The sequence below is a fragment of the Epinephelus lanceolatus genome, chromosome 22, assembly GCF_041903045.1.
Source record: "Epinephelus lanceolatus isolate andai-2023 chromosome 22, ASM4190304v1, whole genome shotgun sequence".
NCBI lineage: Eukaryota > Metazoa > Chordata > Actinopteri > Perciformes > Serranidae > Epinephelus > Epinephelus lanceolatus.
Window position 1 is genome coordinate 3,876,221 of NC_135755.1, and position 143,155 is coordinate 4,019,375.

Here is a 143,155-nt window from a genome sequence, read left to right on the forward strand (position 1 = left end):
AGGTTTACACAAAAAGCGAGTTTAATGCTGGTGAAGAATCCTCCAAACAGGCAGGCAACAAAACACAAAGTCCAAAAGAAAAGAGCTCCAAAATTAAAGTGAAACAAACTGTAGAAGCACAAAGAACACAGGGATGAACTCCAGGAAGAAACAGAGCAGGGAACGACACCATTAACATGGAAATGAACACGGACAAACTGACAAGGAACAAAGGGAAACACACAGGTATATATACACAGCACGCATGAGGAATAAATAATTAGGCTGACATACTTTAAAGCCTAAATTTGGACTATTATATGAAAAACAGCTGCTACATTATTCATATATTCATATACTTCACAAAATCCAGTCTCATCATCAAAACACCTGAAATGAACTTTAAACCTTTTCTCTGTGTTTTAAATCCATTAACAGTCGTAACAGCACAGGTCAGAAATAATCTCTCCATGAATCTCTTCACAATAAAAGCTGATATTTACCAGAAGCTGCTGCACACAGAGGGAACAACAGGAGCAGGAATGGAGCCATGAGAGCTGAGAGGATGAGGATCTGCTGCTGCATCTTCTGTCTGGCGCTTGTTCTGAGCTCTTCGTCTGCACTGAACTGACAGAAACCAGTTGATAGAGTTGCTTTTGTCTGAGTGGGTGGGAAAGTTAACGTCCTCCTACACTGTGAAGCCTTGAACAGGGCTCATTTAGTCAGACAGTTCACTTTGATAACATATTAACATAAATCTGTCATTTGGCTGTCATTTGTCTGTAATCACATCAGGTGTCCATGCCCAGGGGCCAAAGTCTCATAATCCACCTCAGCTGCTACAAAAACACAAGTATCAATAAAGCCAAACAATCCCTAGCTCTAAAATAAAAGTTTAAAACACTATAAAATAATGACTCAGATTAGAAGGCAAGACACATTTTAATCATTTTTATCCTACATAGTTTCAGTCGACAAAAATTCAAAACATTTTTTTTAATATGTTTTTCTCTTTAATCTAACCCAGTGAGGTTAATTCATGGATCATAAATCAGACTCAAGGTGACAGGTTGTATAACATAATGTGTGTGTCATGTCTCCAGCAGTGTGTGACAGGTTTAAGGGCTGATTTACAAGCACACACTTACTGATCATCATCTGAAAAGCTCAACATCTCTCTATTTATGCTCTCAACAAATAACTAATGTGAGCCAACTAGGATTTGTCCCCAAGTTCACTGTAAACTCTGACTTATCCATGTGACTGTTAAGAAGCAGAAACATAACTTGTTTCTTCATGTGCAACATGTTAGTCTGGAGGTTTAAACTGGTGTCCTCTCACAGAGTTGGTGATTCAAACTAAACTTTCATCTCTGTCAGAGAAAACTGATCTGAGTTCAGACTGTTTACTTACAGCACAGCTACACTCACAGATAACTGAGTCTCCTACCTGCCTGTCAAACACCATCAACCCACAAACCTTCTCCAGTCCGGACTGAGTGGAGTCCTGCGGGGTGAAGCTGTGAAGTCTGCGAGCGGAGCTAGCTGCTAACAGCCACCGCTGCAACTAACAAACTCCACAAATCCATTCAGCAGCTCCACCATCCACAGTCAGACACACACGGCTGATTATTTACTGCTGAATTACAGCTCACAACTCGCACCAACCCAAACATCCTGGTGCAGACTATTTACTGGAGTTTACCAGCCTGTTGCTCATCTGATAGTCCATCACAAACAGTTTCATCACGTACACAAACATAGATTTCATCTCAGTTTTTATTACTAAGATCTATTTTTAGCTTGTCATTGTCCTGTTTTTGTCATGGAAATGTTTGTCATGTCTTCCTCAGAGAAATTTCCAATGTGCCAGGACAGATCACTGGACTTTATAAGGTAATAACAAAAAGCAAAAGTAAAAAAACAAAACAAACAAACTACGGTTTAAAGCTGCAAAGTACAAGCAGGCCATACAAGAGATACAAACTTTAAAAAATAAGCTTGTGCACTTTAAGTCAAATGTAAATACAAATAATTAGATAAAAAAAGTATGTTAAACTCTAGATTAAATTAGAAACAAATAATAGGCAGAGCAGTGTGAAATAGGAATGTTTTAAGCTTTGGGTTCTTTGAGGCTCATATGGCACAAACACACAGTGACTCAGTTTAAACTGATCCCTTCACTCATTGTAACCTCAAAGTGGACTGACCGACCAACCAAGAGACTTGATAGTGTCTCGCTGGCTGTGCGGCAGTAGCTCAGTCCATAGGGACTTGGGTTGGGAACCGGAGGGTCGTCTGTTCAAGTCCCCGTCTGGACCAAAAATATGGAGCGTGGACTGGTAGCTGGAGAGGTGCCAGTTCACCTCCTGGGCACTGCCGAGGTGCCCCTGAGCAAGGCACCGAACCCCCCAACCGCTCAGAGCGCCTGTCAAGGGCAGCCCACTCTGACATCTCTCCACTTAGTGCATGTATAGGTCCAGTTTGTGCATGTGTGTGTTCGGACCTGTGTGTAATTGACAACAGAGTGAAAAATTGAATTTCCCCTCGGGGATTAATAAAGTATATAAAATTAAAAATTAAAAATTAAAATTACTCCAAACAAAGAGGCTGGAGAAGTTTCCTCAGTCATCTCACTGAACATGTCTGATGTTTCCTGTCATGAACACACACACAACGGCAGCTCCGTCCTCTCTCCCTCGGTGCTTCAGCTTCACCTCATCCAGAGCACGAGCTCCACCTGGTGACGACATGTCTACTCCTGCACATGTTCTGTATCATAGCAACCAGACACCTCCAGAGCCTCCCAGCGGCCGTCTGGTGTTTTCAGCTGGTAGACACGCCCCCCTGTCACTCACTGATCAAACACACCTGCAATGTGACGTCACCAACAGGTGTGTGTGTGTGTGCTGATTGAGGCTGACATGCTCCTGCTGGATGATCCTCCTGTTCAGGTGTAGCAGGCTCACAGAGTGACATCACACAGGTGAGAACAACAACACGCTCTCTGTGATCTCTGTTGGTTCACATGTTGAGGAGGTCATCACCATGGAGACGGCAGGTCACACAGAGCATGGACACAACTGATCAGCTGACATTGATTGATTGATTGATTGATTGATTGATCAGTGAGTGACTGAGACAGTGGAGCTGCAGTACGACTCAACACCAGCAGGGGGCAGAACATTAAGATGAGAGAAGTCCTGCAGGCTGCAGAGCGACACATATGAGTTCAGTGTGTGTTTGAAAAAGCTGATCGATCAATAAATGTGTGACAGCAGCAGATGTGTGTGTGCAGTGAAAATGTCAAAGAGAAGCAGCTGCAGTCTGTTTCCTGTCAGCTGACGTCTCTGCAGTCACCCACAGCTTCATCATCATCATCATCATCATCATCATCAACACACGTCCAGTCAGCTGACAGATTCAGGTGTGAAGCTGGACTCTGACTAACTCCTCACACTGACACACTGACACTAACAGATACATGTACACATGCTATTATGGGATGTCTTTAATGTCTGATGTGCACTCAGTGACCGATGCTGCTTCTCTGACACCTGAACCTGACCTTTAAATGTGGCGACCTGATGCAGGTGATCACTTTGTCATGTTGCTGCTTGTTTGAGTCTCATATGAAAAACAGGACCTGATGATTTCTGATGTTCAAACTTCTTAAAGAAACTTTACACACTGGATAGTTTCAATAATTCATGGACTACAGAACCAAACCTCTTCACACACACACACACACACACACACACTGAAGCTGTTTGTGTGAGTTTCCAGCTGCTGGCTGATGTTGGTGCTGTTTATAGTCTGCGGTGTGTTTGTTCTGTTGTCTGCACCGAGCGGTTAGCCACAACCAAACCAGAACAAGTCAAATGTTCCATGTGTCAGCTTAGTGAAACCCACAGAAGCACACGAGGAGGACAGGCAGAGATACCAGAGTTTATTGATCCTGCAGAGACACCACTTGATATCAATATTAGAGCAGTAAAGTTCATTATTATCAGCAGCTTCTGTTCAGTAGAAACATGTCGGTGTTCTTCACCCTACTGAAACACTACCACCTAAACAAATAAGTATTTAACAAGTTATTTATCCAAAGAAAAGTAAAACAATAATGTGTAAAGTGAAGCTGTTTGTCTCTCTGTAGCTGCACCAGTCTCATTTAACTTTCACATATAGAAATAAGAAATAAAGCCCATGAATGTCCTGAGGTGTGAGGGGCTGTGGGGACCAGTGACAGGCCAGCTGGATTCACTGGTTGGACTGGTGTGAAGGTGTGAAGGTCTACCTCAGTGAAGAGTAGACGACCTGTGGCTCTGCTGGAGGCTCTGAACACACACACAGTATAAACAACATGAGAAACTGTTGGAGACAAAGACACAAACACTTTATATATTATTATTATTCTCTATGATCTATAATCTGTGTGTAAACAGGAAGTCAGTGTCGCGTCATGAGCTGTGATATAACCTACACAAATAACATGAGTCTAATGTTTATAATGTGAGGTGAAATATAATCTAAAGTCTTGTTATCAGACAGCTGCATGCTAACGTTAGCAGCTAATGTCTAAAACCAGAGTGTTTCTCAGCAACATGTTGTTTGGCTCGCTTCATGTCTGGATAAGGACGGTGCTTTCTAACACTGTTTATTCAGTGTTTCTGTTTGTTAGCAGAACACCATTTCCCATAAGCCCACAGACCATCAGGGGTCACACACAGTGGCCATACCATGCCCCTTGTTAACCTGCAGCAAAATTTATCCAGTGGATGGAAAAATATATTGATTTTTAAATAAATTCTAAAGTTTAGTAAAATGTGAAAGTAGCAGAGATCACAGCAGAGCTGCTGTCTGATTCCACATCAAGAGAGACTCTGTGCACATTTACACATGAGGAGCAGCGTAACTTCATCGAGTTCATCGAGAGAGTTCAGTTCTGTCAAGTTTACAACTTCATTTTTCAGTTTTGATCTTTGCTGCAGTGATACTGTGTAAAACGTGAACGTAGCAGAGGTCAGAGCAGAGCTGCTGTCCGACTCCACATTTAGACACGAGGAGCAGCATAACTGCATCAATTATTCCAGAAGCTAAAAGTTTAGTTGTGTTTCCTCTGTGAAGTTTATAACTACAGTTTTTAGTTTTGATATTTGCTGCAGTGACATCACAGCAGAAAACTGCTCTCTGCTCCACTTTGCTGGATCCATCATGTAAACAGCAGTGCAGCAGGTGCATCTGGCTTTTTGTGTTTGTGCGTTCAGTTCAAAGCTGGAGTCAGGACGTTAGCTTACCTTAGCACAAAGACTGGAAGCAGGGGGAAACAGCTAGCCTGGCTCTGTGGTAGAGTTCAGTAATAAAGAGCAGCTGTACCTCTCCTCCTGTTCGGCCTGATCTCTATTTGTCCATAACTGACGTCTTCTTTTCTTCTCACTGCTGAGTAAACTGCAGCTGATTCGCTCTCTGAAAAATAAAATACATGCAACTTATATTAACGTACATTACTGCAGGTAGTGCACCTGATACTGTTACTGTTAGCTTAGGACTGCTAGTGTTAGCACCAGCTACTGATAGCAATATAAAGACGATTAACACTACTGCTGTGTGATTATTGTTCATGTTGAATTATAATCACATTTGTGATGGACTCTAAAATGGCTGCAGGTTGTGGGCGCTGCTGTGAAAGACCAAATATAACTGAGAAACAGGAAACTGGACCACCACAAAGCTGCTCACTGCGATTAAAAGAACGTTTGCACATTAAACCACAGGGTACAAAAGGCGTCACTGTCAGGTAAAGCAGACGAGACTATCGTGAGAAACCTGACCAGCCTCACGCCACAGCTCACTGGAATCAACAGGAGGAAGTAGCTGCTGTGGTTTAACATGCACAGTGAAAAAAAAACAATATTAGAAGTCAGTTTGAGGCGTAGGAAACTTTGGTCTGCGGCTTAGCTTCTATGCAGTTATCTCTGTTGGCGGCCATTTTGTTTTTTGTATGTTCACCTCGTGTTTTTGTCTCTCCTTTTTTCACACACATTTATACACTCACACTTGAATATAGTAACTTGTTAGGATATACTGTGTGTTATTTAGCTTTCTTTCTTTTGAATAAATGTTAACCTCTACTGTGTGAAAAACGCTACTATTGATGTGTCATTTTGGTTATAGTTATTTTGATTATTAATTAATAAGTATTTTTAATGATCATTAATCTTTCTGATAGTCATGTGAATACTCTGAACCACGATTTCCCACCATGGGAGTATTAGTGGAATATTCATGTTCATGAGTCATGTTAACCGCTCAGTAGGAATATAGTCTTTTTTGGAATAAGGGTGAAAACCAGAATATTTTGTGCATGTAAAGTCACTGTAGTTTATTTTGACCCAATCCCAGATACACGTCACTGCCACTAGAGCACCAGATGTGTATCAGTCCACCACTGAAAATAGTCCCACACATACATTATTCTCTCGTTTTTTGACTAAAGCTACAGTGACCAGCTGAACTCTTCTGTCTTCTTCTCTCACAGACTACAGTTGGTCCACGATGGGCTGAATCCAAATGTCCACCCTCTGGACCTGCAGACTGAGCCCTCGCAGACTTCACCTGTACGTAGAGTGACTTATTTACTGTCATCACGTGGAGTCTGCGAGGGCAGAGACTGCAAGTGACTCTTTTACTCGTTGCAGTGGAAACGTTCAACTATCTCTGCTGTCTTATTCATATATATGTCATTTAAGTTGATGAAGAGTGCTGAACTCATGTGTCCCTGCTGATAACAAGATATAAATCACATGTATAGCCTTTTTCGTTTGATGAAAAAAACACGTCTCGTCCGTATTGCAATGAATTGTGGGTTATTAAATCAGGGACACCTGCTAAAGTCTGCACCCCAAGCGGACTCTCTGGAAGTCTGCAGAAAGTCCACTTGAGGCCCCTTGTGGACTGGTTGAGTTGTGGATTTGGAGTCCTCAGCACTCCCAGACGTCCCGGGAATGTGCCCGCAAAGTCTGCGAGTCTGCAAGTGTGGTGAAGTGCGGCCATTTGGATTCAGCCATGGAGACAAAGACAAACAGCTGTACCTCTCTTCCTGTTTGATCTGATGTCTTTGAAGACTATTTGTCCGTAGCTGACGTCGTCTGCTCTTCTCACTGCTGAGTAGACGGCAGCTGAATCGCTCTCTGGTAAATAAAATACATACAGATTACATTACTGCAGGTTCTGCAACTGATACCAGAACAGTTAATATAAGCACTGCTGCTGCTGTAGTCACCATTAAACAAAAATAATTCAGGTTATATGAGCTCCTACTACAATCAATAATTATAATGTATTTAATATAGTATTAGAAAAGGAAGTAGTTGATCAGTTAAAGCAGCAAATATCAGGAAATAACTCAAAGACAGATGTGTGAAAGGTCACTTGGTAAACCGAAGTGCAATTTATGTTTTGATAATTTAATTTAATAAAAAAAAGCTGAAAACAGACCCAACCTATGAGACGAGGACTTAACCACAGAGCTGCGAGCTTTTCTAAAGATAGGTCGACATGTTGATCATGTGGAATACAAATGTGAGTCAACATTTAGATGTAAATACTAACATTGTAAAGTGTTGGTGTCACAAACGTGAACACGGACTGAATGTGACACAACAAGGAAATGAAAACGAGCATTTAAGTATAAACGTTGAATAAACTGAAAAACAGTGTTTGTGTAAAACAGTACAACAGTTTCTTCATTTTGAGATATATGAAATGTGATCAGAGTATAAAGAGATCTGTAAATCTGCACATTTATATTTGGTTCATGTTATTTGTTTGTTCACAGCCCTGCGGTGAAATGTGTGCAGGTTCACATTCAGCTGAAGTATTTTTTATCAGGAAACTGGACGACCACAGAGCTGCTAGCGCCTGTTAACCACAGGGTGCAAAATGCACACATGCAAAGCACAACACACACTGTGATCAGCTTAAATACACCACGACAGTCTGAAACTTCATGGACTGAAAACAGTGATTTACACTCTTTCTAAAATATCCTGCTTAAAAAAAGTCCTCATTTTCCAAAATGTCCTGTTAAGTTCTAAAACTCAGAACGGTCCTCACAAGGATATAAGAACAAAAATGGACACACACACACACACACACACACACACACACACACACACACACAGTCACCGTCCCTGAAAGTCCCCTTAAAATCAATAAAACCATCATTACCTTTGCTCCGTCTGATTGGCTGTTGTAGGTTACGTGATATTTTGATGTCATCATCTCCAACTTCAGCAGCTGCAAATGAACCGAAATAAACAGAAATTACGAACAATTTTACCATCAACGTTTGAGACAACACAATAGGAAAATGCTTACAACACAATAGAAATTGATCATCTACAGTTTCAGACTTCATCTGCTGAGGAAGATCATGTGATACAATCAAAAGCTCTAGAATGTACTAAATGGACATCATGTTGAGGATGTTAACAACAGAAAAGTAATTTATGGAAATCTTTGTCGACGTTTGACTTCAGGGATCAGTTTGTTATTAGAGTTGAAGACTTGTAATTATTTCAGTGTTGTAATGTTGATTAAAACTATCATTTTTAAATGTGAGCTGCAGCAGAAGGTTAAAATTAACCTGTAAAACACTGTTTGTCTTTTTTGTGTCTGACCTTTATGTTTCCCGTAGATGCATCGTATCACCAGTAGAACCAGCAACACCAGCAACACCAGCACACAGACCGATGAAACCACCCCCCCCAGGATGTACTCAGGAGGAGGGGAACCCGAGGTAGAGCTGGGTGAGGAAGAGGAGGAACCAGAGGAAGGGGTGGTTGTGGGAGAAGGTGTAGTGGTGGGTCTTCCTAAAAAAACAAAAACAAATATAAGATCAAAGGCACCAAAATAAAAATAAATAGAAAACACGTTCACTCATTTTTTTCTGTGTAAATCAGATGTTCTCAGCTTGGTGCAGTTTAATATTTGATTTTTAACAAAAGCTCATGAATGCAGCACTTTATAGCAGCTGGTTTCAAATCATATCTGAAAATATGTCCTGAATTCACTTTAGACGAAAACATCACATGTATCAAACGTGGGCTGAACGCTGACACATTTGAGACATGTTTCTGTGCTGAATGCAAATTATAAATGTATTCATAATGTTTGACCTCCTGACCTGTGACAGTGAGCCAGCTGGGTGGAGACTCTCCATGACCTGTGATGTCACACTTGTAGAGGCCTTCATCAGACCTGGTTACATGGCGGATGGTCATGTGACCTGCAGGCTCAGTCCTGATGAAGGAGCCATCTTTATAGAAAGCAGCTGGGAGGTTGGAGGACGTCTTTGTTTTACAGTGCAGAGTGACATCATGTCCCTCCATCACAGGGAGGACAGGACTCTGCAGGATCACTGATCCACCTCAACACAGAGACAAACTACAGCATTTCATCCATTTACACACAGCTTCATCAACACTGACTCCACAGTCTGATCTTACCAGTGACACTGATGTTGATGCTCTTACTGGTTGCTCCCTCTCTGGACTCACACCAGTAAACTCCACTGTGCCATAAGAAGATGAAGCTGATGTTACAGACAGAACCAGCAGGTTTTCCCCAGCCAGCTCCACATTCAGTTCTGGTGTCTTTGGTTGTGTTCCTCCTCAGAGTCCATCCAGCAGAGCTGTCGTCCTCCTCACAGCTCAGAGAGACAGACTGTCCTTCAAACATCTGAGAGCTGCTGGGACTCACAGTCAGAGAGGCTGCAGGGAGGAGGAGGGACAGAAAGATGCAAATAGAGATGATGAGCTGCATTTTTGACAAGACTTATTGTGTCACATTGCTGATATTCCAACTGTCTCAGTGTGTGTTCACTGCTGATCTGTGTCAGTGTTTCAGCACTGAGGGCAGGCAGTGAGCTGACAGACTGACTCTTTCTGCATGTTGTTAAACGTCACTGTCACAGTTGGTGTTAAACACACAGCAGAATATCTGGTGACATGTGTTTCTCATAAATAATTTATTTCCTGTTTATTGATCTCTGATCAATACTTTCATTCAGCTCCATCATCCTCCTGTTATCATGTCATCTAGCTTCAAACCTGACCTTCAATAGAAGCAGTTTTTCTCCTCTGTTAGCTGGAGCATCATGCCATGCAGGTTTGTGGATAACTAAACCTTTTAAATGATCATTTTTAGCTTCGGCTGTTCAGTCTGTGCAGACTGCAGCCACCAAAACTGCACTCAGTGTTTTATTGTATTCACTAATGTCCCTCCTCTGACACTGTCCTCAACACTCATGTGTCTGTCAGAGAGTAAAGAACTTTTCAGACGTGACAGAAGAAGTTTACTGACCTTGGTTTGTTGTGCAGCTCAGCAGCGAGGTCACAACTGAGGACAAAGAACACTCAGGTTAGTTTGAGGTTTCACATGTAACGAGACATCTAAACTTTGTTTGTCGTACGCAGACAAACAACCATGCATTGATCAAGTGTCATGAAGTCTTCCTCACCCAGCAGCCACTGTAACCATGATTCCTCCATTTCATATCTCGCTCATCTGAGATCAGCGCATGAATGTTAACTGTTCACACTGAGTAAAGCCCACCTCCTTCCTCTGTGTGTGTCTCTGTTGTGGGTTGGTGTTGGCAGGAAATAGGCCTTTTGTTCAACGTGTATCTGTATCTCAGAGGTCATACATGTCTGAACAAACAGAGTAAAGTAAAACTAACGGCTTTAAAACATCACAAATGAGGTCAGACCCAGCTGTCAGTGGGTGAGGAGTGGGAAACACCTGGACAGGTCATGAGTTTATCACAGCCGTGGGGTGGACACACACACACACACACTCACACCTCTGGGACATTCAGAGTGTCCAGTCTTTGGACAGTGAGAGGACACACACACAGACATGAGGACATGTAAACTCCACACAAAGGTGGATTCAGACCTCGTGTCCAAAAACAGCATTAAACTAAAAGTTTTCATGTCTAATCAACAACATGTCAGTCACACTGTTTGTATGTTGATGTCATACCAATGATGTGATCAGATCATCTATCAAACATTATTATATGATTCAAACCTGCAGCTGGAGCAGTCGTACCCTTCCTCACTGTCCAGTCCATTGATTACACCTTCATAGTCAGCTGACTGATGGAAACTGTCAAAGTACGATACACCCTGATATTAAGAATAATGAAGGACACCTGACTGAACCCAGAGGACAGTTTGGGGACGTCTGAGTGGAACTGTGCACTGAGCCCTGATGGCTGGTTGACAGAGGTGCACATGGAGGTGAACAGTAGAAGCAGTGTGACTGTGAGTCCAGCAGAGGGCGGTGTTGACTCTGGTTCATATGTTACACAGGGTGACAGTGAATGTATCATGTGGATGATTGTGGATGATGATGATGATGATGATGATGATGATGATGATTGTGCTGCTGTTGAGCTGCACTGAGTTACAATGAGAGGTGTCTCTAATATTTTGTCCAGCCCGTATCAATCAGCTCAATAACATAACAGGAACATGAAATGACACATGTATATTCTTCAATAAGCTGAGCTGTATATAGCTGTAGATATCTCATGGATTTGACAACTTATTTCTAATAAACATGTTCATATGTTATTAAAGTGAACTGTCTGACTAAATGAGCTGTTCAACGCGTCACAGAGACAAGTCACGCCTGAAGTAGGAAGACTTTAACTTTCAGTTCTCTTCCTGGTCTGATATCGTGTCCTCAGTAACCCCAGATGTGAGCTCCGCCCACTCAAACAAAACCAGCCCTACCAACCATTTTTCAGCCAGTTCACTTCAGACACAGGACTCAACCAACAGACAGAAGATGCAGCAGCAGATCAACATCCTCTCAGCTCTCATGGCTCCATTCCTGCTCCTGTTGTTCCCTCTGTGTGCAGCAGCTTCTGGTAAATATCAGCTTTTATTGTGAAGAGATTCATGGAGATATTATTTCTGACCTGAGTAATGAAACAATGTCTTGTTCTGGAAAATGGGTCTTGGTGCTTTTTTTTTAGGTGTGTTAATAATACTACTACTACTTCTAATAGTAATAATAATGATCATAATATACACCACATATATATTGTTGGATGTGTAGTTTATTAGTGTTGTATTCAACTTTGTCAGTGACTTCAAACACAATCATCATGATCATACAAACTGTTTCTGACAGTCCGTAGTTTGGAGAAAGGTTTGTAGAGGAGAGGTGAGACAGAGGGAGGAGCATCAGGCTGTGCTGTGCTGTGATTGGCTGAACGGTGACAAAGTTGAGGTGATGACGTATCAAATGAACCTGTGTTAAACACAAGCAGAGTTTTTGGTTGAAGTGTGAAACAGTGAGATCAACTCAGAGAGATGTTTATTAAAGACACACTGAATGAACTGAATGAAGTTTAAGTGTACGTCCAAATGTTAAAGCAGCTTCATGTGTCCCAACAAATCTGTGTGTGTGTGTGTGTGTGTGTGTGTGTGTGTGTGTGTGTGAAGAGACCTCCTGTTTAAACTCTCTGTACTTTACAGATGGAAACACTTTTTGACTCTGGATGGTTATTATTGTTTTTCAGACCAACATGTGACAGTGCACCCTGGAGATGACGTCACTCTGAGATGTGAGGCTGGTGATGTCTCCATCAGAGCTGTAGAGTGGACCAGACCTGACCTGGAGCCACAGTACGTCCTCTTATACAGAGATGGACGCTCAGACCCAACCCTCCAGCATCCATCCTTTACAGGCAGGGTGGAGCTGGTGGACAGAGAGCTGAAGGACGGAGACGTGTCTTTAACTCTGAAGAATGTGACCAGCAGAGACTCTGGAAGATACGAGTGTCGAGTTAAATCAGGTGGATCAAGACGTACAAAGAGAGCCAACATTAAGACTGATCCAATCAGAGTCATCTACCTGGAGGTTACAGGTGAGTGTGTGGAGCTCAGTGTGTGTGTCTGTGTATCAGGTTGGAGCTGCAGTTTATTCCTGAGAGTCAAACATCAGAAATACACAAGACAAATGAAGGCTGTTCAACTAATCACACATTTACTGACTCTGATTTATTTAATCTGCAGATTCAGAGAAGGAAAACTACATGGGTGGAAACACAGAGAGTGAACACCCCGTAAATGGAAACTTCCCTCGTGGACATGTTGGACTGGCAGCAGGAGGTGTTGCAGTGCTTCTTGTAGCTGCTGCAGTGTTTGTTGTCTGGAGATATAAAAGATGTTAAGGACCAAAGATCAGAACGGTCTGCTGCTGCTGATGAAGCAGGAAACAATCAGCTCATGTTTACCTCTGCTGTTTGAGACTCTTCACCATGATGGTCTGTTTCAACAGATCCTGTCTCTCCTCCATGAATCACTACTTTATCATTTACAGTGTGTGTGAACAGAATCTGTCAGGTTTTACTGAAAGATCTGCTCGTATTTTTTATACGTTATTTAAGTTTTCATTTTGGGTGAATCCTGTTGTTGTCAATGAAGGTATGGCTGCCATCATCCACAGGGGGCGCCACTAATGAGGTCAGAAAATAATTCAAAATGTTTATCCTAATGTACTGTTACTAATACCATTACTGAGGGTTCTCAAGTCTCACGCTTTGAGAGTGACACACACATTTTAACCTTTTCACACTCTCACCCGCCACACCTGTTATTTCTCAGGCATAAACAAATTATTATGACAACACCCACCAAGTTACACCGCTGTATATGTAGTGTATATATGCAGTGCAACGTGTTGCAAACGCTGTGGGTACTGTAGGGCTCAACAAGAGCTTGCCACACTCCAGCCAATAACAGTAACTTACAGCTACCCATCAGCCAATCAGAAAATAGCATTGCTGTATCCAGGTAAGATACAGGTGATCTGACTGCAGCAAGAAGAGGGTGCACACACAAGATGGGTTTATACATGTGTCACATGTGTACAGTCAGTCATGTCATCATTTGATGCTGTAGCCTACTGAATGAAATGACTTGTTGCACAAAGGAAAACAATGAGAGCTTATCTCAGGGAATATCAGCTGTTACCAAACAGTTTAAGACTGCATGTCAACTTTAACTGACAACATCTTTGTTGATGTAGTATCAGTGGTTGGATGGATAGAGCATCGCTGAATACACAACGTTTTTGCCGCAGCGGCCCGGGTTTGACTCCGGCCAGTGGCACCTTGCTGCATGTCCCCCCCTCTGTCTCTCTCCCCCTTTCACGCTTAACTGTTCTGTCAATTAAAGGCTAAAATGTCCCAAAAAAATATCAAAAAAGAATCCTTGCTAACTTCAGCAGCTATTTTAAACACATACATTATTACTATTATTTTGAAATATGACATAAGGCCACAGCAACATAACTACGTAACAAAGTTTACTAAATGATAGAGAGGCCTTTTTCTGGGTTCCTATAACAACAAAAACCAAAAGAAACACAAATGTAAGATATCAGCTATTGGCCAAATTCTCATTTTAAACATCGTTGTCAGTATCGACTTTAAATTTAAAAAGCAGTGCATCAATGGTTCAATTAGAAATTTAATTTGTACATTTTATTATTATTTTACAGTCACATATTATTTTAGTGTTTATTCCTCTGATCTAGTTAGTTTGTAATTCTTTTTTTTTTAGTTGATTCATATGATTATTATAACACATGTCCAACATGTTACTGGAAGCAAATGGGGGGGGGGGGGCTCGTCTCAGGCACCAAATCACCAAATGTCTGAAGCACCTAGAAGAGACTTTCCTCTAAATATCCTCACTCTGAGAAAAAAAAGGATTGCGTAGCGTCGGGCTAGGGCTACAGCCACACTAAACCCCTGAGCTTGCCTGAGAAGGACTAAATGCACAAAGCTGCTATTTTTAAATATCCCATGGAGAGAGACTTCTGGGCCCCATCCTGACTGATGGCAGCCCATTCTTGCATAATTAATGCTTGGAGTTTGTCAGAATTTGTGGGGTTTTTGTTTGTCCCGCTGTCTCTTGAGGATTGACCACAAGTTCTCAATGGGATGAAGGTCTGTGTCTTGGCCACAGACCCAAATTTCAATGTTTTGTTCCCTGAGCCACTTAGTTAGGCCCATCACTTATGCCGTATGACAAGGTGCTCCATCATGCTGGAAAAGGCAATGTTTGTCACCAAACTGTTCTTGGATGGTTGGGAGAAGTTGCTCTCGGAGGATGTTTTGGTACCATTCTTTATTCATGACTGTGTGTGAGTGAGCTCCCTCCCTTAAAATGCATTTGCAGAAATGCTTATTCATTTTAAGAATGTGGCTGCATTATTTGACTCATAAATAAAATTAATAATCAATCAACCTATTTGCATTTTCTTCTTCAGGACTGCACGTTTTATGCCACAATCAAAAAGAAAACAAAGAGGACATTGCTATTGCATTTTCGTGGTCTGCCCCGCAAAATAGTGCCCATAATTCGATAACGATTTGGCAATCTGAGCGGCGCAGGAGAGTGACGTCAGTAGCCGCTCTTCTTCAGCTCTATGCTGACCGTGCTACCCCAAGGGGGTGGATCAGGCTTCAGGCAGGCGTAGCTCACTGGCGGCCATATTGTGTCGGGGTTTTCCTGGAGTCAATTAGTGTGTGTGTGAGTGTGCAGCCACAAAAATACTCATAACTTGCAGATTTTGTGATCAATTTCTAAATGGTTTGGTGTCTCACAAACATTACCATTTTAGCTATGATACTGAATACGTGGATCTTCGAAAATGCTGCTTTTCATTTGTCTAAGAAACCGAATAGTCAGGCAGTTTGGCTAGGCTAGCGCTTGCTATTATCTAGTGCTAGCTAAGTTTGAATACATCTGAAACACAATCCAGATTTAAACATAGCTATATTATAGGTTTTCCCAAGTCCAGACGACTTTATTACAACCCAATCTTTTGTCTAAATAACTATCATTGTGTCTATGGTTGTATTTTGTAACTGGCTAACAAAGAGGTTGTGAGAATTCTCATTAGCCGGTTGCCTGTGTGCATGGTGGATGTATTGTGGTAAAGGTGGGTCTCATGAATTATCATATTGAAAACTCACGAGTCACGACCCTCCACCACAACATAGCCTACTGTGACAAGTTAACTGAGCATTTAGTGTGAGTTTATTTCCTTTTGATGTAGATATAAAACATGGTGCATGGATACGTTGAAATTACTGGCTTTGTGTTACCCTCCTGTCAGATGTTTGTCGGATTATTTATCATGTATGTAATAAAATAAGCTGACACTGTGAGTCGGATTTGAACCCGAGCCACTTCAGTAAAGGTAAGCTCTTTTGGTCAATCCCTTGAACTGTCAGTCAAGTCTGAACACCATTTAATAACTTTTGATACATATTTATTTTCAGTTAGAGACACTCAAAAGGGGAGTTGAGAACTATATATGTTATATATATATAATATATATTATATATTTAATATATATTATTTATATAATATATATTTAATATATATATATATAATATATATATAAAGGTTATGCTGCCATTACCCTCTGCCACTGTGCCAAATTTCAATGGCTACGACACATGGGGCATGAGGTAAGCCCATAAAATCACAATGGGCATAATACACTGAAGGACCGGAATCCCCGACACAAGATGGCGGCCGTGTAGGCACGTCACTTCAGTGAGCAGCTACAATGGACGATTCATCTAGTGTTTTTATAGATATCTATGATTCTAACAGTGTTTGCACAATCTCAGGGAGTGCCATGATCTGTGATGCGTCCATATATCAAATGTGCACACCACCCCCTACCGTATTAGATGGGTAGCACGGTCAGCAGGGAGCTGAAGAAGAGCGGCTACTGACATCACTCTCCTGCGCCGCTCAGATTGCCGAATCGTTTTCGAATTATAGACACTATTTTGCGGGGCAGACCACGAAAATGCAATAGCAATGTCCTCTTTGTTTTCTTTTTGATTATGGCATGAAATGTGCAGTCTTGAAGAAGAAAATGCAAATAGGTTGATTGATTATTAATTTTATTTATGAGTCAAATAATGCAGCCACATTCTTAAAATGAAAAAGCATTTCTGCAAATGCATTTTAATTTAAATATTGGTCACGATTCGAGTGCTAAAAGCTAAAGAGCCTCCAGTGTTTCTAAATCTCTTCATCTGAAGCCTTTAATAAATGATCCGTTAATAACACATTCTCAAATTGATCATTTAACAACTGAAACTTGGAACTGATGTAATTACACTGAATTAATAACAAAGCGATGTTGATTTAGTTATGAGGTTTTACAGTGCAATAGAAGAAGTAAACACAGAGTTAAATTTGCATTCAGCAGCTGAAGAACACAGATGAACAGTTTAAAGTTATCAGGACTGAAGACGAGTCTGGTTTCATTTTTACTGTAACAGCTGATCATTGAGGTTTTTAAGGCCAAACAGCTGCTCAGTGTCATTAATGTGAAAGAAGTGATGTTGTTACAGTGTGTGTGCAGAATGAGTCAGACAGGAGGCCTCGGCTTTATATCATGACTTTTAAACAATGTGCTGAAGAAAACTTAAATGTGTTTAACTGAAGCTCTGTAACTGACACATGAAGCTGACCTGTCTGGACCTGTCACTGTAAACAGACATGATTAAATGGAGGTTAATGCTGAGTTCACTCTGCCCCTCCCCCACCATCTCACTCTGAGACAGGAGGTGGTTTCACTCCTCTTCAGTGTCGGTCTGACTGACCTCAGCTTCTCTCTTACACAGTGTTCGTGACCAAGAACAGGAAGGTGATTAAAACTCCATCTAGAACCAGAGAACCTGACAGAGTCCAACAGTAAACAACAGTCGTCTGTGAAGGTGGAAACTGATGTCATCATTTTGTGTCTATCACATTAACATGTTTAGACGTCTCTGGTCCTCCAGTCAGTCCAGTTTGTCGTGTAAATAAGAGTCAGTGTGACGAATCAGTGTGAGCTGTGCTGAAGTTTATTTCTTATAACACATGAAGTCATGATCATGTTCATTGTGTATGAATGTGCTGATTATTTCCTCCATTAATGGACTGATTGTTTGGTTTGTAAAAACAGTGAAATGAGTGAGAAATGTTGGTCACAATGAGCCAGAGACCAAAGTGACTCCTTCATAATGTGGTGCAGTCACATGTTCCCTCTGACATGTGATGGAGCAGAAACACACAGAGCTGTGAGAAGAGAAAACACTCATGTGCAGTGTAAATGACCCACAGTGGTCTGTTCCTGTGAGTTGGCTTCTTTCCAGCTTTCTGTTTGTGTGATAAAGATCATGATGTGTCATGAAACTGAAGCTGCTCAGAGACAGTCACAGGCGTGTCTCTGTGTGCAGCAGCCCTGTGACATTCAGCAAACGCTTCACAATAATAAAACCTGAATGCATCCAAAATGTGAGCGGGTTGATATGTTATAGTCACACAATATAAGTCTATAGGCTACAATGCTAACGTTAGTCCGTGCCTCCTGTGCGCACCTGTGCATACAAATCGCTTTAAAATGAGTTCACAGTCATGTGAAATGTTTATGAATGAGTTTAAATGAACTGTAAAGAATATCGCTGTGTTGAGCGAAATTAAAGTGTGTAGCATTTGGTGTAAAACACGATGATCGATGATAGTATCACAAGTCAATCTGAGCAGATCACATGTTCCCACAGTGAGCTGCTCCACACTACACGCCAACACGTGTGTGTAACTCACAGGCTGTGTTGGAAGCGCAGACAGCTCACAGGTCCACTTGATATGGAATTAATAATGATACATGATAAAGACTGATGACAGGAACATTTTGTAACCGACTTACTGACATTTAGGCTACAGCTTTGTAAACATGCAAGACACCTACGTTGCCCAGTCCCCCGGATACCTCACTCTACCCATATCACCAAAAGCTAAAGAAACACATTTTAAAACCTTAAATGATATCTATCCTTGTAACGTGTTTCTGGGACAAAGATTTAACATCGACAAAAACAACTGTACTTTTTGTGACGCTGACATTGAGCCGTTAGAACACTTGTTTTTTAACTGTACCTACACCAGAGTGTTTTGGGAAGCTTTCCAAGACTGGATATCTGAAAAGGACAATCAATCAATCGCCCAAGCTGGAATACAAGGACATTAAGTATGGAGTCATAATACAAAACAAAAAAACGGGAAATAATGTATAACAGTTTCATTATTATTGCAAAACAATTTATCCACAGATGCAGATTCATGAAGAGCCACCCACTGTTCTTAGTTTATATGAATGAGATAGCAAACTTTAAAAAAACACTGTCTTTTTATATTGAAAGCTTTTAATGTAATGTCAGACTTTGTTTAATAAAGTTAAAGAAAAAAAAACAACAAAAAAAACGTTGCCCAGTCCCTTGTCGTCACAATTCAACTTACTGTAAAGATATATAAAATATGTAATAAATCCCACAAAGTTTTAAATGAACTGTTTGGCAGATGTTTGTGTGAGGCTGTGGTTGTGATGCACATCTCAGGACACCTACAGAGAGGACTATCATGACGAAGTATCGATTACTGTTCAAAACATGGCGAGCGCCGGATAAATCTTTTAGACTCAGACTCAGACAACTTTATTAATCCCACACGGGGAAATTGGTTTGAGCAGCCCAGCACAACAACATGTGAACACAACACATACAATAAACACGTAGAATAAGAATAGCCTACAAAGATGCTAGGAATAAAGTGGAATCAGGAATCAATAAATAGAAAAAGTGGCAAGGTTAATAAATATAATAAATATCGGCTCATAAAATGTCAATAAAGGCACCATGTTTCTATGGTCAGTCTTATATTTGTAACATCACTAACATAGTGTCTGAGAACTTTATACGCAGGCTAATGTTACATACAGCCATAAGTGAAACACAGTCTGAGCTGTTTCCACCCAGCTCACACTCTGCTGTGGCAAATTGTGATGCGCTCAGATTAACTTGTGATTCAACATCTGTCTCAGTTAAATCATAGATATTGAGGGCTACACACTTTTATCTCTCTCCTTATAAAGATATTTTACACAATTCACTAATACTCATTAATACAAATTAGACATGACAGGTAACTATTGTTTTTAGCGAGGACAATAATACGCACGAGTGTAGTAGGCTAAACTAAACCAATCGGGGCAAGAGAATAATAATAGCAGGCCAAGTGTTGTCCTCGTAGCTAAGATGTGACAGTCGTGTCTAATTTATATGAATAAGTGAATTGTGTATAATGTTGTGAGAGGAGAGATTAAAGTGTGAGACACATAACATACAGGGGGACTGAGGCTGGGGTCGAGCCCAGCTTGCTGCAGCGATGGCTTTGTTCCTGGGGCGCCTGCGCTATCCACTAAGCCACGACGCCCTTTCACTGTATGTTGAATTATCGATCACAATGGACTGGGCAAGGTGTCTCTGTTAATGCCTGTTTACAAAGCTGTAGCCTAAATGTCAGTAAGTCGGTTACAAAATGTTCCTGTCATCAGTCTTTATCATGTATCATTATTAATTCCATATCAAGTGGACCTGTGAGCTGTCTGTGCTTCCAACACAGCCTGTGAGTTACACACACAGTCACACGTGTTGGCGTGTAGTGTGGAGCAGCTCACTGTGGGAACATGTGATCTGCTCAGATTAACTTGTGATACTATCATCGATCATTGTGTTTTACACCAAATGCTACACACTGTAATTTCGCTCAACATAACGATATTCTTTACAGTTCATTTAAACTCATTCATAAACATTTCACATGACTGTGAACTTATTTTAAAGCGATTTGGATGCACAGGTGCGCACAGGAGGCACGGACTAACGTTAGCATTGTAGCCTATAGACTTAGAAAATACAGAAACATGTTTATATCCACAAAATCAGTCAAAAGTCTTTTCAGAGCCAGAGTCACTTTTCTTACGGCCCGACAAACCACTGTCTCTCTGATGTGTTCAGTGTCTCTAATGTTATAAAGAAGAGTCAAAGGGCAATGCATAAAATTTGCTCCGATGATAATGTCAATCCACGATGTGTAATATTTGATATATGTGTGTGGAACTGAATGTGTAAAACGCCACAAAATAAACATTTTCCATGTTATCCAGGACCATTGGATGACATATTCCAGCCCTGAACTAATTTGAGACCTCAACCTGTACAGCACCAGGCCTTGGCTGCTAACCTCTAGCTACAGGTCTTGCCTGCTAGCGTGCTGCCCGACACCTGGCTCTCCTACCTGGACCTATTCTCCTATCTGGACCTAGCTGCTAACCCTCTACACCTGGCTCTCCTACCTGGACCTCCTTCATATGTTTTTCCTCCTTCAGTCACACATACCATAAGCCAGTGTGGTAAAAATTACAATTACCCTTTTAACTTCATCTCTGCCAAGGGTTTAAGTGACTAATTATGTATCAAAATGGCTGCTTATGACTGACGAGTCCCTTCACACTTATTGTTTTAATGGTTTTGAGGAAGAATTTTACCATTACTGCAAACTCCACCATTGTGAGTACATTCTCTTCCAGTCTAATGGTGGACTTAAACAGCTGTCATTTTAAGCATAAATATTTAGTTGTAATACTGCTCCTATTATCTGGGAATGTTGAAACAAATCCAGACCCAAACAATGTGTGGTGGAGTGGCTATATACTGTATGTAAAGCAGAACTATGATGTTAAAGTAGTACTACCTGAGACAGTTCGTGAAGAACTGGAGGTGTTAGCTCTTGAAATAGAAATCACTGTATTATGTATGTGGGGTGTTACAGGCCTCCATCTGCTCATATCAACGCTCTGTCAACGCTCGTCAAAATTCTGTCCCAACTGAAATATAATGAATTGTTCTTGGTCGGTGATGTGATGTGCATCTGACCCCTTGAAAGCAGAATGTGCCTCTTTAAATCTCATTCAATTGATTAATTCACCTACAAGACCCAAATGCCAAATGCCTTCAAAAATCTGCCATGCCATTTAAATTTGTTGCTTCAGGTGTTTTCCCTTATGATGTGAGTGATTATTGTGTGACAGCAGTCGTGTGAGACACAAGGATTCCAAAAAGTAAGCCTCGTTATGTGGAAAAATGAAATATGAAACTTTTTGATGAGCAAGCCTTTTTGCATGATGTGTATAATTTTAATTGGGATAGAACTGCTCTGTTTGACGACATTGAATTCGCCTGGGATTCTTTTTGTAAAAATTTAATTGGTTTTGTAAATAAACATTAGCCTGGCATTGCCAGACCCAATTCGCAAAACGCGAATGGACCTGGACACTGACTGTACATTTCCTCTATTCCCGAGGGGCAGTATCAACGGCTGTCACTCAAAGTGCCCTTTCATGCAATTGGAAAGTCGGAAAACCAATCAGAGTACATGAAACGTGTGATGTAGGCTAGCACAACGCCACTGTAAACAGTCCAGCAAGTGCAGTGTGCAGCGGAGATGAGCTGTGATGATGTCTGGGAAAGAGTGTTGTCATCTTTGCCAAAGAAATATGTTAGTAAAAGGTGTTATTAGAAACACTGTTCTAGTATTTGACAAAAGAGGGAAGGACAAATCCTTTTTCAACCGACTTGTCGACATAGGAGTGAGCTTGGTCACTTCCCTGACCTGCTCCTCCACGAGACCAACTAGCAGAGAAACATAGCCACTGGGTTTTCACTGAGTCCCATCTTTTTCCCAATCAACGGAGCCAGTTGGTAAATTAAACTTTTACCAAACCCCATAGGAAGGATGGCAAACACATCCTTTTTTCCAATAAAAGCTTTCAGTGCAGCCGTTTGTTCTGCTTTTAAAGAAAATGTACATTCCAGTTCGTTCAACACATTTACCATCGCAGTTGCAAAATCAGTAGCCATGTTGGTTGTTTAAGAAATGCATTCACTCCGCTCCTTGTCCCTCCTGTTCTGATGATGTGATTTCAAATAACCTGCCCCAAAATAATAAACAGTTGTGATTGGCTCGGTAAGCCCAAACCGGTGCCAGAATTCGCCTTAATGATTGCATGGCCAAACTGATCTGCGGAGCGAAATAGAATATGAATTTGCAAGATCAGGATGGTTTCACCAGGCTAAATAAACATGCCTCTCTCCGTAAATTTCGAATCAAAAGATGTAATAATCCCTGGTTCACACCCGACCTGGCAGATGTACTGCATAAATGTAATATTGCATGGGCTAGGGCACGCAAATCTTATAATGAAGCTGATTGGATTCATTTTAGACAATTGAGGAATAAATTCACCGTTCTCCTGCAAAAAGCAAAAGCAAATTTTTTCTTGTCCACAACCACTGAATCCCTCAAAAACCCAAAGAAATTTTGGAAGACCATCAAGTCTTTATCTGCTAACTGTAACCAGATTAACCTCTCAGAGAAACTGCCAGCAAAACAATGTTAAATTATTTCAACAATCATTTTATTTCTTCTGTTTTTTTTTTAAGTCTGAAAAATCAACTAAAGTATCACTGACTACTGATACGGCCATTAAAAATGCTCGAGTTTTTAACTTAATTTCCTTCAACATAATGGAGGTAAAAAGGCCCTAAAAGATCTAAATACTGAAAAGCCAGCTAGACCAGATAACTTAGAGCCCCTCTTTTTAAAATTAGCATCTGATATCATAGCTGGCCCATTGTGTCATATTTTGAATAACCTTATCATCAAATGAAATCTCCAAGGATTGGAAATCTGCTTTTGTTAGCTCTCTAAAAGAGGGTGACCCAACCATTTTAAATAACTATAGGCCTATCTCGAAACTTTCTGCTCTGGAAAAAGTGCTGGAATCCCTGGTCAGTGAACAAGAAAAGCTTTATATTGCTACCAACTCTATTCTGTCACCATCTCAGTCCAGTTTTCATAAAAATCATAGCACAACTACTGCTGCCTAGAAGTTTATGAATGATGTTATAGAAGCTCTTAATTACAAGCAATGCTGTTATTCTTTGTTCTTCAATCTCTCAAAAGCTTTTGATACTGTTGACCAGTCCACCTTAACTGAGCATCTTATTTCTATTGGTTTTTCAAATCAAGCAGTTGGATGGTTTAAATATCTTACAGACTGAACACAGGCTGTTCTCACGGGAGTTCTCAGTCAAATTTTTTGCAAGTGTATAAAGGGGTTCCACAAGGTTCAGTCCTGGGCCCTTTGTTGTTTATCATATATATCAACAGCATTGGACAAAATATTAAAGATGCAACTTTTCATTTCTATGCTGATGACACTGTCATCTACTGCTCTGCTTCCACTAGGGATGCACCTATCTGACTTTTTCAGTGCCGATACCGATGCTGATGCATTACATATCTGTTGATACCCACTACCGATCCGATGTCATTGTTGATTTAAGAAGCTACAAACCTTAACAAGATGAAGATACTAAAGGCATCGGGTGTGACTACACCTTTCTTTCCTGAGACAAAATATAACAAGACTAAACAAATTTAAACAGCAGCAATAACTTATGCATCAGCATTGAGATTCAAGTAAATTCGGATGCAATCCTCTTAGAAAGAAATACAAATGTTACAGCCAAAACTGAATTGGGCAAACATAGAACCAGTAATCATACACAAGTGTATATAAGTGTATGAGTATAAACAGACATTAAGTGTTTGAGACCATGCTGCAAGATGAGTGTGTTTGCTGATCCTGTGAGTTTACCTATCTCCTTTAACTTTAACTTATATTGGAGTTATGCTATGTAGTGTGTGAATTAAGCCTGATTTATGGTCCTGCGTTAAATCAACAACGTACCGACGTCGTAGGGTACGTGGCTATGCAGGAGGCTCGCCGTAGCCCCCGGCGTAGCCTGACGTGCACCACCCTACACGTCGAGGCGATGCAGACCCAGCACAGACCGAGAGGGCTGTGATTGGTTTGCTTGGTAGCAACGCATTTCTGGTTCCGTATTTCCAGATTGCGCCATCCCCGCCATCGTTAAACATCTTCTGTTGCGATGTAGATGTTGCAGTATTAAGGCCCATTTATGCTCAGCCAGAAGCTAAACAAAGAATCAACTAGAGATGACGATAACCATTCAGGAAAGCAACGCAGCCCCCTACCGCTCTGGTGATGAATTGCACCACGACAAAATGGAGTGACAGAGAAGTTCGAAGGGTTCACGATGGCATCACGGCAACGATGTAGGTACGTCATAGGACCATAAATCAGGCTTTAGAGTATGGTGAATGTGCTAGGAAAGGTAGTATCAGCACTGTTTCTAACTGGAGCTCGCATGTATGGAGCCTGGGTTTGTTGAAGGTGGCAGTGCTGTTTGGGCTGAGAAAGCCATGTGTAAGTAAGGTAAAGGAGGTTATTGGGTTGGTGTGGGGAGCAGTGAGACCTGGCATTAGGGGAGTGTCTCTGGGACGCTAGAGATCACTGTCTAGCCTCCTGGAGGTGTCGTGGGACCAGCTAGATGAAACACTGGTGAAAGGAGGTTCCCACCTGATGACCCCAAAGACATGTTAGTTATCACTGCTCACTGGTCTGTATAGTTAAGCCTTGCCATAATAGCTTATCATAGGGCTTAGGAGGTTATTCACTGACTGCTGATCCTTTTCTAGAGCACAAACTTCTTGTGTTTATTTGAATTCATACACACAGTAACCAAATATTAAAACAAATAGTAGTACACTAGAAAGGCAGAGAAGGACAGGAAATCTCCCTTCCTGTGTGTGCCAGTTGGTTTAGTGACTTATTTCTGAGGTTTATCTATTAAAGACAGATTCTGTTTGATTTTTGCAGTTTGATTTTTCAGACCATGGTGTTATTTCTTTTCTCTTACATCCTTTCCTGCATTCTGAGCTAAAAACTCATCTATCCCACTGTCCATCTTTGTGTTTCTTCTTTAAGCCAGCAGAGGGCAGCACAGTCCTCTGATGTGCAGCTCCTCTTCTGTATGATTCAGTAGGCTGTTTCAGTCTATTGCACTGCCAGAGGGGGGTTTACACATGAACACAAGACATGCAAACTGCCGTTGAGCTCCCTTTCGTTCGCTCCATGTTGCTTGTGTTTGCCACTCTCTAATCAACTCTTGTGGCATGCGGCATGCAACTCTAGAGACATGCTGCACGCAACTCTCACGGCTTGCAACTCTCACGACATGCGGCACGCAGCTTTCGCGGCATGCGGCACGCAGCTTTCGCGGCATGCGGCACACAACTTTCACGGCATGCGGCACACGTGCCGTGTGACGTAGCCCGTGTCGTAAAGATTTAAAGGGGAAGGATCAGTCTTACGGATCGGCTGCTTTTACAGATACCCGGTCCAGCTATAATGTTGATATTGCGACTGATATCTGATCCTAATATCGGATCGGTGCATCCCTAGCTCCCACCCCAACAAAGGCTTTTGAAAAGATTCAGCATGCTTTTGACAGAGTACAGGAACAACTTGATCATCTGCAACTTGTTCTGAACGCAGAGAAAACAAAACTCATGTTCTTCACTACCTCTAACATAGCAAGATCAAATCAATCAGAAATGATTGTCACAAAAAAAGGTTACAAATAGAGTTGGTCTCTTCTTTTAAATATTTAGGGTTCTTAATTGATGACCACTTGTCTTTTAAGGAGCACATTCAGTATGTTTTTAAAAAGCCGAAGCTTTTATTGGGATTTTATTTCAGAAATAAGACTTGTTTCTCTTTTAATGTAAAATGGAAACTGGTGGGCTCAACATTTTTACCTGTAATTGACTACGGAGACATCATTTATATGAAGGCACCTGCTCATTCTCTTCTCCTGTTGGACAGTGTGTATCACGGGGCTCTGATATTCATTACGAACTTAAGTTCACTATTAACCTGGAAACGAGGAAGTCACAGTCTCCGCTCGATGGACATTTTAAAACTGGTTGTTCCAAAGATAAGGACGAAATTAGGAAAGAAATCTTTGAGGTTTGTAGCTCCTGATGTTTGGAACAAGCTTCAGTCTGAACTACATTTACACACACTGATTCCTTGGACTCATTTTAAAGACAGAGTGAAATCTAGAGTCTAGGCTGTCGGTCTGTAAATGTTTAATCTGATTGTGTGAGTGTTTGCTCTGTGTTTGTAAATGCTTTTCTAATTAGTGTAAACTGTAACTATGTGACTGTATCGCTGCTGTCTTGGCCAGGTCTCCCTTGAAAAAAAGATCCCCCATCACAATGGGACTAACCTGGTTAAATAAAGGTTAAACAAAAAAATAATAGAAATAAAAATCAAACTTGACAAGAAAATGTGCAGTCCTCCACGGAAGCTCTGCTCTGACACACAAAATATGTACACATGAGAAAGTGCGACCCCCTCTGACAGAAAGATGAAAAGGAAGAAACATTGTGAATATGATATCATTGTGTAAAATAAAGACAGATATGACCTCTGATGTTTTATATATGAAGAGTGGACTTGCAAAAACGGATAATGGGAACTGGAGTGAGCTGATCAGCTGATAAAGAATTCTGATAGAGACAACTCTCATCAATTGATTGATTGTTACCTTTGGGCCATTGTCGATATAAAGACACCATGATGGAAGTGGAGATGCAGTAAGGACAGAACACCACCAGGTGGCAGAGCAGTCTGAACACAAGGTGGTCTGAGTCAGGGGGCCAGGGAGGCAGGTGTGGGCATGGCTATGTCTGTGGTTGGGACTGCAGATGTGGGAGGAGCTGTGGTTTTAGGTCTACCTGTAGACAGAATCCCACCTGGTCAAGTGAATATCTGAATGAATGAACCTCTGAAATCAAAGGTAACAGATGAGCCGTTGAAGAGATGTTTGTCCCATGGTAGCTCTTGGTCATGTGACATCATCAAACACTTTGAATGTTTGTCTCAGAGCTGTTAAAACCTCCATTTCCTCTGTGGAGGTGGGTGCAGCAGCCGTGTGGTTTCTCTCCTGCAGCTGGTCACTTGTGTTAGTTTCTAATGGCAGAGATGAACGTTGTTGATTGTGATGAAGGATATTTCCACCTGTGTGTATTAGTGAGACTGTAGTTGTCATTTCCCTGAAGTTACTGACTGGACTTGACACTTTGTGTCTGTATCTAAAAGGAGTTTATTGTTGTGAACACATGTGGAGCAGCTGTTGTTGAATCCAAAGATCAACACAGTCATTTATGCTCTTGTTGTCCATATCTAATACCACAACAACAAGTGAGCTTACCAGACCTCTGTAGCTCCTCGTCTCTGCTCCAGGCTCCAGGCTACCACTGCATTGTGGGTAATGTAGGCACCAGGTTTTGACAAGGAAGCAGAACGTGTGTAATAAAAAAAGACCACATCTCTAATTCTGCTGCATCGATTTGATTTTTTTCAAACTGTCCATTGTGAGTCCATCATCGTCACCAGTCACTGCCTCGTACGCTGCTGCCACTGCCAAGGACGAGAGCAGACTGCAGACTATCATTCACTCCACTGAGAAGCTGACTGGCTGCACTCTGCCCTCCCGCCAGGACCTGTACACCTCCAGGACCCTGAGACCCCTCCAACCCCGGACACAAACCCTCTGAAACACTCGTCTGTGGTAGGACGCTGCAGTCCATCAGGACCAACAGCTCACAGCATGAGAACAGTTTCTTCCTGTGTGCAGCTGGACTCATGAACAAGGCCTGGGACGACCTCTGACAGACTCTCATCCTGCCCCCACAGACACTACACCTGACTTTACTGCACATCTTTACTGCTCATCTTCTTATTTTCATCTTCATGCTCCAAAACAACAAGGCAGATTCCTTGTATGTTAAAACTTACTTAGCAACAGACCTGATTCTGATTGTTGATGAGTAGTTTGATAGCGTGCAGCTACACTCTGTATGTTCACAGCTCAGTGGGTAAAACAGACAGAAGCTTTCACACATGCAGATATAAAACCACCTCTGGTCCACTTCCTGTCAACTAAACCGCGGCCACCTACAGGAAGATACAGCCTGTGTCTTTGAACATCATCATCAAGTCAGTATGCTGCTTATTTAACTTTAAATATTAACTGGTCAGGGGTATAAACAAGGGGTAGGGCATGACAAGCTTAGTGCTTCTCCCTATCCCCTTTTTCGGACATATGGACTCTAAAAAATTATAAAAAAAATAGCAGAGATTTCTAAAAAGGGCGTCATGATAGGATTTGTATTTCCTTTTGCATTTTCTTTTTTCTTTCTTTTTCTCTCTTCATTTATATTTTCAAATGAATGTATTCTGTTTTCTTTGTCCAACATCCAAAAACTAAACTAAACTAAACTAAAAAAAAAAATTAAGTAATTTTGTCATAAATCTAACAGATTAAAAAAAACGTCTTTAATCTTTGTTGCTTCAACTTTCACCTCCTGCAATCACAACAATGAACACACACACACCCAGAGTTGGTGTTAGTGAGGTGTTACTGTCACGTTGTTTTTTACATTGATGTTTCAGTCGCTGCTTAGTTTTAATTTTCATCTCTCTTCACTCCATGTTGAGACTCAGTGCCTCATTTTAAAACTGAATTAATCTGTTTTATTCTGACTGAACAAAGAAATCTAACAGTGTATAGAGATGAAACTACAACACTGCCTGCCACAGAGGAAGGAGGAGGTTTTTACTTGATGTGACCATGAGCTGATCACACCTCTCATCAACACGTACATCTCATTTCACCAAGTAACAGGATGGAGGAAACCTCTCTGCTGCTGCTCTGTAAGTATCATCTGTTTATGTTTCTAAAATCATCAAACTGAAAGAAATACAAGAACAAAGAGAAATCTATAGTTCTCATCTGTTTCCTCCTCCTCTCTGTATTTATCAGTATGTGATACAAAGATCTTTCTGTTTTGCTGCACTCATGTGTTCATCAGTTGTGTCGAAGGTCTCGTTGTATCACAGTGTCATACTAACCTGAGTGTTCTTTGTCTTCAGGTCTGACCTCACTGCTGAGCTGCACAACAAACCAAGGTCAGTAAACTTCTTCTGTCACATCTGAAACATGGCTGAGTCTCTGTAGACAGAAGATGTAGTGTGAGATTTACAATGTGTCAAAGAGTTATTGTGAGAGTTTAGACTTGTTGATTTGAGAGCAATTTGTCATTTAGAAGTCTGAGGCCTCATTTATTCACAGCTACATTAAAGATGTTCACATTTTGCATTCTGTCTGAAACCAGGGGCGTCACTAGACTTAAGACTGTACTGGGGCACAGCTGGGGCACAGAGAATGCATGCTCGTGCGCAAAGCCCGCGAGCATATTTTTTTTTAGCACTTATTTATAATAAAAAAGCTTAAATAAACTTAAATAGTGCTTTAAACTATACAATCAGATCAGATTATGTTGTTGACTGGATCTTTGATTAACCACCTGAATGAACTGATGCATTTGGACTACTTGTGCACTTCGAATTTTGGGCGACAAAACCAGATATTTTTAGCCATTTTTCTGGTGACAAAACAATATAAGAACCATGATGCTGGGACAGTCTGTCACTTGTCCAAAACATGTGATTTGTGCCAGGCGGACATGATTGCCAGTATTTTTTCATTATTGCAAGAAATTCCATTGACTCATTCACAAGTCAAAAATGTGTTTTATCTGAAAGAAACATGCAATATTTACATCTAAGATCATTGAAAAATAGTCAACCAAGTGCAATGATGTCCTCCAAGATAATATTTGTTTTTCAGTTTCAGTTATATATTGGGGGGACATTTGGGGCATTGGGGGGGGCACATGTCCCCCTAAATGTATATGGTGACTACGGCCCTGTCAGCATGCATAATTAGGCTGCAGTTGTCTGGGTGCGCAAAGGTGAAGTGGCTGGTCTTGTCATACAAAGTTTGATGGAGTGTCAACTGGACAATATGGAGATATTTGCATCTTGAAAGCTGGACTACAAATGTGGATAGACAGGGAGAAACACACGTAAGCCTAAGACGTGGTAAGATATGATATTCCTCACTATATGAAGTGACTGATAACAAGATCTGTATAATGGGTTGTAAAGAAATTCGTCAGGTTTTTATTTTATAGACAATTAATCTGGATTTGTAGCGTGATGGGATGACAGCACAATGATGTGTGTGGTATCACTGGAAAGCTCTGCTTTCATGTGATATGCGTCGCATTTCTGTGCGAGCCTGCGTTCGGGAGTAATCCATCCAAGAGTAATGTGTGTGCAGAACTATATGAAAGCTCTGTTATACATCATTTTAGTGTAAATTTATCTGTTTTTTTTGCTGTAAAAACATTGGACTACTGACAAGTGCTTGGTCTTGTAGGAAAGCTATGCGTGGCTTCTCGCTATGACGCACGGTCGTGGAGAAAATCCATAGAGAAGAACATGTGTGAATTTGGACGCACTATGCGTCGTTCGGGCCCATAGCCATGTGTGCACTGTGTATGCTATGTGGAGTTAAAACTCAGAAGTGAATTTTTTACTGGTGAAATTTTTACTGGGGTACGTGCCCCAGTAAAATCTGTCTGGCGACGCCGATGTCTGAAACTCTGTTTGGGAGATGATGGGCGTCTGTCAACCGGCCATCCATGTATGGAGAAATAAACCCACACAGCACAGGGTGGGTCAAAGAGACTGAGAGGAGGGACGAGGATGTGATAGTGACAGTGTTCAATTCTGTTGGAGTCACATCAAACTATAAACCCTAATGTGTGTCACTGTTTCTTAATCTGGTGGAAGGATTTTTCAGTCAAAGGTGAAACAACAAAGATATGATGTGTTATAGTTTGATTTGACTCCAACAGAACTGAACACTGTCACTGATGTCATCATCTTTCCTTCTTTTATATTTTCCTTGATTATTACCAGGAGGCTGAAAGCTCCTGGAGCAGCTACTTTTCAGGATGGGGAACTGAAATGGGAAAGGTTGCTGCGTATTAAAGAGTGTCATGTAGGTATTGTAATAGGGCAGAAAAATGTTGGCTCAAATGATGAAGATGTGTTGCTCTGTAATGGCTGCCATTTTGAACCTTCAGGGAGATATCAAATCTTTAATTGAAAATGTAAAAGATCATCATTTTATTTTCTAACTATCACATCCCCTCCTCCTCCCTGCAGCCTCTCTGACTGTGAGTCCCAGCAGCTCTCAGATGTTTGAAGGACAGTCTGTCTCTCTGAGCTGTGAGGAGGACGACAGCTCTGCTGGATGGACTCTGAGGAGGAACACAAGCGATGAAACCAGAGCAGAATGTGGAGCTGACTGGGGAAGATCAGCTGGTTCTTCATGTAACATCGTCTTCATCGTCCCATGGGACAGTGGAGTTTACTGGTGTGAGTCCAGAGAGGGAGCAACCAGTAAGAGCATCAACATCAGTGTCACTGGTAAGATCAGACTGTGGAGTCAGTGTTGATGAAGCTGTGTGTAAATGGATGAAATGCTGTAGTTTGTCTCTGTGTTGAGTTGGATCAGTGATCCTGCAGAGTCCTGTCCTCCCTGTGATGGAGGGACATGATGTCACTCTGCACTGTAAAACAAAGACGTCCTCCAACCTCCCAGCTGCTTTCTATAAAGATGGCTCCTTCATCAGGACTGAGCCTGCAGGTCACATGACCATCCGCCATGTAACCAGGTCTGATGAAGGCCTCTACAAGTGTGACATCACAGGTCATGGAGAGTCTCCACCCAGCTGGCTCACTGTCACAGGTCAGGAGGTTACCTTTGATTTCAGCAGTTCATTCATCCAGATATTCACCTGACCAGGTGGGATTCTCTCTACAGGTACACCTACAACCACAGCTCCACCTCCTACATTGACCCCGCCCACATCTGCAGCCACGCCCACATCGGCAGCCCCGCCCACATCGGCAGCCCCACCCTCCGACTCAGACCACCTCCACCTTTTGTTCAGAGTGCTCTATTACCTGGTGGTGTTCTGTCCGTACTTCATCTCCACTTTCATCATGGTGTCTTTGTACCGACAACGACCCACAGGTATCAATCAATCAATCAATCAATCAATCAATCAATCAATCAATCAATCAACCTTACTGCAACATGAAACAGCTTTTATGGACTCTCAGGACACAGTTTATGACAATGAGGTCATGAGACATATTGCTCAAACTCATGTGAGTTACTTTAAAGTATTAATGTGCAGCTGAGGTAAATCTGATTATATAGTGGCATTTAGTTTGGAAAGCTCTCAGTGGAACCTGCTTAGTGTTGGTGTTTTCATTTAATTCAATTAATTATTTTTGGGTCCTCAATAAGAAAACGTTTGGGAACCCTTGCTCCACAGCTTCTCATTTTCATACACAAGGTGGACAACATACCATAGCTTGTGTGTTTTCATCAATATAAATTATATACAAAATAATTCTTAAACACAAACATGGAAAGCTGAGATTTCTATAAAGGACAATGGAACAAGGTTTAAAACACTGAATTCTAAGCCCAGTGTACCATCTAGTGGACATTAAGGCAAATACAGTGTATACCGAATACTATTTCATCCGTCTCTCCTCCGATACTGATAAAACGGTTACATCCAATATTAAACATCTTATTACGTAGGAAATGTTCTTGGTAAAAAGTCATTTTCTGTTGTTTTTAATGAACATTTGACGTGTTTAGAGGAACAAATTTGATTTATTGATACGAACATCAAAATATACATTTAGAGCCATCTGGTGTTTGATAGATCATTTTCTGTCTAACCTGCTCTGACTGTAGAAAATGACCTGCCTGTCTCCATGGTGATAACCCCGCCCACCCAGGCTGAGGAGGGACTGGATGATGTCGATGATGATGTCATCACTGCTGTCACCACGGAGCACCACTTCTGAACTGATGTGAAATGAAGCTAAAATGTTTCAGGTCCTTGGTAGATGAGAAACAGTGGAGGACCCAGAACGCTTCCCTGTGGAACTCCACATGTTGTAGTTTGACTTGTAGATGATGTTGAACTCAAGATCTCTGACTCTCTCTTCTAATCTTCTAATGTGAGCAGCTGTGTGTCAGGTTCAGTGGAGCCTGAGAACTCAGGGTGACTCAGTTAAAGCTGACTCATGATTCAGGCCCCTGGACAGATGTCCTGATGTGTTTACTGTCGACGAACCAGTTGACATGTTTTTGGTCCAAATTAAAGCTGATAGTTGTTCAGATTCTGCTGTGAGTCGTGCTGTTGTTCATGATTTTTCAAGTTTTAAATCTCTTCACATGAAATCAAACAAAATGATGAGCATCTTTTCTCTCTGTGTTTTGTTCTCATGCGATCATGTGGTTTTGTCTGGTAGACCTGAGGCCTGAACTATGAAGCAGGTTTTGGAGTTAGGAAGTAATTCAGGGTTAACTTCAGGTTTTCAGTGCTACAAACTGGTTCTCTTGGGATAAATTACCAGGGTAACTGATGCTGAACAGCTAACCTGATCACAGCCTGTCAACACCGAGACCTCCGACCAGTCAGATCACTGAAGACAAAAGTTTCCATGAATGAAAGTCCAGAGTCTCAGATATTAAAAGAGGAGTCTATGTGCTGTTATAGGTCAGTAGAATATGTTCATTGTTCCAGGGCTCTATTTCCACAAACACAGAGACCATTTACACACTAAGCACATGATTTTAACTTATGCAAAGTTTATTTCAGTTACAGTGACAGTGTTGTTAATTTACACTCTGATTCATCACTGCAGCAACATGCAACATGAGACGCCTGTGTGATGAGAACTAGGATAAAACAGATCATATTTTATTAGTAAAATAATCCACACACTGTTATTATAAATGACACATTTCAGTCAGTCAGAAGTCATCAGTCATTAACTCCTCTTTACTTCAGCAGCAGAAACAACTTGTGTTACTTTAAAGTGTTCACGTGACATATTCATCATCATCCACCTACATGGCAAATAATATTCTGTACTGATGGCAAATACAGCCCACTGATACCTACACATAATGTAAGTCTAGGCTGACATCACATTTTTGGCCAGGGTCTCTCTCAGAGAAGCACTGGCAAGATATTCTTGAGCTGCACAACAGGTTTTTCTCAAAGTCAAGGATCCTTTCTTGGGAGGACGCCTCCATAGGCAAGAGTCCTTCCTGACATTCAGTGAACACACATTGGAACAGACTAACAAGTGTCCCCAGGTGATCATTCATTAACCCTCAGCAGACTGAGGAGGGCTCAATTACTGTGATCATTTTAACACTCTCTAATGTTGTTGGACAGTTTTACCAAATGTATTGATGAACAGTAGAAGCAGTGTAACTCTGAGTCCAGCAGAGGGCGATGTTGACTGTAATTCATATGTTACACAGTGTGACAGTGAATGCACCATGTGTCTCTAGAGAGAGAAAAAGAGAGAGAATGATAGATGGGTGAGGGGCTCCTGGAAAGGAGGAGGGTGGAGGGAGGGGGGCAGAGTTCAAGAATGTTGTGCGGGCCTGCAATGTCCTATAACGCCTTCGAGAAGGCAGGGGGGTGAAGAGGCAGTGTTCAGGGTGTGTGATGTCCGTAATAATGCCCGTGGCCCTCCGGATGCAGCGGGTCCTGTAGATGTCCTGTAGTCTGCGGAGCTTGGTGCCGATGATCCTCTCTGCAATCTTGATAATCCGCTGGAGAGCCTTCCTATGCAGCCAGAGTACCATGCTGAGATGCAGTACGTAAGGACTGACTCAATGGCTGACCTGTAGAAGCTCACTAGCAGCTATTTTGGGAGGCATGCCATCTTCAAGCACCTCAGGAAGAGGAGCCTCTGGTGTCCTTTCTTGACTGTCACCATGGTATTGACGGTCCAGCTTAGGTTGTGGCTGATGTTGACTCGGAGGTACTTGAAGCTCTGCACGACTTCCACTGCCTCGCCATTGATGTTAATGGGGCGATGAGTGAAGGACTTCTGACTCCTCCTGAAATCCAGGATCATCTCCTTTGTCTTTGCTGCGTTGAGGATCAAGTTGTTTTCACAGTTCCAGCTCACCAGGTTTGCAACCTCTGTCCTGTAGGCAGCCTCGTCGTTTGACGTGATCCTGCCTACTACGATTGTGTCATCTGCAAACTTTATGATGGTGTTGGCCTCATTGGTGGGTTTGCAGTCGAGTGTGTAGAGGGAGAAGAGGAAGGGGCTCAACACGCAGCCCTGTGGTGCACCAATGCTCAGGGTGATGCTGGAGGAGACTTGTCTCCCCATGTGCACGGTCTGTGGTTAACCGGTGAGGAAGTCGAGGACCCAGCTGCTCAGGTGTGTTGAGGCCCAGGAGGTCCAGCTTGGTGGCCAGTTTGTGGGCGGGGGAGTTGGTGGCGTTAAAGACGGAGCTATAATCAATGAATAGCATCCGCACATAGCTGTCCCTCTGCTCCAGGTGTGTCAGGGTAGTGTGGAGAGCTAGTGACACTGCATCCTCAGTCGACCTGTTTGCCCTGTAGGCAAACTGGTGTTGGTCCAGGGAGGGGGGGACGCTGTTCTTCAAGCGTGTCAGTATGAGACACTCGAAGCATTTCATCACTACTGGTGTCAGGGCCACTGGCCGATAGTCATAAAGAGGCCTGATAGCTGATTGTTTTGGCACAGTGATGATTGTTGCTGACTTGAGGCATGTGGGAACAGAGGCCTGCTGCAGGGAAATGTTAAATAGATCCGTGAGCACTGCTGTCAGCTCCCCTGCACAGTGCTTCAGAACCCGGCCTGGTACTCCGTCAGGTCCAGTGGCCTTGTTGGAGATGATGTGCTGCAGGGTCCGTCTCACCTCGTGGGGGGTCAGCACTAGTGGTGAGGGTCCCTGCTGTGCCCTCGTGTTGTAACTGCTGTCAGTGCAATCAAACCTGGAAAAAAAGCAGTTCAGGTCGTCGGGGAGGGATGAACTTTGGGCATGTGTGGAGCTGGTGTTGTTGCTGTTGTAGCCGGTAATGGTTTTGATACCCTGCCAGACACATCAGGAGTCAGAGCTGCTGAAATGCTCCTCAATACGCTTCTTGTCGCTGTGCTTTGCCTCCCTGATGCCTTTCCTCAGTCTGGACCTTGCTGTTCTATAGGCCTCTGCGTCACCTGAGTGGAAAGCAGTGTCCCGGGCCCTCAGCAGACTAATCACAGCACGGTTCATCCATGGCTTATGGTTAGAGAGTGTCCGTACTGTCTTCCATGTGGTGACACTGTCCATGCAGAAGGTGATGTAATCCAATATGGATGTGGTGTAAGTGTTGAGGTCTATATGGTTAGGTGCAGACTGATGTGGTTGGACCGACCAAGGTGGGGGGAGGAGGATGCTTTGTAAACCTTTTTGCAATGTTACAGCAGACCTGGTCCAGAATATTATTTCCTCTAGTCGGGAAATCAATAAACTTATAAAAATTTGGCATCACAGTCTTCAGGTTAGCGTGAATAAAGTCCCCTGCTATTATAAACACGTCATCTGGGTGATTATTTTTTAGTGGGTGGATAGCGTTGTGCAGACTGGCCAGCGCTAACTTAATGTTTGCTTGCGGGGGTATGTAAACAGCAGTGAGAAACACCACAGTAAACTCCCTTGGCAGGTAGAATGCTCTGCATTTCACTGTTATGAACTCTATGGGGAGCAAAACGTCTCAATAATGTCAGTGGAGGTGCACTATGTGTTACTCATTAGGTTATTAGGTACAGCTAAGTGAAACTGATGCAGTCTAACAGTCCTGTAATAGTCATGAAGGATGTAATGTTCACATGATGTTGATTAACCTTGATGATGATGATGATGATGATGATGATGATGATGATTGTGCTGCTGTTGAACTGCACTGAGTTACAATGAGAGGTGTCTCTAATATTTTGTCCAGCCCGTATCAATCAGCTCAATAACATAACAGGAACATGAAATGACACATGTATATTCTTCAATAAGCTGAGCTGTATATAGCTGTAGATATCTCATGGATTTGACAACTTATTTCTAATAAACATGTTCATATGTTATTAAAGTGAACTGTCTGACTAAATGAGCTGTTCAACGCGTCACAGAGACAAGTCACGTCTGAAGTAGGAAGACTTGAACTTTCAGTTCTCTTCCTGGTGTGATGTCATGTCCTTGAGTAACCCCAGATGTGAGCTCCACCCACTCAGACAAAACCAGCCCTACCAACCATTTTTCAGCCAGTTCACTTCAGACACAGGACTCAACCAACAGACAGAAGCTGCAGCAGCAGATAAAGATCCTCTCAGCTCTCATGGCTCCATTCCTGCTCCTGTTGTTCCCTCTGTGTGCAGCAGCTTCTGGTAAATATCAGCTTTTATTGTGAAGAGATTCATGGAGATATTATTTCTGACCTGAGTAATGAAACAATGTCTTGTTCTAGAAAATGTTTTGACTGTTTTTGTGAGGAGTGTAAATAATAATAATAATAATAATATATACACCACATATATATTGTTGGATGTGTAGTTAATAAGTGTTGTAACTTTGTCAGTGACTTCAAACACAATCATCATGATCATACAAACTGTTTCACGCTGCACAGTTTGGAGAAAGGTTTGTAGAGGAGAGGTGAGACAGGGGGAGGAGCATCAGGCTGTGCTGTGCTGTGATTGGCTGAATGATGACAGAGTTGAGGTGATGACGTATCAGATGAACCTGTGGTTAAACACAAGCAGAGTTTTTGGTTGAAGTGTGAAACAGTGAGATCAACTCAGAGAGATGTTTATTAAAGACACACTGAATGAACTGAATGAAGTTTAAGTGCAAAGTGCAGTCCAAATGTTAAAGCAGCTTCATGTGTCCCAACAAATCTGACACTATCAAGTGTGTGTGTGTGTGTGTGTGTGTGTGTGTGTGTGTGTGTGGAGAGACCTCTTGTTTAAACTCTCTGTACTTTACAGATGGAAACACTTTTTGACTCTGGATGGTTATTATTGTTTTTCAGACCAACATGTGACAGTGCACCCTGGAGATGACGTCACTCTGAGATGTGAGGCTGCTGATGTCTCCATCTTAGTTGTAGAGTGGACCAGACCTGACCTGGAGCCACAGTACGTCCTCTTTTACAGAGATGGACGCTCAGACCCAACCAAACAGCATCCATCCTTTACAGGCAGGGTGGAGCTGGTGGACAGAGAGCTGAAGGACGGAGACGTGTCTTTAACTCTGAAGAATGTGACCAGCAGAGACTCTGGAACATACGAGTGTCGAGTTGTAGCAGGTGGATCAAGACACAGCAAGAGAGCCATCATTAAGACTGATCCAATCAGAGTCATCTACCTGGAGGTTACAGGTGAGTGTGTGGAGCTCAGTGTGTGTGTCTGTGTATCAGGTTGGAGCTGCAGTTTATTCCTGAGAGTCAAACATCAGAAATACACAAGACAAATGAAGGCTGTTCAACTAATCACACATTTACTGACTCTGATTTATTTAATCTGCAGATTCAGAGGATGGAAACTTCCCTCATCTATACATTGGACTGGCAGCAGGAGGTGTTGCAGTGCTTCTTGTAGCTGCTGCAGTGTTTGTTGCTGTCTGGAGATATAAGAGACGTAAGGACCAAAGATCAGCACAGTCTGCTGCTGATGAAGAAGGAAACCTGTAAACCATGTTTACCTCTGCTGTTTGAGACTGTTCACCATGATGGTCTGTTTCAGCCAATCATGTCTCTCCTCCATGAATCACTACCTCATCATGTGCACTGAATGTGAACAGAATCTCTCAGGTTTTACTGAAAGATCTGCTCATATTTTATTTTTTATACATTATTTAAATTTTCATTTTGGGTGAATCCTGTTGTTTTGTGTAACGTATGTAGAGACATTTCACTCCAGTAAATAATTCTCCCTCCATGAATCACTACCTTTTGGTGGTGGAGGGTTTGTGTTAGGGTTGGGCGATAATACGGTATCCCGCGGTATCTAAAAATAGCAACGGTATCAGTTTCATTACCGTCATTAAAAAAATCTGCCGCACATAGGCCTATAGGGGCCTGATATAATATTACATATAATTTATCTAATGCTTATATAATAATGAGTGTTTGTCCAGCACCTGTGTATGTGTGGTTGAGTTTTCAATTTAATACTAATTACAATTTAAAACTAATAATAGGCTTTAATGTTTCTCTTATAACTGCCCTTAACTGTTGTCAGGAGATGATGTGGCGCACCTGAAATAGTTTGACCAGTTAAACTTCTGACTGAGAGCTGGGAATTTCTGACCTCCGAGTACAATAATAAACCACAACTACCTCTGCTAAAATGTCAGGCTTTATTTACGTGAGTGTTTGCTGGAAGAATGGAGTGTTTGTAGCGACTTTTATTTGCATAAAAGAGCAGTTAAAGGAGTTCGTTTATAGGAGTTTGAGGTGGCGCCATTTTGTGCCACAAACGTGACGGAGAGGTGTTAAGTGTTTAAGGGCTCCTGCACACTGTGAATATTTCAAAAATATATTGTTTGTAATTAAGATGCACTTTACTTAATATGGACTTGGTTAAAACTTAAAGATTAAAACAGTTCATTGAATGTTGATTGTTCATGATGTGATGAAGTGTGTTTCCTGCTGAAATACATCGGTAAAACATGTAACATAAGTATTACATAATATTTTATTTCAGTGGCCTGTAATTATTATAGAAGTTTAGTGAAGGGTACAGCATACTGTATTAAAGGGGACATTTCATGTCATTGAGTTACACTTAAGGTGAAGAATAATTTAAGCAGTTATATACTGTGAGAAATGTACTTTAATGTAAAAGTCAACAGTTTGTGTTTACCACAGAAATTGTAAATGGATGCTTTAGTGAAACTGTAAGAATTGTGAGATACTGAAAGTCATGGACTTACTTACTAACGGCTTGGCACCCATCTACCTCTCTGACCTGCTGGAACCCTATGTCCCTCCAAGGTCCCTCAGGTCCTCTGATCAGCTTCTCCTAGCTGTCCCTAAATCCAGGCTGAAGCTCAGGGGAAATCGGGTTTTCTCAGTGGCAGCTCCAAAACTTTGGAACGAGCTGCCTCTGCATGTTCAGCAAGCCCCCATTCTGCAGGTGTTTAAATCACGCCTCAAGACACATTTTTATTCTTTGGCTTTTTCAAACACAGCCTGAGTGATTGGTGTTCTTCATATGAGTGTATGTGAGTTGTTACCTGTTTAATTTTCTTTTACTTGTAAAGCACTTTGGTTTCAGCTCTGTTGTTTAGCTTGCGGTAGCAGGGGCGAGTCAATGAATGAGTTAATGGAGACGATGAGTCAGTAAAAAGAATCTCACGTTTCAAACGATTCGTTCATGACTAATTGCTGCTAAGGTGTTCATATGTCCAAATGGCTTGGTTATTTCTCTGTGTTTTATGATGTTAGATGTGCTGTTGCACTGTTGTAATGTTGGTAAGGTTTGAAGCAGTAATTAGCCTGCTTGTGTATTAGCCCAGTGTTGAGCTAACTGAGTAGCCTAGCTGGCTTGCCGGTGCCATTGTGATTGTGGATGCACTATTAATGTGGTTTCTGTGTGAGGCTAAAGTAATAGTGGCCACTGTCACAGTTTGTATGTAGTGAAGTACTCACATAGAACATATGCAGAACATATTTGATAATGTATAAATGCCTTTAGTTAATGCTGGGTATTTGACCGAGGTGAAGTTAGTTTGACGTTGGATATTCAACGGATATTCGGATATTCATGCTTGCCAGCTTGTCCTCCTCACGTTTCTTCCGTCCTTCTGCGTGCTGACATGGGATGTATCCCTCCTCTCATTGGCTGATGCTCTTTGTCAGTCATATCAGACCTCTCCAGTTTTCTAGCATGCCAGATATCCAGTCCCAGTCTCAGATGAGGGGACGACTGGCTCGGAGGCTTGTTCACACATGAGGGCAGTCTACCTGCCGACTCACCTCCGACCCAACGTGGCTCTCAAGATCCTCGGTGACGTCAAAATCCCGGTGAAAATTGTGTAATGTGAACTAGGCTTAAGGCACACCTCTTTATAAATGGGTTTCATGCTCTTTCTATTTTATATGAATGTTTTAAACAAACTCCATTTGTTTTTTGCTGAAAAAAAGTCTATTTTCATCAATAGCTTTCACGTTACATTATTTGACATTATGCACTCTTAAGCTGCACCGTGTACAGTTTCTCACTCTGCCAGTGAAGAGCTTAAATCTGATCGATGACTGTGTGTTCCCTGACTGTAGCGGTCAATATCTCAACTCACCTGTTTTAAAGGGTGAATCCCAACAAGTACTGTAAATATAAAGACATTTTTGTGGAGTAAATAGTTCTGCTTGTGTGCCTGTTGATCATGAAAGCTGTGCTGTGTGTAACACTAGTAAAGCCTCCCAGAGCAAACTGGTCCCAAATATTAATGTATTTTTTATCAATAAATAATACTAAAAACAACAAGTGCTGAAAGCTACTGAGCCTCCAGTGTTTCTAAATCTCTTCATCTGAAGCCTTTAATCAATAACACAACACTGAGGAACAGAAGACATGTTGACTTCATGTCACTGATGACATGTTACAGTGTATGTGTTACTGTAACAGCTGATCATTGAGGTTTTTAAGGCCAAACAGCTGCTCAGTGTCATTAATGTGAAAGAAGTGATGTTGTTACAGTGTATGTGCAGAATGAGTCAGACAGGAGGCCTCGGCTTTATATCATGACTTTTAAACAATGTGCTGAAGAAAACTTAAATGTGTTTAACTGAAGCTCTGTAACTGACACATGAAGCTGACCTGTCTGGACCTGTCACTGTAAACAGACATGATTAAATGGAGGTTAATGCTGCTGCTTAGAGTGTTCACTCTGCCCCTCCCCCACCATCTCACTCTGAGACAGGAAGTGGTTTCACTTCCTCCTCATTGTCCGTCAGTAGAGACTGACCTCAGCTTCTCTCTTACACAGTGTTCGTGACCAAGAACAGGAAGGTGATTAAAACTATAATGAGAATAATATTAATAATAATAACAAGTGAGAAAAAATAAATAAGTAAAGTAAGATAAAAGAGAGGAGAAGAAAAACAAGTAAAAAAAGAAACAAAAACAGACTAACACAAAAACACCCACACAACGTCAACAACACAAAATATAGCATCGGGACTCATCAAATATAGTGACTAAATCATAACCTACTAAGAATGACTGTGCCCAGTTATTTCAGACCATGCCAAACCAGTCAAGCCCCTCTGAAGGGCATGGGTCCCATCTTCCCCAGTATAGTTCAAAAAAGGGTTCCAGATATTTAAAAATTTGAATGGTTTGTTTTTCAGCCCAAAACTTGTTACTTCAAGAGGGATGAGTTCCAATATGCTCCTGAGTCAATGTGAGACAGTAGGCGCAGTGTCCGATATCCAGTGGAGAAGGATACATCTCCTTGCAACAAATAACAAAACCTGAAGCAACTTAAGTGAGAGGGGAGCAAGGTTCACAGCAGTACATTGAACAGTAGACTGGAACAAAAAATGGGCTCCAGAAACAGCTTCTTCTGAAAAATAGCATCAATTTCGTTACACACTTTATACCAGAAATCAATAACAAAAGGACAGTCAAAAATATGAGCCTTCGTTGATTTTACACTTGTACAATATTACAGTTACAATTACAATATTTTCAAAGCAGAGGATTAAACTTGTTACGTTTCACTGGAGTAATTTGAAGCCGGAGTATAACTTTAAATTGCAGTTCTCTGGCTTTATTAGTGAACAAGCAACCTGATGAGCTCTGCCAGACTCTGTCCCATTCATCTCTAGAAACTGTCACAGCAAAATCAGCTTCCCAAAGAGATTTCACACGAGCTGTGTGTTCAGTGTTCTGGATTAACAAGACCCTATAAAACTTGGAAATGAGTTTCTTAGAATTAGCACTTTGCAATATCTTCTCAGTTGTTGAAAAAGAGAACCCATTTGGGTGTAACTTTACAGTAACTCCAGATGTGAAGGCAAATATGTAACTTTAAGCTGAGAACTGATCAGCAGAGTTTAACTTTGATAAACAGTGTGATAACAAAGACACACGCTGTGGTTCTCTGCTTCATTTCCTGTTTCATGAGTTGTCACTGAACAAAGAAATAAAGAGTTTCATCTGTTTGATGATTCACTGAGAATAAAACTGACACTGTGTTTTGATTCAGAGCTTTTCACTGTGTGTTATTAAAACTTATTCTGGACAGACTCTGGAAGAGATTAGTATCAGGCACAGAGAGCAGCTGCAGCAGCAACTCCTCCTCCTCCTCCTCCTCCTCCTCCTCCTCTTCTCTCTGATAAACACTCTGCAGCCTGTGACTCCATGATAAGACTGTTCTGAATACCAAATATGAAGTCAAATATTTCACCATGAACGCTGAGCTGAGCAGGAGAGTCAAACTCTGACTGTGTGTTTACTGTAACAAAGACACACACTGTGGTTTTCCATTTTAGTTCCTGTTTAACAAGTTCTCTCTGGCTGTGAGCCAAGTTACACTGAACGAACAGACCGAAGACGTGTCCTCGGTCATCTCTGTAATGGCTGACACGAAACGAAACTGAAACAACACTGTATTCCAGGAGTTTTCCCTGCGTGTTGTTGTGCAGGTTGAAGACAAAGTGAGACACAGACTCATGAAGCAGGAAGAGATGAGTAACAACAGCAGCAGCATCTTTACTGAGCAGTTAAACACACACACAGCACTTTGACACTTTAGTCCTCAAACATGTCTGCTCTGAACACACACACTCTGACTTGTTCACACACACTTTGACTTGTTCACACACACTTTGACTTGTTCACACACACTTTGGTTGTTGATGTACATTGAGTTGTATGTACATGTGTGTCTTTACACAGAAGATCCTGAATGTGTCGTAATGTGTTTGACCTTCAGATCAAATGATGTGACCTGTGAAGTTTGATCATCAGCAGATCTGACACAAACACATCAAACTGTTTTATCTAAATGAATCTGATCAGTTTAAATGTTTGTGTGTGACGTTCAGTGGAGCTGTTGGATGTGACGTATCGTCCGCTGTGCAGAGGATTGTGGGTCAGAATAACCAGTAAAGCCTGCTGCTTTACAGACTGTAAAATCAGACTGGATGCAGTAGGACATATTTTCGGCACACTGCATTTGACACACTCTGTATTGGGACGTGCTGGATGTGTTTGTGGCAGACTATAGTTTGGTGGTGTGGGTGCTGGGACACACAGATCAGGCTGGTTGGAGCTGAGTCAGGCCTGAGCAGGTTCAGTCACTGACTGACTGATGTTTAATGAAAGCTGTTGTCTTGTATCAAATATGAAGCTCACAGTCAGACACAGTGTATTCAGCCTGTGTAGCTGAGGGGACAGGTCACACTGATATGATGCTGATTTACAGCAGAGTTCATGAAGCATCAACAGAAACTACAGATCACCTGTAAAGCATTTGAATATGTTACAATATCATAATTAAAACAACCAGAGCCTGAGAACAAACTGATATATGAGTCTGATAATATTTTAATAATCTGCATCAGATCTAACAGGATGTGTTTCTGTGACTTCCTGCTGCAGCTTTTAGTCTACACTGCCTGTTGCTCACTGCCTCGTGTTATTCTGTAAATTTTCTGTTGGTACTTCCCCTCCTGACTTCAACTGTTTCCAGTAAACTCCTCCTCTGTTGAAAAAAGTGAAGCTGCTGTCTGTCTCTGACATCACTGACAGTCTCAGCACGTGATTGGTTAAATATTCACATCATCAAAAACCATATCATCTTTATTTCTTTATGAACACTGAACACTTTATTGTGTGTGACTGTGTTTAATGTTCAGGAGAGAAAAGGAAACACCTGCTTTCATTAATCAGTCATTGAACGCACCTCCTGTCAGACACCTTGTTTGTTTGTTTGTTTGTTTGTTGTGTTTTGTTTGTTTGGTGAGGAGGAATGTGTTAACACACTGAACATGTGTGATGTTTCCTGTCATGAACACACACACACACACACACACACACACACACACACACTGTCCTCTCCCTCTGTGCTTCAGCTTCACCTCATCCAGAGCACGAGCTCCACCTGGTGACGACCTGGTGGTGATAAAATATTTCTGATTCTGAAAAAAGTTTTTTTTTTTTTTTTTTTTAAAAAGAGACCTGTTTAAAAAAAAAAAAAACCTGTTAAACTGTTTTCATTAACAGATTTTTTTAAATTAATTTGACAAAGCCCTGTTTTTGTGTGTGTTATTTGTATTTATGTTACGTTTAGTTATTTTTTTTTAACTGTTTGATGAGCTTTAGGACTTGAAAATGCTCCTTGTTTGTTTGTTTGTTTGTGTTCAGCTCAATAAAGAATCCTGACCCACACTCCACACCAGGAGGGGGCGGTGATGCACCATGACGTTGCCAACCGACAATAACCCTCAGAGCGGAGGAAGAAGAGGAGGAAGAAGAGGAGCGGAATGGAGGAGGACAAGCAGAACCCGGAGCACCGGAGCAACAAGGTCCGGAGAAGACAAGCAGCAGGCTCGTCCTCTGATAGCAGCGATGTTGAGGTGAGTGTTGATGACGTCATGGATAAAAAGGGCTTGACAGCAGCCACACTAAAGACACGAGGAAGAGTCTCGAGGCTCCGTGGATCATCCGCTCATTCTCTGGTTCACTCTGAGCCTCGTGGCGGCCATTTTTCCGGTCAGTCCTCCGGTGTGTTGTGTCTGCAGGGACTCTGATGCTGAGTGTCTGGAACCTGAGCGGTCACCATGGTAACAGATGCAGCGGGTGTGACCTGAGGCGGGATGTGTACAGATGTGCAGAGACACAGCCTCAACAACACAGCTTAGTTTGGGTTGAAAGTTGTTGAGATTCTAACAACGCTCTGCTGCACACACACACACACACACACACACACACAGAGTTGGTGTTTGTAATAGGAGTTACCTTTTATTATAATCACACTGAGCAGTGGAGGAAGTGACGTGTTTCAACATGGGCGGGGTTAACTGTGGCTGTAACACCTGCTGGGAGTTGGTTACATAGTTCACCATGATGCTGCGGTTTAGGCAACAGGACAGTTGGTAAGGTGATACATGGTTGGATTCTGTGACTCACACAGAGCGCTCAGTGATCCAAAAACAGTTATGACTGTGTGGTCGACTGGCCAGAAGGAAGGGATCGACCCTGTGTAACGGCATAAACAGTCAGTGTTAGGGGTGAGACATATCTCGTTCATAATAATAGCGGTTTAATGTTTAACATTATATGAAAAATTCATATCGTGATACTCATGATATTTTTACTTGTTGACATATTGACGTCATACTGGCAACAACAAACGCACCCAAAGCAAAATTATTCCCCACTCCTCTGTGGTTCAAAAAGGAGGAGGAGCTTTAGTAGTGTGGAATAAACTGTGGCGTCCGCTCAGAGGGAGCTCAGTAAGCGGCTCCTCTGGCAGCAGGGTCCGTGTATTTTGTGGCCATTCGTTTTTCGTTTCGAAATAACAAATTGAAACACGGAAAACCAACCATTATCCGTTTTTGTTTAGAAATGACCACACGAAAAAGGAAAAAAACGACCCCTCTCCTGTTTTTTATTTGATAATGAAGAAAAAAAGAACGGAAAACAAAACGTTATCCATTATCCGATTTAATTTGGGAATTTAAAAAAACCCTGTGGGAAACTCCTTTCTCTATTTTTTGTTCGTTTCTTCTCTGACCAGTACGTTGCATTCATATGATGTCGGAATAATCGGAAAAATGACTTTCCGAGTGGGAAAATACACACAAATGCCTGCTCATGTCGGAAAAAGCGGACGAAAAGGAACGTTTGGTCCATGGACATACAACTTTTTATTAATTCACGTATTGCATATCATTTTTTGCAGACATGTAATGTGTATTTTCCCACTCGGAAAGTCATTTTTCAGATTATTCCAACACCACATGAATGCAACTTACTGGTCAGAGTAGAAACAAACAAAAAATAGAGAAAGGAGTTTCCCACAGGGTTTTTTTTAAATTCCCAAATTAAATCGGATAATGGATAACGATTCGTTCTCTGTTTTTCTTTATTATCAAACAAAAAATGGGAGACGGATTGTTTTTTTTCCTTTTTCGTTTGGTCATTTCAAAACAAAAAATGGATTATGGTTGGTTTTCCTTGTTTCAATTTGTTATTTAAAAATGAAAAACGAATGGCCGCAAAGTACACAGACCCAGCAGCACAGTGATTTAGTCACAAAGTTTTGGTGATGTAAACCTAAGTGAAAAACTTTATATATGTGACTGGCTCATAACAGCCTGTCACAGGTCACAGTTGTGGTAGATTTGATTTAGTTGAACTAGGGATCGACCGATATGTTTTTTTTAGAGCTGATGCCGATACAGATTATTATGAAACAGAGATACGGATAGCCGATATTTACAACCGCTGTATGACTGCTATAAAAATCATAGTTGACACAGAATTTAAAAGATAAACACTGACAAAGAGACACCAGAGGCAGGATAACAGCTCAGAATAAAGAACGAAAGTTTAGATCTTTCAATGAACAGGAAAATAAATCAGTTAAAAATAAATAAATAAGTAACGTAAGTTGAAGAATATGCCTGCTAAATAAAAAAAAGATAAATAAAAATGAATAAATACACAATAATCATAAATACAAAATTTAAAAAATAAAATGAAAAACACTAAATAATAATAATAAAATAAAGGAGTGCTCAATTAAAAGCCAGGCTAAAAAGGTTGGTCTTGAGTTTGCTTTTATGAGCCTAGAGTGGTACGTGCAGGCAGTGAGGAGCACACCAGGGGCAAAACAGCGCAGTGAAGGAAAACAAAACTGTTTATCGGCAAATCGGTGAGAAAAACCACCGATATCGATCACCCTAAAAAGTCATAATATCGGCCCCGATAATTGGCCGGGCCGATTATCTGTCGACCCCTAAGATGAACTATTGATGTTGTAACAGAATCTGAATCTCACTCTGAATATTGTTTTATAAACAGGTTGTTGTTGCTCTGACTGAAGTACTGAACATGTTTCTGTCCTCTGGTCCATTTAACATTGCTGGCTTCTAAAAGAAGCTTCTATAAAATCACAGGTAACAAACAGTTCACTCTGTTAATAGTTTAGGATGACGTTTACATACATTTGAAATGTGATATAATTCCTTCAAACCACCATAATGTTACCACTTTGGATAATGTCAGCGTCATCTACGAACGAATCACAGCTGAGCTGATACTCAGATTTTTTTGCTCCTTTAACACAAATAGTTCTGCAGCTGGACCAGGACTGGACTGTTGCCAAGCAACACACAAACACTCCTGCACACTAGCTTACTACTAAAGCCCCGTTTCCTCTGAGCAGTTCAGTTCATTGTTTCTGTCTCCACAGTGAAAAGTTGTGGATGGTCCCAACAGAAGCGTTCCTTAGCGTCCCCATGTTTGGTCCCCCCTCTGTTGGGGTACCTAGCACACAGATCTGGTACTAAAAGGTGGAGCTAGAAACCCTGCAGTCTGATTGGTCAGTAGAGGACGCTCACTCTGGTTTTATGTAACCTCTGTTCATACATCAGTAAACTACAACTATAAAATGAAAGAGAAAAAAATAACTTCATTCACTGGGCCGACTGCCGGCAACTTTTAAGGTGGAACGTTAACTTGTAATGTTACTCAATGCATGAGTTGATGACGTGAATCCATCAGCACACCTTAAATTTCACTGTGACAACTTTGACCATCACTTTAGTTTTTATATGACACACACTTTTAGTAATGACTTTAAAAATATAGATTAATTTGGAGCGGATTATGTGAAGGTCATATATTCTAATCCTCACTTCCTGTGGGCTACAGCAACACTAAACCCCTGAGCTTGCCTGAGAAGGACTAAATGCACAAAGCTGCTATTTTTAAATATCCCATGGAGAGAGACTCTCACTGCAGCCTGTTCTATTTTGTTGTGAAAATGTGGGCGTGCAGCCTCGTTCTGTGGACGATAAACCAGGTGCAGACTTCCATCTGTGTCACCGCTGATGAGGAAATACAGCGAGTGCTGGACGGAGCAGTGAGTGACAACAACCCCGCCCACACTTAAGAGGACTGTCTGAACAGACCGAGGGTCTAGGTACCATGTCTGAAGGCTTACTGCTGGTTCCAGAGGTGCTGGACTGAAAGGGTTGAAGTGCAGGTTGACGTGACCACAGAGCAGCTGCTGTGTATCATGTAGGCTACATCTGTGTGGTTCCATTTATTTTGCGACCAGTGAGATCCATCTGTTGACAGTCTTGTTTGTTTATTCTTTTAATCCAGATTTGTCCAACATACGGCCCGAGGGCAAGAACCGGCCCGCCGAAGGGTCCGATCCGGCTCACTAGATGACTTTGCACGCCTAACATTAAAGCAGCTATGAAGGCGGGATTTATACTACTTTATACATAGTATATATAGTAAAATTAATTTTGATCTGCATGAAAACTGAAGTGATTTCACGTCTCCTTCATTTTGGGAACGTACCTGCGGTTCTTGAGTAAAATGTTTTAATCTGCTGGGTCAAATTTGAAGTTTCAGAGCTGTAGAATGAGCAGCTGTCATGTTAGAAATAAACAGATGAAAAAAGTCTATATACATGTTCCGTCAGCACTCCTCTCTCACCTTAACTGAAGCAACAGTGACACTTTTAAGAGACGGTTGATAAACCTCCTTCATGGTTCCTGTTATCTCAGACTGAGGCTGCAGGGTTTATTGATCCAGCTCAGACACAGAGAGCCTGACTGCTGAACTGACGTCATGGTGACAGCCATTCATGTAGTTAAAATGTTGGGGAGTAACTAGTTACATGTAATTAAACTACAAAATAATTATAGTTGTTAATCAGTTACATCTTCTGGCCGCGCAGAAACGTTTTCTTTTGTCATATTTCCAAACAGCTTTTAGCTTTATCGCCCAGTTTAATACAGAAAAGTAATTAAAAAGTAAGGAAATGTAATAATTTAGGAATGTTTCGATCAGGGGCGTTTCTAGGATTTGAGGACAATGGGGATTTAGCCCAGACCTCTTCAGGGGGGTCGAAGTGGAGCTTTATTGTGATGCTTTTTTTTAATGCACGTGTGCTTCTTATTAACCTTTAAAAACTGTTTATTATCTTTATAAATCATGAACTGTGATGTCAGACTCATTAGTGACTGTTAGTAATTAGTACTGAGAGGAAACAGAATACTTTGGAACTTGTATCATTAAAGTTAAGGCCCCGTCTGTACGCATCCACATGTTTTGGTAAACAGATATTGTCCTCTGTGTTTTGGCCTCTCATGAACGCAAACAGAGGTTTGGGTCACTAAAATATAGATTTAAAAAAAAAAGCCCTCTGAGGTGAAGATTGGTGATGCACCATGTTTTTTTGCTGATATCCAAAATGCCGATATGTAACAACTATGGCTGGGCAGTATATCGTTGTTGTTGTTTTTTTGTTTTTGTTTTTGTTTTTACAATATATTGATACATTTTCAAGCAAGATATAAATTTAGACACCGTTAATATCGGTATAGGGTCAAGTTCCTCTCCTCTCTTTTCATTTCCTGTCATTTTTTATTTATTTTTCTGGCTAAATTAACTGAGATAAGTGTCAATAAGAGTATCGATACGTGTATCAGTATCAATAAGCGGTAACGTTAACAATATTGGTTTCAATTTGTATCAAAAAGTCAAAACTAAACTAATAATACCTCATGGAAAAGTCACCTGTGATCATAATGTTGGTTGGGTGTCACAGGTGGTAATGCATTTGTCAAACTTTGTGGAACATGGTGGGTTATGTTCCACATATAAATGTTCAGTGCTTCTCAAAGTCAAGGATGCTTCCTTGGTAGGACGGGTCCTACAGAGGCTAGGCGAGACTCCTTCCTAGCATTTAGTGAATACACATTGGAACAGGCCAGCAAGTGCCCAGGTGTGTGTCATCGACGAGAGGCCACTTTCAGATCTGGCAAATTGTCTGCAAAGAATTGTGGGTTCTTCATGCCCTCTGAGGGTACACACATGCATTCTTGAAAATTCTCTAAATGAAGGATCCTTGGAACAGTCCTTCGAGGGGATTCAAAAGCCTCCTTGAAATTCAGCTGTTTAAGGATCTCCCCTTGACTTTGAGAAACTTCTGTTTATAGTTTTAGATCGCTCGCTATCTGAAAAAACATCTTACTTGCCCTCTCTCTCTCTCTCTCTCTCTCTCTCTGTATGTCTGTCTATTGCTATAGAAACGTAGAGGAAGAGGGGGACTCAAACGTCACCACTGTCAGCACTGCGACAAATCCTTCTCAACATCTGGATATTTAAATATTCATCAGAGACTTCACACTGGAGAGAAACCACACAAGTGTGACCAATGTGGGAAAGCCTTCACGGAGTTGGGGACCTTAAAAAACCACCAGCGCATCCACACAGGAGAGAAACCCTACAGCTGTGACCAGTGTGGGAAAGCTTTCACAGAGTCAGGGACTTTAAAAATCCATCAGCGCATTCACACAGGAGAGAAGCCGCACAGCTGCCGCCTGTGTGGGAGTGCCTTCACAAGGTTAGGGACCTTAAAAATCCACCAACGGATTCATACTGGAGAGAAACCATACAGCTGTGACCAGTGTGGGATCACCTTCTCTCGCGCTAATAATCTCAAAGCCCATCAACGTGCTCACGCTGGAGATAAACGCTACTGCTGTGACCTGTGTGGGAAAACGTTTTCCCGCAACAGTAATCTTAAAGCCCACCAACACATTCACACTGGAGAGAAACCATTTCGCTGTGACATCTGCGGGGCGATGTTTACACGGGAGAGTTCCCTAAATGTCCACCAGCGAAGTCACACGGGAGAAAAGCCGTACTGGTGCGACCTCTGCGGGAAAGCCTTCCGCCAGGGGAGTGCTTTACTAGTACACAGAAGGATTCACTCTGGAGAGAAACCGTACAACTGCGACTTGTGTGGGAAAGGATTCACAAAGTTTGGGACCTTAAAGATCCATCAACGCACTCACACAGGAGAGAAACCATACAGCTGCGACCTGTGTGAGCAAGTTTTTAGCAATCTGCGTAGCTTAAAAACTCACCGACGTGATCACACCGGAGAGAGACCGTACTGGTGTGACCAATGTGGGAAAACTTTTTCATCAAGTAGTTACCTGAAAGCCCACGAACTCAGTCACACGGGAGTAAAACCGTACAGTTGTGACAAATGTGGGAAAGCTTTTATTACTGTGGGTCACCTTAATGCTCACCAGCGCACGCACACTGCATCTTAAAGGAATACTTTGGGTTTCTTCAACCTGACGTCCATCCATATTCATCCGTTACAAGTTCGTGGCTCAAAGTGCACCCAACCCCAAAGTGTATCCTGACTGCATCCCAAATTTTTCGGTGCATCAATACAATTTAGATGCATCCACAATTTTTCACTGCACCTTTTGGCCCTACAATAATACATTTTAAGCATTATCTATTTTGTCGGTTTCGACACACAGTGTCAGTTTTCTAACACATTATGTAAATGACTGCACATGGCCGCACGTTAAGTTTTTTTGTACTGGCACTACAGAGGTGAAGTTGTGAAGCACAGGACACAAAATTGTACAAGTATAAACGTATCAATGAAGTCCACGGCAGTTTGAAACTTTTCCGATCCTGTGTTTGGGGAGTTCTGAATTGTTTTAATATCTCAGTATTATTTCTATATTATTATCTTTCCCATGGTAAGGACACAGGAAGTAGGAGTGCTGAGGTATCATGAAATTCACCAATTGACAAAAAGAGTTTAAATGTAGCGTGAAAACAAAAGCGTTTCCCTTTTCTGTTTTTTTTCAGATGCCTTTTTTTAATCCGTCATCCAAACAAAAATTGTATGCACAGAAACCTTTCACACTGATTCTGATGTGTTTTATTGTTCTGTTAGTTCCAAAAATTTGCAAAATTTTACAAAATGTAAAGACACATTTCCTCCTTTGCCTCTCTCCACTGGAGTTACCTATCTGATGTCACCACTCCCTCCCTGTCTTTTCATTTGGCACCGCAGCTGCATGAAGGGGCGGAGCTGTGTGCGGTCCACATCCTCCTCATCATCATCATCCACCTGAATATAACTATCTGACCTGTTCAGAGTAGCTGCCTGCGTTATGAAATGATTCTGTGCGACCCGTTCCTCTGTCTTCTCACAGCTGTGTCCCGCCGCCACATTGTCTTCAGATTCTTTGTCAAACGTCTCAAAAGGCTCTGATGATGTGAAAGAGGCAGAAAATCAAACCTATTCTGAACATTTTAGTGACGGATGGAACTTTTGGAATCAGTGTGTAAACATGATTGACACAACGTGAAGTCGTATTGTGACACGTGCGCACTCATTGTGCAAAGGCCTTTACTCTTCTCAGACTGAAGAGTGACAAAAAGACTGAGTTGTATGAACAGGTCCAGTGGAGAAAAGGCAATGACAAGATGGCACATAGCGTTCGGGGAAGTTGCATCTGTATGGTAGGACACGCTTCTTCAGAGACAAAATACAAAGAATGGACCGGTCAAAGAAAGTGCGACATTCTCTGTGAGAAATCTGCATAATCTGCATGAGCTAGTGATGCTGTCAGATGGTTTGGATGAGCTTGTTAGGAAATATTGTGGATTTCAGGCAGGTGGGTCATAAAGTGATAAAGCAGCGTTTTGAGTAAGTTATTAATAAGTTTCAGTACACGTGCAACAATCCAACTTTCACCTTCTCTTCCCGTCCTGTTATTTGGCTTTTGACCAGGAATTTCTGTTAAAGTTTGACATATTTAAAACTTTCCAATCATCATGAACGGTAAAAACATTGTTCTCTGCAAATATGTAGGTTGAAAGTCCAGTTCAGACCAAAAATTAGCAATGAGACAAAACTGTTTTAGAACGTTGCAAAGAAAAGTGTCAGCGGTGTGAACTGGCCAGTCTGAGCTCGACTCAAGCCGGCTGATGGTGTCACCTGACACTCACGTTGTTGACTAGAGATGATACACCGTCTCATGGTGGTCACTTCTTGTCAGCGTTACAGATCAGAAGTACAGAGAGTTGTTGACTAGAGGTGACACACCGTCTCATCGTGAGGTCACTTCCTGTGAACCAGCAGAATGGCACTTTGAAGTACTTGCCTGTTTCAACTCATCTCGTTGGGGAATCTTTGGTCTGAACTGGGCTTTAACAACGTCCATCTCCGTCCACATTGAATGCATTTCTCTAACGTCATGTAAACACTGTTCCGATCAGCTATTTGCTCAAGGTCATACTTAAGACTTAAATACTTATAAGATGGGTGAGTTCTCAGTGTCTTCCGATATTTGTACTTTTTTAAACAGAAAACACGCCTTATGTCGTGATATTTACTGTAAATGACGGCATAACCAACAGCATGTAGGTTGCTATCAACAACGATCATCACCAGAAACTTTCAGCTCTGGTTTGCAGGTTGTGGCTCCACCATGTTTTCATGGATGTCTAATAGTTTCAGTCCCTAACGAGCTCCTGTATCCTAAAGTCCTGCTGTGCGAGGCTCACTACCGCTCACGTTATGATCTTACTCTTTATACACATTGTCAGATCCACGTTACACACGTCTGGTGTACAATCGGTTTTCAGCTTGATCAGTCATCATCGGTGATCATCTGTATTGACGAGGAAACAATAATTTGAATTACCAGTACCACAAACACAGAGACTGACCTGCTACGAGTCAGACACACCAGTGTGACCAGTGAGTCGCACTTGACTTATGTTTGGATGCAGGTGCGCTCTTATTCTGGCCCCTCCCCCGGGACCACTTTGCCTCATGAGACCCTTACAGGAGCTAACGCCCAGGACACCACAGTACTATCAAAAGGACTTGCAATGTGCTGCTTGACAACGCTTAAAAACAGCTCGACAGCGAGAGAAGAGCGTTCTGTTTCCTCTCCTCTGATCTATCACCGTCTCTCTGTAGTAAAACTCTGGAGCTCAGATTAACCACGTGGACTCTGTGGTTTCCTCTCTTCTTCTCTCATCCTTCAGTCTGCAGGATGAAGCCTTTTGCAGACTGAGACAGATGCAGATTTTCGGTTTGTTTTTGGTTTCCACCAAAGCAGGTGCAAAACAAACAGTATCCAGTGGAGGATGCTGAAGGTGTGGACACTGTATAAACTTCCCCACGAGCTCGCTTACGATGCTTCATCGTCCACAATGAAGAGATTGTATTTATTGATTTGTTATGTAGTATCTTTGTAGAAGATCACATCGGCCGTTTCCACTCTGTGATATCAAATGTTTGCTCTTCTTCTGCTTTAAAACATCTGCAGCCTGTGCTCACGTTAAGATTCTCGTACACCTGCATCATGCTTAGCTCACGTTAAATGAGGTCTGAATAAACAGTAGAAACAGAAAGCTGCTTTAATATCAATGTTTTTATTCACACACAAACACACACACCTTCTTGTTCCCTGACCCTAATGTAACCCGTAACTTTAAAGCTTTATGTACATCAGCAGACCTGCAGGCATGTGCCGACGAGTGGGTGGGTGAGGGGTCACTGCTGGATGCAGGAGAAGACACCAACCAGTCTTAATGCTGTTTACTTTCTCCTTCAAGTGGCCATTGTGCTCCCTTCCACCCGTCACATGACACCTGGCCACAGTCTCCTCATCAGGGTTGTCCTCGACCCTCCACCATCACAAAGACACAATGGGTCGCTTGTTATCCCCCCCGAGTGTACATGAAGCCTCCCCTCCTAAGCTGAGTCGACTCAAGAGGATCCCAGATCATGATGTCGGCATGGTCCCTCATGTGCCCCGCACTGACCCCCAAACCCTCATCAGTACACGTCATTGATACGGCGCCAATTTCCTCTAAGTGACAACATCACTTCTCATCCAACTGCCATTATCTATCACCGACAGTCAACACTGAAACAGGATGTGGTAATACTCGATCATTCTCCACCGCTGTATGTGTTTAACTGAAATAGTGGGAAAGTAGCTGTTATGGTTTTTACAGAGCTTGTAATCAGTATCATTCTATAAGAACACATGATGAGACGGCTGACCTGGCACTACCCGATACTATCCCCAAACAGTTCAATTTAGAAGGAACAAGTCTCCGTTTCCAGGTTTAATGGAGGTCAGATGTAGGTTTGTACAACATGGGAAAGTATTAGATTTGCTGAAGCTTAGTATTTGTCAAACACAGAGGAGACACTGAGTGTGATGACATCTTATAAGAAAAGTTGTTTCTATTTGAAGTTTGTTCTGCCGCAAAACTCATGTGGGCGTTTGGTATTTTGTAGGAAACAAGAACCGATGCTCTCATTTTGCTCAACAAGAGTATCACTTGTACAACACTTGTAATTAATGTTGCACAATTAACTTTTTTGGCTTATGAGAGCCACAGAAAAACATTTTTAACACTAGAAAAGCACTCAGAGAGTGCAGACCTCCGCCAAGTAGGTGATATTCCCTCCCCCTCTGCATCAGATTTTGCAGCCTGCATCACAATTAAGTTATCTGCATCACTATCATTATTAGGTCATATATGCCTTCACCATGGAGACACTGTGGTGTATTTATTTCATTTTTATTTTGTAGCAACACAGAATATAATATGTTTTTTTGTATTTTTCAGTTTCTTTTTTTCCAACACAGAACATTAATTTCAACTTTAGAATTACAACAATATTTAGCAAGTAGAACAAGACGTGCTGTCCAGCCACCAGATGGCGGTATTGTCACCGTCTTAATTACTGCTCAGGCTGTCAGACCATACACTTTATTTATTATTTTATCCACTTTGCTTCAACCGATCACCACCAAAAATTTGTCATCTGTTCCTTGTCCCATTATCCACCTTTCGTTCCTATTTTTCACAACTTTGACGTGTCCCCTTCCCCTGCCATGTTTTTTACCCACTGGTTGTGTTTCTCAGGTAGTATCTCTGGACCTGAAAGCCTCCACAATATCCAAATATAGCTGTATTGTGAATAACCAACATAAAGTGCAGTGGTAGGAAAGTATAACCGAAATAAAAAAGTACAATTTTGCGGTACTTGTACATTAGTTGTGTACATTAATTCTGCAACTTTGTATTTCTGCTTCACTATGTGTCAAAAGCAAATATTGTACTTTTAACTACACTACATTAATCTGCCAGCGAGTTGATTTAAGATTAAGATGTTACAGAAAAAACATATGTAAAGTTCACATTAAATGCCTACTATGAAAACAGCATCAACAACACCTGTGCTTTCTTGACCATCCTGATTGTTGCCTTGTTTGTAGTATGTGCTTAAAGGTCACCCCATATGGTCTACATCTGGTAAGGTGATTGGAGAAACTGACACACATTTACAAAAATAAAAATTTACAAGAATTTTCAAGTAATTCTTTGTACAGATGTTCATGCAAACAACACAAAACAAACAAAATAAAAAGAAAAGAAAAAAGATAGGATATATATAAACAAAGCAATTAATGTCATCATTCTTTCATCCCTATCTGTTTCTCTTACAAATTTAATATTCTTTCTCTTTTATTCTCTTTATTTTCGTTGATCGAAAAAAAGGTGTAGACTGAAGCCCAAGCTTATTTTGTCTACCCTTTTTAAAAACATGAATTCATTTTCTTCAAAACAAAACTTAAGTCAGTAGCAGCGACTTTTAAACATGACAGTCAAATAAATTAAATATTCTTCTTCCCCTTTTCATTTCTTTTTATTCCCTCCTTCCTTTCCTTTTTTTCAAAGGTTCTCATAATAAACTTAAAGCATAATTATCCAGAGACCTAAATTCAACAATTCACAAATCCCCATGTTCATTTTCTTACATAACTTTCTAATGATTTGGTTTTAAATAATTTCTTAAATGTACCCATATTTTTGCTTTCTTTCAATTCAATGTCACAATCATTCCATAACTTCACTCCATACACTGACACACATCTACTCTTCATATTAGTTCTTACCCATTTCCTATCAAAAATGAAATTTCCCCTCAGTGGATAAGTGCTTGTCCTCTTTATGAATAGCCCTTGGATACAGTCTGAAAGTGTTTTACGATGTGCTCTATACATTAACTGTAGTGTTTTAAAGTTAACCAGATCCATCAATTTCAAATTTTGAGAGTGCACGAATAACTTATTGGTGGGGTGTGTATATTCAACCTTGTTAACCAGTCTCATAGCTCTTTTTTGCAACAAAAAATGCAATTTGTATTAGTTTTGTAGGTATTTCCCCATATCTCTACACAGTATGTAATGTAAGGAAGAATGAGTGAAGAATACAAAATTAATAGTGAATTATGGTCCAAGATGTCCTTAGTTTTATAGAGTATTGCAATAGATTTTGATATTTTTGATTTAATGTACATTATGTGGGGTTTCCAGTTTAATTTATGGTCTATCATTACACCCAGGAATTTGCTTTCATACACTCTCTCTATTTCTACTTTGTTAATCTTGAGTTTAACCTCATTGTTAATTTTTTTATTTCCAAACACTATGAATTTTGTCTTACTTAAATTCAGTAACAGTTTGTTTACATCAAACCATTTTTTTTGAAATTGCACAATTCACTTTCGACTATATCCAAAAGCTCATTCAGATCTTTATGTGAACGATGGTCCATCCATCAAATTTTGACATATTATTTTGTGTTTTTTTTAGGGATTTTCTGTTTGTTTTCCAAAATCGTAATTTGTGAGGTAAGAATAAAATCTGTTAATTTCGGCTTAACAAGCTCTGGTGTAACAGTCACTGACGATCTGTAGCTGCTTGATTTTCACAGGATCCTGTCCAGGCAGGTTTTCGTACACATCGGAGAGAGCGTCGTAGATTTTCTTGACCAATCTCAACTCATGCAGTCCGCTTACTGTATTGTTGTCTAGGACATAAATGTGATGTGATCCTGCTGGGTCTTATAATTTTTGGATGTAGGCACAAGCTGTACATTGTGTTAATAAATTCATCTGTCATTCTGTGTCCGTCCGGATTTAACACGTCAATATTAAGATCTCCACAAATGAAAATAGTTTTATGGGTCTTTTTAGAAAATGTCTCACTCATCCATTCATTAAACACAGCAATGCTGGAACCTGGTGATCTATATATGCAACTTATTATTACATTTTTATTTTTTTCCTTCCAGATTTCAACTGTAATGCATTCAAATATGTTGTCAACCACAGTCGTCATGCTGTCCAACACCTTGTATTTCAAATTTTTGTCCACATACATGGCCACACCACCTCCGCCTTTATTTTTTTATTCATGTACCTCATTTCATAACCGCCAACTCAAAGTTTTTGTTATTTTTATTAATGTAATGCATGTTTTCTTTAAAAATGTTGGAGATTTTCTCTTACTTAAAATGTTTTGGTGATTTTTATTGTTTCTTTCAAAATTTTGGGCATTTTTTTTTGTTAAGCATTTTTGCTGAATTTTAGTTGCTTTAAAAATTTGCAGTGATTTTTGTCTTGATTGTTGTTTTTTTTGAAAATCTTTTTTCTTAAGAAGGTTTTGTCGAGTTTCTTTTTCTCTAAAATGTTGGTGATTTTTTTCCCTTTAGATATTTTGGCGATATTTTTCTTTAAGAAAGTGTTGATTTTTTTAAAAAAAAAAAATCTATGGTGATTTTCTCTTGTAAAAGTGGTGCCAGTTTTTTTTTCTTTAAAATTTGTTTCAATTCAAATTGTTAGCATTTTTAAAAAAAAATATATTTGGCTTTTTTTAAAAAAAGAAAAATGTTTTGCAGTTTTTAAAGAAAACATACAAAGGCAAGTTTTCTCAGATTTTCACATTTCCGACAGTCATCATGTGCAACAAACGCTTCTGTCAGAAAAAAGAAACACAGAACCAAATGTAAGTTTAAAATAGTGAGATTTCATCAAAGTCACTTTTTTCTGTATCTCATTTAGAATTTGTCCAAAAATAACTCGTTCACACTAACTAGCAGAACGAGAAAAGTAAAAAAAAAAAAAAACTGAGGTTATTTTTCAACTCCAGGATTTTATCTTCAACTCTAACTTTCAAACATCAAAGGTTTTAGAAATCTAATAACTAATTTATGGTGAGGGAGGGTCGTGTACTTCCACCAGTCACTCAGGGAGGCTGAAGGAAAAAATATTTATAGCTTAAGGGAGGGTCACACGCAGCTACACCCTCCTCTGATAAAGAACAGTCCCTAAATTCATGCTCTATAGACCTTTTTCACGGCAGACATTTTGACACGTCAGAGTAGGAGCAACACAGGTGTGTTCAATGACACTAATGACAGCTGCGTTCCACTTAGGGGAGACCCTGGTATTGTCCATGTTGGCTAAATGTTACTAGCTTACTGGGACACTGAATGGAACTCAGCCATCCTTAATGTTATCAATTTCACCTGTGCTTTTTCTACTGACACAAGTCAAAATGTCTGCTGTGAAAAAGGTCCATTGATCCCTGTTTAAAGTTTTCTTTTCAGCCAACTGAAAATCAACTCTTACCGGCGTGGAATGTGCTGCCTTAGCAACAGTAACTAAGAGGGGCGGGGCTTATAACAGGAAGGCTTCTTAAGACTCAGCCCAGGACATCAGAGTCCATGAGACGCAATGGGACAGAGAGAGCAGAGGTCGACATTTTTACAATATACAAAGGAATGTTGGAGAAATGAGAGAATGTCAAAGGAGCAGCAAAGAAGAAGACATCATATCACGCATGAGATTTGGTCATACGGGGTTAAATAGCACATTATTCATAATACAGAAACATGAAACAGGAAATTGTGAACATTGTGAGTCAGGAGAAACAGTAGAACATATCCTCTTTCAGTGTCCAAAGTACCAAACACAGAGAAACACACTCAAAGCAGCATGTCAGAGAAATAAGATACGTTTAATGTAGCAGATATATTGAGAAGAAACTCAGGGGATGTTGTATTTGGAGAGATTTTTAGGTTTTTGGAAGCAACAGGGCTTGTTAAAAAAATTTAATACATAGTATATTCTGTTCCACACTCCAGTCCAGAAGGTGGCGGTAATGCACCTGAAAAGTTGTTTGCCAACCGCCATAAAAAGAAAGAAGAAGAAGAAGAAGAAGAAGTTGAAGAAGAAGAAGAGGCGAGCAGCGATCAGGAGCAGGACATCAGAGTCCATGAGAGAGGAGGAGCAGGAGGAGCAGGAGGAGCAGTAGAGGAGCGGAATGGAGGAGGACAAGCAGAACCCGGAGCACCGGAGCAACAAGGTCCGGAGAAGACAAGCAGCAGGCTCGTCCTCTGATAGCAGCGATGTTGAGGTGAGTGTTGATGACGTCATGGATAAAAAGGGCTTGACAGCAGCCACACTAAAGACACGAGGAAGAGTCTCGAGGCTCCGTGGATCATCCGCTCATTCTCTGGTTCACTCTATGAAACGGGTGCCATTTCCACTTTGCAATTTTCAAAATTTTCATAAAGGGCAAACATTTTTCTTAAGAAATGCACAATATGAAAGACATGTTAAACCTCCAAGAAAACATATTTTCCCACCTCAGACATAAAATATTTATTAATATTACACGTTTTATTCAGACCGGGGAGTCATTCTTGTTGTACCACCCCGTCACGGACAATATGCACACAATATAATACATTAAATCATTTTTAAAAATCTAATGCATCAAATGTCAGACAGTCTCGGATTAGTCTAAATGTGTACAGATTAATTTTAACCGTTCTGCACATTTTTTTTAACATGTTTGTCGAATTTCATGTGAGTGTCCAGCATTAGACCTAAATAAGCTTTATTTAAGCTCCAATTCAATCAATTTTCAAATTAAAATGGGAAACAGATCCACCCCGTCACCTCACATACCACCCTGTCACAATAAAAAATGTGACGGGGTGGTATGTGACAGGGTGGTAAATTTCAAACTAAAATGGCTGCCAGTTCACTGTGTGGTTAGCTAGCTAACTTAGCATGCATGATTTCAACTTGAAATATAATTTTCTTTGCATTAATACTGACATTTTTTTTTTTTTTTAACAAAAAAACATTTTCCTGATCTATTTTCTGTGACGGAGTGGTTAGGTTAAGCTTGATGGACCCTATCCAACATACAAAAACAACAAATAAACAATTAGAGTTCTACCAATACCGATACCAGTATCAGAAATGCCTCGGCAGTATTGGGTATCGGTGAGTACAGCCTATGACCAATCCGGTACCACGTGATGCCTCACGTCATTATGCATATGCACGCTACAGGCAAACGTAACGGAAACGGAGCAGAGTTTAAAAAGCATTCTACTGTCGCCTTGATCTGTGTCAACACTGGATAATAATAATAATAAAAAAGTTTTATGGCATTCATTCTACTATTATGTATTTATTTCTTAATATTTTACATAGAGTTTTAGGAGTTGAGACATACAACAATTCATATCCCATCCATTTTTCTTTTACACGCTGGTATCAGATCGGTACTCGGTATGGGCAGATACCTAAGGTTCAGGGATCGGAATCGGTATCGGGAAAGAAAAAGTGGTATCAGTGCATCTCTATAAACAATGTAAAATAATATGGGAACTTGCCTGCTTTTGAACTTTGTGTTGTAATTTAAAGCAACAGTACATTTTTTTTTATAGACCGAAAAAGTAAGTGTGATCATAACTTTTTCACTAAAAATAATATTTCTGTTTTGGATAAATATAGTTTATGGTATCATGAATTTGCATTTAATCATAAAAATAATAAAATTTTGATCAAAAAATAAGATTTTTTTATTGATAATTTAATTTTTTGAATCTGTTAGAACATCAAACTGCATATATAATGTAACAGAGATAGACACAACGGACTTCCTGTCATCATTCAGAGAGAAGCGGAGTTTAACCTGAGAGGAGAATGTCATTTTTGTGTTCATGCTGCTCTGCAGAGTCGGTTAACTTCTTCTAACTACCAAAACTTTCCAGCGTCTCCTGAGACAGGGATCAGACCCACCAAACGTGGATCATAACGGGACCACCGTGGCTAACCTGCAGAACATGGCCAACAGCTACTTCCACAGACTGTGTATGCCACACCAGCCGAGGACAGACTCGTCCACTGAGGTCAGTTTACTCCCTTAAATACCCTGTGAAGTGTGGAATTACTTCACATCGTAGACTGTTTATAAAAATGTAGGACGTGTCTCCACTTTCTTCCACTGTACAAAAATGAAGCCAAAATATGCAGATATACCCGCTGCCATCTTATTCGTGACGCCATTTTGAGCCAGCGTCTGAGCAGTAATAGTGTTGAGCATCTAATAACAAATCAAAACCAATCTGATAAAAAACTTAAACACTGGAGCAAACAGCAGTTTTTAGTTTGGGCCATGTCCTGTCCAGTCACATGCAGAGGCGCGGCTTATTGTCTATACTGCAGCCAGCCATCGGGGGGCGAGCCATATATTTTGGCTTCACTCTTGGGGAGCTGTAATGTCGTCCATATTTATGTACAGTCTATGGTTCACACAGAAATAAAAGATGTTAAAGTGAGTCTAAAGTACAGATAGTCACAAATCAAATCATTGTGGCGCACCATGACACAACTGAAAACGTCCATCTACCTGTGAAATGTTCCCTCTGCCACTGTCTGCATCACAAACCCAAAACATCATCCATCCATCTGTGTGTTTAACAGTTTGTTCTCCAACATACCTTTGCTCATTGTGTCCAAAAGTCCTATTTTAACTTCATCAGTCCACAGGACAAACGTCTGACGCTGAATGTTGTGGTGAGGACACAGGAAAGATTTTCTTCTGATGACTCTTCCATGAAGGTCATATTTGTCCAGGTGTGTCTGCACAGTAGAACAGTGCACCACCACTCCAGAGTCTGAGAAATCTTCCTGCAGGTCTTTTGCAGTCAAACAGGAGTTTTGATTTGTCTTTCTAACAATCCTACGAGCAGCTCTCTCAGAAAGTTTTCAGCTTGACCTCCACAGTTCCTGTTAACGTCCATTTCTTAATAGCATGACCAACTGAGGGAAACCTGAAAACACTTTGCTATCTTCTTCTAGTCTTCATCAGGTCTTTTAGTTTTCAGAGTGCGAGGCAGCTGTTTAGAGGAGCCCATGGCTGCTGATTGGGACAAGGTTTCAGGAGTCAGAGTATTTATAAAGATATCTACAACGTCATTCTGACTATCTGAAACTTAATTCAAGATATCTAGAAAGGACCATGTAGATAACTTCAATTGATGATAATTTGATATATACAGTACAGGCCAAAAGTTTTGACACACCTTCTCATTCAATGTGTTTTCTTTATTTTCATGACTATTTACATTGTAGATTCTCACTGAAGGCATCAAAACTATGAATGAACACATGTGGAGTTATGTACTTAACAAAAAAAGGTGAAATAACTGAAAACATGTTTTATATTCTAGTTTCTTCAAAATAGCCACCCTTTGCTCTGATTACTGCTTTGCACACTCTTGGCATTCTCTCCATGAGCTTCAAGAGGTAGTCACCTGAAATGGTTTTCCAACAGTCTTGAAGGAGTTCCCAGAGGTGTTTAGCACTTGTTGGCCCCTTTGCCTTCACTCTGCGGTCCAGCTCACCCCAAACCATCTGGATTGGGTTCAGGTCCGGTGACTGTGGAGGCCAGGTCATCTGCCGCAGCACTCCATCACTCTCCTTCTTGGTCAAATAGCCCTTACACAGCCTGGAGGTGTGTTTGGGGTCATTGTCCTGTTGAAAAATAAATGATCGTCCAACTAAACGCAAACCGGATGGGATGGCATGTCGCTGCAGGATGCTGTGGTAGCCATGCTGGTTCAGTGTGCCTTCAATTTTGAATAAATCCCCAACAGTGTCACCAGCAAAACACCCCCACACCATCACACCTCCTCCTCCATGCTTCACAGTGGGAACCAGGCATGTGGAATCCATCCGTTCACCTTTTCTGCGTCTCACAAAGACACGGCGGTTGGAACCAAAGATCTCAAATTTGGACTCATCAGACCAAAGCACAGATTTCCACTGGTCTAATGTCCATTCCTTGTGTTTCTTGGCCCAAACAAATCTCTTCTGCTTGTTGCCTCTCCTTAGCAGTGGTTTCCTAGCAGCTATTTGACCATGAAGGCCTGATTGGCGCAGTCTCCTCTTAACAGTTGTTCTAGAGATGGGTCTGCTGCTAGAACTCTGTGTGGCATTCATCTGGTCTCTGATCTGAGCTGCTGTTAACTTGCCATTTCTGAGGCTGGTGACTCGGATGAACTTATCCTCAGAAGCAGAGGTGACTCTTGGTCTTCCTTTCCTGGGTCGGTCCTCATGTGTGCCAGTTTCCTTGTAGCGCTTGATGGTTTTTGCGACTCCACTTGGGGACACATGTAAAGTTTTTGCAATTTTCCGGACTGACTGACCTTCATTTCTTAAAGTAATGATGGCCACTCGTTTTTCTTTAGTTAGCTGATTGGTTCTTGCCATAATATGAATTTTAACAGTTGTCCAATAGGGCTGTTGGCTGTGTATTAACCTGACTTCTGCGCAACACAACTGATGGTCCCAACCCCATTGATAAAGCAAGAAATTCCACTAATTAACCCTGATAAGGCACACCTGTGAAGTGGAAACCATTTCAGGTGACTACCTCTTGAAGCTCATGGAGAGAATGCCAAGAGTGTGCAAAGCAGTAATCAGAGCAAAGGGTGGCTATTTTGAAGAAACTAGAATATAAAACATGTTTTCAGTTATTTCAGCTTTTTTTGTTAAGTACATAACTCCACATGTGTTCATTCATAGTTTTGATGCCTTCAGTGAGAATCTACAATGTAAATAGTCATGAAAATAAAGAAAACGCATTGAATGAGAAGGTGTGTCCAAACTTATGGCCTGTACTGTATATATTGAGATATTTTGAACATGAATTATGACTAGTCAAAATGACGTTGTAGATATCTCAAACTGGAATTACAGATATCTACAATTCAGTTGCAGATATCAACTATATATATATATATATATATATATATATATATATATATATATATATATATATATATATATATATATATATATATATATATATATATATATATATATATATAAGTTTGGACACACCTGTGTCCCCAAGTGGAGTCGCAAAAACCATCAAGCGCTACAAGGAAACTGGCACACATGAGGACCGACCCAGGAAAGGAAGACCAAGAGTCACCTCTGCTTCTGAGGATAAGTTCATCCGAGTCACCAGCCTCAGAAATGGCAAGTTAACAGCAGCTCAGATCAGAGACCAGATGAATGCCACACAGAGTTCTAGCAGCAGACCCATCTCTAGAACAACTGTTAAGAGGAGACTGCGCCAATCAGGCCTTCATGGTCAAATAGCTGCTAGGAAACCACTGCTAAGGAGAGGCAACAAGCAGAAGAGATTTGTTTGGGCCAAGAAACACAAGGAATGGACATTAGACCAGTGGAAATCTGTGCTTTGGTCTGATGAGTCCAAATTTGAGATCTTTGGTTCCAACCGCCGTGTCTTTGTGAGACGCAGAAAAGGTGAACGGATGGATTCCACATGCCTGGTTCCCACTGTGAAGCATGGAGGAGGAGGTGTGATGGTGTGGGGGTGTTTTGCTGGTGACACTGTTGGGGATTTATTCAAAATTGAAGGCACACTGAACCAGCATGGCTACCACAGCATCCTGCAGCGACATGCCATCCCATCCGGTTTGCGTTTAGTTGGACGATCATTTATTTTTCAACAGGACAATGACCCCAAACACACCTCCAGGCTGTGTAAGGGCTATTTGACCAAGAAGGAGAGTGATGGAGTGCTGCGGCAGATGACCTGGCCTCCACAGTCACCGGACCTGAACCCAATCCAGATGGTTTGGGGTGAGCTGGACCGCAGAGTGAAGGCAAAGGGGCCAACAAGTGCTAAACACCTCTGGGAACTCCTTCAAGACTGTTGGAAAACCATTTCAGGTGACTACCTCTTGAAGCTCATGGAGAGAATGCCAAGAGTGTGCAAAGCAGTAATCAGAGCAAAGGGTGGCTATTTTGAAGAAACTAGAATATAAAACATGTTTTCAGTTATTTCACCTTTTTTTGTTAAGTACATAACTCCACATGTGTTCATTCATAGTTTTGATGCCTTCAGTGAGAATCTACAATGTAAATAGTCATGAAAATAAAGAAAACGCATTGAATGAGAAGGTGTGTCCAAACTTTTGGCCTGTACTGTATGTATGTATGTATGTATGTATGTATGTATATATATATATATATATATATATATATATATATATATATATATATATATATATATATATATATATATATATATATATATATACATATATATATATATATATATATATATAATGACAAACCCCATACACATGAATGGCAAAAGTAGTTTGAATCTTACTAGGCAAAATTATGTTGCAGATATCAGTAATGAATATCCAGTCTAGCTATTAAATGTTAAAACGGCTTGCCATACTGTGTCTCCATCTGCTGGTTGAATCTGTGATTACACCCTCTGATGTCTCCTGGCCAACAAGATGGAATTGCCGTCATTCAAGGCTCATTATGTGCATTTTGGGAACACTTTTGGCGGTCTGATTGATTGAGTTGTTACAATAAAGCCAAAAGCTGCTGGTTTAAGATGATTTAATACTTAAAGTGACATCTTAGTGACATCAAATGAGTTTCCTGAGGGTGCGAAAATGTGCTCTGCTTCATTTTATCAGCATCTGACTGTGTACAGGTGATGATAAGATACTGATGCATGATTTTCTAGAGAGTTTGGGCTGCTACATAATTTCAAAGGAATATTGTAGGAAGTATTGTCAGGTGAGGATAAAAACTATCATGTATTCTGTCTTTATGCCATGCTAATTTCTGTGGTTATATGTCCCTACATAACACAATACATAACACTGGCAGTCAACATGTATCAGGTAAATGATTCAACACAAGTAACAAAACAACACATCTGAAAGATGTAAGTATGCATGAAGAATATGAAGGACAAAATTCAAAACAAATAGATGATAAAACATGACTCAATTGCTAATGATTCACTTACTAACTTTCTGATGCAAAAAGACTGATGATATAGTGCGATATACTGATGTCATTCACAATCACCATAAAGTGACCAGACATCAAAATAAGTTTCAGTGTATTAACAAACTCTTGTAAATAAATCGTACTGGACAATGAAACAGTTGGGCCAATAAATGTGTTACAGTCTGTTCAGAGTTTAGTAACTTACAACACTGCACCGTCCTGACTACGGTGAATCCAGAGGCTGCTGCCTAATGAGCTCCTTCACAAGAAAAAGTCAAAGTCAAAAACATTTTGAATCCGAAGGGTGATTTTAAAAAAACTACGATGTCCAAAGATGTGTCCCGCAGTGCTGTGTTGTCCTCTTCTGATGTAGTGTTGTCCTCTCTTGATCCGCTGACTAACGCAAACTCAACTGCTAAGCTAGCTAACGACTAGCTAACGGCTAGTGTGCTAAAGTAGCTAGCTAGATGCTAGCGGCCTAAATCGTCCACACAGTTCTTCTTCTGGCAGGGCACTTTGTCAAAATGTTTTTTTTTACAGTCGTTCAGTCACTGAACCAAAGTCCCACATACTGTATGCTAACACAGTCAGCTCTCGTCGGCGCAATATTTTGTATTTTTTCCTGCTAACTGTTAGCTGCTCTTCTCCATGCTAACGGGTCTCCAGGGTCGCCAGGTCTGACCCATTCCTTCGTCTTCGCCGCCATGATAGGCTGACAGCAAATTACCACGCATTCAATTTCAAATCTACAAAGCAAACTTGTTTTACAGAATGTATTAAATCACCACAACGTAAAACAAACAAACTTTAAATGATACCTTTTATAAATGCAGATAAACCAGACCATGAAATGAATTCACTACACAATGCAAACACAAATACATAAAATAAATAAATAATAAAAATAAAAATACATATAAAAATAAAGATAACCCGTGGTACAAAGAAACAGATAAACATGTGTATTCAGTCTGAGGATTCAGAGAATAAAGTTGCATAATTTTCCTTAATACATGAACATATCGATACTGGTTATCAGACAAATCAGTTTATAAATCAGATATCAGCAAAAAATCCAATGTTGTACATCCCTAGTTACATGTTAACATTCTCAAATAAAACAAGAAGACATGAAATTGAGCATAATATCTCTCGTGAGCATAAAACCCTTTTGTTATTAGCTGCGATCTGACGCCACATCACATGAACTGCTCAGTCTTTAAAGGGAAGCTTTGCATTTTCAGTATCACACTTTTCTTTTTAGAGACGGAATGAATACAAAAGGTCCAAATCGGTGCAGCAGAGGTGGAGATACCCTGATTTAGTCTGTGGAATGGGTCAAGCTTCAGCAACACAGGAGCCTACATTTCATATAATGCAACTCCATAATGTCGACAGATCATTCAGAGATGTTAAGGGGGCATCTGTGGCCATCAGTCGTGGACACGGCGCCACGGTTGAGTGTCATAGGGGGTAATGCATTAGTCAAACTTGAACATTGTGGTTTATGGTCTCCGGACAAGCTCTAAATGTTATTTATGGTTTGAGATAACTTGCTCCACCATGACATCTCACTTATGCTGTCTCTGTTTGTCTGTAACTATAGAAACAGAGTGGAAGAGAGGAACCCAAATGCTTCTGCTGTCAGTACTGTGACAAATCCTTCTCATGCTGCCAGTACTTAAAGGCTCATGAAAGAACTCACACAGGAGAGAAACCATACAGCTGTGGTGAGTGTGGGAAAGCTTTTAGTCTAAAACGCTACCTAAGACTCCATCAGCACAGTCACACAGGAGAGAAACCATACAGCTGTGGTGAGTGTGGGAAAGCTTTTTCAGCAAAGCAAGGCCTAAAAATCCATCAACGCCTTCACACTGGAGAGAGGCTGTACAGCTGTGGCGACTGTGGGAAAGCTTTTCTGACCAATCAACAGTTAACGATCCACTGGCGTACTCACACAGGAGAGAAACCATACAGCTGTGGTGAGTGTGGGAAAGCTTTTTCAGCAAAGCAAGGCCTAAAAATCCATCAACGCCTTCACACTGGAGAGAGGCCGTACAGCTGTGATGACTGTGGGAAAGCTTTTCTGACCAATCAACAGTTAACGATCCACCGGCGTACTCACACAGGAGAGAAACCATACAGCTGTGATCAGTGTGGGAAAGCATTCGCCAGCAGCATGAGCCTAGAAGTTCACAGACGTGTTCATGCTGGAGAGAAACCTTACTGGTGCGACTTCTGTGGGAAAAGGTTCACCACCCAAAGTCAAGTAGATGTCCACCGACGTAGTCACACCGGAGAGAAACCGTACTGTTGTGACAAATGTGGGAAAAGTTTCTCTCAGAGTATTCAACTTAAAACACACCAGCGCACCCACACTGCGTAGTTTGAATCATTTCTGAGTCAACATCATCAAAACATATTGATTCTGAATGTTGGACATTGTTTCAGTCCTCATTGTCCTTCATTGTGTGGATACAGTGCCAATTGCTGCTCTTTCTCTGTCTCTCTTTTTGTTAATGTTCCCAACAATATTTTGTTATTCTCTGCTACTTACCAAAACAAGGAAAGTTGACGCTGTTGTGTTGTAGCATTGTGCCCTGACCCTCAGTCATTTTACAGATGTCTGTCCCCCCACAGGTATGCATTATGTAACACAACATGACCCTACATCGATATAAACAGTGTTGTCTAACTTTGTATCTTGCTTGAAAATATATTGATCTATCATACAGTCGTTATATCGCCTAGTAGAGAGATAAATGTGTTATGAGATATTGTTAATGCTTCTGTGCATGTATTGCTCTGTTTTGATTCTGTTCCTGCATTATGTGATGTTCCTCCGTCAGATATTTGACTTAATTTCTTTGTAATTCAAATGTGAAACCATGAACACTGCTACTTTTACTACATTCATTTACATTTGTTTAAAAATTATCATAACAAAAGCTAAAACATAGGTTGCCTGCTGCTGAAAATGTCCAGCCCATCAACAGTTTCTGGTTTTAAAATCTGGCTGGATTGAATTTATACTTAAACAGCTCTGGTCTGGCATATTTAATTTGATGGCTGCAAAGTGAACTTTGGCATGTTGTTTTGGGCGTGGCTCATCTCTGAAGCTTTAAATAATGCTATCTTGTTTTCCCAAACATACTGTGAAGCTGGCCTTTCTTGGGAGTGGAAAGAGTGGGGAGTCAGTTAACTTCTATGCCCTTGAAAATAGTATCATTCGATTTTTTTTTTTTTTTTTTTTTTGAGGTATTGTTTCACAGTTGGAAATTTAAGTATTGTGACAACACTGTCTCAGATCCAAGCTAGCTGTTTCCTCCTGCCTTCTCTTCATGCTCCGTTACCTGTGTTGCTATAGTCTGAGCTTCTCTCCACATTGAAAGCTGACCACCAGTAACTTTATGTTCTATCGTGGCTACGACTACACCTGCCCCCATCATCACACACTACGTGGTAGTGTTATCATGACATTGGAATTTCTGACTGGAATTTGTTTGTTTTGTTTTTACATGGGAGTGTGAGGGTGGAGAGAAGAGATGAGAGGGATTGCTGATAACAATCAGTGCACTGTTATTTCTGTATGTTCACCCACTGGTGATTGTTTATTTTTTTCAATCATCCTTTTACTCCAGAAGAGTGTACAATTATCACCAAACAATAAAAATAGATTGTACACTCTGCAATCGAATTGAAGTTCCTGTTGTTGGTGTCTTCTCTGAAAGCCTCCTGTGACAGCCTCGCCGCGAGTCAAGACGATTTTATTCATATAATACCAATTCACAAGTGATCTCATGACACTTTTCACATACAGCAGGTCAAGACCACGCTTTTCATTGAAAAAAATTCTTCAAAAAAGTAGTAGTGTAGTATGTATAGTATAGCATGTCGTCCAAAATCATGAAAAAATGTCATAGTATAGCATGTCGTCCAAAGTCATGAAAAAATGTCATAGTATAGCATGTCGTCCGAAATCATGAAAAAACGTCATAGTATAGCATGTCGTCAATAATCATGAAAAAACGTCGTAGTATAGCATGTCGTCCATAATCATGAAAAAACGTCATAGTATAGCATGTCGTCCATAATCATGAAAAAACGTCATAGTATAGCATGTCGTCCATAATCATGAAAAAAACGTCATAGTATAGTATGTCGTCTGAAATCGTGAAAAAAGTCATAGTATAGCATGTCGTCCGAAATCATGAAAAAACGTCATAGTATAGCATGTCGTCCATAATCATGAAAAAAAGTCATAGTATAGTATGTCGTCCGAAATCATGAAAAAAGTCATAGTATAGCATGTCGTCCGAAATCATGAAAAAAACGTCATAGTATAGCATGTCGTCCGAAATCATGAAAAAAATGTCATAGTATAGTATGTCGTCCAAAATCATGAAAAAACGCCATAGTATAGCATGTCGTCCAAAATAATGAAAAAACACCATAGTATAGCATGTCGTCCATAATCATGAAAAAAGTCATAGTATAGTATGTCATCCATAATCATGGAAAAAACGTCATAGTATAGCATGTCGTCCAAAATCATGAAAAAAGTCATAGTATAGTATGTCGTCCAAAATCATGAAAAAACGTCATAGTATAGCATGTCGTCCAAAATCATGAAAAAACGTCATAGTATAGCATGTCGTCCATAATCATGAAAAAAAGTCATAGTATAGCATGTCGTCCAAAATCGTGAAAAAAGTCATAGTATAGTATGTTATGCATAATCATGAAAAAAACGTCATAGTATAGCATGTCATCCAAAATCATGAAAAAACGTCATAGTATAGCGTGTCGTCCATAATCATGAAAAAAGTCATAGTATAGCATGTCGTCCATAATCATGAAAAAAACGTCATAGTATAAGCATGTCGTCCAAAATCATGAAAAAACGTCATAGTATACCATGTCGTCCAAAATCATAAAAAAACGCCATAGTATAGCATGTCGTCCAAAATCATGAAAAAACGCCATAGTATAGCATGTCGTCCAAAATCATGAAAAAATGCCATAGTATAGCAGGTCGTTAAAAATCATGACAAAAACACCATAGTATAGCATGTCGTCCATAGTCATGAAAAAAATGTCATAGTATAGCATGTCGTCCAAAGTCATGAAAAAACGTCATAGTATAGCATGTCATCCGAAATCATGAAAAAAACGTCATAGTATAGCATGTCGTACAAAATCATGAAAAAAACGTCATAGTATAGCATGTCATCCATAATCATGAAAAAAACGTCATAGTATAGCATGTCGTCTGAAATCATGAAAAAAGTCATAGTATAGTATGTCGTCTGAAATCATGAAAAAAGTCATAGTATAGTATGTCGTCCGAAATCATGAAAAAAACGTCATAGTATAGCATGTCGTCTGAAATCATGAAAAAAGTCATAGTATAGTATGTCGTCCAAAATCATGAAAAAAACATCATAGTATAGCATGTCGTCCGAAATCATGAAAAAAACATCATAGTATAGCATGTCGTCCGAAATCATGAAAAAAACGTCATAGCATAGCATGTCGTCCATAATTATGAAAAAAACGTCATAGTATAATATGTCGTCCAAAAACATAAAATACTTCATAGTATAGTTTCTCGTCATAGTATAATTTGTCATTCAAAGTCATGAAAAAACGTCATAGTATAGCATGTCTTCAAAAATGATAAAACAACATCATAGTATAGCATTTCATCCAAAACTGTGAAAAAACGTCATAGTGTAGCATGTCGTCCAAAATCATGAAAAAATGCCATAGTATAGCAGGTCGTTAAAAATCATGACAAAAACGTCATAGTATAGCATGTCGTTAAAAATCATGAAAAAATGCCATAGTATAGTATGTCGTCCAAAATCATGAAAAAACGTCATAGTGTAGCATGTCGTCCATAATTATGAAAAAATGCCATAGTATAGCATGTCGTTAAAAATCATGACAAAAACGTCATAGTATAGTATGTGATTCAAAGTCATGAAAAAACGTCATAGTATAGCATGTCATTCAAAATCATGGAAAAAAACAGTGTAGTATAGCATGTCTTCAAAAATCATGAAAAAACGCCATAATGTAGTATGTCGTCCAAATCATGAAAAAACGTCATAGTATAGCATGTCATTCAAAATCATGAAAAAAAAACACTGTAGTATAGCATGTCTTCAAAAATCATGAAAAAACGCCATAATGTAGTATGTCGTCCAAATCATGAAAAAACGTCATAGTATAGCATGTCGTCCTAGCCTGAGTGTCAGACTGAAGCTCCCAGAACCTTCAGTCTGACATGGCTTCCATTGAAGGCGATTTACAAGGGGGAGGGAATTTGATTTTTCCCTAACCAATCAGTAGAGATCAACGACTCACCCAGAATATGACGTCAGTAGTATCCATGCCTCAGGGGTGCCGAAAACAAGCGAGCATTGCCCGTTTAAAATGTCTCCGTCGTCGTGCACGCCCAGCTGCATCGCCGTTAAATCCAGTTTAGCAGCTTCCTTAATTTGATCCTCCATTAACGCGAGTAGTGGCGAAATACCTCGATAGCATCGTTAATGTGGTCTCTAGGATCTGTAGCGTGGCGCTGATTGGCTAATTGCCAGACCCGCCCCCAGCCCCGGCGTTCATTGGTCCGTCCATCGTTTGGATGAGATAAATCGCAAATTCATTGCAGTATGCCAGACCAGAGATGCAAGCCTACTCAGTTGAATGGGCGGGGTCTGTGGTCTGGAACCAGGCTAATGTCATCCAAAATCATGAAGAAACGTCATAGTATAGATTGTGGTCCAAAATCAAGAATAAACGTCATAGTATAGTATGTCATCCAAAATAATGAAAAAAGTCATAGCATAGTATGTCATTAAAAATCATGACAAAAACGTCATAGTATAGCATGTAGTCCAAAATAATGAAAAAAGTCATAGTATAGTATGTCATCCAAAATAATGAAAAAACGTCATAGTATAGTATGTAGTCCAAAATAATGAAAAAAGTCATAGTATAGTATGTCATCCAAAATAATGAAAAAACGTCATAGTATAGTATGTAGTCCAAAATAATGAAAAAAGTCATAGTATAGTATGTAGTCCAAAATAATGAAAAAAGTCATAGTATAGTATGTCGTCCAAAATAATGAAAAAAGTCATAGTATAGATTGTGGTCCAAAATCATGAAAAAACGTCACAGTATAGTATGTCATTAAAAATCATGACAAAAACATCATAGTATAGCATGTAGTCCAAAATAATGAAAAAATGTCATAGTATAGATTGTGGTCCAAAATCATGAAAAAAGTCATAGTATAGTATGTCGTCCAAAATAATGAAAAAACGTGATAGTATAGCATGTCGTCCAAAATAATGAAAAAACGTCATAGTATAGTATGTCGTCCAAAATCATGAAAAAATGTCATAGTATAGATTGTGGTCCAAAATAATGAAAAAAGTCATAGTATAGTATGTCGTCCAAAATCATGAAAAAACGTGATAGTATAGTATGTCGTCCAAAATAATGAAAAAACGTCATAGTATAGCATGTCGTCCAAAATAATGAAAAAAGTCATAGTATAGTATGTCGTCCAAAATAATGAAAAAAAGTCATAGTATAGCATGTCGTCCAAAATCATGAACAAACGTCATAGTATAGCATGTCGTCCAAAATAATGAAAAAAGTCATAGTATAGTATGTCGTCCAAAATCATGAAAAAATGTCATAGTATAGATTGTGGTCCAAAATCATGAAAAAACGTGATAGTATAGTATGTCGTCCAAAATAATGAAAAAACGTCATAGTATAGTATGTCTTCCAAAATAATGAAAAAAGTCCTAGTATAGCATGTCGTCCAAAATCATGAAAAAACGTCATAGTATAGCATGTCGTCCAAAATAATGAAAAAATGTCATAGTATAGATTGTGGTCCAAAATCATGAAAAAACGTCATAGTATAATATGTCGTCCAAAATAATGAAAAAACGTCATAGTATAGCATGTCGTCCAAAATAATGAAAAGTGTCCTAGTAAAGCATGTCGTCCAAAATCATGAAAAAACGTCATAGTATAGCATGTAGTCCAAAATAATGAAAAAATGTCAGTATAGTATGTCGTCCAAAATCATGAAAAAATATCATAGTATAGCATGTCATTAAAAACCATGACAAAAACGTCATAGTATAGTATGTCGTCCAAAATTATGAAAAAACGTCGTAGTATAGCATGTCGTTCAAAATCGTGAAAAAAATTCATAGTATAGCATGTTGTCTAAAATCATGAAAAAAACGTCATAGTAAACCATGTTGAAAATAGTCATAGTATCGTACGTCGAAAATGCTGATATAAATAGTCACTGTGTAGCATGTCGAAAAAACTGCATATTCATGGTATTGCATCTAGAAAAACCACAGAAATATTTCCCGTACTTATATCCACCACCACCAGCCTCAAACATGACTCATTCTGATCTTACCTTCTAAATATCGCAGCAGGAATCAAGACTCATCAAACCAGGGAAAGGTTTTCCCAATCCTGTGTTGAGCCCATGCCAGTTGTCTTCTCAGTTTCCTGTTCTTGGCTGACAGGAGTGGCACACGATGTGGTCCAAGTCAAGTACAGGTACCTCACAGCTGTACTTATTTACAGTATGTGTTCTGCTTTTCATTGGGTTTAGCTTCCCTTGCTGGACACACTCAGACACTGATTTCCAGATGTTGATGTGAATAACTTTATTAGCATTCTCAAGTAGTGTCATTTACATCAGGAGGAGCAGAGAGGGTTAAACAGGGAAATCCACATAGCTATGTGACCAACCAGCCCACATGGTCACATGGTTTCAATCAGAGTTCAGTGATCAGTGAACTCAACATAGTGGACAGGACAGGTGTATATTTAAAGGGTTGAACTTACATAAATAACATCTTTTCATAAAATCCTTATTGTTTGGGTCATTCATTTGCATAATTTTTAATAATTATTATGTATGGTGACAAACATTTGAAATGAAAACTGATGTGAACAGATGCAGGATGGATTAGTGATGGTCAAATGAGGCCTTATGAACCACTGTCTTTATTTTCTGAAGCCACTAGATGGTGCTGTCTGTTCAACAAAGGTTTGAAAGCACATTTCATTGCCAGTCCTTCAGCCTTTATCTTTAAACCAAGAGCGCCATCTGGCGGGGTCAGAAAATAAAGAAAGTGGCTCACGAGGCTTCATTTGGCCATCACTGATTACTATTATTATTATTATTAATAATAATAATAATAATAATAATAATAATAATGTGCTTTAATGGATTATTTCACTGTACATTTTCTACAGGTTCATTTCATAACATCTTGAATTATTTAGCAGTGATTACAGTTAAACAGTGTAGGCTAATTGAGAGAAAATATGCACTTTTTCTAGTTATTTTTTATTTCTTTAAAAAATGTGACTTACATTTAGTGAAAGCTCAATATGTAGAACTCACACATTGAACTAAACATTATGCTCCATCTCACAGTTTAACTAAAATAAATATTATTTGATGATTCACTTGGAAAAAAAGACATTTTAATCCTTAAAGTCCAACATTTATAATGAATTTTAAAAAAAGAATGAAACCTGGTTTGTGTAACGAGGTGATGACCCATGAAAGGATGAGACTCCTTAGTTTGAGTTTAAACTCTTCTCTATCTAAAGAACTACAGGTACATTCATAAAATATAGATTTATATTTTTATAGTAAATATATACTCATAAATATACTGCAGTACAGTCAGAGGATACAGGCGGGTTCAGAGCCTCGTGCAGACAGAGAGCAGCTGGTACGCTAGTTAAACTAATCTGGTTATCTTTGCTAACGCTAAACTCTTATTTTGACATAAAAGCAAAAGAAGACAGAAAAAACAGCAACTGGTAAAGTGTGATTACAGAAGCCCATTTCTGCAAAAAAAAGGGAAACAAAGTATAATAAAAATGATTTTTAAAAGCACATATAATTTAGAATTATATTTAATGGATGTTTCTCAATCTCAATTAAGCTTCTCGAAACTGATTAAAATTTTAGACATAAATTTAAATTTAGACATAATATTTTCACTGAGTTTCATATTTAAAATCAGTGTTAACTCATCCAGGCTAACATGATCCTGTTAATACTTTACAGCAGGTTAAAGATTGATTGGCTTGGTGTTTAAAAAAACTCATTAAGTTATAATTATAAAATGGCTTTTGTATGAATATCTCAACATTACGCTATATATATATATATATATACATATAAAATTAACAATTAAAACAAAAGCTGAGCTCATTTTATTTTGTCACGATTACAGTAATACATTTCTCTTTTCTTCTCAGCAGTAATCGGCTTCCATAATTCCACACTAAAATACTGCTTTTGAAGAATTTCATAAATAAAATTAAAAAAGCATAATTAAACACCATACCTTCTGTTTCTTTTGGATTTCATAATATCTCAAAATACACCTGGTTTAGTCCTTAATTTAATTGTAATAATTCATATAGTTCATATCAGTTCTTGACATTCTTTATAAATGTTACTGATGATCCAGCTAACTGAGGCCAGCTTCAGAATGAGGCTCTGACAACACGAGGCTCTGCACCGAAGTTAATATATTTATCTATATAAGAATAAATATTTCTGATATATTTCTGATCATCTGCAGGAGCGAAAGTCTCTCTGTCTCCATGACGATGAGGACAAAGGTCATCTGTGTCCCTGAAGAATAAATATTGTTTATTGATCCACATGTCCTTCTTTGTGTCCTTCTTTGTGTCCCTTTTTGTGTCCTTCTCTCCTTCCATCTCGTTTGCCCAGTTTTCTGATTATTTGTTCAAAGTTTCTTCTTCCTCCTCCTCAACTCTTCGCCTCCTTTTTGCTGTTTCGTGGCTTGTTGCCCAGCAACGCATCCATCTCAGCGATGAGGGGTGGAGTCAGCTGAGTCAGAACCTGCAGGAAAACAATTATGTTGTTTTTCTTATTATGTTTTTTTCATGTATAGATAAATAAATGTTGTGGAGCAGAAGTAATAGAGTATCAAAACATGGAAATACTCATGTGAAGTACAAGTACCCTAACATTTGTACTTAATTACAGTGATTGAGGAAATGTATGTACCCTGATAGAACCGAGGTTCTCCAGCAGCTGTTCTGTGTTGGAAACTCCGAGAAGAACCGAGCTGACACCTTCACTACGGAGACACCACGCTGAGAGAGACAGACAGACAGACAGTAGTAAAAGAGTGACATATTGAGGGAATAATAAGAGTAACACATTCAGGGAATAACAAAAGAGCGAGACATCCAGGGATTATCGAAGAGTGAGGCAATCAGGGAATAATAAAAGAGTGAGACTAAATAAAAGTGTGACACATTTGGGAAGTGAAAAAGTGAGACTTTAATGGAGTCACTAAAAAGTGAGACTTAAAACAAAGGAGTTACACATTTAGGATCTAACAAAAGAGTCAGATGTTCAGGGACTAAAAGACAGAGACAGACAGACAGACAAGCAGGTGGACGGAGACAGATGGACAGACAGACAGGTGGATGGACAGGTGGACAGACAGACCTATAGCGAGCTGAGCAGCAGTGCAGTTCAGTCTGTCGGCCAGCAGGTGGAGATCTTTGATTTTACTGAGCTGCTTCTTCCCCTCGTCACTGCAGAGACGCTCCTTCAGCCACGCATAACCCTGTAACACACACACACACACGCACATTGTATTGATCACCACAGTAACAGATGGGCTCTCATCCTGCAGGTCTGACGATGGATGATGGTTGTGTACCACTGATCACTGTGGAGTGTGTGTTTTACTGTGTGCGTCTGTTACATTGTGTATTTCACTCTGTGTGTGTGTGTGTGTGTGTGTGTGTGTGTGTGTGTGTTTCAGTGTATATTTCTGTGTGTGTTTTCATGTGTGTGTGTGTGTGTGTGAGACAGTGTGTGTGTGGGGACCTTCATGTTGGCCCTGGAGCTTTCGGGGACTCCCTCGTTGTATTTGCCCGTCAGCAGGCCGCAGGCTAAAGGGGACCAGGTCATGGCTCCAACACCTGAGGAGGGGGGGAAGGGAGGTAGACCTCGTGTTGAGCCACCTCATTAACCCAGTCTATATTTAGACCTGGACCTGAACAGCTGCTGTCCCCACAGACCTCAGCTGGTCTCAACTCAACTGTCCACTGTCTCATTTAAAGGCACAGCACAACAATTAATCCCTTTGTTCTCTGAAGAACATCAGTGTCATCTCTGTGGGTCAGGAACAGAGACAGGACCAGGATGTGTTTGGCCTAGCTTAGCACAAACACTGGGAGAAGGGTGAAACTGTTAGCCTAGCTTAGCACAAAGACTGGGAGCAGGGGGAAACTGTTAGCATAACTCAAAAGAAAAATAAATACTGTCTGAACTGTCTGACACACATGAAAACTGCATTCAAAATAAATGAAAGATACAATGATTTCAATATACTGAGATAAAGAAGAAAAAGATTAAACAACACTTAGCAACACCCTGCCAAACACTAAGCAACACCGTGCCAAACACTGAGCAACACCGTGCCAAACACTTAGTAAAACTCTACCAAACACTTAGCAACACCCTGCCAAACACTTAGCAACACTCTACGAAACACTTAGCAACACTCTACCAAACACTTAGCAACACCCTGCCAAACACTTAGTAACACTCTACCAAACACTAAGCAACACCCTGCCAAACACTAAGCAACACCCTGCCAAACACTTAGCAACACCCTGCCAAACACTAAGCAACACTCTGCCAGACACTTAGCAACACCCTACCAAACACTTAGCAACACCCTGCCAAACACTTAGCAACACTCTGCCAGACACTTAGCAACACCCTGCCAAACACTTAGCAACACTCTACCAAACACTTAGCAACACTCTGCCAAACACTTAGCAACACCCTGCCAAACACTTAGCAACACCCTACCAAACACTTAGCAACACCCTGCCAAACACTTAGCAACACCCTGCCAGACACTTAGCAACACCCTACCAAACACTTAGCAACACCCTGCCAAACACTTAGCAACACCCTACCAAACACTTAGCAACACCCTGCCAGACACTTAGCAACACCCTGCCAGACACTTAGCAACACCCTACCAAACACTTAGCAACACCCTGCCAGACACTTAGCAACACCCTGCCAAACACTTAGCAACACCCTGCCAGACACTTAGCAACACCCTGCCAAACACTTAGCAACACCCTGCCAAACACTTAGTAACACTCTACCAAACACTTAGCAACACCCTGCCAAACACTTAGCAACACCCTGCCAAACACTTAGTAACACTCTACCAAACACTAAGCAACACTCTACCAAACACTTAGTAACACTCTACCAAACGTTTAGCAACACTCTACCAAACGCTTAGCAAAACTCTACCAAACGCTTAGCAACACCCTGCCAAACACTAAGCAACACCCTACCAAACGCTTAGCAACACCCTACCAAACGCTTAGCAACACTCTACCAAACACTTAGCAACACCTACCAAACACTTACCAACACCCTGCCAAACACTTAGCAACACCCTGCCAAACACTTAGCAACACCCTGCCAAACACTAAGCAACACCCTGCCAAACACTGAGCAACACCCTGCCAAACACTTAGCAACACTCTACCAAACACTTAAGGTTCGTTCGAGATGAGCCAGGCCTGCACAGATTCGATCACCGGCGATCGGCGCACAATGCATGCCGGTTAGTTTTGTGTCCGACTTCATCCCGACTTGCTCTGACGTATTACAAAAGTGGACAGCAATAAAACCGCGAGAGCGAGGCGGCAGCAGTTTTTAGAGCCAGGCGCTGCAGTTGCTCTCCACCGACTGCACCGCCTGGCTCTCACCTGATCTAACAGCTGATTGGTTCAGATGTTGACTCAACAAAATGATGTTTTAGATAAACTACTCATTTTTGTTGAATTTTAGAGATTAAGATTGTATTTGTCTGACCTGAAGGTTAATTCTGTGAACAGAAAACATGTTGTGTGACTGATGGTGAAAACAAACTGATATATGGGTCTGATCACTTTTTTAATGAACTGACATCATTCCAGACAGGATGTTAGTGTGTCTGTGACTTCCTGTACGGACTGAAGGCTGCTGAAAACTGTCGGGAAACTGTTCGACTTCACCGCAGCTTTTTGTCACCGCCCCCCCGCTGCGGCCGCCTGCTCTCATCTACTTTTCAGGCGAGGTGCAGTTCATCTCGAACGAGCCTTTAGCAACACCCTGCCAAACACTTAGCAACACCCTATCAAAGACTTGGCGTGTGTGAGTGAGTGTGTATTTGTACCTATCTTGTGGTAAAGTTCAGGCAGGTGCAGCTCCACTTTGTCTCTCTGGAAGTAATGATACTCTGCCTGTTCACACACCGGAGGAACCAGGTTAAACTGTCGGGCCACAGAATATGCCTCCTACAGGTGAGACAGACAGGTGAGACGTTTGCACTGTATATGAAAATGAAACCGTGTAGTACGTGTTTCATTTTATTGCTAAATGTTTAAATACACTTTATTAATATTAGTATTAGTTATATTAATATTTTTATCTTTATCTAGCAACAAAAAATAAATAAAACACAAATGTAATTTTATTCTTCTTAATACGGTGAAGTTTGCACATTGTCAGGATAATATTTTTGCACACTTCTAAAAACTGCACAGCTCTTTCATTTGTGTGACTGCATTTCTTCTTTTTGGAAAGACGTTCTTCAGTTTTCATGTGAGTATTCTGGTGTTTGGCCAAAGAGAAAGTCCTCGTTGTATTTTTGGACAGTAGGTGGCAGGTGGAGACTGTGAAGCCAGCACCATCTCTCTGTCTCATCATTTTTTGCTGTACTTCAGGTCAATAATGTGTCAGACACAAACTGAATTTGCTGATGTTTGTAAACTTGTGCTGAGGGAGGATTTTGGTTTCAGCAAGAGAGTCAAATGACCAGAGAAAGAGTTTGTTTCACTTTTCAAAGTAAAGCCTCCAAGGATAACAAAGATGGTGGTGTCACACTCATTACAGCTGCAGTAAAATGAAACGTGGGCCACACGTCTCCTGTTTTGGTGCTCTATGAACTGCAGCTCATGTTCAAAGTTTCACAAAGTATTCTGGACTGTTAAAAACTGCTAATCTAATCTGGAAAACAGATTAAGCACAGCATTTTGTTATGTGTGCTGCAGCCTGGTACCTTTAACATATTGTACATGTTGTTATGGTAATTTTTTACATTCATATTTTCTTCTTGTCTATGTTTATGTCTCTTGATGTTTGTTTAAAATATTTGCCTTTATTGTTTATTTCATTTTTTAATATGTTAATTTCTATGCACCAATCCTCCAAAGCAAAGTATTGCTTGACATTAAACCAGTCTGATTCTGATTAAAGTTGTACTGATGAGATTTAAGAAAGGTTGGAGGAATAAGTTGCAGCAAATCCAGCCCTGTCTCATTCTGAAGTCATCGTAATCTCATGCTTGGTGCATGTGTTTTATCGACGTAGTGCTTTTATTTTTAAAGAGTCTGTATATAAACCTTAAATTTCCTGTGAAAACAGAAATGTATTTTGAAAACAGACAATGCTTGTAACAGACAGAACTTGACACTGTGTCAGAGAACTTCAAAACCCAACACACCCAGGGTACCAGTTATGCTCAGTTTGGGACCTGTGAGTGAATTCCAACAAAAGACAGGAAATATATTTATAATGCAGTCCCTCCAGGATTTCACGATGATAAAATAATGATAAAGCCTTGAATCAGCAAAGATTTTTTAAAATATTTGTTTTATTTTTTGCCAATATTGGCTCTGAAAATGCGTAATACCACAAAGTGCATCCTATGTAACTGTATATTTTTTTAAATAGTAAAAACTTTAAAGAAAAAATTCTTATCATGATAGAAAAGGGAAAAAAGCCACAAAACATCGCAACATTAAGAAAATCCAGGTTGCAACTATCACAAAACAGCTAGTGAAAACTCGGAGGGACCGATAATCGGTTAACTGAACATACAGCTGCTCTGAGGTTCTGTGAGGTTCTACTTGTATGTTGTGTTGTACCATGATCTCCACAGCGTTCCAGCGGGATGTTCCCCAGTACATGGCCATACCCTGATCGATCACAAAGGTCATTGCACGAACAACTTCTGCAAACACAAACATAAACTACGAATAAACACTTTTTGTTTCTGTGAAACTTTCTGCACTTTCTAATTAAAAAAACATTTTGTTTCTTTACGTAAATTAATGTTATTGAATATATAAAGTCCACACACATAAGCATTCAGCTACACTGTGAATGATAACACGGAGATGAGATCAAACCAAAAGAAAGATATCAGAAGAAAAGTTTATCCATTGTCTGTCTCGTAAAAATATTTTCTATTTCTGATGATTTCTCTCGTTGAATGACTGAAGAAACTTTTTCTATTTATTATTATTCTATTATTAGATGTTGAGACAGAAGTTCTTTGAAAAGTTTCATGTTCATAAAACGTTTCACTAAAGTAGCTGAATTTAAGTTTCTAACAAAACATCACTAGAAATAAATTTAAGCAACTGTATTGTTTTTTACAGTGTGTGTGCTCATGTGTGTGTTTATGTGTGTGTTTCTGACCCTCCATGGGTGCGTTGATGTCACTCCTGTTGGCGAAGACGATGTCCACGTAGTCCAGCTGTAACCTGGAGAGAGATCCACGCAGACCTGTAACACACACATGCATAATTAAATAAACTAGAATAAAAACAGTTTTATTTTCAGCACTGAAGGACCATTTGATGACTTGAAAAGACAAACTGAGGCCTCCGTACCATGAAGGTGTCATCAGACCAGCTCTGCTGATGTTTACATGAATCTTAACACTTTCATGTTCCCAACCTACGACATCCTGACTCAATAAACTGAATCAGAATTTTCTTATGAACATTTACAGTTTGCTTTTACTAATTATTCCCCTGATGAAACACGTTAATTCTTTATTATTAATTAATTTCTCCAACCACAACTTGTCACTGGCTCTAAAATGTAATGTGAGCAGAACTCTGGGATAGTTTTGTACTTTAAGAGGAATAAAGCCTGGAAAACACATAATTATTGTCATATATTTACCACAAAGACTCAAAGTGATCATTACGACTCAAAAGGATTGCTGAAAGACTCCAAACAACCACAAAGAGTCACAACAATTGCTAAAAGAGGCCAAAAGGCCACAAAGACTCAAATGGATTGCTAAGAGACACAAAATGACCACAAAGACTCAAAGCAATTGCTAAGAGATGCAAAACAACCACAAAGACTCAAAGGATTGCTAAGGGACGCAAAATGACCACAAGGACTCAAAGCAATTACTAAGAGATGCCAAATGGCGAAAAAAGACTCCAGGCAAAAGCTAAGAGATGCAAAATGACCACAAAAACTCAAAGAAACTGCTAAGAGACTCAAAACAATTGCTAAGTGATGCAAATTGAACACGACTCAAACCAATGGCTGAAAGAAGCTAAACGTCCACAAAGAGTCATAGCAATAACTAAGAGATGCCAGACGGCCACAAAAACTCAGAGCAATAGCGAAAAGACTCCAAACGACCACAAAGACTCACAGCATTTGCTGAGAGACGCAAAACAACCACAAAAACTCAAAGAAATTGCCAAAACACTCAAAACAATTCCTAAGTGACACAAAACAACCACAAAGACTCAAAATAATTGCTAAAAGACGCAAAACAACCACAAAGACTCAATGCAATTGCTAAGAGACGCCAAACAGCCACAAAGACTCAAAGAAAAAGCTAAAAGATGCCAAATGGCCACGAGGACTCCAAGCAAAATCTAAGAGATGCCAAACGGCCAAAAAGACTCCAGGCAAAAGCTAAGAGACGCAAAATGACCACAAAGACACAAAACAATTGCTTAGAGATGCCAGATGGCCACAAAGACTCAAAGCTATTGCTGAGACTCAAAAGGATTGCTAAGCGATGAAAAACAAGTGCAAAGACTCAAAGGAATTGCTAAGAGACTCAAAACGATCACTAAGAAACACAAAATGATCTCAAAGAGACTCAGAATAACCACAAAGGCTCAAAACGACCTCAAAGAGAGCGCCCAGAGAGATGCTGACAGCAGAGATAGGAACGTGTCTGAACCGATGTATCACTCTGTATTAAAGCTCTGTCTGACAGCTCCCGTTACTGCGACGTGAGGAACTCTCCGTGTTTCCTGTTTCAGGAGATTTATCATAAAAACAGCTGACAGAAAGTCTGTTTCTTCATGTTTCAGCTAAATATAGTTGGTTGTGTTGCGTGATGCTGACAGCTCTGTCAGGAGGAATTATCTGGGACGCGTGGGGACCTTCTGAAGGACAAACAGAGACACTGTTTGTTTGTTAAAGATTAGACGGTCTGAAAGGCTTTTAATGAGCGTTAACACAGTCACAGTGGCTTCCTAATACATGAACGTGTTCACATGTTGACGTGTCTACATGTGAACCCTCTAGAGAATGTATGCTGTTAAACAGTCAGTCTAAGTACCTGGAATCTGTTCTTGAGTACATGTACTCAGATAGATTCCACCACTGGTAAAATTTAGTTTGATTATAACTTTATTTAATCAGCTTATATGACAGTATACAGAGCCTTTGACCTTGTTGTGCCAAAATATTATAACTTTCTTCTCTAAAATGTTTCAACATTACTCAACCTTTTCCCTGAAATATTACATTTTTTTCTCTCAAAATATATGAAAACTTTTCTCTTTACAATGTTTGACTAAACTCAACTTTTCCATAAATATTACAACCTTGTTGTCTCAAATGTTACAACTTTTTTCTCCAAAATGTTTTGACATTACTCGACTGTTTTCTCAAAATATTACAACCTTTTTGGTCTAAACATTTTTTTCTTGAAATATTTAATTTTTTTAGTTACCCGACTTTTTTTTCTTGGAATATTTTGACTTTGTTTTCTCGATATATTACAGCTTTCTCTAAAAACGTTTTGGTCTAAACATATGAAGACTTTTTTTCTTGAAATACTGCTATTTTTTTCCATAATGCATGACAATACCCAACTATTTTTCATGGAATATTTTGACTTTGTTGTCCCAATATATTAGAACTTTTTTCTCTAAAATGTTTTGACACTATTTAACTTTTTCCTCAAAATAATAAAAAATCTTGACAAAACATATGAGGATCATTTTTTCTTGAATTATTGCAATTTTTCTCTCTACGTTTGACTTTATGTGACTTTTTTCTTGGAATATTACAACTTTGTCATCTCAAAATATTATTTTTTTTCCCACCTGTTTTGACATTACTCGACTTTTAATCTTAATATATATAAAATATATATACTTTATTCTTGGAATATTACAACTTTTTTGTAGAAAATCTTCAAAAATACTCGACTTTTGTTTCCCAAATTCTAACAACTTTTGTTCTCTAAAATGTTTTGATGTTATTAAACTTCTTCCTCAAAATATTACAACTTTGTTTGACGAAATATATGACGATTATTTTTCTTGAAATATTTTACTTTTTCTCTCCACAATGTTTGACTTTATCTGACCTTGTTTTCTTGGACTATTACAAATTTTTTGTCTAAAATGTTTAAATTTACTTCGACTTTTGTTTCCCCAAATATTACAGCTGTTTTCTTTGAACTACATGACTTTTTTGTGTTCCAAATATTACGGGGGTTATTACTGAAACTTCTCACATGTGCCAGGCGTGTAGGAGAACTACTGTGGCCGATGCGAAAACATGAATGTCCCTCTCTAGAGCCAGTATTCGGTTTGTCTAGGCTACTGTAAAAACATGGCGGTGCAATATGGTGATCTCTGTAGACGAGGACCTACTCCCTATGTAGATATAAACGGCTCATTCTGAGGTAACGAAAACACCACGATTCTTGTTTTCACGTGATTATACACTAAAGAAAACTTACTGCATTATATTCATTTTAAATCCTTCGAACTGGAGCTTTGAAGTATAGACGGGAAAGTTAAAGTGAAACACTGTGATGATGATGTAGAGCTGTTTCAGGATCCATTTCTGGGATTCTTTGTGAGTTAAATTTAGAGTTTAGAGAATGATTTAAGTCAACAGAGCTGTTAGCAGCTTTCAGCGGGATGCATGATTGACTGATCTCTGTGGGTGTGTGTGTGAGTTACTGTGTGTTACTGTGTGTGTGTGTGCAAAACTCCTAATCCAGTCTTGGTGTGACTGAGCCTCTTAAAGCCTCGACGACCTCCGACAACTGACAGAGGACACTGGCCGACTGTGTGAGTGTGTGTGTGTGTGTGAGTGTGTGTGTGTGTTTACATTCCTCTAATAAAAATCTCATTATAAAGTTTTAATGAACAGTCTGCTGATACTTTATGATAATTAAATGTTCTTCACTGTCTGTATTCTGCTGCACTAAACCATATAAAGAAGAGTCACCTCAAATGTAACACATTACAGTTGTAACACACGTTTTCTCTTGCTACATATCTGTCATCATAAGGTCATCATGTCGACATGTGTCCAGTCCAGTGTTAAACATCTCTGACAAACATCATCAGGATTCGTCCACTCTGCAGGAAACAGCAGCTGGAAAACCAGTTTTACACAAACTAAGTAAAAATAAAAACACAGAGGTATTTTTCCAAATATAAATTTGTGTTTGTACATTGAGGAGCTAAAATCCTTACGGTGGTCTGCATGTAACTGTTCATCAGTTTGCATAATTTTCACGTCATGCATGTTAGTTCTGGTCTGTAAGGAATGCCAAAGCACCAGAGCATCCAGCGGCTCATTTGTAACACGTGTTATGTTTGTTACTGCCTGGATTTGGACATATATAATTCTGTATATGTAAAACTTTGTCGTGTGTCAATAAAACTTTTACGTCCACATATGACATATTAGGTATCCTCCCGCGTCTGCTGCTGATGTTCTGGGATGCCACTATCCACGTCAGGATGTCAACAAAAGCACATGGTTGGGTTTAGAAAAACACATCATGGTTTGGCTCTACATTCATACAGGACGTGAAAAGCAGGCTCCTGAGTGAAAGTCCAGGGTTTGTTTGACCCATCCATCACCCCTCCCACTCATTCTATAGAGACTTCCAAACCCGGTCTCACTCCAAGGTCACTGAAACCAGGTGCTTGGTAGGTGACACTGATGAATAAAGTCATGTTTCACTTCGAGGCAACAGGGGGAAATGCAGAGGGACAACAATGAAAGTTAAGGCAGCAAAAGTCTGAGTAGGGCGGGCAGGCTGGTGTTAGCTTCCGGAGCAATTGTAAAGCCAAACCCTGTTTGCTTTTTTCAAATCCTACCTACAGTTGTATGCAAACTGTACATTTCCTGTGAAAACAGAAGTGTATTTTGAAAACAGACAATGCATGTAACAGGCTGAAGTTGACACGGCGTCCCAGAACGTCAACAACCAACACACCCAGGGTACCATGGAAATCATATGTAGACATGGAAAGTCCATGACCAAACGTCAGTATGTGACGAGGCTGGAATGAGAATGTTTTGACTTTCTAGCTCCTCATATTATGGCCTTACCAGAAGCAGTGTATCATACCATCGCGACAGGTTCCATGCAGAAGACATACAGTGTTTTTACAACTTCAACCAATCAATCAAACTCATAAACTATGTAGGTGCTATGTCTGAGTTTAGCATCAGGAAATTGGTGCTCATCCAGGTTTTTATGTCTTTAAGGCAGTTATGGAGTTTAGTTAATTGATTACTTTCTTCTGGCTTCATCAATAAATACAACTGTGTATCATCCGCATAACAATGGAAATTTACAGAGTGATTTCTAATGATGTTACCTAAAGGAAGCATATACAGAGTAAATAGGATTGGTCCGAGCACAGAACCTTGTGGAACTCCAAAACAAACTTTAGTACATAAGGATGATTCATTATGAACGTGAACAAACTGAAAACGGAAGGATAAGAATGCACCAGCTGCTGCATCCAGCAAGTTTTAAATAATATCATTATGTTTTATGTTTTACCTTTAGTTTATTGTCGTTTTTCAGCTGTGCTACAACTGTACTATTTATATGACAGTCGTTTCACATTCGTCAACACTCGATCATTTCTAAACTGTGACCAGCGAGATACGAACGTTTCACAAATCACACACGAATGTAAGATGATTTCTACACTCGGATCTGCACTGGTTTGTAAGATACATTGATAAACAAAGGCCATCATCTGTATTTATTTCTGTCCTTGAGCGGCTGCAACATCTTAATTCCCTCTCTGGGGATCAATAAGGATTATAAGGTCAAAAAACTCTGCTTCTAGTTGAATTCCTGAGAGAGCACAGTAATGAGCTCGTCTCTGCTCTGGACTTTAACAGCTGCAGATTTCACAGAAAAAATCAAACTCAAAGTATAAAAGAGAATAAATTATTTATATATACATGGAACTGTCTGAACCGTCAAAATTGATAAAAAGTCAAAGAAGAAGACAGGAGGCCAATCTCTATGAGAATATATAAGGTTTTATATAAATGTCTCAACACGCCCTCATAAATATAACAGATGATTCATGTACAGTTTCATTATGTCCTTTAACATGAAACTTTTAAAACCTCCAGCAGTTTCTGTGCAGTCACACTCAAAAACAGTGCAGATATTTAAATCTCAAACAATAATTCATGTTTCATCTATAAAATAAAGTTTTTATCAGGAGTACCTTCTTTCTTTCTCTTCTTTTCTTATTCTATCATTAGAGTCTTGTGTTGAATGATGGCAGTAAAGCTGAACATTAAAAACATCAGTGATGATGACGATGTTTTCTTTGAAATGTTTAGAATTTTAAATGCTGTTTACCTTCAATGATGTGTTTCCGTGACAACCCTCGCTCTGTCTCTGCCCTGCAAACACACACAAACACACACTTCAATACACACAGTGGTAATAAAACACATCACCGGGCACAATAATAAATGGATTCGATGTAAATACAGCAAATATGAATCGCAGCACTCACTGTCCTCCCCAGTAGATCTTAGTGGTCACCACATAACTGGACCTCCTGTTAGAGACACACAGAGACACCCAAAAAGACACAGAGAGACAGAGTTACTGTTGTCAGCATCAGTTACTGACAATAAAAGTCCCGATTTACTCAAATGAGATGATAACGAAAAACCAGTGTCCTCGAACAAGATTATTATAAAGCCCCAACGTCCTCAAACGAGTCGATGGTAAAACCCCATTGTCCTCAAACGAGACAATATTTAAGTTCTAATGTCCTAAAATGAGACCACAACAATGCCCCAATGTCCTCAAACAAGTCAGTAATAAAGTCCCGATGTCCTCAAATGAGTCTATAATTAGGTCCCAATGTCCTAAAACGTGACGATAATAAAGTCCCACTGTCCTCAAACGAGTACTTTCTAATTAACAGTATCTCAGTTTGTTACTGTCACTAAGATTGGTCAAATTTGTTGCCATATCAAACTACAAACATTATTAATCTTAAATAAACAAGTTTCAACCACAACACGTCATCAGGTTTTGGACCTTGCCCACTTTTGTGTCAGGATGGGCTGCAGACTGACTCAGCAGAGATGGCTGCGGTCATGTTTTTACATGGATTAGTGTATTGTTGACTTACTACCACTAGATGGCACAAAAAAGTGACTACGAATGAGGAGACAGGTCCGAGTTAAGTAGAATGAAGTTTAAGGTGCAAACCCAAAATGTGATGTCCTCATATGAGGACACAGAGTCTCAGGAGGTTTAGTTTATCAGTGGTAAAAGACAGTTCCTCCAGGATGTTGCGATGTCGTGATTGTAGTGCTGCTTTATTCTCACTGGAACAAGTTGCCTTTAATTTTCAGTTTATTATATTAAAAAATAAAATTTAAAAATGCAACTGTTTTTGCAATTTTCACCTGCTCCTAAACATCGAAACATCGAAACACATCAGAACTGCTGTGAAATCAGGAATTTTCGGCTGCAACAATGCCAAAAACAGCCCGTGACATCCTGGAGAGACCGAGAAGACAAAGTCAAGCAGGAGAGACGGACAGATTTACCTCCAGCCTTTCTTCTTCAGGATGTTCCCCAGAGTCGTCTCTGCCCTGAGAGACAGACAGAGACTTCAGTCCTCTTTAGAGACACAAAACCTTCAAAATAAAAGCTGATGTTTGTTTCCATCCACTGTGTGAATATCACTACCATATATATTTCGAACCAAAATAAAAAACATATATATATATGAACAGCTGGTGGAGGAAGTACTTAAATGTTAAAGTAAAAATAGAAGTACCATAGTGTAGAAATACACTGCAGTCAAATTTCTACTTTTAAATGTTCTGTATGTAACTTTCAGTAAATCCTTGTAATTAGTGACCTCTCTCTCTCTGAGGCTGTTAAGTGTACTGCAGTCAGCATCCTGTTGATCGCACTCTGTAGCCCCGAGCAAAACCTGGGCATCGACCAAAGCAGTGGCAAACATGAGACTGACCGTGACTGACTGTCATCATGTTGACAGAATGCTGGAAAATAAAATACAATCATATTTTCACAATAATGTTATGTTTAAAGTTCCTATATTTCAGTTGGACCATTAGCTGTGTGAGACTAAACAGCTCACTGTTTGAAAACGACTCTATCAGCTGAAGTTACAAAGCAGCCAACGGCAGATCAATGTATTTCATGTCAGGTGCTTCCTGTTTTGTTGGGATTTCTTTTCAGCACTGTAGGGAACTGAAATTTTGATTTGGTGTACTGAATTTCATAGATTTACTGTTTACGTACATGCTGGGTCTAACCTGTGTAACTGCAGCAACAGAAAGTTTGCTGAGGTCTGTCTCCTCAAGCCAACGCTACCAAGTTTATGTAACAGAATCACAGCGTGTGTGAACTCTGTCTTGGTGGGTGCTGGTCGTATGTTGACATTAGCGGACTCCATTTCTTTACTAACCAGGGATTAACAAAATCCACCATTATCCATTTCTGTACCTGTACTTGGAATGGGTGGAGGTTAAACCAGAAGTGGGTGGGACATAAACAGGAAATAAGTGGGACCTAATCAGAAGCTGTTATTTAAAGCCTGAAATTGATACAGGCTTATCAGAAGATACTATATTTATTATTTATGAGAAAACTATTTATAGAACATTCTCTGATTTCACTTTGTTTTGAAATTACAACCTATTCACCTATTGGCAATAAAAGACGAATAATACACGTACAAAAGTTACATACAGAACCCACTGAATAAAAGTACATTTTACTTCCTGCATAAAGAGTACTGTCACTGTTGGTACTTTAAACATTCATATGAAAGAAAAACTTCATTGTTGTTGTTGTTCTCTGCTCAGAGTGTTGTGACTGATCTGGGAGCAGCTCCTGTTTGAAGTCTACATCACACTGAATGCTTTCAACATGTGTTTCATCTCACTGAGTGACGAAGAGGAGGAAGAGGAGGAAGAGTTTTCACTGTAGTGTCTCTGCCTCCCCTTTGACTCTCTTTTGTCTTTGTCCTGCCGAATGTCCATGTCCATTACAGACCATAATGTCTCCATGGTTACAAGGTCCTGACTGCTGAGTTAATTACAGAGGAGCTCATTGAAGGTTTCACCTCCTCCTGCCTGACCGAGACTCAAATGTTACACCTCAGACCAGGAGACTGACAGACAGACAAACAGACAGACAGACAGTTTGTACTGTACCTCCCTGAGGCGTAAACCTCTGCTGTGTCGAACAAGTTCACTCCACTGTCGTACGCCACTGTCATCACACTCTCCGCCATCTACACACACACACACACACACACACACACAGAGGCAGTAACCCACATTAATGTGAGCAGGAACCTCAGTGATGGTTATGTAACCGTTTGTTCATGCGTTGGTACCTCATCAGAGATCTGAGAGCCAAACGTCACCCATGTTCCTGTGAAGAGACGAAGAACATCACTGACTGACCCTGGTATATATATGTCGCTGTGTGTGTGTGTGTGTTTGTTTGTGTGTTTGTTTGTGTGTGTGTGTGTGTGTGTTCTCACCCAGTCCTAAGCACGACACTCTCAGCCCAGATTTACCAAGATTCCTGAAAAACAATCAAATCAATCAGTTAATTAATGAATCAATAAAAGTCAGTTTGACAACCGTACCGGGCCAGGGAAGTGTACTGTACTCAAGAACGGTACACTTGCACTCACACTCGCCAAATAATCTGGACTTTAGGGGGCAAACGTGATTGGGCACAGTACGATTGCCTAGTGTGAGTGCGCCCTAAGTATGCCAAAAGCCACACACAGGGAGAGAGGATGTGGGGAGGCTTCCAATGGGTAGCAACCAGTTTCTTCACAGCTGTAAGCCCAGCTAGTAGCGCTTGTTTTTTGAGCAGTGTGAAGTCCGTCTTCGGCAAATGATAAGTGTGGAGGGTGAGCAAGGAATGCTGATGTCAAGCACCTCAGAGAGATCAAAAACAACCATTCTCCAGTGTTTCATTGGACACAAAGAACAAGAAGTATCAGGAATAGTTTTCTCCGAAAGACAAAAGTATGTTGGACTAGACTTTGTCCCAGTCAAAGGTCGGATCCAAGTCAGGAACTTCAGTTCTCCACATGTTGTGCAATGCCAGGGGTCTACATCCCTGCCGTAATATAAATAGATACAGTTTGGAAAGTGGGTCTCTTTGAATTAGTTAAAAGTCTGGCAGCCGAGTTTTGACCAAGCTGGAGACAGGAAATGGCCGTTTGGCTGAGCCCTGAACACAGGGCATTAGAGTAATCCAGCGAGACGAGATGAAAGCATGGATGACTTTTTCAAGGTCCACTTTAGATAAAAAAAAAAAGTTTTACTTTTGCAGTGTTTCTAATTTGAAGAAAGCACGATTACTCGACCTTGATTATTTGTGTGTTGAAACAGAGTTCAGAGTCAAAGGTTCCCACGGTTCTTTTTAAAGACAGAGGTCAGCTTTGGGGGGCATCTCTGAGTCAGCGTGGGTTTCCTCCAGGTGCTCCAGCTTCCTCCCACAGTCCAAAGACATGCAGGTTAATTAATGACTCTAAATTGTCCGTAGGTGTGAATGTGAGTGTGAATGGTTGTCTGTCTCTATGTGTCAGCCCTGTGATAGTCTGGTGACCTGTCCAGGGTGAACCCTGGGATAGGCTCCACCCCCTGTGACCCCTAACAGGATAAGCAGTTACAGAAAATTAATGAATACATACACATACAGTAAACATACAGTATATAGTATGTTATATATAAGGACCCCACGGTCCACACAGGACCGGTGTCAGATCTTTCTCCAGCAGATATTACAACATGTTCAAAATGTAAAGAGTCAGACTTTACTCAGTGACACAAAAACAGATTCAATCTGCTTTCAAGGTTGCTTTTTTTTTTTTTTACTGGTGTTACTGTTGCTGTGGCGATGTGTTGGTGGAGGGAAGAAAGAACTTTAAACAAAAGCTACCTTGGCAACCAAGACATCACACTATGTAGTGCATGATGGGAGTTGTGGTTTCTGACCAATCACATCAGAGATGAACATATAGTTCTTTCTCTGACTAATGATCTGTCGACCAATCACACGTCAGCAGCAGCATGTGTGTGTGATTAGAGCAGCATCTAATGAAACCTCTGACTTTAATTAACACGGACTGTATATACTCATCTGGACCTTTAATCCTGCAGAGGTCACACAGATGGTGCACTGTGTACTGCAGTACATCAGGACACAAGTACACAGCGTTACAGTTAAAGTACTGCAGTACATCAGGACACAAGTACACAGCCTTACAGTTAAAGTACTGCAGTACATCAGGACACAAGTACACAGCGTTACAGTTAAAGTACTGCAGTACATCAGGACGCAGTACATCAGGACACAAGTACACAGCCTTACAGTTAAAGTACTGCAGTACATCAGGACACAAGTACACAGCGTTACAGTTAAAGTACTGCAGTACATCGAGACACAAGTACACAGCGTTACAGTTAAAGTACTGCAGTACATCAGGACACAAGTACACAGCGTTACAGTTAAAGTACTGCAGTACATCGAGACACAAGTACAAAGCATTACAGTTAAAGTCCATCAGAGCGTTTCTGTGTGAGAAACTGAGAGAGAAACAAAACGGCTTCGTTTTGACAGAGAAACTAAAAATACCAACAAAAGTCACTTTAACTGTTTATAGACATCAAAGACAGAGACTGAGAGACAGAAAGACTGAGAGACAGAAAGACAGTCACGTCACAGTTTAAGTATCAACACATCTGAGTTCACACTGCCAATATTTAATATTTCTCTCCAAATTATCAATATTCATGTGAGTGTTTGAGTCCAGGTCCAAGTCATTGATGCTCAGGTCCGAGTCAGGGCCGTCAAACTTCACTGCTTAGCTTAGCCTGAGTGTCAGACTGAAGCTCCCAGAACCTTCAGTCTGACATTGCCTCCACTGAGGGCGATTTACAAGGGGGAGGGAATTTGATTTTTCCCTAACCAATCAGTAGAGATCAACGACTCACCCAGAATCTGACGTCATTAGTATCCATGCCTCAGGGATGCTGAAAACAAGCGAGCATTGCCCGTTTAAAATGTCTCCATCGTCGTGCACGCCCAGCTGCATCGCCGTTAAATCCAGTTTAGTAGCTTCCTTAATTTGGTCCTTCATTAACGCGAGTAGTGGCGAAATACCTTGATAGCATCGTTAATGTGGTCTGTAGGATCTGTAGCGGTTGCCATTGTTGCTATCCTCATCAGTTACCCACTGGCGCACAGCTTGACATCAGCGTGGCGCTGATTGGCTAATCGGTAGACCCGCCCCCACCCCCGGCGTTCATTGGTCCGTCCATCGTTTGGACAAGATAAATTGCAAATTCATTGCAGTATGCCAGACCAGAGATGCAAGCCTACTCAGTTGAGTGGGCGGGGTCTATGGTCTGGAACCAGGCTATGCTTAGCTCCAAGTCATAGGTAGTCATGTCTGAGTCCAATCAAATCATCAATATTCATATGGAATCCCTATTATTGAGTGTTGTCATCAATATTCTTCTCAGAGTTTGAGTCCTTAGTTACCTTGAAATCTTTGACAATCAAGTCCAAGTTCAAGTTACTGATATTCAGAGACCAAGTTGTTAATATCCATGTCCAAGTCCAACCAAGTCATTCATTAGTCCTTGTCATCAATATATTCACCAGAGTTCAAGTTCTTAGTGTTCACGTCTGTCCAAGTCTTTCTTAATTATATCCAATTCCAAGTCATCAATCATCATGCCCATGTCACGAGTCCATGTTTAAGTCAATTCTTGAGTTATGGCCAAAAACATATTTTGTGAGGTCACACTGACCATGACCTTTGACCTTCGTCCACAAAATTGTAATCAGTTTATTCTTCAGTCCAAGTGAACGTATGTGTCAAATGTAAGGATATTACCCCACAGTGACCTTGATAGACATTGTTGCAGTGACCTTGACCTTTGACCCTTGACCCCCAAAATCCTATCAGATCATCCTCAAGTCCAAGTCAACTTTGGTGCCAAATTTGAAGACATTCCCTCAAGGCGTCCTTGAGATATCGTGTTTACGAGAATTGACACAGACAAGGTCACAGTGGCCTTGGCTTTTGACCACCAAAAACAAATGCATTGACGAGTCCAAGTGGACATTTGTGCCAAATTTGAAGACGTTCTTTGAGGTGTTCTTGAGATATTATGTTCACAAGGATGGGATGGATGTATGTACAAACAGACGTATATAGAGACAACCCAAAAACATAATGCTTCTGACCACAGCTATCTCTGGCACGGTGGCATAAAAATTATTATATACTGTAACAAATCGGCACATTAGGTGACATAAAAATAAAAATCTGCTATACAATAGATACAGCCCAGTGTGGATGGACAACAACTTCATAGCACATATAAAGTTGGAATATTCGTAAAGAGTTTACTCATAATAACTAACAACAGGACATGACAGTAGGAATAAAGTTTAGCCTAAATATTCAAAGGCAGGAAAAGTTCATAGAGCTCACAAAGGATCACACTCAGGAACATATGTACAAAGGCACTTATTAATTCATTCATTTAACCAGGTACATCCAGTTGAGATCAATGATCTCTTTTTTCAAGGGAGACCTGGCCGAGACAGCAGCATAAGAAAAAGTTACAGCAAAACAACAACACAATAAAAAACATAAAAGATGCACAGTAAGGTAGAAATATTAGAACACCTGCGCACAATGTCAAGACCCAACTTATCCATTCATCCTGGTACTTATGAGAGCTTTAAAATCAGACAGAGACCAATTCGCGTAGCTTTAACTCTTTTTGAAGACAACAAAACTAAGTCTTCAGATCTCAGACTGAAGCTACAGTCAGATCTCTGTTCAAATGAACAAATACCAGTCGCTGAGCCTACGGAAGGTCAAAGATGGCCGACCAGCCCTGGAATAAAGCGTACAGCGATGAGTGAGGGCTTTACAGTTAGTAACAAATCTCAGTGCTCTATGATATGCAGTATCTAACATGTGTAAACAATGCGCAGATGCATTCGTGTACAACAGATCACCATAATCCAGGACCAGTAGAAACGAAGCAGCAACCAGCCTTTTGTCAGCCTCAAAGGAGAAACAGGACTTGTTTCTGAAATAAAACTTCAGCCTCAGCTTTTTAAGAAGATTATCAACCCAATGTTTAAAAGACACACGAGTCATCAAGCCAGATATTGCCAATAAGTGACAACCTCTTACTTCTTTCCCTGAGCAGTCAATAATGATATTGTACACATGAAAGAGGGTGTATAAAAATACTTGTGTATTCACCCTCACAAGTTCAAAAGCATAACAACAATAAGATGCTGAGAGGAGGGTCTGATGTGAGAAAAACGTAATAAATCACCCTCAATGACACATGAAAAAAAAAAAACATGACCAAAAGACAATAATGTAAGAAGCCTGTCTTGGGTGTATCATCATTATTATTCCCTTCTGACTTCTTACATCCTTTTTGTCATATTGTCTTTAAATTTCATTGTACATTTTTAATTTTCTGTCACTTATCACTCTGTGCAGGTTTGTCACCGTATGTAATTTTTATTCCACTTCACTTATTTTTCATTTTGGATTGAACCTCTTTTTACTGTTGTGTGAATAGTCATAGTCATGTTAATCTGCAATTTCTATCAAGTGTTCTTTTTTTTCAAGTGGGCTATACCAGTATATCATGTGACCTGTATCACATGAACCCTTACATGAACTCTTAAATTGCACATCTGCTCTCATTGCATTTTACACCCTGATGAAGACTCTTTAGTTGAAACACGTTGGTTTGTCCATGAATCAGTAAAGGCAAATAAAGGCTTTTCATCTTTATGTGACTATTTGTCCTATACTTAAAGAGCACCTGATTTTTTTTTACAATTAACTACACACTGTGTTAACCCAGTGCAGCACTCCCTGTTTTTTCTTCATGAACCTTGATGACTTGGACTCGAAGGTGAAAATCAGTAGCTTGGACTCAGACTTGAGTGTCAATAGGCTGGACTTTGAGTTTCGAAGATCTCGACTTGTATTTAGACTTACATTTTGCTGACTTACACATGGACTCAGACATGACAATAGATGACTTGGGCTTTGATCTGAATGACTGTGACTTGGACTCAAGCATCAGTATCAGACTTGGGTTTGGCGCATGTGGATATTAAGAACTTAAACTTGAACCCTGACAAGTAAACTGATGACAAGGAATCATGAATATCAATGATTTGGTTGGACTTGGACTTGGACATTAAGAACATAGAATATTAGTGGCTTGGACTCAGACTTGAATGTGAAAGATTTTATACCTTGATGAAGACTCTAGTCAAAACACGCTGGTTTATCCATGAATCAATGAAGGATTTTTAACTATAATCAGAGAGCCTTGGATGCATTTTTAAACTTTCTGCCTGTACCACGGAATTCTACACTGAGTTACCTGGTTTTTATCCTTATCATCAAGGTTCATGATGATGACTTGATGTTCAAATTCATCAAAGTTCTTGTCAGAATTAAAGTCCAGGTCCTTAATATTCACATCCACAGCGTTGTCCATGTCACTGATATTCAGGTCACAGTCCACATAATTGTTACTGATATGTAGGTCCCAATACAACTTCAAATCTTCATGTTCATGTCCAAGTCCAGGGTATTAAAACTCAAGTACAAGTCAAAGTTATTGTTATTTATGTCTGGGTCCATGTTCAAGTCATCAGTGTTTAGGGATGAATACAAGTCCAGATCTTCAATGTTCATCTCCAAGTCCTAATTAATGATATTCAACATCGAGTCCAAGTCATCAATATGCAGGTCAGTTTCAAATTAACTGTCACTAATATTTATATTTAAATACAAATCCAAGTATTTAACATTTATGTCTAAGTCTAAGGTACTGACACTCAAGTCCAGGTTATTGATATTCAACTCAGAGTCCAAGTCATCAAGGTTCATGTCCGAGCCAAAGTCCTTGATTTTCTTGTCTGGGTACAAGTCAAAATCTTACATATATTATATGATCATAAAGTCCAAGTCTAGGCCCAAGCCAGTGAGAGGAGAGTCCGAGTCATCCATATGTATGTTACAGTCCAATCTAAAGTGTTTGATAGTTAGGTCCAAGGCCAAGTCATTAATATTCATGTCACAGTCCAAGATCAAGTCATCAATATTTAATCCAGGTCAATTTTGAATCATTGGGTCTGAAACCAGGTCATCAATATCACAGAGTCTCTTCAGACTGAGTATCAATATCTGAGTCATCAATATTCAAACTGTATCCATGTTTCTGGATCGAGTTTAAGAGACACATCAATCATCAATAAATAATCAATACCCTAGCGCTGATCAATGGCTCTGATCGGTTTGGTTAAACGGCTCAGATGTGGCAGTGTTCCACTCTGTTTCCCCGCTCGCACTCGAACAATGAGACCAACGGAAAACACACACAAACACAAACACAAACACACACACACACAACTGCAGCCATGTTCTGCTGTACATGTGAGGACCCTCATTAAAAATAATGCACTACCTAAACCCTCACCCTAAAATAACCCCCCAAACCTAACCTGAACCTGGTTCAAACCTGAACCTTAAAACCACCTCTGAACCTCAAACAGGTCTCTAAAGGTCTGTCCAAAAGGTGAAGACCAGACAAAATGTCCTCCCTTTCCAAAAGTGTCCTCGCAAGGTCTTAAACTCAAATAGGTCCTGACAAAAAAATACAGGTACACACACACACACACACACACACACACACACGCACACTGCACCTGTCTGGTCATGTGACGTCTCACCGTCTCACTCTCACTCTCTCTCACCTGTACTTCATGTTGCTATGACGACCAAGGGCTTCCTTCATATGGGCGTGGCCTAACAGGGTGGTCCTGTTGACCGGCTCCGCCCTGACCTTTGACTGACAGGTGGGGGCGCTGCTGGTGTTCATCGCAACCCGCCGCTCCTTCAGCGGGTGCTCGCTGGCCCCGCCGCCACCACTGCCGCCCCCGCCAACATTACACGCTATGGACACCTGCATCCTGGTCGCTACGGTAACAAGCCTTATGAGCTTTAAAGTCTCAAAACATTGTGTGGAAACCGCCGCTGCCGCCAAGGTCGCCGGTCACTATGGTGCTGATGGAAAGAATTCATGAGTGGGATGTTAACTTTGGGTGATCAATCAGCCAATCTGATCACACTACAGGACGACACATACACACACACAAACACACACTGCAACTTTCTGTTAGTCTCTATCATCCCATCGTCTGTCCGACACAGTCCCACAGCTGGAGGAGGAGGAGGGTGGTGGAGGTGATGAAGGTGATGATGAGGAGCGTCCGTCTGTCCACTGGAGAAAAAAAAAAACAGATGGAGGCAAGGCGACAAAGAGAAACGAGAGAAGTGAATCTCCACAATTTAAGCAAGCGTCCGTCCTCTGGACTCCACTGAGAGACACAGAGAGACACAGAGCCAGAGAGACAGAGGGAGGAGGAGGGAGCCCCTCCCCCTCCTGTCTCGGTCGGCTGCACACTGGGCAAGCGAGCATTTGACAGACAGAGAGAGAGAGAGAGAGAGAGAGAGAGAGAGAGAGCAGCTCTGAGTGTTACTGTGCAGGAAATACACATTAAAATGTAGGAAACACGTTACAGCCACGAGTTCATGTGACTTCAGTTATAATACTGTATTCAATCATAAGGTATCCACATTACTGCCTGCAAGGCTCAGTCTGGGGCAAGAAAACACACATGTGCTATGGTGGCCATGATGGGCCAAAACACAGGACAGGTGTGCAGAGACATCAACAGAGTGATGCAGGTCACTCAGGCTCCGTCCGCATGTATACACACAGTTCTTACAATAGACGTTTTTCCTCTCTGTTTCGTCCACATGACCTTCATTTTAAAAAATATTTGTTGATACGAGAACGCGAAACAACTCCAAATGCTCGCCAGGCCAGTAGGTGGTGATGAAGGATGTGTCAACATGTCAAATTCCAGAGAACAATGATGCAAAATCATTGTTTGTGGCTTTATCTCTTTTAAAAACGTGGGAAGAAAGCAATGAGCAGCTTAAAAAGAAATAACCCCAAAAATTAGCAAGATATTAATAAAGTACAAAAAAAGTCTGTGACGTCTGGGATCAGCATGCCATTCCAGGCCAGATGAGATATGTAATCCCTCCAGTGTGTTCTGGGTCTGCCCCGGGGCCTCCTACCAGTGGGACATGCCCGGAACACCTCTAACAGGAGGATCCTGATCAGATGCCCGAACCACCTCAACTGACCACTCTCAACATGAAGGAGCAGCAGCTCTACTTTGGGCTCCCTCCGGATGTCTGAGCTCCTTATACTAAGGCTGAGCCCAGCCACCCCACGGAGGAAACTCATTTCGGCCGCTTGTGTCCGAGATCTCATTCTTTCGGTCACTACCCACAGCTCATGACCATAGGTAAGGGTTGGGACGTAGATGGACCAGTAAATTGAAAGCTTCACCTTCCAGCTCAGCTCCCTCTTCACCATGATGGACCAGCGCAGCGTCTGCATCACTGCAGGCCAAAATCACAAGCAAGGTGACAAGGGACAACCTGGCGGAGGCCAACACCCTTCGAGAACATGTCTGACTTTACCACGGTTAAGTGGACACAGCTCTCCCTTTGGTCATACAGGGACTGGATGACTCATCTCACTGACCCTGGTACCTCGCAATCCCGCAGTACCCCCCACAAGACTCCCGAGGGATGCAGTCGTAAGTTTTCTCCAAGTCCACAAAGCGCATGTAGACTGGATGATCAAACTCGTATGACCCCTCCAGCAACCTTGCAGGAGTAAAGGGCTGGTGCAGTATTCCATGGCCAGGATGGAATCCGCATTGCTCCTCCTGAATCTGAAGTTCAACAATTGGTTGTAGCATCCTCTCTAGCACCCTGGAGTAAACCTTAACCGGGAGGCTGAGCAATGTGATACCCCGATAACTGGCGCACACCCTCTGGTCCTCTTTCTTGAAAATTGGGACCACCACCCTGGTCTGCCACTCTGCAGGCACTGTGCCCAGCTGCCATGCGACACTGAAAAGGTGTGTCAGCCAAGACAGCCTCACAGTGTCCAGAGCCTTCAGCATCTCAGGGCGAATCTCATCCACACCTGGCGCCTTGCCACTGGGGAGCTTTTTGACTACCTCAGCAACCTCTGCCAGGGATATGGGCGAGAGTTCTTCAAAGTGCTCTTTCCACCGCTCGACGATATCCCCAGTTTGTGTCAGCATTTCTCCTTTCCCTTCCTGAGGTGTCTAATGGTTTGCCAGCACTTCCTTGAGGCCAACTTAAAGTCCTTCTCCATAGCCCCCCTTTACTCCTCCCTCTTGCTTCGGTATCCGCCACAGTTGCAGCCCTTCTGGCGAACTGGTACTTGTCTGCTGCTTCAGGAGACCCCTGGGCCAGCCAGACCTGAAAGGCCTCCTTCTTCAGACTGACAACCTCTCTAACTGCTGGTGTCCACCTGCATGTTCTTAGGTTGCTGCCACGACAGGCACCGACAACCTTCTGACCACAGTGTTAGTGTTATTATGTGTTTAGATATATTAGTAATGTGTTTGTAGGTATTAGTAACATACTGTTATATTGTTCTGGTGGAGAGTGAGAGAATGAAGTAAAGTACCTCAGATGTGTACTTAAACACAGTACTTGATAATATGATACTAATGTTTCTCAGCTCTGTGGATGCTTCCTGCAGATCATGTGATGCTGAAGACAAGAGAAGAAGAAGAGTTTCAGACCCTCCCCCACTCCTCTTCCTCCTCTTCCTCTTCTTCTTCTCTCCATCATGTAGCACACAACATTAGAGCTGACCACAGTCTCAGTGATGCCTCAGGCTGAAGGTATGCTGTCACTAATGTGGATTACAGCAGTAGCTGCACACACACAGTCTCTGACTCTGACTTCTATTTCAACATCTCCACACATCCACTCTGCTTTTTTAGGCAGAAAATAAGTTTTAAATCTCTTTAGGTCTCAGCTTATTTTAGCCGTCGTCTTCCTGTCACCTGCCTTTGTTTTATCTGTCGCCTGATCTGCTTTGTCTGCACATTTTTAGGTCTACAACAGGTTTCAAACCTCGACTGAACTCATCTGGCTGAATACATATTTAAGGAGAAAAATAAGAAGAAGTTTTTCTGTTCCATTATTTCACCCGCTTAAAAAAGAAATGTCTAAAATAACTGTGTGTGCAAATTCAAATATATTGTGTTGGGGTGAAATGATTTAGAATCATCCTTTGTTCTCTGCAAAAATTATGTTCTTTATTCATCAAAACCTAAATTCAGAATCTCCACTGGAAATCTGTCATTTTAATGCTAAACAGACTCACGTCAGGACCGGAGCACAAACTTGTTTTATTATGGTCTCTATTGTTATTTACGGATCATCAAACCTCTAACGCAGAATCTGCGTCTCCTAAATGTCTCCATTGTGTCATCAGTTCAGCACTCTGATCAATAGGATCAATAGGATCAATATGTCCCTTTGTGCTGAGGTATAGACTAAAAACTAAAAATTGACTCGGTGAACACTGAGAGAACAATCGCCTGTTTATGTGAGAACATTCATCAGTTTGTTTACATATTGATCAGGTATTAGCTCCAGGTGCTGATCTCTCTCTCTCTCTCTCTCTCTCTCTCTCTCTCTCTCACACACACACACACACACACACACACGTACACACACAAAGACAAACACACTCTCTCTCTGCTCCCTGAGGACCAATCAGAGTTAAGATGCTACTATGACCTCACAGCCTGCTGTTATTATGAGAAGTACAATTAACAGGTACTAGTAATAATGAAGAAACAATGCTGGTAGTATTTTTTAGAAACTGTAGTGTTTTGTGTGGGTAGTTAAAGTAGTGCTACTACTGTATATTAATACTGTGTTTAAATATATGAATATTGTGTTTAAATGTATTAATATTGTGTTTATTAATATTGTACTACTAATGCAGTAGTAGTACTTTAAAATGCATTAGTAGTACATTAAAACACAGTATTAATGCATTAGTAGTACATTAATACTGTGTTTTAATGTACTACTAATGCATTTAAATGTACTACTACTGTCTTTGAATGTACATTGGACGTTTTAATACTGTACTGTTATGTTGTGCTGGTGGAGAGGGATGATGCTGATTCAGCTTTCGTTCTGCTCTGGAAAAAGATGAAGCGCACACACACACACACACACACACACACAGTTGATGAACGACAGGAGCAGACAGTCTTTTGCTACCATGACTCAGCAGCTTCAGGAGCCAATCAGAATCAGTGGAGCTAAGACTCAGTGCACCAGTCTGACCAGTACCAGCTGTGCTCCATTATAACCAGTATAACCAACACATCATTGTGGATGTGTGGCCATTAAAACAGGTTAAAACCAGAACCGCTCACATTACTCAGATTATATTTATTATATATTATATATACAAATATTATCATTAGAGATTATAAAACAATGGTTTGTTAATGATGTTAATTAACTAAACAATTAACTAAAATAAAGTGACATGAAGCTGTGTGTGTGTGTGTGTGTGTGTGTGTGTGTCCTATAGTAGGCACAATATCTCAGTGTCCTCTGGTGGTCAGTCAGTATCATTACATCACTGTTCACACACTGCTGTGAAAATCCAATTAGAGCTTCCAAACCAAACAAAGTACAACTAAACTACAACCGAAAGTACTGATCAAACTACTGCTGAAATCTATAAATCAAACTGAAACCAATATACACACCAAACTTCAGCCAAAAATATCAGCCAAACCACTGTAATATAGCTGAAATATATCCAAAATAAAACCCAAAATACAAGCCAAAGTACAGCTGAAATATAGTCAAAATACATCTGAAGCTGTATTAGACATTAATATAATGAATATGAACAATGGACAACAACTACATCCAATTATTATGTTGACATTTTGTTAAATAGTTAAGTGTTGTCACTGGTGGATGTTGGAAATATTTACAGATGATCTCACACACTTTAAGACACTGTAAAAAACACTTCTGAATGATAGACTAGTCTCACTGTGTCACCTTTCTCTCACCTGTATGGCATGCTGCTCTGCTCCATGGTGACATCACACTCCTTCAGGTAGATCTCCAGTCGTCGTCTCTCCATCAGCCTCCTCGCTGCCTCCAGGATCTGAGACGCCAGCAGAGATTCTTCTTTCTCCTTTGGTTCTTTCTTCCCATCAATCCTCTCTGGTTTCCCAGAATTCCCTCTGTTCACCTTTGGCTTTTTGTTGAACCCGTACAGCTCCTCCACCGAAAACTTCCCACCTTTTCCTCCTGCTGCCGTCGGCCCAACGGCAGCTCCCGCACCCGAAGCTCGGCCCGCAAACATGGCTGACACTAAGGAGGGAGATAAACGCAAAGGCTAATGCTAACAATAGAGACAAAAATATTAAGGCTAATGCCAATAGTGAAAGACAACAGAGGAGGCTAATGCTAATGATAGCAAACAGTGAGATAAACATGAAAAAAAAAGTGTTAGCAAAAGGCTAAAGCTAATGATTTTGTTTCCAGAAGTGTTCTCTTAAATTGACAAATAAAAACTTGCCAAAATGCAAACTAAACTACATTCAAAACACAGCTAAAACATAGCCAAAAATCAAAACCACAGCCAAAATAAAAACCACACTACAGCCAAAATATATCAAAATGCAAACTAAACTACAGCCAAAATAAAAACAAAATTACAACCCAAGTAAAGCCAAAATATAGCAAAAAAATGTAAACCAAACTACAGCAAAAAAATACAGCCAAAATAGCAACCAAACCTTAGCCAAGATATAGCAAAGATACAAACCAAACTAAAGTCAAAATAGTCAAACCACAGCAAAACAAGTTACAGCCAAATTACAAATTAACCTTTTTACATTAGCTGTATTAAAGAACGAACATAATTCAGAGTGACGCACAGTTAAAATCATAAAACAAAAAAGTAGTTCTGACCGCAGGTCATGTGATGTAATAAGAACCTGATACTGAACAAGTCTACGAGTCAATGAGTTACATTCAGTGACCTCACATTGTTTTGTCTGTGATATCTGAGCCTGGCAGATCCGTCACTGTTGGGGGTTCTGGTTAAGGAATAGGTGAAAGTTAACGGTACATTCTCTGTGTTTAACACCCATCAGCCCCTGCAGGAGGTTACACACAAACCAAACACCTTACCTTTTTAAAGATGTCTGTCGAATTCCTGTCGTCCACACTCTGTATACACCTGTCTGTCTGTCTGTCAGTTTGTTTTCAGCTATCTGTCCATCTTCATCTCTGTCTCCCTGCTGAGGGTCTGATATTATTAATCCTGTTGGTTTAATCCCACCAATCAGAACTCAGATATCATGTCTGTCTCTCTGTCTGTCTGTCTGTCTGTCTGTCTGTCTCCTGTTATTGCTGATAGACGGGCAGGATTAAAACCTGTGACTCCCAAATATCAAACTCTGTGTACAGATGTTAAATATGGCCTCTTGCCCGCATCCGAAATTAATCTAACCCTAATCTCTCTCTCTCTCTTTCTCTCTCTCTGAGAGATCCTGGTGGACAGCAGAGCACAACAATGTTTAATTTCATTAAATAAGTAACAGAGTGTGTATTACTAATCTGAATCTGAGGTGTAACTGAAGTTAACACATAAATGAAGTCGAGTAAAAAGTAAAGGTATAAAGTTGCAGAAAATTGAGGTATTCAAGTGAAGTACCTAAAAGACCAATACTGAAATAAACTTACTTACTTTACTGATAACAAATATGCAGTATATATACTGGAAAAGAATAATTGCTGTATTTTTTTTTTTAGATCAGCTGAGTCCTTTACACTGTGAGAACATCTTGCCTTGACAGGACATTTTTACATTGATATGATATTTTTACACTGTGAGAACTTTTTTTTTTTTTTTTACATTGATAGGACATTTCTGCATTATATGGACATTTCTGCATTGTGTGGACATTTCTGCATTGTGTGGACATTTTTACCTTGTAAGGACATTTCTCCATTAGGAGGAAATTACTGCATCATAAGTACTTTTGTGCATTGATAGGACATTTTTACATGGTGAGGACATTACTGCATTATGAGGACATTTCCACGTTGATAGGACTTTTTTACATGGTGAGGACATTACTGCATTATGAGCGCATTTTTACATTGTGAGGACATCACTATATTATGAGAACATTTCCAGAATGATAGGACTTTTTTACATTGTGAGGACATTACTGCATTATGAGCGCATTTCTGCATTGTGGGGGCCATTTTTACATTGTAAGGACATCTCTGCATTATGAGGACATCACTGCATTATAGGAACATTTCTGCTTCAATAGGACATCTTACATTGTGGAACATTTCTGCAGCATGAGAACATTTATGCATTGTGAGGACATTTCAGGAACATGAAGACTGCATCTGTGTCTCTGCACTGTGAGAATAATGTTGACATTGTGAGGACATGTATGCATTGATAGGACATTTACACATTACGACAACATTTTTAAATTGTGGAACATTTCTGCATTGTGAGGACATTCTTGTGCTGCAAGGGCATTTCTGAAGTGTAAGAAAATTTTTGTACTGAGAAGACATGTCTGGATTGTGGGGACATTTATGCATTGTGAGGACATTTTGACATTGTGAGGACATTTCTTCTGTCCCTCTCTCCTTCAGAGGTTCAGCTCTTTAAAAAGATGCATTATACCAGCGGGTGTCTCCTAAATCCAGTGAGAGTGTGAGACTGTGTGTGGCTGTGGGGATGCAGTATGTTTTTCAGTGGGATTAGAGATTATGCTACCACAGGGATTACACTGTCTCAACACACACACACACACACACACACACACACACACACACACAGATGTCTCTTCTGTCCAGATTGTCTCATCAATCAATCAGCTGTAATTTAATGACAGTCAGCTGATCACAGAACAGTTCACAGAAAATGGCTACTTTATTAAAGGTTACCAAAAATACTGCGATGGCATTATCTGTGTCTGTGAGCTGGTGCAGATGTTGGTGTGTGTGGTGATGCAGATGTTGGTGTGTGAGCTGATGCAGATGTTGGTGTGTGTGGTGATGCAGATGTTGGTGTGTGTGCTGACGAGTAATGAGTGTGTTAATCTGTTTGTTTCCGTGGGTTCAGCAGGTCACGCTGACCGCCGCTCTGTTATATTATTACCTAACATTTTAATTCTCAGCCGCTGGTCTAATGATGAGTTCAAATGTCCTCTGAAAATACGTCTCGTGTTATTTTAAGGTATGACGAGGAAAGAAATTGATGTCCTTTGATGTTATTAAACCTAAATGTAATAAAATGTGTTGTGTTCGTTCAACCCTCTGGAGCTGTTCATGAGGTGGATGCAGCATCAGCCTGGTAGAAAATTACTGACCAATCCCACAGGGAAATATACAACACCATCCATAAATAAACCTAACGCCCAGTCACTTCAAATACAAAACAAAGCATGGAAAAGAAACACAAACAAACAAACAACTCAACCTGACCAAAATGTTTTGAGTTCTTCTACCAATGCCAGCACCAACATTCCCAGTTAGGGAGAAGGTGAAAAATTCGGGTCCCCCAAATCACTAAATCTGCCCCTGAACAACACCTTAAAGTCACAGCTACTAACGGTCAGAAACACTGATGAAAGTTTTTAATTTCCAAATTGGCATCACATGCTTTGACAGAACCAACACAACGAAATACAAATAGAGCAAGTATTCATTTCCATATAGGTGTATCGATCAGTTGCTTTGACAGAACCACCTCGGTTATACAGAACAGCATTCATTTATTCAGCGAAAACATTGTACCATCTGTAACATAATTAGTGTTATTAGCAAGTGTAATAGTGGATTAATGTACTTCATGCACATTTCTGCCTTGTGGAGATATTTTTATATTGTGGAAAATTTCTCACTGTGTGGTATTTTTTACATTGAGAGGTCATTTTTACATTGTGAGGACATTTTAACATTGAGAGGTCATTTTTACATTGTGAGGACTTTTTTACATTGTGAGGACTTTTCTGCATTGTGAGGACATTTTTACATTGTGAGGACATTTTTACATTGTGAGGACTTTTCTGCATTGTGAGGACATTTTTACATTATGAGGACTTTTCTGCATTGTGAGGACATTTTTACATTGTGAGGACTTTTCTGCATTTTGGGGAAATTTTTACAATATGAGAACTTTTCTGCATTGTGAGGACATTTTTACATTGTGAGGACTTTTCTGCATTGTGAGGACATTTTTACATTATGAGGACTTTTCTGCATTGTGAGGACATTTTTACATTGTGAGGCCATTTTTAACATTGTGAGGACATGGTTACATTGTGGGGACAATTTTGCAATGAGAGAACATTTCTGCATTGTGGGGATACTTCTGCATTTTGAGGACATTTTTACATTGCAAGGACATGTTTACATTGTGAGGACATTTCTGCATTGTGGGGACAATTTTGGAATGAGAGGACATTTCTGCATTGTGAGGACGATTTTGGAATGAGAGGACATTTCTGCATTGTGAGGATACCTCTGCATTTTGATGACATGTTTCCATTGTAAGGTCATTTTTAAACTGTGAGGACATTTTTACATTTTGATGACTTTTCTGCATTGTGAGGACATCCCTACATTGTGGGGACAATTTTGGAATGAGAGGACTCTGTTTTTTGTATATTTGTACCTGTCTCTGAGTCTGAAGCACTGTCATGTCACTGTCTTATATCTTTGTCCTAAGTGTTGTCTGTGTGAAAGCAGCCGACTCACCTAACCAAACTGCAAACCAAATCTACCCTCGGGTACAAATAAAGTTACCTTACCTTTATTGTGAGGATACTTCTGCATTTTGAGGACATTGCTAAATTGTGAGGACAGTTTTACATTGTGAGGACAATTTCGCAATGAGAGGACATTTCTGCATTATAAGCACATTTTACATTGTGAAGATGATTGTGCAATGGAATTACTTTTACACATTGTGGGCACATTTTGCATTGTGAGGACATTTTTTTTTTACAATGCGAGGGCAATTTTGTAATGTGAGGATATTTCTGCACTGTGAACCTGACCATGGGCAGGTTTGGAAAGCAAGTTTTTTTTTTTTTTTTTTAAATGGATTTTTTTTTTTCCTTGGAAAATTTTTGGAAATTTTTTACAACAAATCTTCCAAACCTGAGACACATTTGGAAGACATTTGTTTTTGGGCAATTTTTATTTTCTTTAAAAAAAAAAAAAAAAAAAAAAAATCCTCTAAGAATTTTTGGTGTTTTTTCTTTTTCTTTAAAAGTTTCTGGGTTTTTGTTTTTTCCTTTAAAAAATTTGGCAGTTTTTATTTTTGGTAAAAAAAAAAAAAAAGTTCTCTCAAGAATTTTTGTTGATTTTTTTCTTTAAGTTTTGGTGTTTCTCTTTTTTTCCTTCAAAAACTTTTGATTTTTTTTTTTTGAAAGGTATGTTTTACTTAAAAATTGGTGGCAATAAATACAAAATACAACAATTTAAATTTGTATGCTCCTCCCTTAATTATACATAAAAAACATGTTCCACCACAGTGCTTAAAAAATAATTTGACACGGCTCGATATTTCATGGTCACATGACCATGCAAACAATGAGGCGTCATTATATTTATCAGGTTTTAAACACACCAGCTGTTACTGTGTCTCAGAGCTGAACACAATAAAGTTTGATAATGAAGAAAATAAAGACTTCCTGTTTGCACCAGCAGCAGGTGACCAGCAGGTGTCATCATGCTGACTGTGACAATAAACCATCAGACAGCAGAGATGAGTTCACACTCCTTTAATACAAACATCTTCACAATAAATACACCTTCACTATCAATGTGTGTGTGTGTTACAGTATTTGTGTTAGTGTGTGTGTGTGTGTGTGTGTGTGTGTGTGTGTGTGCGTGTGTGTGTGTAACAGCGTGTGTGTTTTTTAGGCGGCGCGGGGACTGTAGTATGGCAGAGCTCTGATGAAGGCGTCCAGTCGACTGCTGAACAGCTCGCTGTCCAAACTTTGACCCAACACACACACCGGGTTCTTCACTATGTACTCCACATACAGCTGAAAGACAGACGGACAGGAAGTTAAATGATATTTTAGTAATAAAAAGTTATCCTTCAAATCCTTCACAATAAAAGCCCTCCATCACACAGACTCCGGTTCACCATGTTCATACCAAACACTAATAATTTGGGTAAATAAATGACATGTAAATCAGGCACAGGCTGTGTCACAGTATTACCATATATGAGGGTATTTGAAAATCTCAATACCCAAAAAACACTCCTCTATTAAACTCATTGTATGCAGTGCACATCAGCTGCCACCAGAGGTCAGTCTTCAGTCTCTACTGATGGAGCATGCAGCTGAGGGTGGGGATGACGTTACAGGACTGTAAACAGCCGGGCAGCGACAGCAAAGAGCACATCTAACTCTGTGTAGTTAGAGCACTGTCATAACATCATATCGTATCGTGATTAAGGTACCGTGATAATTAACATTCACGTCAATAAACCACACAGCAGTTGCAATATCTTTCTGATATATATATATATATATATATATTTCTTTCTTTGTTGTTGTTTTTGCATATCATGCAACCCCCAAGGGGAACTGTAATAGTCCAGAGATATTAAAGGAACATTACACAGAGTTTAAAAGGATAAACGTGTCTTACGTTGCTGTATATGTGCTGCAGTGTCTCTCTGGCGTTGGGGACAGACAGGTCTGTGTTCATGACGAACCTCAGTCCACTGGGAGTCTCATAGTAGTGAAGACGATACTTGCTGGTCTGAAAGGACAAGAAGCCCTCCTTCCTGAGGACAGACAGGCTGCTAAGGACCACGACAGACAGACAGGCAGGCAGACAGACAGACAGACACAGACAGGTAGCTGTTGTGAAGGATACATGTCCAGAGGAGACATCTTACTGACGAATGAACGGATGGAGAACAGCATCCCATACATCAGCTTAAACTCCTGCGGACAGACAAACACACAGACATTTTAATTCCCACGGACTTTAGGGATTTACTTCTTTATTAAAGGTTCCTCTCACCTCCTCTTTGGGGATCCCTGCCTGCTTCTTACGGTTCCACTCGTTATAATACAGACAGCTGCCATTACGGTCAAATATGTACAAGTTATGGACCGTCATCTGAAATAAACACATACAATAAAGTAATGTATCAGAAAATACAGTTATTAACGTCATTTTACACGCATAACGTTATTCACACATTCAGACCAAATAAACAATTATCTGCCAATAATCAATACATCAAAAAGCACTAGGTGTTTCACATGTGTGCCGAATTGAACACGAGTCCCTCTTGAATCTATAACACCTTAAATTCATTTTCTATCTCATGTGTGTTTTTAGCTATTTGTTGTTAAATATCGGTGTTAAAATTACATATTTTTTAAACAGAGTCTGGTTGTCGGGTCGGTTCAAACGGCACAGAGCGGTTAGAAAATGGTCTGAAACTCTCAATATCTTTAAAACAAAAACACTTCACTGCAACATGTATAATAACTGATTCAAAGGCGACAGACTGCGATTAAACATGTTGAATTTTGTGTTTAATTTACGTTTACAGAGAAACTTTCCGAAGCAGCAGCGGTGTTTACCTTCTCTTCCTGTTTCCTGCCAAGCTCAGGACCCCGCTGCAGGGTGTCCGCTTACATGCCAGAACAAAAGTGCTTTTTGTGGAGTTTTATAAATTTATATTTGACATAAATGAACAAGATAAAAACACACAGTTAAATCTGACACGTTGTTTAATGATTTAGGTGCCTCTCTGATTTTGTTGGTGAGCCATACACAGCGATTAAAGTCCCGCCTCACAGTCACAGTTAGTACAAACACAGAGACAAGATGGCGGCAGCAGTATCCATGATGCCGTACTTCGGGCAGAAAATTTCTTCTAAAAACGACATGGTTCCGGACTGGACCAGCCAGGAAGTCAGCACCGGGGTGAGTGCACGCTATGTGGGATCGGACCGGAGCGGACCGGACCCGGTTCTGTTCCCGAGGAGAGTTTATAAAGTGTAAACAGCGGCTGAATGAGACAGCACTTCTTTCACTGAGCTAACGGCGGCTACTGCTAACTCTGGTTCACTGTGTGTTAAAGTTCGGATTAGAAGAAGAATAAACGGGCCGAACCGGACCGGATTCAGTCCCGGTGCTGGTTCTGAACTTGGAGCTGCTTATAGAAGTGACAGACCGGTGAATGTCCGAGATAAAGCCGGATGATCGGCTAACTGTATGTGTCCGATAATAGGCTCACCGGGTTAACGCAGCTTTAAACAGGTGTAGACAATAGTGTGGTGTCCGATAATGGATGCAGTAATGTTTCTGCCTGATTGATAACAGTAACATACAAATCTAATGTGTTAAACACCACCTGTCTGTCTGTCTGTCTCTCCACCCGTCTCTCTCTCTCTCTCTCTCTCTCTCTCTCTCTCTCTCTCTCTCTCCTGTCTGTCTGTCAGACCACCATCATGGCAGTGGAGTATGATGGAGGAGTGGTGATTGGTGCCGACTCTCGTACCACCACCGGGTAAGAGACACACAAAATATGGTGCTTGTATGATTCCACTGTGTGTAGTAAACACTCATCTAAACCTGTCTGTCTGTCTGTCTGTCTGTCTGTCTGTCAGAGCTTACATCGCCAACAGAGTAACGGACAAACTGACTCCGATCCACGACCGGATCTTCTGCTGCAGGTCAGTTTACTTCCTCCTCCAACAGTTCTGCTTCATGAAGTTGAAACACTGGGATGAGTTTTTAGCACCAGAACAGAGGAACCGGTGAGGGTCTTTGTAAGGACCCTTAAAGAACACAGGAACATTTCAGGATCTTTGTAAGGACCCTTAAAGAACACAGGAACATTTCAGGATCTTTGTAAGGACACTTTAAGAACATGGGAACCTTTCACGGTCTTTGTAAGGACCCTTAAAGAACATGGGAACCTTTCACGGTCTTTGTAAGGACCCTTAAAGAACACAGGAACCTTTCAGGGTCTTTGTGGGGACCCTTAAAGAACACAGGAACCAGTGAGGGTCTGTGTAGGGATGCTTAAAGAACAAAAGAACCTTTCAGGGTCTTTGTAGGGACCCTTAAAGAACACAGGAACATTTCAGTATCTTTGTAGGGACGCTTAAAGTACACAGGAACCTTTCGGGGTCATTGTTTCAAAGCATTATGGGGGATATCGAGGAACTGTAAAGGAACCCAGGAACCTTTTTTGGAAGCTTGGAACTTGTGGTAATCTATCTCAGAGCTTTTCAGAAACTTTTTATAGAATCTCTTTGAAAGTCAGGAACCTTTTCAAACTCGCAGAATGCTCTTAATGGAACTTTTAAGGAATTTTGTTGGATCCCAAGAACATGTTTGTTAGCCTAGAAGCATTTTATAAAAAGCTCAAAACATTTTGGTGACCATTTAAGAATTGTAAAGGAACAAAGGAACCTTTTTTGGATGCCCAGAAACATCTGTGATTTTTTTTTCAGCAGCTCCCCAGGAACACATTACCTTTTTACAAACTTTTATGAAATTCAGGAACCTTTTTGGAGAGCCGAAGCCATTTTTTAATGACGTTTACAGGAATCTGGGAAGAACTTTGTAGGACCCTCAAGAACATATTCAGGCGCGTAGAACCTTTCTATGAAAAGCTCAAACCATTTTAGCAGCCATCCAAGAACTGTAACAGACACTAAGTTCCTGCGGAACACAGAACCTTTTTATGGAGACTTTTCAAAATTCAGGATTTTTTTCAGAAGGTCAGAACCATTGATGACATTTCAGGAACAGGAAATCCAGAATGTTTTGTTGAGTAACCTTTTTATAAAAAGCTCAAAACATTTTCGGGGTCATCTATGAAATATAAAATAATTCAGGAACCCTTTTTAGAACCCAAAAGCTGTTAGCTGCTTTTTAGGAAACACAGAGCAATTTATAGAAACATGTTAAGACTTAAACAGGATCTCTTTTGGTAAGTCAGAACCATTTTACATAATGCTTTTAGGAACTGGGGAACCTTAGCCGGAACTTCTTATCTATGGTAAGGAACTTTGTAGGACTCAGGGATATTTTTGGAACCACAGAACCTTTCTGTAAAAGAGTTCAAAACATTTTAGGGGGTCATATAAAACTTGTCAAGGAACTCAGGAACCTTTTTTGAAATCCAATAACCTTTTGGAAGTCTATCTAGGAGCCCCTCAGGAACACGTAAGCTTTTTAGAGACACGTTTCGAAACTTCAGGAACTCATTTGGAGGACCAGAACCATTGTATGACGTCTTTTGAGACCTGGGAATCCAGATTCTTTTTAAAGTAACCTTGTAGGGCCCCAAGAACTTTTTTTTTTTCTGAAGCCTAGAACTTTTTTATAAAAAGATCAAAACATTTTAGGTGCCATCTAAGAACTGGAAGAAACCCAGGAACTAGACCTTGTTTGTAGGAGCTTTTTTAGAGAACGCATAGCATTTTAGAGAAACATCAAAGACTTAACCAGGAACTCTTGAGGCGCCCGGGAACTTTTTGAAAACTGAGAACCATTTTATATGATGTTTCTAGGAACCCAGGAACCTTAGCTGGAACCTAGAACTTTTTGAAAGGAATTATTAGGACTGGGGGACGTATTTGGAAGCGTAGAGCCTTTTTATAAATAGCTGAAAATATTTCAGGGGCCATCTAAGAACTGTAAAGGAACCATTTTGAACCTAGAACCTGTTTAAAGGAGTTTCTTTAGGAACCTTTTTCATGCTGTTCTGTTGTAGGTCTGGATCAGCTGCTGACACTCAGGCCATCGCTGACGTGGTCACCTACCAGCTGGGCTTCCACAGGTAACACACACTCACATACAGTTTGATTGACAGCGTCAGCGTCCAGTCAGCTGTTGGTAATGTTCACCTGTCTCTGTGTGGTCCCGCCCCCCAGCATCGAGCTGGATGAGCCCCCATTGGTGGAAACGGCTGCCAATCTGTTCAGAGCCAGCTGCTACCGCTACAGAGAGGAGCTGACTGCTGGGATCCTGGTGGCAGGCTGGGACCGCAGGAAGGGGGGGCAGGTACGACTGCAGTGCACACAGTACATGTACACACTCTGAGTGCCACTGATGCTCACCTGTCTAACTGCTCACCTGTCTGTGTCCTCAGGTGTACAGTGTTCCCATTGGTGGCATGCTGGTGAGGCAGCCGGTGTCGGTGGGCGGGAGCGGCAGCTCCTACATCTACGGTTTTATGGACTCCAACTACAAACCAGGACTGACCAAAGACCAGTGTCTGGAGATCACTGCTGCAGGTACACACTGTTTGCAAGGCATGCTGGGAGCTGGGGTCCACTGCAGGACTGCTGCTTAGTTACATCTGTCTGACTCTGTTTTCTACCTGTCTCACACCTCTCTCTCTGTCTGTCTCAGCTCTGTCTCTGGCGATGGAGAGAGACGGGTCCAGCGGAGGTGTGATCAGACTGGCGAGTATCTCCGAGGAGGGAGTGGAGAGACAGGTCATACTGGGAAACCAGCTGCCTTCATTCTCCACACACTAAACACACGCACACACAAACACACACAGTGCTGTGTTAACCAATGTTAATGTTCATTTTGTGCTGTTAATAAAGTTTTCAATCTGTGTTTTTTGTCATCCTGTTCTTCTTTTAATAAGAAGGGTACTGTGGGACCAGGATTAACCTTAGCTTAGCATAAAGACTGGAAGCAGAGAGAACTGCTAGTTTAGCTTAGCATAAAAATTGGAAGCAGGGGGAAACTGTTAGCCTAGCCTAGCTTAGCATAAAGATTGGAAGCAGGGGGAAACTGTTAGCCTAGCTTAGCATAAAGACTGAAATCAAAGGGAAACTTGTAGACTAGCTGAGCATAAAGACTGGAAGTAAAGGAAAACTGTTAGCCTAGCTTAGCACAAAGACTGATCAGTGAGAAACTGCTAGTTAGCTTAGCATAAAGACTGGAAGCAGGGGGAAACTGTTAGCCTAGTTTAGCACAAAGACTAGGGGGAAACGGTTAGTTTAGCTTAGCACTAACACAAGACGCAGAGGGAAACTGTTAACCTAGCTTAGCATAAAGACTGGTGGAAGTAGAGGAAAGCTGTTAGCCTAGCTTAGCACAAAGACTGTGATCAGTGGGAAACCGCTAGTAAGCTTAGCATAAAGATTGGAAGCAGGGGGAAACTATTAGCCCAGCTTAGCATAAAGATTGAAATCAAAGGAAAACTTGTAGCCTAGCTGAGCATAAAGACTGGTGGAAGTAGAGGAAAACTGTTAGCCTAGCTTAGCACAAATCAGTGGGAAACTGCTAGTTAGCTTAGCATAAAGACTGGAAGCAGGGGGAAAGTGTTAGCTTTCTAGTGTTTGGGTCTGTGTTTTATAACTGATACTCAGGACTGTAAATACATTTAAAAATTTTCCTGCTGGGAATTTGTAACATATATAGACATAGCTATTAGAAGAATATTATGGTCTGTAGAGCAGGTGATGTAACAACCAGAGTTTCCATGGATCCTTAAAACTCTTACAAGGTATTAAATTCATGAATTCAAAAGTAAGGCCTGAATTGGTATTAACATTTTTTATTTTATTTTAAAAATCAATCTTTTGAATTTGGAAGTTGGATTTTTTAAAAAAAATATTCTGCCATTGCACCATAAAATAGTATCAAAGTAAGCAGTAATATCTATTTAAAAAAACTACTCAATCAATCAATCAACCAACAGATTAATCCATAAAGAAAATGATCATTACTTTAAAATGAGCTCCATATCAACAAACTGTGAAATCCTGCTTTTACATGAATGCATCAGTCATAATGAATTCATATTTAAGAGTGTAACAGTCACATAATGCATGAGGAATATTCATTTAATGGTTACCATGGTGACGGTTCACAGGGGAGGGGCCTGTTTCCTGCAGAGAGACACACACTGATCAATTTGTGTGATCATTGGTATCAGTACTGACACACATAAACTGCAGAGTGTAACACACTGAGTGTCCAGCAGGTGGAGACACCTCCTCATCTAAACTGCAGCACTGTCTCTGTGTGTCTGTGTCTGTATGTCTGTCTCTGTGAGGACAACCTGCATTTTGAGAACATCACACTGTGAGGACATTCTGACCAAAAGAAGACATTTTGACTCAGTGAGGGGGACATTCTGACAAAGTGAGGACAGTTTGACACAGTGAAGACATTTTGTCATTGAGGACAATTTTACACAGTAAGGACATTTTGACTCAGTACGGACATTCTGACAAAGTGAGGACATTTTGACTTACTATGGACATTTTTGACAAAGTGACGACATTTTTTGATTCAGTGAGGACATTTTGACAAAGAGGACATTTTACTCTGTGACGACATTCTGACAAAGTTATGACATTTTTTTGACAAAGTGAGAACAGCTTTGACTCATTGAGGACATTTCTTTACAAAGTGAGGACATTTTCACTTAGTGAGGAAATTTTTTGACAAAGTGAGGACATTTTTTTTTACATAGTGAGAACAGTTTTGACTCAGTGAGGACATTTCTTTACAAAGTGAGGACAATTTGACTCAGTAAGTACTTTTGACTCAGAGAGGACATTTTTCACAATGTCAGGACATTCTGACTCAGTGTGGACAGTTTTTGACAAAGTGAGGACATTTCTTTACAAAGTGAGGACATTTTCACTTAGTGAGGAAATTTTTTGACAAAGTGAGGACATTTTTTTTTACATAGTGAGAACAGTTTTGACTCAGTGAGGACATTTCTTTACAAAGTGAGGACAATTTGACTCAGTAAGTACTTTTGACTCAGAGAGGACATTTTTCACAATGTCAGGACATTCTGACTCAGTGTGGACAGTTTTTGACAAAGTGAGGACATTTCTTTACAAAGTGAGGACATTTTGACTTAGGGTGGACATTTTTGGACACAGTGAGGACATTTGTGTGTGGCGGTGAGGGGGCGGGGTCAGACTGTGACTGACAGAGAGCAGCTAAAGTGACTTTAAACTTTAACATGTGTTCGACAGATGTTCTTCACATCTACAACATGATTATCACACACACACACACACACTGGAGCCAACAATAACACGTGATGAACCAAATCCAGCATATTTTCATGTGTGTGTGTGAGTGTTGGAATTTCCCCATGGTGTGTGCGCTCCTGAACACACACACACACACACACACACACACACACACACACACACCCTGTTTCCTGTCCTCAGCAGCCAATCAGATGACCCAGAATGAGTTGTGACCTTTGACCCTGTGTCCTCTGGTTGTGACTGGAACAAATTAAAGGACGGTGGTTGAGTTTAACAGAGAGGTCAGAGGTCACAGGCCCTGCTGCCACACCAGCCTCTGTCACGACACACTCCGACAGATAGAACACAACAGTTCTGAGGAGCTCACTGACAGCGACACACCTTCAGGTGCTTTTTATTTCTGTATGTTTTCACACTGTTTATAGAAGAACCCTGACGTGACGTCCTGTGAGCCTGCCAGCAGTTACCCAGGCCGCCCAAACTTGGCATGTTAGAAGAATCATGTTGGGCTGCGTCTGGTTGCCTGACTCGACTGAGACTCGGCATGAATGACACCAAATGACCTGGTCTGACTTCAGCTGCTGACGCTGCCATCACCGGATGGTTTAACTAAGATGGCCAATGGGAGTGTATTTCATCACGTAATTTGAATGGCAGGCCAATAACAAGCTAAAGGCTAATCACAAGCTAAAAGCTAATGCTAAGCTAAAGGCCAATGATAAGCCAAAGGGCTTTTTGTTAAGTGTTCAAAAATAAATGAATATTTTTGAAAATACAAATTAATTAATTTAAATCCAACATATTATTGCCAAAGTTAAATTGGCGTATTGGAACATATTGGCTAATTATCTCTGTCATTATTTGAAGTGTACGGACATTTGTGTGAGCCACAATTAATCACTTATTAATTTTTAGATTTAGAGACTCTAACACACCGTCCACCTCAGAAACAAACATCATATAATATAATACAACATAACGCAACGTAACTTAGTGTAATGTAACATAACGTAAAAACATAAGATAATGTAATGTAACATAATTTAACGTAATGTAATGAAATGTAATGTAATAAAATGAAAAGTAACATAACTTAACGTAACATAATGAAACATATTCATGCGTAACGTAATGTAAAATAACATAGCATAACGTAATGTAGCATAAAATAATGTAACGTAACACAATGTAACATAATGTAATGAAATGTAACGTAACTTAGCGTAACTTAACATAACATAATGAAACATATTCATGCATAACGTAATGTAAAGTAACACAACGTAATGTAATGTGATGTAATGTAGCATAATGTAATATAATGTAGCATAACACAATGTAACACAACATAATGTAACGCAACATAATGTAACATTATGCAGCGTAATATAATGAAACGTAACATTATGTAATGTAATGAAACTTAACGTAATGTAATGTAGCATAACGTAATGCAATATAATGCAGCGTAACGCAATACAATGAAACATGATGTAACGTAATGTAGCGTACTATAATGTAACTTAATGTAACGTAACATATACGTAAATAACATAATGTAATGTAATACGGTGGTTCCCAACTGGTCCAGCCACAGGGACCAGATTTCTCGTTAGTAATTAGTTCCTCATGCATTCAGCGTCATATTAGCGTTAAGCCACGCTATCAAGCTAGTTTGCCGTCTCTGTTAAGTAGCTGTCTGCTAGTCACTCACTCGACAGCAGGAAACAGCACTTCAAAACAAAGTGTGTTTTTTTTAAAAACTTCAAACATATTTGCGAGTCACTTGTGGTCCGTACAGAATGGACCGACAGCGACCCACTGTTGGACTGCGACCCATCGGTTGGGACCCACTGATGTAATGTAATGTAATATAAAGAATATAATGACGGGTATGAAATATTATAGATGGCTCAGTTGTATTTAAAGATTCAGTTTAATGTGACGACTGAAACAGGAAGTGATCAAATATGTGTCGATGAAATCTTATAGCTTCCAAACACACACACACACACACACACACACACACACACACACGGTTCCTGTAGATCTGTAGATGTGTTCCAGATGTTCAGTATGAGCTGGCTCAACAGACGCACACAGAACAAACACACTGTACAGTCTTACAGCACAGGTACACTTCAGAGATGAACTACAAATAAAGACATTACATATTATCGTAAGGTTTTATTTTTGCATATCAGATTTAAGGGGAATGCACCTTTAATTTGAAAGTTTCAGATTTCAGACCTTAATGTCAGACAGTGAGTTTCAACAGGAAAATGAAGGCTGACAACCTGCAGAGAATTACCCAGACTGCACTGCTCCCTCATTACAGACACCTGATACACACCTCTGTGTGTGTGTGTGTGTGTGTGTGTGTGTGTGTGTGTACTTACATGTATAAAGTTACACATAGGAGTGTTTCTGCAGACATGAACACATCATCTAATATCAAATGATGCCTTCAAGGTCTCATCAGGAGCCTGTGAGGAGAAATCTGACCAATCACACACACACACACACACACACACACACACACACACACACAAAGTTACAACCTTCAAAAGACTAAAAACAAGATCCCGTTACTGTGTGTGTGTGTGTGTGTGTATGTGTGTGTGTGTGTGTGTGAGGTCATCATCAGGTCATGAGAGGAAGTGAGGTGTCAGCCTGTCAGCCTATCAGCTGACAGATCACCCGCTGATTGACAGGTATGATCATTACCATGGCGACAGGCCGTCTGTCTATCTCCTCTTCCCTGTGACAGATCCAGGGTCGGTCAGGAGGAACCTGGAGCCTCCACAGGTCCTGGAAACTGTCCTTGAATCAGAGGAAAGAGTTGCTAATGATCTTCAGAGTTGTGTGTGACGTTCTTCAGTCGCCTCAGTGAGGAGGTCTGTTGGTGGTAAAGTGAAGGCAGCAGGAGGAAGAGGAGGAGGAGGAGACTTCACTGAGCTCAGATCAGATAACATCAGTCTGTGTGTGTGCTCAGGGGCCCATTCATCACTCGCCTGTCACAATATTATTCTACCAATTAACCTGAGGGAACCACACACACACACACACACACACACACACTGACTCATGTGAGGGACCAGGTGTTGCTGACGTTCTTCAAGATGTATTTAACTGCTGTAAAGTCTTCTCAGAAACCGTTCTGTCTCCACACCAGAGACACAAATACGTCTGAACTTGGTGCTACGTGTCCAGAGAACACAGAGAACACAGAGAACACAGAGAACAGAGAACACACACAGAACAGACTGTGGCATTTGATGTTACTCAAGAGGTAGAGAACCTACAATATGGCGGCCAGCTGGTAAACAAACAGGTCACCACACATGTTTCAGTAAACATCTGAGGTCGGAAACAGACACAGAACTGAGGTCAACATTTGATCAACACTGATCAGTTTTACCGTTTGATCTCAGTTTGGTCTGAGTGTGACAGAGAGGGAGGAGGAGGTTCTCTCTCTTGATCCGGTTCTATGCTCTTTGTGTTTGTGGTGGCGGCAATACCAAAACAAGGACTTCAAATCCAGTTCAAAGCAGCAAAAATCTGAGCTGAGAGTCGAGCAGGGAGATCAGGGCGCTGAGGGAAGTTTATTAACACATGATCACTGTCATCATACTAACCTGGTTAAGAATCAGCAAAGTATATCTTTAAGGTTCTTGTAAGAAATGCTGGTGAGGTTCCAGATGTTCCAGAAGTTCCTATGGAACACATAAGAGACTGTGATATTTCAGGAGTTTTAGAGATTCTTGAGAAATTTCTAGATGTTGATAAACACTCAGAAGTTTCAGTGGTTCTTCAGGAGATTCTAGAACTTGTTGCTAAACCTTTACAAATTTCAGTGGTTCTTTGATGGTCTAAAAATAGCTGATAAACCTTCAGACGTTTCAGTGGTTCTTCAGGAGGTTCTAGATGTCGTTGATAAACTTTGTGAAGTTTAATTGGTTTTTCAGGAGGTTCTAAGAGTTGTTGATAAACCCTCAGAATTCTCAGTCGTTCTTCAGGAGGTTCTAGAACTTGCTGATAAACCTTTAGAAGTTTCAGCGGTTCTCTGATGTTCTGAAGAGATGAGAGATTTCAGTGGTTCTTCAGGAGTTTCTAAGAGTCACTGATAAACCTTCAGACGTTTCAGTGGTTCTTCAGGAGGTTCTAAGAGTCACTGATAAACCTTTAGAAGTTTCAGTGGTTCTTCAGGAGGTTCTAAGAGTCGCTGATAAACCTTTAGATGTTTCAGTGGTTCTTCAGGAGGTTCTAAGAGTCACTGATAAACCTTTAGATGTTTCAGTGGTTCTTCAGGAGGTTGTAGAACTTGTTGATAAACCTTTAGAAGTTTCAGCGGTTCTCTGATGTTCTAAAAACTGGTGATAAACATTCAAGATTTCAGTGGTTCTTAAGGAGTTTCTAAGAGTCGTCGATGAACCTCCAAAAGTTTCAATGGTTCCTCAGGAGGTTCTAGAAGTCGTTGATAAACTTTGTGAAGTTTCATTGGCTTTTCAGGAGGTTCTATGAGTCGCTGATGAACCTTCAGAAGTTTCAGTGGTTCTTCAGGAGGTTCTAAGAGTTGCTGATAAACCTTTAGAAGTTTCAGTGGTTCTTCAGGAGGTTCTAAGAGTCACTGATAAACCTTCAGAAGTTTCAGTGGTTCTTCAGGAGGTTGTAGAACTTGTTGATAAACCTTCAGAAGTTTCAGTGGTTCTTCAGGAGGTTCTAAGAGTCGCTGATAAACCTTCAGACGTTTCAGTGGTTCTTCAGGAGGTTCTAAGAGTCACTGATAAACCTTTAGAAGTTTCAGTGGTTCTTCAGGAGGTTCTAAGAGTCACTGATAAACCTTCAGAAGTTTCAGTGGTTCTTCAGGAAGTTCTAGGAGTCACTGATAAACCTTTAGAAGTTTCAGTGGTTCTTCAGGATGTTCTAGAACTTGTTGATAAACCTTCAGAAGTCACAGTGGTTCTTTGGGAAGTTCTAGAAGTTGTTGATAAACTTTGTGAAGTTTAATTGTTTTTCAGGAGGTTCTAAGAGTTGTTGATAAACTTTGTGAAGTTTAATTGTTTTTCAGGAGGTTCTAAGAGTTGTTGATAAACCTTCAGAAGTCTCAGTCGTTCTTCAGGAGGTTGTTGAACTTGTTGATAAACCTTTAGAAGTTTCAGCGGTTCTCTGATGTTCTAAAAATTGCTGATAAACCTTCAAAAGCTTCAGTGGTTCTTTGGGAGGTTCTAGAAGTCGTTGATAAACTTTGAGAAGTTCCATTGGTTTTTAAGGAGGTTCTAAGAGTTGTTGAGGTTCCATGAGTTTCCCATGCTTTTGAATAAGTCTTGTAAGTTATTTCTGAGGTTTTAGGAGTTTCTGTGATTCTTTAGGAGGTTCTATAAGACTTAAAGAGGCTTCGTGGGTTTAAGGGGAGTTTCCAGGAGTCCTTTAGGAGGTCCCTGGGGTTCTAAGAGTGGTTCAAGAGGTCCTTGAAGAGTTTCCAGGGTGTTTTTCGTTATGTTGGAGGTCAGGAGGTTTGTCAGAAACTGGAAAATGTTGAACTGGAAAAATCACATGCATGACTGTTCAACACACACTCTGAACACACACACACACGCTGGACACACACACATTAAACACACACACATGTATCGAGGCACTTCAGAGCTGTCAGCACTGATCGTCCTGCAGAGAGAGACACAGAGCAGGAGGACGGCCAAATCTGTCTGGATATCACACACACACATTTAACACACACACTGAACACACATACATTGAACACGCTAAGCACACACACCGAACACACACACACACACTTCCATATGAAACACAAACCTTCTGTTTCTTCAGTTCTCTGCCAACAATGTGCTCATTAAAGTGAAATAACATGTTGAAATGTTCCTTCCTATACATCACACACACACACACACACACACACACACACACAGTATATCTACACTGTAAAACTCAGCTGGTTTTCATAAAATAAAAACTTGTTCCTCAAACAGTTGGCAGCGTCTGGAAGTCATTTCAAAGACGAGAAGAAGAAGAGTTTGACTCGCTCCGTTTACGTGCACTAAATATCAGTCTTTTACTCTTCTCCTGAAAAGACAATATTCCTTCTGAGCTGTTTACACGTCTAATGAAACTGAATATTCCACAGATACTCCTGTTTACATGCAGCCGTGCACGCTCTGATTAATGCACCCTAACATGTCATTTATCACGTCTGAATATGGAACAGTGGATCATCTGGAGCTGATTGTGTCATTTTGCTTCTTTGAACCAAAAAAGGATATTTTTTTCCAGCAGTGTTGGACTTGTTGGAGCGTGGACAGCCTCCCTCTTTCATTCCTTCAACCAGCTCTGTGTTGTATTTGTGCATATCCAAGAACCTGTTGATATCCAGGTCTTTCATCATGTTTAAAGTAGGTGTGTTGAAATGTGGGCTTTTCTCTGGGGCGTGCATCTCCACTTCACAGCCTGAGAAACTTGGTTTGTGTTCAGCGCACGGGGCGACTGTAAACAGACGAGAGGCCGTGTGTCACAAACACCAGCTGAGGCTCATACTCCGAATGAGATGTGTACACGTTCAAATGCGGCTATTAAAACTTGAATGATAAACACATCCCATGATTTAATCAGATAAGGCCTAATCCAGGCGGAGTATGTTGTTTGCATGACCTGTATCAGATTCAGGATATTGTCATATTCACAATAGTAGTGAAATATTAGTGTGCATGTAGATGTAGTCACTGAGGGGGTGGGGCAGCAAGAGCTCTCTCGCTGTGTGGTATTAGTACTGAGAGACATTTCTGGCAAGTCCTGCTTTCCTATTATTTTTTGAGTCACTCTAATGCACCACCTGACCTGGAATCTCAGGAACTTCTAATTAAAAGCAGGCGTGCTGAAGAGAGTGTGGAGCGTGGAAGACGCCACAGGGTTACAGTCTTTAACTGCTGCCCATTAGGTTAGTCTTAGTTTTTTATTGTTTGGTGAAGTCGTTAAATACCCCGCTGATTTGAACTTTGTTTGTGTAAAGGCCCGTTTATTTGGGGAATGTTTATTTGGGGATTTTTGTTTTCATTTTTTTTAACAGTCAAGACAATCAGTTCTTAGTCATCTTTCAACTCTCCAAACATTCTGCAAATCAGTCGATTGTAAAACCAACCGAAGCACCTGGATCATGAAACAGTCAGTAAAACTAAACCAAAGACTGCAAGTTCATCAAATCTCCCGTTATGGCGTCTGTGGGCGGCGACTTTTTAAATTTATTTGGAAGCCACAATAAAGTACTTTTACTGCAGTGAAGGATCTGAGTATTTCTTCCATCACTTACACTCTGAGGCAGATCATATGGAAGGTTATTGATGCCCCCCCCCCCCCCCCCCCCCCCCAAAAAAAGGCCAGTATCAAGTAATAAGGTGAAAAGAAAAGAAACTTTTGTTGTAATAATATTGTTATAACGTGAAAATAGCTTGTAGAAGTATGAAAAACATTTTGTTGTAACAAGTAACTTTTCATGATATTACCTGATACTGAACTTTTCCTGGCTTGGCATCATTGGACCCTTAATTAGCTTGACATTAATCATCAATTAATCATCAATTAGCCGTAAGCTAATCATCAGTTTATGTGACAGCTTAAACTTTTTGGTGAAACATTAAATATAATCCAACATTAACACAGATCCAGACGTCAGTGGTTCCAAACTGGTCCAGATTAGTTCAAGGTCCACACAGTTTAATACATTCAGCGTCATAACGTAGCGTTCAGCATGTTTGGTCACGCTGTCAAGCTAGTTTGCCGTCTCTGTCAAGTATGTTAGTTACCCACTTTACAGCAGGAAATAGCACTTCAAAATATAAGCTCTGGGCCAGAAATTCACTGTGCTTACAAAAAGTGTAATGGTCCATCGATCTGGATCGATATATCTATTCAGTGATCAACGATCAAATACCATGGATGCAAAGTGAAAACATTGATACATATCCTCATCTTTAGGTTAGGCTTTTACTTTGAAAGTTTGTGTCACCGTCGCCATTAAAAATCGACAGCAGCTGAGAGAAAGACGATGAGGATAAAGTTATCTACATGGAAATAAATCATGACATACTATGGATTTCAGAGAAAATACAGGTCAACAGACAAAGAACACATGGTGTATGTAAACAGTGCTGCTGTGAGATAAAACACAGCGTAACATCACCTGCCTGGTCGGGCATCTCACTCTGCTAACTTTAAAATTAGCTACTCTATTTTAACGATGCAGGCTGAAATTTAACCGTGCTGTTCTGTCGGGACATGCGGTGACTTGAACCACTGATGAGTAAGAAAAATAATAACATTACATGTAATTTGTTAAGCTGTAAGTTGAGGGGGAAAAGTCCGCTAGCTGCAAGGCTAATTTATGCAACGTAAACACGCTAAAGCTGATAATGGGTGATGAACAAAAAAACGTTGTTTTGTCCTTGAACCTTGACAGTTACTACTGAGCTGAATTTGATACTTCTGTTAAATGATGTTGTTAATCTGTGTTTTGTGGCTGTTTTAAGTTTGTCTTCAGGACTTTAGGACAGATAGACCTCAAGTTTTAAGAAAAAGTTGATGGTTTGGGTTTAAATGAAAACATTTCTTGCGGTCCGTCCATTCAGGATGGACTCACGACCCACCAGTTCGTAACCAGTGGTGTACACCACAGTAAAAACAGCACATTTAACTTCATGTTCATTCATTAAACAAACACCTACAACACATCTCATTGGGCAGGACGGTTCATCTTTATTGTGATTGGCTGACAGATAATTCTCCTAAATATCAATAACAATAATAACAATAAGGCTTGCATGTATAAAACGGCAGAGAGCTGCAGCTGATCCAGAGTCAGCTGCCGTGTTCACACCACAACATGGAACCAGAAGTTCTGGTCACATGATTTCCAACAAAAACCTCCTGCTCCTGAAGGCACCATTCAACAGCGATGACATCACCGCAGCAGCCTTCAATGTGAAGACTACTCCAATCATGCAACAGCCCAGTATACAGTGAGGAGGCTCCGCCCCTGTAGTGCTGCTGTTGGCTGGTTAGTGGTTCGACTGACAGGTCACGGGGACCAAAGAGTCCTGAAGTCAGTCAGTTTGTCTTCATGCAGTCATGAGGGTTTACTTTTAGTAAGTTGATCAAATCAAATTAAAGGACTGATTAAATTGAATAAAATTTACAGTTTATTGCTCCAAGTTACTGTGGTAATAAAAAACCTGAAAGAGAAGCCAGGTCTGATAGGTCCAGACCTGGAGCAGGTTGCACCACCTGGTCTTTACTAAACCTGGTCCTAACTGCTCAGTGTGTTGTTGTTAAGAACGGACTTTACGTCTGTTGCACCAACCAAACTTCTTAGTCGTCTTAGCGATGTGCGTTCATGTGAATGTCCAGCGACTACAGCTATTGCCTCGTAGTGCCTTACTAGGATACATAATTCTCCTGCTGTCCTGCTAATGTGTAGCTTATCATTTATTATTTCTTGAAGCGTTATTATGGAGGATCAGAGAGACATTGAGGTATGAAGCTTAACAGAGCTGTACAGGAGAAGCGTGTAAGTTAGCTAGATAAAAAAGAGGCTTTAGTAGGACAGCTAACGTGAGTTGCTGTTGACTTTGGGTTGTTCGGGTCTTTAGGGTATCAGGCTGCTGATTTATAGAAATAAATTTTGACTTCACACCTGCTGCTAACTAGATGGAAGATTTATGCCCTGTCTTAGTAAGAAGAAGGCTTAAGCCTAAATAGTGCAACTGGCGTAACTATGAGGTTGGACTTGGAACGCCAGGCTATGACTGACTTAGCTAAAGACTTGGTGGAAGCCTTGTTGGTGCAACCTGCCCCAGGTCAGTGATTTAAACAGATCTGATTTCCTGGTGAGAAAACAAGAGAGTCGCGGCGTTTTAGGCAGACGTAAGAATGACGTCTTCCTGTGCCAAAGCCAGGAAGATGGAGAGAGAAGGTCTTTCAGTGTGGACGAGATGTTCGCAGCTGTACAAGCTTTCGTAGTCAACTTACAGAGAGAACAACTCCACACACACTAACATATTTTCATTTTAAAAAAGAAAATGATATCTGTACACATGAGCGTTTTAGCACCGTTTCACAAATAATCTGTCCATACTAGCACTCCTGAAAATCCACATGATTATTCATGTACACTGGACAGATGCATGTCGTCATAAAAAAAGAAGCAGTTGTCTACAATGCAGTTGCTTAGTTGCAGAGAATACTACACAGGAAGGAGTGAAATGGCGAAAAGTAAGACCAGAGATTTTGGGCTTGGACTGATGATAAGGTGGAACTGGTACTGAAAGTAACACCACATAACGCTGCTGGACGCAGGAATTGTTGCAAATTCCTCTAAATGTCTTGCCTCCTGCGGATGTGGGCAGTACTAGCATTATAAAATGCAGAATTTAACTTAACAGTAAGGTCACAGGATCAAGGTTTTGATCCTACAAATGTTGGGGTCATGTTTAAAGTTGTTTTAGAAGTGGGTTATTATCAAACAGATACTGTGGTTCTCATGGGCAGAACAAATAACTGACTGACTTCAGGTGTGATCTCTGGTCCTAAACATCAGATCTTCTCAGGCAGCTTTGAAATATTAAGGCAAATCTTTTTTGTTCTTTTGTTTCTTTACAAAATGAAAAGGACTTTCGTATAAAAACAATGATCTCCTAGTCTTCTTTAAACATGATCAAATATCTGGTACAAAAAGTGCTAAAATACAAACACATTAACAGTTCTACAGTTTGAATATTTCTTGTGTGTCGTCCTCAGACCCGAAACAGTTCCCACACTCGCAGGTCTGGGACTCTTTAAAACTTATTTAAAAGGTTTTGTTTGCTGTAAAATCAGCTTAAATGTGCGTAGTCTGTGGAAACCTTTGTCTCCCTCCACAGTGGTTTTTGTTTGAGAAGGTTGAAACTAAAATGCTAAAAAGTGATGGTCAACCGAAAACTTTCTGAACATGATGGTGCTTTTTGAATCTACTTTAGCTGACACTGATAAATCCAACCGGACCAACGATTCTGGACAAAACTGCAATCTGTTAACAAACCTCCACATTGTCCACATTGTTTAGTGTTTGACTTTAAATGATGGATTTCAGGTGCAGCATCAGTATTAAGTTTTAAAAAAGTTCTCAACCCTTAGAATAGGGAATGTCTGAGGACCCAAGCTCAGTGAAATACACTTGAGTACTTTTACAACCCCGAAATCCACCATAAGTGGACCTTTGTAGGTGCCACAGTTTAAGAAACTCGTAGTCCTTTTGAGAGTTCCATAGTGTGGCGTAAATATTCCTCAAATTCTTCCTGAAAGTCTCCCAGTATTCCAGGGAATTCCATCACCTGAAGAATCATATTAACCTGGATAAATCCTTGAGAACTTTTTTGAAATATTTCCACAGAAGCCTGAAATCTCAAAGATTCATGAAGATTTCCTCAAAAGGTTCACCGCTGTTTTCTGAAGCCATCACAGAATAATTCTCACAGATTTTGACGAGTATGACACTTAAACTTAACAAGAACACATCGACATGTCACAATATGAGTCCCTTCCGAACGTCCTGATGTCCCTCAGGAAAATATTCCCACATTGATAAGGATTACCAACTGGTCTGTACGGAATTCCTCTGAAGTTGTTCCAATATTCCACAACATATTTCAACTTGTCCTCAAGAAGTCCACAAAAACTTTTAGTTAAAATCCCAGAATATTCCTAATGGAGTATTACAAGGTATCCACAGACCTGAAATGTTACTCGGACACGTTCGCTCACGACAAAAATCCTTTTGGTCATTTTTTAAAATCTCTTGGTTTTCAGCAGTCATAGTGGCAGAAGGTTGGGAGCTTTAGTTTGGACCATCAGCTGTTTCTTTAAAGAGCTTTGTTAGTGCATGAAAGGACGAGTATAAAGCATCCGTCCTCTTTTGAATTTCCACCAGAGTCCAGTAGAGATCAGAATCTCGTCCAGAATCTGCAGGTTTTAGATCCTCTGCAGCAATAACCCGATCCGCTCTGGAGAACCAGAACCAACGTAGGAATTTTATGTGAAAGACAGGGCTGGGAACCAATCCCCAGTGGGTGGGGCTTTGTGATAACAACAAAGCCAAATATGTCCAATCAGAGTCCTCCTGCTTCCTCACTGTACTAGATCCTGATTGGCCTGTGAGTTCAGGGTTTGGAGCAGGATTATAAAAACAAAGTAGGAGGAGTTTTCCTGAGCAGTGGAGGCCTGAAGTGGTCTGGCATGGCAAGGTATGTCCTGAGAGGCGTGGTCAACTCTGTCCTAAACTCTGATTCGTCAGATTAACATGGGAGGCGGAGTCCTGTTGCACCTGAGTCAAACATGATGAAGCGTACAGAGCAAAGAGGACATTCTGCAGTCACTGTACGTTCATGTTTTAGTCTTCTGAGTTTTGTTGTGCTTCCTTAACGTCACAGCTGTGTTTGACCCGATTGCCTTTCATTGGTCCAAACATCTGGAGGCGGAGTATCACCGGTCCTCAGGCTTCGTGATTGGTTAAAATGTTCAGTGGTCAGTAAAAAGAGTGAGCAAGGCTCAACGTCATCCTGAGTGTTGTGGTTTTGGACAGTGCGGCAGGGCTGTTATTGGTCAGTAGAGAAGGGTGGGCGGGGCTTTGTGTATCCTGAGTGTCTGGATGGAGGAGAGGATTTTCTTTTGGTGGCCGGCGAGGGTCACGCCCACTCTGAGCAGGTCTCTATGGAAACAGAAGGGGAGAGTTTGAAAGAGCCAAAAATACAGCTGAACTAACGTGAACACTTAATTACTAAATCTCATTAATTTGACTATAAGACAAGGAGTCATCAATATTTGTGTGTTTGTGTGTCGTACTCAGTGTTGAGCTGTGAGACGACGTCCAGGCTGGTGAATCCGGCCTGCAGGAAGCTCTGCTCGTATCGTTCCATCTTTATAGCTCGAAGCCACTCAGAGACTGAACCACATGCCGAGAGAGGAGGGGGGACACGCTGGTCCAACAGAGGCTGGGACGCACTGAGAGACAGACAGATGGGTAGACAAAGAGACAGACAGACGGGCAAAAACAGACAGACAGGATATTACTTCATTCTGAGCCTTAATCCAGGAATGTGAACCGTTCTGCACCTGCTCATGTAAACAACTCTGTCTATATAAACTGCTGCCAATCACACAGCTGGCAGCCCCACAAGCCCCGCCCACTGCACGCACACACACACACACACACACACACAAATACACTCTCCATGGCAGCCTCTGACCTCTGACCCCCAGCAGCTGGTGCATTAGTGACATTCCAGCCCTGCCAATCAAACCCCCTTCTCCTCCTCCTCACCTTCGTCCCTCTGGGAGCGTCACCTTCAGGGAGGCGGGGTTTCGGATCAGCCTATCGAGCGAAGCCACCACGTCGCAGAACCTCGGCCGATTGGCTCGTTCCTTCTGCCAGCAGTCCAGCATGAGCGTGTGCAAGGAGTTGGGGCACTCTGGCGGCGGGGGCAGCCGGTAGTCCTGCTCGATGGCGTTAATCACCTGACAGAGTGAGACGGTTCTGGTTTTTCTCTTTATTTTTACATTTAATCACTTTAATGATGATTAAACAATTTAAGAGCTGCTGTTCAGTCTGTGGCACTAAACAGAGAACTTATTTCTTTATTTTTCCCGTTTGTTCTTCGTTCACTGTCATTAAACGCCTCTGATGCAAAATGTATTGAATTTTAATAGATGGAAAAAATAACTGGAAATTGTTTAATTATTTATATGAATCTATATATTCGTATATACTAACAGATGTCATTATTAATATCAGACCTCTGTTTTCAGTTGTACTGCATGAGTTAGTTTTTGTCCCAGAATAATTAACAAAAATATTGGTTTTGATTCCTGATTAGATTTTTGTTTTTCAGTTGTTTTGTGTTGCCATGTTTCCTTGTGTCGTAATGCTTTGAGTTGTGGTTATGTCGTTATAATCTGTCATACAGCAGGCTAAGGACTCCTTAACTTAAAGGAGAGATGGAGGAGGAACCCCCTACTACATATAAAGTGAATAATTAAGCTGCATTTTAAACTGGGCCGATGGAGGTTTGTATCCATCTTGAACTGTATTTGCTTTTTATGTAGGTGAATTTGTGCTGATGTGCATTCTTAGACATATTTTAATTTCTGAAAAGAAAAAAAAATTCTGCAGTAACTCTGAGGACCCACTGTTGAGAACCCTGGTCATACAAAACAAATAGTTTTTTCCTTACGTCCTGGTTGCTCATGTCCCAGTATGGACGTTCTCCGTATGACATCACTTCCCACATCACGATGCCGTAACTCCACGCGTCACTGGCTGATGTGAACTTTCTGCGGGTCAAATAAAATATTGACTTTGATTAACTACGATAACAAATATCTATTAGAACCGAACACACCATGTAGTACTGATACTCACCTGTAGGCGATGGCTTCAGGAGCCGTCCACCGAATGGGAATCTTTCCTCCCTGAGAACGAGACAATCGGTTAGCTTAGGGAAGGACGCTGGCAGCTAGTCTTTCAAAAATAAAAGCACAGTGGAGTGGCCTACAGAGGAGACATGCTGCAATAAAAGCTCCGTAAAGTTTACTAAGTCCTTTTAAGAGACTGTTTGTGAATGAACTACATTTGCAAAGAAGAACAGAGGACCAATAACAAAACCCTGAGGAACTACACATGTTTGAGCAGCTAGCTACAGGTTGTTTCACACAGCTGAAGACTGCGTCTACCAGGTGCTTCAAACAGGTATTATTCAGATTAACAAAGAGGATCCTGGCAGTGTGCTAACTGGTTATCCTGTTCGCTAGCTGTTTTATCAGCTAACTCACCAGAGAGCTGGTGTACGTCGGGTCAGAGGAGTTTTCAGTCAGGAACCTGCTGAGACCAAAATCTGACACCTGAAGACACAGAAACACACCTGTTAGAGCAAACTGACATACAGATGAACAGGTGGACGGACAGACAGACAGGGGGACAGTCTCACCTTGCACACCAGGTTGGAGTTGACCAGGATGTTGCGAGCTGCCAGGTCTCTGTGGACGAAGCTCATGTCTGACAGGTACTTCATCCCTGCCGCGATCCCACGCAGCATTCCCACCAGCTGGATGGTGGTGAACTGTCCGTCATTCATCTGCAGAGACAGACAGGTGAGACACAGACAGATATAACACAGATAAATGAGACACAGACAGGTGAAGCCTGTCTCACCCTCAGGAAGCTGTCGAGCGCTCCGTTCTCCATGAACTCGGTGAGGATCATGACGGGACAGGAAGTGGTAATGACGCCCTCAAGGTGGATGATGTTGGGGTGCTGGAACTGACCCATGATGGACGCCTCCGACAGGAAGTCCCGCCTCTGCTTCTCTGTGTAGCCGCCTTTCAGCGTCTTGATCGCCACGTAGTTCTCCTTCCTGCCTGGGACCCTCAGCCGACCACGACACACCTCGCCAAACTCACCTGGACAGGTACATCAGAAGGTGTCATCAGAGTTATGATCATTAAAAAGTCTTTAAATATTAAAAACACACCCTGACATCACCATCAGAAGGTTTGATCATTTCTGAATATCAGTGGACGTGATGTTAAACTCTTAAAAACATGGACCTTTCCTGTAGAGGTGTACTGTTGCTTTAAGGCTCATTAGCACATACCAACATGTCTACACCTCATACAACACGTACATACATGTGTGTGTGTGTGTGTGTGTGCCAGGTGGCGGTGAAAACTTTGCACTCTTGTTTCCGCAGTAACAGCTATCCAGTTACATCTCACTAATGTCCTGAGCAGAGACTCCTACTGTTACAGTAGCCCCACACTCACACTGTGTTTACTTTTAATAATGTTGGAGAACAGCGAGAACATGGATTCTCCTCTCAGGGTTCTGCACGCAGACATTACAAAATAAAAGTCTCTGTAAGAGTGTGCCAGGAACAAAATAAAAGCCTTTTCTAAAACCATTTGCTGTTGCCTCCGAGTAGCTCTCTGCTCAGATACTAAAAAGTTTCTGTGAAAGGTTTCTGAGCTTTTTCTAAAAACACTCTGGGTTTCCTAAAATGTTCCCCAAACCCTCCCTCTCTAAATGTCTAAGGGTTCCTTATCAAGTTCCTAAAAGAGTTCTTGAATAAAGTTTAAACAAAAAAAGAATGCTAGATCCACAAAAAGTTTGTCAAAAGGTTTCGACGTTCTAAAAAAGTTCCCTAAAAGATTCTTTGATTCCCGTCAAATGCCAAATTTTACCTGCTTCTTAAAACTTTCTTAAAATGTCCTTTTTTCTCGGTTTCTTAGAGATCCAAAAAGTTTTTTAGATTAAAAAAGTTTCTAAAAACATTTCCAGGTTCCTCAAAAGTTGCTAAAGTTATCAAAAAGCTGACTTCGTTCCCTCGAAGCACCTAAAAGGTTTGTAGGTTTCAGCAAATGAACCCTAAAAAAAACTAAAAAAGGTTTCTCAAAAAAGGTTCCTGGATTCCACTCAAGTACCTAAAAGGTAATTCTGAAAATTAAAAATTGTTCCTATTTTTTTTCAGTGGTGAAGTCCTGGATTCCTGCCAAGTACCTCTAATGGTTTATGTGACCTTAAATTGTTCCTAAAATGTCCTGAAAAGGTCCTAAAAACTTGATCAAAATTATTGAAATGCTTATTTTGTCTAAAAGGCTCCTTAAAAGATTTGTAGGTTCCAGTAACAAAGTTCATGGCTTCCTAAAAGATTATTTAAAAAAGTTTTGCATTCTTCCTGAAAATATTTTTTTGGTGGCAACAAGTTACTACAAGGTCTAAAAAAATCTATTTACAATAACACATTTCTAAATTCATAAAAGTTCTTCAAAAGGTTCCTGGATTTCAGTTATATCCCTGAAAGGTTTGTAGATTTCAGAAAAGGCTCCTTAAAAAGCTGATGGCCTCCGAAAGAATTCTTCAGAAAAGTTCGTAAATTTCAAAGATTATAAATTGTAAATTGTAATAAATTATAAATAAAGTTCCTAAAAAAATTCCTCGCTTCCTAAAAGATTCCTGAACAAAATGACTGTAAAGGTTCCTGGATTCAAGTCAAGTACCTAAAAAAGTTCCCACATATTTAAAACATTTTAAGGATTTTAAGAGTTCCTAAAAAGTTGTTTTTGGTTAAAAAGTTCCTAAAAATGTTACTGAGTTTCTCTAGTTTTTTTTTTTAAAGGATATTTACAGTAACTGATTTCTAGATTTAAAAACAGATCCTCTTAAGGTTCTTGGATTCATGTCGAGTACCTAAAAAGGTTCATATGACCTCCAAATGTTCCTTAAGCAACCAGAAACATCACTGTGTAAAAACATGTTACCGACCTGCTCCGATCACTTCCTCAATCTTCACGAAGGACGCCTCAATCTCTTTGGCGAATTCCCTCACTGCCTCATTGGGGTCCTCATAGGTAAACGGGTCGATGTACACCTTCATTGCTTTGACAACAACACATCATCATCATCATCATCATCAGCAGCAGCAGCAGCAAAAGCTAATCAGTTCCTCCAGGATTTCGTGGGCTGTTTTCAGGATTGTTTCCGCCTGAATTGCCACCTGGTTATCGGTGACTGTTGGGTAACGTTAGCCGTGTGATGCATCAAATCATCAAATTTGCGGTGACTGAACAAAATGGCGATTAGAAACTTCACGGGGATCGGCTGAATTTGAGTTAACTGTTAGATCACAACATCCTGGAGGGACGAAATAAACCTGAAGGTAACACAATTTGATTGGCCGAGCTGAAACTCACTCTGTCCCATCTGGTAGTGTCCACTCTTATCATGCAGGTCTGAGTCCTTCATTCTCCTGCTGAGGGACAGACAGACAGGAGACAGACAGACACACAAGAGAGACAGACAGGAGACAGACACACAAGAGAGACAGACACACAGGAGACAAACACAGGAGAGACAGGAAAGACAGAAAGAAAAGAGACAGACAGGTCTTTAGTTTTTCAGCAGCTGCAGGATTCTTTATCTCCCTAGAGACACACACTCACACAATAACACACACACACGGTAACACACACACACACACACACACAAACACACACAGTTACACACACACACACACACACACACACCTCCTCTCTCCTTCTTTTGGTCTCTTTCTCTGAGGAATGTTATTATGTGTGTGTATCTCTCCATCTTCTCTCAGAGTGTCGAGTTTCTCCATCTTTATATAGTTGTCGTTCCCGCCCTGATCTGTGTGTGTGTGTGTGTGTGTGTGTGTGTGTGTTTGTGCGTGTGTGTGTGTGTGTGTGAACCCGAGGTCACTGTTCTATTGTTCTGCTGCAGGGAGGGAGCATCCTGAACACACTGACACACACCATCACACACACACAGTAACACACACACATTCTCTTACCGGTAACAGTACACAGCGACGATCACCGCGGCGATGAGCAGCAGTATCCCCATGGAGACGAGGACTGCCGTCACCACCAGCTGAGAGTGAGCGACACCTTCCAGAGACAAACATCAGGACACATCAGCTTCACGCCGTCATAAACATACACAGTGTTTATATATGAAGTTACATGTAGCACCATGAGTACCATCGGGCAGCGTGTTGAAGGTGCTCGCCGCGCTGAACGTCCCGTATCCGGCCTGCGAGCGAGCACGGACCTGCACCTGATACTGCACGGCCCGCTGCAGCCCCGTCAGCACCACCGCAGAAGACCGGCTGGACATGTACTGCCACTGACCCGCCTCCTCGCCATCCTGATGGTGACATCAGCAGTTACATCACAGTCCATCACATCAGTCCTGCATGTGTGTGTCTGTGTGTGTGTGTGTGTGGGTACCTTGCGGCTGTAGCGGAGCTGGTAGTCCAGGATCTGGTACTGGTTCGGCAGAGCTGGAACGTTCCACTCTAAAGACAGACTGGACTCTGAGGCCGCCGCCCTCCTGACGCCGGACACTGGAGGAGGAACTACACACACACACACACACACACACATATACGCAGAGTTATAAATGTAAAGGTTAACTCACCTTTAGAGTGACGTCATGTGACCTTCAAATGTTCCTCATTTCCTCAAAAGGTTCTTGGACTTGTATCAAGTACCTGAAGTTTCCTGCCTCCTAAATGTGTCTCAAAATGTTCTTGAGGATTCTTAAAGATCCTCAAAGGTTCTGGGTGGTAAAAAGTTTCTATTAACCTCCCCGGGTTCCTAAAAAGTTGTTTGCATTTTCTAAAAGTTACTTGGTTCTTTCGAAGTACCTAAAAAGGTTTGTAGGTTTCACGAAAAGATCCTTAAAAAGTTCATGGCTTCCTAAAGGATTTCTAAAGAAGATTCACATGATCTTCAAATGTCCCTGAAAACATCCCACAGTTCCTAAAAAGTTGTTAAAAGTGACCAAAAGTTACTTGGTTCTTTCTAAGTATCTTAAGTTTGTAGGTTTCACCAAGAGATCCTTAAAACGTTCATCGCTTCCTAATGGATTTCTAAAAAAAAGCTTCTCAATAGGTTCCTGGATTCCATTCAAGAACTAAAAAAAGGTTCTTGCCACCTTACAACAATTTCTGGTGATAAAAAGTTACTCCGTTGACTAAAAAATATACTTCCAGATTTCTAGCTTAACAAAGGTTCCTGTATTCCTGACAATGTTACCTTCAAATGCTCCAAAATTGTCCTAAAAAAGTTACTAAAAACATCCCCGTGTTCCTAAAGTTATTAAAAGTTGCAAAAAAGTTCCTTGATTCTTTGGCTCCACCTAAAAGTTTACTTAAAAGGTTTGCAGGTTCCAAAAAAAGCCCCCGATAAAGGTTATGATTTCCTAAAATATTCCTTAAAAGGTTCCCCTAAAGGTTCCTGGAGTCCAGTCAAGTGCTCCTGCATCCTTAAAAATATTTTTTGGTGATAAAAAGTGACTCCAGTTGCCAAAAAGGATATTTACGGTACAAGGTTTCTAGATTCACTTAAGTTTCTTTAAAAATGTTCCAGTGTTCTTAAAAAGTTCCTCAAAGATCTAAAGAAGTTCTTAAATAGGTTTGTGGATTTGTGTGAAGTGCCTAAACTATCCTGCTTCCTTTAAAGTCATTCAAATTTTCTCAAAGATCCTTTAACTGTTATTAGGTGCTAAATAGTTCCTAAAAAAAAATTCTCGGTTCCTAAAAAGTTGCTGATAATTACTAAACATATTACTCGGATCCTTCTAAGAACCGTAGAGTTTTGTTGGTTCCAGAAAAAGCTCCTTTAAAAGTTCATTGCTTCCTGAAGGGTTCCTAAGGGTTTCCAGATCCTAGTCAGGTAAAAGGTTCCTACGTCCTTAAAAAATGTGAAAGATCATGAATTGTTCAGATAAACATTTTTGGTTTTAAAAACTTACCCCAGGGTCTAAAATTTTTTTTAGATCCATTAAAGTTTCTCAAAAGGTTCCTGGATTCCAGTCAAGTAGCTACGAAGGTTCCTGCATCCTTGAAAAGTTTTAAAGATTATAACTAATTCCTAAAAAGTTTTTTGGGAGCCAGAAAGTTCTAAAACATCTGCAGGCTCCTAAAAAGTCGCTCAACCTTACTAAGAAGTTTACTTTGTTTCTTCCTATATTATGGTATATGTTGGTATGAAAGGCATTCTGGGTAATGTAGTGTATTTATGTGTTGCGTACCGTCTCTGCTGGTGGTGACGTTGACTGTGTCGAAGGCCGGCTCTGATTGGCTGAGAGCGGAGACGCCGTTCAGTGATTGGATGGTGAAGATGTACCTGGTGTGTGGGCGGAGTCCCCACACGGCCACGCGGCGCTGAGTCAGACCGTGCTGCGCCGGCCGGTAGAGGACGCTATCATCACACGGCGAACAGGAACCGACCAATCCCTGAGGAGGAGACAAGTAGAGGTGGAGTCAGGGGGGAGGAGACTGGACCAGGGTCTGATACTGGTCTGACTGGTCTTTGTGGCTGTAATCGAACTCTTCTAACTGGTCTAACTGGTGTACCTTGGTGGTGTGGGTTCGGGTCTACCTGGTCTAACTGGTGTACCTTAGCGGTAGTGGTACTGGTTTAACTGGTGTATCTTGGCGGTGGTGGTTCTGGTCTAACTGGTGTACCTTAGTAGTAGTGGTACTGGTCTAACTGGTGTACCTTAGTGGTAGTGGTACTGGTCTAACTGGTGTACCTTGGCGGTGGTGGTTCTGGTCTAACTGGTGTACCTTAGTGTAGTGGTACTGGTCTAACTGGTGTACCTTAGTGGTGTGGGTTCGGGTCTACCTGGTCTAACTGGTGTACCTTAGCGGTAGTGGTACTGGTTTAACTGGTGTATCTTGGCGGTGGTGGTTCTGGTCTAACTGGTGTACCTTAGTAGTAGTGGTACTGGTCTAACTGGTGTACCTTAGTGGTAGTGGTACTGGTCTAACTGGTGTACCTTGGCGGTGGTGGTTCTGGTCTAACTGGTGTACCTTAGTGTAGTGGTACTGGTCTAACTGGTGTACCTTGGCGGTCGTGTTTCTGGTCTAACATGTCTTACTGGTGTACCCTGGTGGTGTTGGTGATTCTGGTCTAACTGGTCTAACTGGTGTACCTTGGCAGTTGTGTTCTGGTTTTACTGGTCTAACTGGTGTACCTTGGTTTTGATGGTTCTGGTCTTACTGGTCTAACTGGTGTACCTTGGTGGTGATGGTTCTGGTCTAACTGGTCTACCTGGTGTACCTTGGTGGTGATGGTTCTGGTCTTACTGGTCTAAC

At 40.6% G+C, this 143,155-nt stretch overlaps 9 protein-coding genes across 14 annotated transcripts in view; 5 read left to right on the forward strand and 4 right to left on the reverse strand.

Moving 5' to 3' along the window:
* Positions 1-3,912: 3,912 nt before the first annotated feature.
* LOC144459729 (uncharacterized) lies at positions 3,913-10,699 on the reverse strand. 2 transcript variants are annotated; one of them, XR_013488544.1, is made up of 9 exons: positions 10,501-10,699; positions 10,344-10,379; positions 9,488-9,751; positions 9,166-9,408; positions 8,660-8,851; positions 8,208-8,276; positions 7,070-7,168; positions 5,276-5,444; positions 3,913-4,315 (listed from the first exon to the last, which is right to left on the reverse strand). XR_013488544.1 is itself a non-coding variant. In XM_078164296.1 (9 exons), the coding sequence occupies exons 1-9, from the start codon at positions 10,529-10,531 to the stop codon at positions 4,272-4,274; spliced, it is 1,068 nt and encodes a 355-aa protein (XP_078020422.1). In that variant the 5' UTR covers positions 10,532-10,698; the 3' UTR covers positions 3,913-4,271. The 2 variants fall into 2 exon arrangements, 1 of the variants encoding a protein (XP_078020422.1); XM_078164296.1 differs by having other exon boundaries at positions 5,355-5,444; positions 10,501-10,698.
* Positions 10,700-11,768: 1,069 nt separating this feature from the next.
* LOC144459737 (butyrophilin subfamily 2 member A1-like) lies at positions 11,769-15,309 on the forward strand. The gene is made up of 3 exons (XM_078164320.1): positions 11,769-11,919; positions 12,577-12,924; positions 13,073-15,309. Exons 1-3 carry the CDS (start codon positions 11,838-11,840, stop codon positions 13,228-13,230), a joined length of 588 nt encoding a protein of 195 aa, XP_078020446.1. The 5' UTR covers positions 11,769-11,837; the 3' UTR covers positions 13,231-15,309.
* Positions 15,310-29,602: 14,293 nt separating this feature from the next.
* On the forward strand, positions 29,603-34,126 carry LOC117245950 (sialoadhesin-like). The gene is made up of 6 exons (XM_033609581.2): positions 29,603-29,630; positions 29,850-29,885; positions 31,995-32,258; positions 32,338-32,580; positions 32,656-32,868; positions 33,610-34,126. Exons 1-6 carry the CDS (start codon positions 29,603-29,605, stop codon positions 33,720-33,722), a joined length of 897 nt encoding a protein of 298 aa, XP_033465472.2. The 3' UTR covers positions 33,723-34,126.
* A 3,448-nt stretch (positions 34,127-37,574) lies between these two features.
* Positions 37,575-42,804, forward strand: LOC117245984 (sodium channel regulatory subunit beta-3-like). The gene is made up of 4 exons (XM_033609626.2): positions 37,575-37,626; positions 37,938-38,120; positions 38,765-39,112; positions 39,261-42,804. The coding sequence occupies exons 1-4, from the start codon at positions 37,575-37,577 to the stop codon at positions 39,422-39,424; spliced, it is 747 nt and encodes a 248-aa protein (XP_033465517.2). The 3' UTR covers positions 39,425-42,804.
* Positions 42,805-46,176: 3,372 nt separating this feature from the next.
* Positions 46,177-72,498, forward strand: LOC117245737 (uncharacterized). Of its 2 annotated transcripts, XM_033609221.2 has the most exons (3): positions 61,422-62,053; positions 63,711-63,848; positions 70,406-72,498. In XM_033609221.2, the coding sequence occupies exons 1-3, from the start codon at positions 61,961-61,963 to the stop codon at positions 71,183-71,185; spliced, it is 1,011 nt and encodes a 336-aa protein (XP_033465112.2). In that variant the 5' UTR covers positions 61,422-61,960; the 3' UTR covers positions 71,186-72,498. The 2 variants fall into 2 exon arrangements, with proteins under 2 accessions (XP_078020421.1, XP_033465112.2); XM_078164295.1 differs by lacking the exons at positions 61,422-62,053; positions 63,711-63,848; positions 70,406-72,498 and adding exons at positions 46,177-46,321; positions 52,022-60,086.
* A 5,006-nt stretch (positions 72,499-77,504) lies between these two features.
* On the reverse strand, positions 77,505-107,719 carry LOC117272769 (voltage-gated potassium channel subunit beta-3-like). 2 transcript variants are annotated; one of them, XM_078164287.1, is made up of 14 exons: positions 107,421-107,719; positions 94,849-94,892; positions 94,699-94,736; positions 94,514-94,593; positions 92,873-92,917; positions 91,819-91,863; positions 91,659-91,702; positions 85,433-85,519; positions 84,877-84,962; positions 83,124-83,244; positions 80,756-80,850; positions 80,369-80,489; positions 79,919-80,007; positions 77,505-79,750 (listed from the first exon to the last, which is right to left on the reverse strand). In XM_078164287.1, the coding sequence occupies exons 1-14, from the start codon at positions 107,717-107,719 to the stop codon at positions 79,658-79,660; spliced, it is 1,287 nt and encodes a 428-aa protein (XP_078020413.1). In that variant the 3' UTR covers positions 77,505-79,657. The 2 variants fall into 2 exon arrangements, with proteins under 2 accessions (XP_078020413.1, XP_033507705.2); XM_033651814.2 differs by lacking the exon at positions 107,421-107,719 and adding an exon at positions 102,153-102,786.
* Positions 107,720-113,171: 5,452 nt separating this feature from the next.
* Positions 113,172-115,167, reverse strand: trappc1 (trafficking protein particle complex subunit 1). 2 transcript variants are annotated; one of them, XM_033610340.2, is made up of 5 exons: positions 115,023-115,167; positions 114,451-114,549; positions 114,301-114,371; positions 114,070-114,208; positions 113,172-113,453 (listed from the first exon to the last, which is right to left on the reverse strand). In XM_033610340.2, the coding sequence occupies exons 2-5, from the start codon at positions 114,547-114,549 to the stop codon at positions 113,325-113,327; spliced, it is 438 nt and encodes a 145-aa protein (XP_033466231.1). In that variant the 5' UTR covers positions 115,023-115,167; the 3' UTR covers positions 113,172-113,324. The 2 variants fall into 2 exon arrangements, with proteins under 2 accessions (XP_033466231.1, XP_033466232.1); XM_033610341.2 differs by having other exon boundaries at positions 114,984-115,034.
* Positions 115,168-115,217: 50 nt separating this feature from the next.
* Positions 115,218-119,027, forward strand: psmb6 (proteasome 20S subunit beta 6). Its single transcript, XM_033610339.2, has 7 exons — positions 115,218-115,368; positions 115,887-115,954; positions 116,055-116,120; positions 118,175-118,240; positions 118,335-118,464; positions 118,553-118,697; positions 118,816-119,027. The coding sequence occupies exons 1-7, from the start codon at positions 115,270-115,272 to the stop codon at positions 118,941-118,943; spliced, it is 702 nt and encodes a 233-aa protein (XP_033466230.1). The 5' UTR covers positions 115,218-115,269; the 3' UTR covers positions 118,944-119,027.
* An 11,152-nt stretch (positions 119,028-130,179) lies between these two features.
* The window catches only part of ephb4b (eph receptor B4b), a 27,704-nt gene continuing 14,728 nt past the window's right edge, over positions 130,180-143,155 (reverse strand). The window contains exons 8-21 of one of the 2 annotated variants that reach the window (XM_078164249.1): positions 142,087-142,291; positions 140,280-140,407; positions 140,022-140,196; positions 139,841-139,937; positions 139,224-139,282; positions 138,796-138,909; positions 136,687-136,934; positions 136,463-136,609; positions 136,308-136,376; positions 135,898-135,947; positions 135,710-135,809; positions 134,800-134,993; positions 134,322-134,480; positions 130,180-134,187 (exon numbers count right to left, since the gene is read on the reverse strand). In XM_078164249.1, the coding sequence (XP_078020375.1) occupies positions 134,082-134,187; positions 134,322-134,480; positions 134,800-134,993; positions 135,710-135,809; positions 135,898-135,947; positions 136,308-136,376; positions 136,463-136,609; positions 136,687-136,934; positions 138,796-138,909; positions 139,224-139,282; positions 139,841-139,937; positions 140,022-140,196; positions 140,280-140,407; positions 142,087-142,291 (1,851 nt within the window). In that variant the 3' untranslated portion in view covers positions 130,180-134,081. The remainder of the gene's footprint in view (positions 134,188-134,321; positions 134,481-134,799; positions 134,994-135,709; positions 135,810-135,897; positions 135,948-136,307; positions 136,377-136,462; positions 136,610-136,686; positions 136,935-138,795; positions 138,910-139,223; positions 139,283-139,840; positions 139,938-140,021; positions 140,197-140,279; positions 140,408-142,086; positions 142,292-143,155) is intronic. The other variant, XM_033609325.2, reaches the window with a different exon arrangement.

What these genes read in the sequence shown, in the direction of transcription:
- LOC117245950 (XM_033609581.2), top strand. Translation starts at nt 29,603, where the DNA reads ATGGAGGAAACCTCTCTGCTGCTGCTCT. An exon ending in CATCAACATCAGTGTCACTG is followed by an intron (nt 32,259 to 32,337) that starts GTAAGATCAGAC and finishes CTCTGTGTTGAG; the next exon opens with TTGGATCAGTGATCCTGCAG. An exon ending in CAGCTGGCTCACTGTCACAG is followed by an intron (nt 32,581 to 32,655) that starts GTCAGGAGGTTA and finishes TTCTCTCTACAG; the next exon opens with GTACACCTACAACCACAGCT.
- LOC117245737 (XM_078164295.1), top strand. Translation starts at nt 46,229, where the DNA reads ATGGAGGAGGACAAGCAGAACCCGGAGCACCGGAGCAACAAGGTCCGG. An exon ending in CTGATAGCAGCGATGTTGAG is followed by an intron (nt 46,322 to 52,021) that starts GTGAGTGTTGAT and finishes CTATTGCTATAG; the next exon opens with AAACGTAGAGGAAGAGGGGG.
- LOC144459729 (XM_078164296.1), bottom strand. Translation starts at nt 10,531, where the DNA reads ATGGAGGAATCATGGTTACAGTGGCTGCTGG. An exon ending in CATCAACATCAGTGTCACTG is followed by an intron (nt 9,409 to 9,487) that starts GTAAGATCAGAC and finishes CTCTGTGTTGAG; the next exon opens with GTGGATCAGTGATCCTGCAG. An exon ending in CAGATCAAACAGGAAGAGAG is followed by an intron (nt 5,445 to 7,069) that starts GTACAGCTGTTT and finishes TTTATTTTTCAG; the next exon opens with AGAGCGAATCAGCTGCAGTT.
- LOC144459737 (XM_078164320.1), top strand. Translation starts at nt 11,838, where the DNA reads ATGCAGCAGCAGATCAACATCCTCTCAGCTCTCATGGCTCCATTCCTG. An exon ending in TCTGTGTGCAGCAGCTTCTG is followed by an intron (nt 11,920 to 12,576) that starts GTAAATATCAGC and finishes ATTGTTTTTCAG; the next exon opens with ACCAACATGTGACAGTGCAC. An exon ending in CATCTACCTGGAGGTTACAG is followed by an intron (nt 12,925 to 13,072) that starts GTGAGTGTGTGG and finishes TTTAATCTGCAG; the next exon opens with ATTCAGAGAAGGAAAACTAC.
- LOC117245984 (XM_033609626.2), top strand. Translation starts at nt 37,575, where the DNA reads ATGTTGATTAACCTTGATGATGATGATGATGATGATGATGATGATGAT. An exon ending in TGATGATGATGATGATGATT is followed by an intron (nt 37,627 to 37,937) that starts GTGCTGCTGTTG and finishes CATGTCCTTGAG; the next exon opens with TAACCCCAGATGTGAGCTCC. An exon ending in CATCTACCTGGAGGTTACAG is followed by an intron (nt 39,113 to 39,260) that starts GTGAGTGTGTGG and finishes TTTAATCTGCAG; the next exon opens with ATTCAGAGGATGGAAACTTC.
- psmb6 (XM_033610339.2), top strand. Translation starts at nt 115,270, where the DNA reads ATGGCGGCAGCAGTATCCATGATGCCGTACTTCGGGCAGAAAATTTCT. An exon ending in GACTCTCGTACCACCACCGG is followed by an intron (nt 115,955 to 116,054) that starts GTAAGAGACACA and finishes TCTGTCTGTCAG; the next exon opens with AGCTTACATCGCCAACAGAG. An exon ending in TACCAGCTGGGCTTCCACAG is followed by an intron (nt 118,241 to 118,334) that starts GTAACACACACT and finishes CCCGCCCCCCAG; the next exon opens with CATCGAGCTGGATGAGCCCC.
- trappc1 (XM_033610340.2), bottom strand. Translation starts at nt 114,549, where the DNA reads ATGACGGTCCATAACTTGTACATATTTGACCGTAATGGCAGCTGTCTG. An exon ending in CAGGGATCCCCAAAGAGGAG is followed by an intron (nt 114,372 to 114,450) that starts GTGAGAGGAACC and finishes GTCTGTCCGCAG; the next exon opens with GAGTTTAAGCTGATGTATGG. An exon ending in AAGATGTCTCCTCTGGACAT is followed by an intron (nt 114,209 to 114,300) that starts GTATCCTTCACA and finishes GTCTGTCCTCAG; the next exon opens with GAAGGAGGGCTTCTTGTCCT.
- LOC117272769 (XM_078164287.1), bottom strand. Translation starts at nt 107,719, where the DNA reads ATGTTTGCGGGCCGAGCTTCGGGTGCGGGAGCTGCCGTTGGGCCGACG. An exon ending in CAGAGCAGCATGCCATACAG is followed by an intron (nt 94,893 to 107,420) that starts GTGAGAGAAAGG and finishes ATTGTTTTTCAG; the next exon opens with GAATCTTGGTAAATCTGGGC. An exon ending in TGAACTTTACCACAAGATAG is followed by an intron (nt 80,851 to 83,123) that starts GTACAAATACAC and finishes CCCCCTCCTCAG; the next exon opens with GTGTTGGAGCCATGACCTGG.